Source organism: Prinia subflava, chromosome 1 (assembly GCF_021018805.1).
Source record: "Prinia subflava isolate CZ2003 ecotype Zambia chromosome 1, Cam_Psub_1.2, whole genome shotgun sequence".
In the NCBI taxonomy this organism is placed as follows: Eukaryota; Metazoa; Chordata; class Aves; order Passeriformes; family Cisticolidae; genus Prinia; species Prinia subflava.
Genome location: NC_086247.1, coordinates 88,273,591 through 88,416,067, shown reverse-complemented (window position 1 = coordinate 88,416,067; position 142,477 = coordinate 88,273,591). Strand labels below are relative to the sequence as shown.

General features: G+C 41.3%; 5 protein-coding genes and 1 long non-coding RNA gene across 31 annotated transcripts; 3 read left to right on the top strand and 3 right to left on the bottom strand.

Annotated features, from left to right (window-relative positions):
- The first annotated feature begins 31,187 nt into the window (after positions 1-31,187).
- Positions 31,188-57,386, top strand: ELOVL2 (ELOVL fatty acid elongase 2). Its single transcript, XM_063422473.1, has 8 exons — positions 31,188-31,352; positions 31,992-32,055; positions 37,209-37,396; positions 50,719-50,796; positions 51,342-51,513; positions 53,259-53,383; positions 55,490-55,624; positions 56,262-57,386. Exons 1-8 carry the CDS (start codon positions 31,188-31,190, stop codon positions 56,388-56,390), a joined length of 1,056 nt encoding a protein of 351 aa, XP_063278543.1. The 3' UTR covers positions 56,391-57,386.
- LOC134562626 (uncharacterized) lies at positions 37,755-40,807 on the bottom strand. The gene is made up of 3 exons (XR_010083225.1): positions 40,697-40,807; positions 39,752-40,271; positions 37,755-38,098 (listed from the first exon to the last, which is right to left on the bottom strand). It is a non-coding gene; the product is annotated as an uncharacterized LOC134562626 (long non-coding RNA).
- On the bottom strand, positions 43,364-89,763 carry SYCP2L (synaptonemal complex protein 2 like). 15 transcript variants are annotated; one of them, XM_063402280.1, is made up of 38 exons: positions 88,416-89,763; positions 87,145-87,169; positions 86,051-86,136; positions 85,830-85,918; positions 85,696-85,730; positions 84,838-84,980; positions 84,313-84,365; positions 83,904-83,949; positions 83,038-83,130; positions 82,888-82,948; positions 82,324-82,472; positions 81,408-81,468; positions 79,030-79,148; positions 78,579-78,651; positions 78,374-78,419; positions 77,684-77,729; positions 76,643-76,731; positions 75,121-75,169; positions 73,962-74,017; positions 73,289-73,343; positions 72,561-72,717; positions 71,379-71,425; positions 70,673-70,769; positions 70,158-70,249; positions 69,935-69,998; positions 68,244-68,375; positions 67,411-67,535; positions 66,831-66,925; positions 65,388-65,487; positions 65,250-65,308; positions 64,713-64,782; positions 60,416-63,557; positions 59,198-59,284; positions 57,668-57,772; positions 57,402-57,549; positions 51,502-51,654; positions 46,921-47,135; positions 43,364-44,350 (listed from the first exon to the last, which is right to left on the bottom strand). In XM_063402280.1, exons 1-32 carry the CDS (start codon positions 88,449-88,451, stop codon positions 63,501-63,503), a joined length of 2,505 nt encoding a protein of 834 aa, XP_063258350.1. In that variant the 5' UTR covers positions 88,452-89,763; the 3' UTR covers positions 43,364-44,350; positions 46,921-47,135; positions 51,502-51,654; positions 57,402-57,549; positions 57,668-57,772; positions 59,198-59,284; positions 60,416-63,500. The 15 variants fall into 15 exon arrangements, with proteins under 15 accessions (XP_063258350.1, XP_063258360.1, XP_063258339.1 ...); XM_063402290.1 differs by lacking the exons at positions 43,364-44,350; positions 46,921-47,135 and adding an exon at positions 48,804-51,257; XM_063402269.1 differs by lacking the exons at positions 43,364-44,350; positions 46,921-47,135 and adding an exon at positions 55,752-55,922 and having other exon boundaries at positions 51,461-51,654.
- Positions 89,764-90,820: 1,057 nt separating this feature from the next.
- Positions 90,821-97,103, top strand: GCM2 (glial cells missing transcription factor 2). The gene is made up of 6 exons (XM_063421274.1): positions 90,821-91,223; positions 91,931-92,161; positions 93,344-93,685; positions 94,074-94,186; positions 95,625-95,750; positions 95,986-97,103. Exons 1-6 carry the CDS (start codon positions 90,821-90,823, stop codon positions 96,865-96,867), a joined length of 2,097 nt encoding a protein of 698 aa, XP_063277344.1. The 3' UTR covers positions 96,868-97,103.
- Positions 97,104-104,715: 7,612 nt separating this feature from the next.
- MAK (male germ cell associated kinase) lies at positions 104,716-137,269 on the top strand. 12 transcript variants are annotated; one of them, XM_063402396.1, is made up of 16 exons: positions 104,716-104,875; positions 106,602-106,700; positions 109,058-109,132; positions 110,183-110,511; positions 112,203-112,257; positions 113,196-113,317; positions 114,273-114,352; positions 116,149-116,281; positions 116,373-116,544; positions 120,731-120,898; positions 122,701-123,018; positions 124,043-124,233; positions 124,767-124,897; positions 126,807-126,938; positions 130,391-130,519; positions 133,213-137,269. In XM_063402396.1, the coding sequence occupies exons 4-16, from the start codon at positions 110,411-110,413 to the stop codon at positions 133,365-133,367; spliced, it is 1,887 nt and encodes a 628-aa protein (XP_063258466.1). In that variant the 5' UTR covers positions 104,716-104,875; positions 106,602-106,700; positions 109,058-109,132; positions 110,183-110,410; the 3' UTR covers positions 133,368-137,269. The 12 variants fall into 12 exon arrangements, with proteins under 12 accessions (XP_063258466.1, XP_063258482.1, XP_063258533.1 ...); XM_063402412.1 differs by having other exon boundaries at positions 108,992-109,132; XM_063402479.1 differs by lacking the exons at positions 104,716-104,875; positions 109,058-109,132 and adding exons at positions 104,894-105,497; positions 128,793-128,867.
- Positions 137,176-140,827, bottom strand: LOC134553131 (transmembrane protein 14C-like). The gene is made up of 4 exons (XM_063402491.1): positions 140,641-140,827; positions 140,258-140,359; positions 138,177-138,261; positions 137,176-137,958 (listed from the first exon to the last, which is right to left on the bottom strand). The coding sequence occupies exons 1-4, from the start codon at positions 140,714-140,716 to the stop codon at positions 137,907-137,909; spliced, it is 315 nt and encodes a 104-aa protein (XP_063258561.1). The 5' UTR covers positions 140,717-140,827; the 3' UTR covers positions 137,176-137,906.
- Between the last annotated feature and the right edge of the window lie 1,650 nt (positions 140,828-142,477).

Below are 142,477 nucleotides of genomic sequence, written 5' to 3'. Positions count from 1 at the left end.
AGTTCCCTCACAACCCAAACCGTTCTATGATTCCATCACTCTATGACTGAGATTTAGGGGTGGGGCAAACTGATTTCTTAATCCTCTTTCTCCCTCTTGCCATTTTTGCCCTTGCCCTTTATACAATCCCCTCCAGTGGGATTGTATAAAGGGACAACGGGAATATCCAGGCCCTAGTCGAGGGAGTGATTCTACGCCCTGACGTGGTTCGAATTCCAGCTGACCTTGGCTCTTGCCCTCTGTTGACGTGATGGTGGCACATCAAAGTTGTCTCTTCCCACTTAAAAGAAATCTGAGGAAATAGTATCTCTCGGAACTGTGAGCTAATCTTGATTGTAATATGGACTTTGCTGTTAGCACTGGAAAAAAGTTATAATTTTCCTGTGTAGTGTGCTGGTTAATGTTTCTAAAACTACTGGAAACGTGTGTAAATCCAGGACTACAGAAGCCTAGTTTCCCACGGGCATGCCACCATTGTAGAGACACGTCAGAGAAAGCTAGTCCAGTTCTTTGTTTCCTTTATGTAGTATTTAAAAATCTCCCCGTTTAAGCAAAGCTAGATTATTTTTTTTTCCTGGACTCTGAGCATGCCACGTGCCTCCTCCTTTCAACATACCTGTCAAACAAAATTACCCGCATGTGCGGTCCCCCATCCACATCCTTAAATTTGCTGTCAGTTCACCAAACTAGAGTTCTTTCTTTCTGACCCTAGCCTTCTTTTCCCAACATTCCGAGCCCTGCTTAATACTCTGCCCAGAGTATTAAACCACTTAACATGTTTTTTGCAAGTATCATTTAATTTGAAACGTTTTCTGTTATTTTCCAGTTTTAACTTGCGATGTGACTCCCGATCTTTAAATGTTATTATCACCTCAGCACTTGTTACATATGCTTAAGCAAGGTTTCTTTTGTATTGCAAACAAAGCAAAGTAGTAACAGTTGTTACTATATTATTTTTTTATTTTTGCAAAGTAAGCTTCCTCTTAGCTGCATTGTTCCGTTTCTCTGATTTTTTTGCTTATCAACTGCAGTTAGAGTAAGTTCTCTGGATATGGATCTGCTACCGTCTCTTTTCTGTAAAATAGCTGTCACATTTTAGGGCTGTTAAAATATTCCAAATAAGTCATCCAATGGTTCCATGGTTCCACACTGGTATAATAATAATAATAATAATAATAATAATAATAATAATAATAATAATAATAATAATAATAATAATAATAATAATAATAATAATAACAATAATAATAATAGAATAATTCACATCACATCCCCAGCATTGCAGAATCACACAGCACTCAGAACTGAAGAAAGAATTAATCTTGGAATCAAGTAATTTTGGAGCAATAAATATATGTGATCAATGTATATACATATATATATACACACACAAAGTATATATGTGTATATCTATGTATCTCTATCTCTATCTCTATCTCTATCTCTATCTATATCTATATCTGTCTACATATATATCTCCTGCACTGGGGATAAGTCTTCCTTGCTCCAGACTTTCCCTCTTGCCTGAGACTGAAGAATGCCAATATGGATTGTCTGAAATTCATACTGCATTTGTCCTCAGGACAGACATAAAAAGGACTTTCTGGTGTAATGGTTGGGGCACTCAGATAGGGATAGATGTATGGGTGAGGGGTAACTGGGGGTGTTACACTATAACCAAGCCATGAAATACCAGAAGAAACTCTGCCTCCTCCGGCCATTTGGTCAACACAATCTTTGCAGTTCTATTTTTCCCAATACATGAAATAAACCCTTTCTTTTGAGGCAATTTGTGTCAGTTAAGATTTATATGCAGGTATCCATCTGAATGAAAAAACCCAAACATAGGGTATGTATTTTACGTACAACTTTTCTTCAGGTGAAAGTTAAATGACATGAATAAATACACATCTATCCCACTCGGTATCATTTCACATGCTAATGTGCCAAAAATCTATACAATACCAATGATGATGCACTTGGGATAGGTGAGCTGCAATGCGGACATCATTATTTTTCAAAACCCCATGAAATCACACGGAAGAAAACAGAACTGTTGGACACAAGAGGTTTTCTATTCACTGAAGTTCAGATATAAGGTTACTTGTACAAATCTAATCTTGGTATATCCAGTTTCTTAAGTGTATATGTGTGATGTAGAGTTGCAGAATTGGATATAGCTCATCCATTCCCTGAGGAGCATGGAAAAATCTCACTCATGACGTTATGGCCTTCTATCCATCCTGTTGTTAGAGTATGCTCACTGCATACTGTCAATAGTCTACATTTAACACTTTTCCTGCAATGCTCAACTCTGATCAATGTTCCCACATCTTCTCTCAGTGTGTACAACCACAGAGGCACCGAGATATATTTTGGGGGTAGGGAAAAGAGGATGCTCAGGCCATCAGGCAGCAGAAGGACTGCAGCACCAGACTGGTGAGGGGCCACTCAGGCGGTCTCTGCCCAACAGAGAGCTAAACACTCTTTAGCTCAGGGAAGAGGGGTCCAGGTGCTGAGGGTACAAACCTTATTTTCAGGGTGTGAGAGCTGATGCATCTAGACCAACCAGTTGTTTCACAGCAGTCAGTTAACCACTGTTTGTGTTTGCACAGCAAGACAAGGGGAGAGATCTTATTATCCCTCCTTCACCTGGGAGAGAGCTGAGGCAGACACACACATTTGAAGTATCAACTGGTTTTTGACTGCCCCTTCTGGCCTGATTTTGTGCTGGCATGTGGGGGAAATCTCATGCCTCCTTTTATTTGTGGCACAGCTTTTGCTGATGTCGGGTAATGCTGCAAGTTCTCAGCACTTCAACAAACCCACCCTTGGTTATCTAAAGGGAGACAGCAGGAGGAAGAATGAAATCATTGACAAGCTGTAAAAACTTATATGTAAACAGCAGAGAAATTATTCTATATAAGGCATTTATTCTTGTCCTGAAAAAGAATTTCAGCCACTTAACTTGGAGGGGGTTGTCCTTTTCCAGATCCTTGCATCATTCATGGTCTCATGTTTGTTTATTATCATCTGCACCCTGCATTGATGAAGTGTGAGTCTTGCTGAAGGCTATTATTGCAAATGAGGCTTAGTAAAATGAATATGGGCAGGAAGAGCAAGTTAAAGTAATCCAGGCAGGTTTTGTTCTACAGTGTCCTAATTTTTTAATCCTTCTTTTGGCACATACAGTATCTCTGAAGGTTACTGGCAACCATATCAACTACTGGAGCCAAATTAATGTATAGGAACATGTCTGCCTATCAGTTGCACTCCAGAAGCCAGGCAGGTAGTTATAGTTCATACAGAAAGTGCAAATTGTAATCCCTTCTGCTATTCAAAGTATACTCGTTGACCTTCCCACTGCTGACTTTCTTTTGGCATTAATACACTTCTCTTTCCTGGGGTGGGAATGCAGAGAAACAACTTCCTCCCACCCCTTTCCCTCTGCATTACACTGTTACTCGTGACACTGTGAGCTCTTGCATGTAGGAATCAACACATCAAGACCATGATCCCAAACTGGGACCTCCAGAAGCTACCCTAACACCAAGTACTAGTGGGTGTAAGAGAGAACATTCAGGTTCATCCACAATTCACAGCAGTTAGCTCCAGCAGGCTCCTCGCAGGAGACATGCAGACGGCGAGGAACAGTGAGGAACTACGGCCTTTTGTAACAACTCACCTTCAGTATGTGCTTTGGAGCTTTGTGCTTTTCCCAGGTCTTGGCTGACTTAAATGAACAGCACAGACTATTTGTAAAAAAATGATAAGCCTAAGAGGGATGAGAAAATTCTACTAATATTAATTTATAGAATTCGAAAATACATAACCAAACTCTACCTGTGACTGCAGTCAAGGACTTTTCCTGTTGCAAATGCTTTCCAGCTTTAGCCAAGCCTTTTAAGAGTAACCAACAGTGCTGGTTTGTGTCCGAGAGAGGGTGCTAAAACAAAATATTTACTACAAAAACTTCAGAGCTCCACAATTGCTCAGTTCAGTGCTTCTGCCTGCCTAAATTTATTTTGACTTAGTTTTTAGTTTACTTGCTTGCAGCTGGCAATTCAACGCAAGCTTTATCTTTACAGACATATTACACCAGCTGTAGTTTAAAAGCTGAAAATAACATTTAGAAAGAACTAACCATACCAGAATAAAACAAGGGAACACACTTCCAAATTTTCACTTCAGCCTGGTTACTCAGATTTGATTCCATGCAGTTTTATTACTGACAGTTCTGAGTTAATAAAAATAAGAAAAATTAACAAAAGTTAACTGAAGGAGGAGAAAATTAGGTTAGATATACAGAACTTATTCTTTACTGTGAGGGTGGTGAGGAACTGAAACAGGTTGCCTAGTGAAGCTGTGGATGCCCCACCCCCAGCAGGGGCCAAGACCAGGTTGGATGGAGTCTTTAGCAAGCTGATCTAGAGAAAGGTGCCCCTGTTTATGACAGAGAGCTTGGAACTAGATGATCTTTAAGGTCCCTTCCAACCCAAACCATTCTATGATTCTATAAAATTCTGTCACACTGACCTTGCAACTCCCCATTGTGTCACTAGCAAAATCAAAATCTGCAGGTACAGTGTCCTATGCAAAAAAAAAAAAAAGAAAAAAAAGAAAAAAAAGAAAAAAAAGAAAAAAAAAAAAAAAAGACAACAGAAAAAATATATCCTCTGTCCTCTGAGCTAAATCCTCAGAGACAGAAGAGACATTTTGCCAGTGAGTTAGATAGATTCTGCTGACAGAATTTTGTGAAACAGGCATGTCCTGAGTTTAATTTCAAACTTTGGAAGAGGTCATGGTCAAGAGCAGTGACTCCTAATAGGAGACATGGTAATGGGAGACAGAAAGACTTTTCTTTCCTGAACTAAAACTTTCTCCTGCTGATTGAAGCTTAGTGAGAGCTGGTTGTTGCTGATAGTTGACTGATCAGTGATACCTTGTCCACCCTGTTTCCTACTAAGCTGCAAGCCCAGTAGGACCTGTCAGCTCTGAAGTCATTGCAACTCAAAGGTGCTTTTCCTAAGATGCAGAAATATCCAAAACTTGACTGGACACCACCTTGGGCAGCTGGCTGTAGGAGGCCCTGCCTGAGCAGGTTGATTGGACTAGATGATGTCCAGAAGTCCCTTCCCACCTCAGCCAGTCTGTGATTCTGTAAATTAGGTAGTCTGTGATAAAGTACCACCTAGAACAACCCCTAGGCCAGCAGTGCTCAGGCTAACTCGCTGTGGTACTGCACTTTGAACAGTGGTGGTTGCGTAACAGCGCTGCCCCAGAATGAAGTGCTGCTTAAACTGCCTCATCTTACTCTGCTTGTTTTCAGGGAATTTCAGCTGGAACTAAGCAAGTCTACTTGTCCATATGTCAACTTATTTTTCTGCCTTTTATCTCAGGACAATGTGCTGCTCAACAATCACTGAAAGCTGGCTGGCAGAGGTCTGCTGTGCTTGGTGCCTGGGATCCAACTAAATGCATGGCATCACTCTCCCTACAAAACAGATGAATGCAAATCCTGCCACAGCCCTTAAATCTCCAAATTCAGGTCATTAGATAGGTGTTAAAAATATCCATAATGCTATTACAGCTTCTCTTAGATGCCACCAGAATCCTATTTGTTCTTCACTGGACACACTATTGTTTTTATAAAAAAGAAAGTTGCTACTATAGAAAGAAACTTGTTAAGGAAGAAAACTATCAATTAGTATGAATATAATGTGTCAGGAACAAAGAACTGAAGAAATTAGAAATGTGACATCTTTATCAAACTTGAATGTATGTTTCTTTTCTGTTTTAGACAAAGAAGAACAAGAATAAAGACAAAAATACCTGGTACTGCCATATTTTTAGGTCTAGATGTGGCTTGACAGACCAACCCAATTTATTTTGGACTATAAAGAAATTGGAATGAAAATTGTGAAGCCAAAGCACTGCAATGCACTGGGTCACTTCTGTGTTCCTCTGTCAGCTTCCAAACTGCTCCTTGCTCTGCAACACCCAAGGAGTGCTGAGTTTTTTGGACAAAGAGGACAATTTTCTGTTTAGGGAACTATTTCTCTGGGGACAAAATAGATATGAAATAGTATTTCTCCTCAGTATTTCAAGATGGTTTGTAATGGCACACAAAGAATTAAATGGATAACCTATGGAAAAGATGAAATAGGTGAAAGGCTGGCAGGTCAACATCAGGAATTGCAGCAGTTAGTGTAGATTAACGTGCTGGAATTTGGAAGCTTCAGCAAACAAGTTTGTGTCTGTAAAAGTGGGTTAGAAATTACATAAGGACACGCTTTCACATGAATCTCTTGGCAGTATAATTTCTGGGCAGGCAACAGCCCCAGGAAGATCACCATCCTCACTGTGTTTGTTGGACCTCTGTGTCTAGATCAAAGAGAAAGCAAGGGCTGAAGTAGTACGTGGACAAAGAGCTGATCAGGAAGGAAATCTCGAGGTTCAGAACATCAGTGTTATTTTGGACAAATATAGCATTTCTGTACATCAAGTGTGCTTTTGTTTGTGAAGATGACACCAGTCCTGCACCACACATGGTCTCCTTAGCTTATTTCTACTGCTTGTCCTGCTGAAACCAGGAAACACATCCCTGAGGTCTGGTCAGCCAAACTGTGAACACAATTGGGAAGGCAGCTATGGAAGTGTGTGTATGGATATGTAATTTCTTGACAAGTTTTCCTTTAGAAAATAAAAATGAAAAATATTAATAGCTTTTAAGAAATATTTTGATTTCACATGCCAAATATTTCTTTATTAAAAGCAGGGATAAAGAAGCGGGAAAATTTCAACCAACTTTGGTCGTTTAAATAAAGGTTTTATAGTAGCTGTAAGACTTTCTTAGCACTTGGAACAAAAATGAGTTTTGAAGGTGTGAGATTTTGTGCTTGTTACACCAAGCACAAAGCCACTTCCTCCCCTGACTCTTTTTCTATTGTGTATCAGAATCTGAGTTGTGGTGGGATCAGTAGCTCTGATTCTGTGTGATTTTTTCCCTTCCTAGCCAGCCTATTTGCTTATCCATCCCTCCCCAACAGACAGGTCTCCTGGGAGATGCCACCCTTGGAATCTTAGAATCGTTTAGAGTGGCAAAGACCTCTGAGATAATTGAGTCCAACCAGTAACCATTCGGTGGTGGATCTCACTTTGGCACAGCGTGTGGAGGATTCAGGGCTTCGGCTTAGAGAAGTTCAGCTTGTAAACACACGTGCTGGGCGACAGACCAAACCCAAGTTGAATCCAGCAGATTCAGTGACCCTGCCGGCTCCCACAGCGGCCCGACAGCGAATGGAATCTTCCCAGCAGGGCAGATTCCAACAAAGGCAAACGGCCACCATCTGCCGCGACAGCTGGGTGGGTGATGGAACAGCACCGCACGGCCTCTCCCCCTGCTCGCACACCGCTCCCCGCCGCCTCCCCGTGCCTCCGCCCTGCCCTGCCGCCCCTCGGCGGAGCCCCGGCCGTCGCTGCCGCCCCGTGCCCGCCCTCAGCGGCGGGGGCGGGAGCGCCGGGGCCGGCGGGAGGCGGTGCCTTATAGGGCGGGCGCGGCGGCCGCGCCTGCAGAGCCGCGCCGAGCCCGGCGATACCCTGGACAGCGCCCGCACAGCCGCGCCGCCATGGTGAGTGTCCCCCGCGTCCCCCCGCCGCACACGCACACATCCTCCCGGGGCCGCCTGCCTCCCAGCCCTGCTGCCCCTCTGCTCCCTGCCCCCGCTCCTGCGGGGCCGCGCAGAGCCCCCGCTGCCCGCCCTCCCTCCTCCCTCGCCGCTGCCCCCGCTCCCACGGGCCGCTCTCGGGGCGCGATTTTTCGGGGGGAAAGCGGGGACATGGCCTCAGATGCCCCCAGCCCCACGCGAGGCACCCGAGCCGCCCGCGCGGGGCCGGTCCAGCGGCTGAGCTTGGACATTGTAGGGAAGGAGGGAGGGACAGAGGGACCCCGGGGAGAGGGGAGGAAGGACGGGCGACAGGGAGCCCCGGGGCACCCGCGCAGCGCGGGGAGCCGGGCGGCGTGCGGGGACGGGCACGTGGAGGAACGCGGTCCCGGGTGGAGGCAGGGATGGAGAGAGGGAGCAGGAGATGCGCGGCCCCTGGGCATCCATCTCCCCGGGCCCCCTGCGCTCTGCCCCGCTCCGAGCAGGTGCATTCTGCTCTACTCCGAGGTGCTTTTGAGCGTGTTACATAAACCGATTATTCCCGTTAATTTGTTATCTTAACAGAAGCTCTGGCTGTAGCCATGCGATCTGTAGTGGAACTTTTTTTTTTCTTTCTTTCTTTCTCTCTTTCTCTCTTTTTTTTTTTTTTTCCTATGTAATGAATGAACAATGGAGTTTTAGATTCCAGTTCAGCATTTAAAAGAGTGAAAGTGGAACAACGAAGTCACCTATTTAGTGTGCAATGCCGAATCCCCCTAGCACGTTGTGTCTTTGCAGTCATAGTAACTTTCCCAAAGGGGCTCATCCTGTTTATAAACAGCAATGGGTTAACTGTACTGCCGACCTTACAAATTATTACAGTATCAAAGAAGTATTTTGCAGCCTTAAAGTTTGAGGTACATTGGGATGAATAATTTCGCAAAGCTGGGTTGTATTAGAAGCTCCAGACACAATTAACAACAGAGACTAGTTTTTGTTTTATATGACTGAACAACAAAAATACTTTTTTCCCCAAAAAAAGTCTTTTATACAGTCATCAAAAAGTCATCACATATAGTAAATTCTGCCTTCCTTGAACAGAAATCAGTTTGGACCCTTCCTCCCCCCATAAATCCCAACATGAATAATATTCAAATAGTCATTCTATGAATTAACTTGAGTCCTCTTTCTAAAAGTCATGTATCCACCTGCTGTCAGTCTGAATCTGTTTTTCCTATGTATTCTATTTGCCACCAACTCAGCTTTGGGATGATAGATATGAGGAGACCCTATTGAAAAGACATGAAATGGTGCAGTAGTTTATACTAAGGCCCCCTTAGAGTGACATAATTGAATTCCTCTTTCCTATCAATTTGGAATATAAGCACAAAAGCTATGACTAAATTACCCTAGCTGCACAAAGCCTAAGTAAATACCAGCCATTGAAAATGTCTTCCTTGTGTCAGAGGAAGAAGGTTACAAAGATACCTGGTGTTGCAGAAGGTAATGTACATTATTTATCAGTAATTGGTACAGGTAATACTCAGGTGCTCAGGAGTACTGAGGCAGCTGGAAAGAAAGGTAAAATACCCTGAACTAGTTAAAATGTTTCATTTTGATTCCTTCCAAGACTGAGATGAAGTCAGTTATTCTAGTGCAAATCAAGGAAGCATTAGTAGGTAACATTGGCATTGTCAACCTCGTACCAATGGAAATTATAGCAGAGTCCTACCCTTAACCTGGTCATTCTGGTTCCTAGAGCTCTTCAATTAACCTTGACATTTTTCTTGAAAAGACTGGAAGCAATAACCAGAAGTCACCATTCAGAGCTACACATGGGTTTGGATTAGCAAATTTTGCTCTTCTATATGTCCAGCAATCTTAGCGTTCAAAACTTTCTGACACTTCCCAAGCTTTGTTCCTCATACATAAAGGTATTCTGAAGAAAGAACTGCCGATCTGAAAAGTCCTTGAAGTGGTATAAAGGCTGAAGGTTACTTTGGCTCTAAAAGTTGAATAGTGTGTCCTTGGAACAATTGTTACTGAAACGAAAACCTGAGCTGTTGATGAAAGCTGTTGCAATGATGACCTTCTAAACAGCAGGTTTAGAAGTTACAGCACATCGATTTCTGGATGGACCTGGAGCCTAGGGGCAAGGGGTCATGGGGACATTGGAGTATACTACCAAAGGTATCAGGAGCAAATGTAGGACAAACAGATTTTTGGCCCAACTGGTGGGAACATTGACTAAACATTCCCTTCTCTAGCATAGAAATAGAAATAAGCAGATATAGGTTGCTAGCATCCTTTAAGCTAAACTGAGAGTTTTTTCAGCATCCTGGGTGTTCAACAATCACTGCTATTTGTAGAAAGTTGCATAAGAAAACTTCTTTTGTTTGTTTGTTTTGAAACTACATTTTGCTGAAGCAGCAAATCATTGCCATCATAAAGCATTAAGAATTTCCTTATCATCCTCACTGTATGAGGACAACCACAGTGGCTTGGTCCTTCTGTTTATGTAGTTCACTGCAGCTCTCCTTGCTTCAGTGAATCTAGGTCAAATTACACTGGCTCAGGATTTGGCTGCACCCTTGAACTTTAAACCGATTACACATTTTGATTTGTCAGTGTATTTTCCATGGGGTCAAATCCCACTTTTATGGAGTAAGAGGGTGTATAACATTGCACAGTCATGGCAACTTATGCTTACAAAGAGACTAGGTAGCACTAAGGTAAGCATAAACTTGAGGACTGTATTTAATAGGTGCCAGTATCTATACCTCTACAAGAATCCAGTGGTAGAGGCAGAGACAGAAGCTAGAATATGTTTTTTATTTCCTTCAGAGGCTTTGATACTCCTGTAATCTGAAGTCAACACAGAAAGACATCTAACTCTTCTAAGCATTCGTACGCATCATGGCCACCATATCAGGATATGGACCTTGATATGGGCATACACTAATTGCAGAACATGTGCAAAGGGCCCTAGAGAGAGCAAAAAAAAAGCCTCTTTGCTGACAGTAGCCAAAATAAACCCCTGTCTCATTGTCCATTGGTGTTTGTTAGTTTCTCTGAATACTGCATGAGAAAGAGTATTGCAAAGACAATGCTCTAGCCCCCGAAAAGTGATGTGCAAATTGGAAGAGAACATTTTTCAGCAGAGATCAGCTCAGCAAAAAAACCTGATGGCACAACATCAGTGCTACAGCACCCACAAGATCTCTCCAGCTCCATCAGAGTGAAGAGGAAATGGACTGCAGCAGTCTTGCAGTCCAGAACCAGAGCAGGAAGGCAGGGATTTGCCAGCTGACACAGAATTAATAAACTATGAGAAAACATGCTGAGGAACTACATATGGAACAGAAAAATAGACTCTACTTGCATAGAAACTCAAGAAGAGATACTGAAGCCTTTTGCATGCAGTGGAATTGATTAGGAAAAAAATCTTCCAGGAACTGAAGTAAGAGTCCACCACTTCATTTGCATAGTTACAGATGCCTGCCTACCAAAACCTGCATGCTGCCCTTGGTGTTGATCCCTCTCATCTCTAGGAAGGTTCTTTGACTCTTGAAGACTGATCATTGTATCTTCATTACAAGCAGTCTAACTTGTGAAAAAAAAGCACACTCCTGTTTTTCATCAGACACTTGATTTTACATTCATTTAACTTTATAGCATCTCTTGATTTTTACTGAAGAAAAAGGTTAATCATGTGCAAACGCTTTAAATTTGAACCTCTGCCTCAATCAAAAGTTGGGAAAAAACCCCTGCAATAGTATTTTCTTTAGGTATTAGTAAACTCCAAAGTAAGGCAAATATAAAGGGCTGGTTTATTCCCTAATCTAAGCAAAATTCAAGTGTAAATAAATAGAATAACATCATAATTCTCTCTGATGCTTTCATGCCATGCTATATGAGAATTTTGTTAAACACTGTGTATAAAACTGATTTAGAAGCTGAGGCATTATTAAACCTCATAAAAACAGAGTCTGAAGTCTGTATTCAATGATAAAGTGATATGTCACAAGTGCAGCCTGATCTGTAATTAAAGAAGGTAATGGAGAAGGGAAGGAAATTATGAGGATGGAATTTAGTGTACCACTGGTTGTTCCAGTCAGAGAGCTTCTGGGATGACCCTCCTCAGGAGGCAGTGATGGAAAGGTACAAGGAGGATTGCCCAGCCATAAGAGAAGAAACACCCTGGGACATGCAGCTCTGTCACATTATAAACACCACACTTCAGTCTTGGAGGACACCAAATTTATCGTCCAATTTGTGAGTGCCTGGCAAGAGTGGAGCTTGTAAATCCATTATCTGCATACACCCTCCATGGCTTGCCTTATCCTGTGCTAAATACATGGGCCACAATAACTGAGTGACTGCATCTTTAGCCACGGGACTGCTGCACAGCTGGCAAGTAGAGTACGGTATGAAATGAGGTGAATATTTATGACTTCTGTGGGGCTTCTTGTCTACCTAGCCAACAGCAAAAGCCACTTTTAGTTTTTGAGGGCTAGTTAAATTTACTTTTAGGAGGGTAACTAGAATTCTTTACATCTTCAAGAAATGACAACATTATATTGGCATTAATACTGAAAGTACTCTTGCTTGAGGTCAATCTAACAACAAAAACAGAGTGATAATTTTAAATATTGAGTTCATCTAGATAATGACTTTTAAACTGCACTGAATTTCCTTTTTCTCAGTCAAAACTGACTGTGATAAAGTGGTAAAGGTCAGCTCCCCATACTGAAGGAAATCAAACCCTCTCTGGTACAAGTTTGTATACAAAGATATGTAATTAGAGAATAAAAAAATTAAGATAATTTTCATCATCGTTTGGAGAGATTTTGATTTATTTTCACTCTAAGGAGGACAGATATGGAAATGAAGCAAGAAATAGTTCCTATTCTGTGTCATCATTTGAAAACCAAACACAGCAAGAAATGGAAATTAAAAGCAGGGTGAAGAAGTTTCAAATAAATATCCTACACCCAAGTATTAGGAACCACAACCAAACCATTCTTCCCCTAGTTCTTAAAGAACCTCCCACAGGATGCTCGTCAGTAGTCACCATACATGATGCTTTTTAGCCAGCAAAGAAAATGTAGTACAGCAGCCTAACAGGGGGACTGACTTACACTCGTGATAAAACGTCTGCAGCTGTTGTTGTTTCCTCTATGTGACAATAACTGATGCAGTTTACAGACATTTTGTATCATTAGGGCATTACCATGCAGCGCAGTCATTAGCATTTTTATTCTGAGGAGAGTGTCGGTCTGGGTGTTTCCATGGTGTAATGGGTTTAAGAGTCTGGGCTTTAAAATTCCAGTTATGTGTGGATTAAACTCTAGGATACCCACTGCTGGGGCTGGTGGAGAAAGGGAGCTAATTAGCTTGTGCACCCTCTTTTCCTGTGCCAGCAGACAGTGCTCTGTTATTTGGGTTTCATGCAATTTTAGGAAGAGGTGTCCTTGGAGTTCATTAGGGTTCATTTAGGGGTTTAAAAGAGGTAAATTTAGAATTGTTTTGGAGGAGGAGACATAAGAGAACCTCCATACTCTCTGTTTTCTTCTTTATTAAGCTTGAAAATCAACTGTCATTTCCTTTCCTCTCTTGCCCAGTCTTCTTTAAACATGACTGAAGTACAAAACATGAATTAGCATTTGAAATACAGGGTTTTGCCCTCGAGCACTTAAGGGAGAAATGGAAGAAAGAAAAAAAATTTAAGAACCAGTTACCAGAAGAAGATATTTCCCTCTTTAATTGTTGTTTTGTGTTCTCAAGTGACACTCTGGAAAACAGACATCAGCTTCTGTTTCCTTATTCACTTATATTTCCTTATGTCCTTATTTCCTTATATATACACTTGCATTTTCACATCTCACTAGAAGTGAAACAATACTGTTGCTTGCATTTTTCTGTAAGCATGGATAAAACTGTTCCAAAAAGCAAAGTGCCCTCAAATTGGCAAGGAATAAATGGTTGGCAAGCTTCTTGAGAGTGATTTCCTTGTCAGAGAATTGGCACATCTCTCGGTAAGGCAGTTCTGAATATTACTATCCACACCCGCTTTCTCTCCAATTGCTGGCTGCAGCCAGCCAAGTTACTTCTGCTGGAGTTTAAAAGATTAGCTGTGAGGCTGTGCAAGTTCTGATCTGGTAGGAGTTGGTATTTCTGTCACAACCATGTTTTACTGTGCACATGGTGTGATTTTTTTCAGAGTTTGTCAATAGTCCATGCAGTTCCAGAGGGAAAAAAAGTCCATTACGTCTGTTTTTATATTTATATGCTTGTCAATTTATTATTTAAATAACTTTATGTACTAAATAGTTTACATATGACATTATGACTGCATTATGACTGGCTACTCAAAATTATCCTCCTCCTCAAATTCAGATGCTTATGTGATATGAAAAAATATCCCATGCAATGGGATATTTTTTAGAACCAGCTGCATCTCTCCTCTCAGCTCTTAGTATTATGTGCCTTCCTAGAGCCGCATTTCAGTGTTGCTTTGCTGTTACACCAGACTGTACTGTGAATTTAAATCTCAAAATCAGCCCTTCTTACCTAGGGATACCCACTTACCTTGACTTCTCTCCAAGATGTATCTTTTATTACTGACAGAATACTGTGCATGAAGTCAGACAAAAACTCCGTATTTTCAAGTTAACAGAGGAAAAAGAAAAATCAAAGGCTTAGAAAACAAGCATATCAGAAACCAGTTCAGATTAGCAAAGTCTTTATAGGTTCCTTTCTTCTTCCCATTTCCTGCTGCTACTGAAAGCAGAAATGTGGGGTGTCTTCCAGCCAGCAGTTATCATCACTCTCCAAATAGTAGTAAATACAGCTTATTTATCTGAGTTATCTAAGAAATCCAGGTCTTCTCTCAAAAATTAGACACGTCCACTGAAAAATGTGTTAGAAGAATCTGGATTCACCCTTAAAAGCACCCTTGGAAAATTTTCCTTTTCAAGTACAGGAGCTATTTCCTTTATCTGGCAGCTTGATGATTAGCAACCATGAGAAAGTACTGCTCAATCAGTCCTTCTCCAGAGCCAGGAAAATGAAGTACATCACATCTCTACTTTTATAGCATTCTTTTCAATTTCCAGGGCTCTGTTTTCTAGAAGAAATTTAGTTACATATTCTCTCTAAGATTTTTTTAAAATTTTTTGGTACGTGTCAAAAGCATCACAGGAGCTTCATGCTCTCCTCCTTGTGATTTCTTGGTGTTGAAACACATTTGAAACTTGTAGTTACAACTGGCAAATTGTGCAAGGCAACAGAAAAGAGAGTATTTAGCTTTATTGTTCTTTATTGCAAAATAGAAATACCTCTCTCTTTCAGTGAAAACTGAAATGAAAACCTTTTTGGTTTAATGCAGTTATTTCTTCATTACTGCTGCAGACTTTGTAAGCCGGCATTCTAATAGTATCTGCAAAAACCCTTGAAGGATAAAAGGCTAAATAAGACTTATTTTGCATACAGTAACTTAAAGAAAAACTAAAAAATATCCCTTATAACCTACCGTGGAGAAAAAGAACCATTTTTCCCCATTTTACATTTGGTAAATTAGCAGCATAATTTTATTTCACATCTGGTATAACTAAAATGTCCCTGCAGGACTACATTTAACAGATGTTTTTCACAACATAATTTCTTTGTCATCAATCAGGAAGTAATTTTCTTCTGTTTGCCAGACACCTTTGGGAGATGTCAGAATTCAGATCAGAAGGTGTTTTGATGGAAAGGTACAAAGTTGAAAGCCAAGACAGAGAGCGATGTCATTAAGACGGGTGTAGAAGGGAACAAGACAGCACTGTCCCGTTTTTCCCCAAGATGTGTTTTCCTGAGTTTACAGGAGTGTGAGTATTTCAATATTCTGGCTTGCTAAACCTCAGGTCTTGCTGAAGTTTGACATGCGTATGGCAAGCACTTGATAAACCTAACAGCCCTGAGCACTCAATAGGATAAGGAACATTCTGATCAGCTGAAAACAAGAAATCCATGCTAGTCCCCTGGTCTTCAGCAAATTTGGGGTTTCATGTGTTCCTGATTCTTTTCCAAAGGCATCCCCCCACTGTTCCTCCAAATATGAATAACATTGATAAGACACTGGTTAATTCTGAGGCTTTCATTGGATGCAATAAGGTGGTTGTTTAAGCAAAAAGGATACAATATTATTCAAATAATGAGTCAGTGTAAATTAAGAACACCGAACTCAATAACAAAGTAGAAAGCAAAGTGAGATGATTAAAATACCTGTGACACTTCATTCATCAATCCAGCATTAGATGGGGTTTGAGAATTTATGCATTTGACTCCATAAGCCAGTTTAGGATATATTTTGATCAATGTACCATTGATCAACTCCTCATGGTAATACTGCAGGTAACTGAGTTTAAATTAGGAGAGACATATGCACAGTCAGAATGAAGGAAGCTTTTGATTTCAATTATTACTGTTTATACCTAGCTGGGAAAGTACCAGAGGACATCTTCAGACATCACCTCCTGGTTTCTTTCTTACAACCTTCATAAAAGAAATCATTTGAAACAGATGGATTTTCTTTAAAGTCAGTGATACTTGGAGTTCTTTTATTTTACCTGCTTACCTAACTCTCACAGCTGTCACACATTTACTCCCTTACCACATTTATAGATCTCATAAACTTCAACAGAGAAGTATATTTCTTGCTCTTGTTGGTTTTCCAGGGGAAAGCTTCTTAGCACTGGGGTTTTTTGCCTGAAACATCTTAGTACTGTATAATATTAAATAACTAGATTTACCATTATTACCTTTTCCACTCTTTCAGACAACGTATTGCACTGGCAAACAATTATTCTGTGTCTGCTACTTGGGTTTTCTCCCTTAGTTTTTTTTTTTTGGGGGTGGGGTTTTATTTAGTACAGAAGGTTCTCATTTTATCTGTTTTTAAGATTATCTGTACTGAAACTTAAATCAGCTGTAAGCACCATCAGTGCTGCTTCTAACTTCTCCTGTAAAACCAATGTATTTATTATGTTTACTTGTAAGAAATTGTCATCTCTTCAAATAGCTATTCCTAACAACACACATAAAAGTAAGAAGCGATGCTTATCCTTCTTGGAAACCTAAGCTTGTGAGGATATTCATTTTCTGGAAAGCGGTACTTGATCAGTGCCTGTGATGTGTATCAGGTCTCAGATACTTCCAGCTGACCTTGCCAGCTACTCTGTTTTCCTCCCACCTGCTATCTGTCCACTGCAGAGCAGCACGGAGCCTCATGGATGTAACTGCCAAGGGAACCAAAACTATTCCAGATGATGTCTGTCTTTGTAATGGCTGTATCTGCTGCGAAGCACTTCATTCAGTCTGGGTGGGTGTGACAGCCACGGCGGTGCAGCGCGCTCATGGACCCGCTTTGTCACATGGAAATTCCCAACTTCAGTGGCGCTTGACTTTACAGGTCAGCCTAGGCTGATCCCATCAGATGATCTTGCTGAATGCTGAAGAAAGCTAGCTGTGTGAAAAGCCTCCACCAAGAAAGCCGATCTTCTAATACTGGACATAATCACAAAGGCACAAGGTGTATTGCAAGACCGGCAATACCCACTGAAGTACTGGATGTTTTCTAGTCACGTTCTCTTTACATATTATTAGGTATCGTGACATGCTTACCTTCAGAATTTTTCATGTTTTACTTGTCTTCTTTCAGTTAGCACTTGCTGGTAAATGGTATCTAGCATCAAATTATAAATTAGGAGATAAATGTCTATTACAACTCACAAGCTTGAAATCCGCTTGATTTAAAATTTAACATACAGATTTTAGAAGTAGATATTTTAACCTAAAACGTCACGCTTATTTCCGAGAACAATTTATACTCCTATTGAAAGCTTCCTGTACTGAGTTTTGTGCCTGCGTTTGTCACCCAGCAGTTAGACAGTTTTGTACATGGGTAATGACCTCGAAGTGAAATTGAAAGGCTTTGCATGTGTTGGAAGATTAAGGCTGAAACCTTAGAAGCTGGGATGTGAACTCTCTAATCCTCAGCAGCATGCTACAAACACCTCCCCCATCTCCATTCTTTTCCTTCCCCTTTACCAACTTACATCCCTATAAAAAGCTCAGGAAAGGTTCTATCTATTTGAGCAGAAACTACAAGAAATGGCACAGCAAATTACTGCAAACCAAGAAAAACCATTTCTCTAGTGGGCAAAAGCACACACCCAGATCTCCTTCACCCAAAACTGTAAGAACAAGAACAGCTGAATGCTGTTACTTCTAAGCATGTGGCTAAAGCAGGATTCAACATGACCTATGTTACCAGTCCCTGCATGGAGAGCAACAGATAGAAAACAGGCACACACATACCTCAAACTTAGTTACCTTGTCAGAGTCCTGCATTTCCTGTTTCTGAAGAGAAATTAAGATACAAGGCCTCCACTCCTGGTAGTGAGCCCAGTGAGTCTGGCCAAGGGGACTGTTACATCCATGTGGAACTCTGCTGGTCTCTCCAGCAGCCAGCATGGCATTTACCCATAACGTGTTGCATTTTAATTGTGCTATGAACATGCCCCCTCGTAGATCTCCTGCTTCTTCCAGGGGCAAGGGGTTGGGAATTTGTCCTAGTTTAATGTCCTTGTATACAACAACTTGAGCAGGTTAGACAGAGTATGTATCAGGGTAGATTTTGCCTTTGGGCAGGTACGTAGCCCAGTTTGACTAAGTGTTTATAGGTGCAATTGTCTACAAAGGAAAAACAGCTGGGCAGAACTCATCTTAGTAAATTTAATGTATGAATAAGACACTCAGTAGAGGGTTGGGGGAAAAAAAATAAACACATAAGCGTTATTATAGATGCGCTTTTGTGGGTTTTAATCCCACTTTGTTCCTTTCTAGGCTTCCTGAATCTACTGAGGTTAGTAAAAATCTTAATTTAGAGGTATTTGTTTTAAACATAATTCTGGTTTTACTGTGACAGCGAAAAGCTTGAAAGTATGACTTTAACTTCTAGGTTGTGTAAATAAATGGAAACAAGAACTTGGTGGCTTAGTTCAGTAAAAATGCAGGGCAAAGGGAGTTTGATTCAGGGGATCTACACTACAGAAGTCACTACAAAGCCAGCCAAAGATATGAACTCCTCTCTGCTCCTGCTCCAGCTGTGCCAGCTCCCAGGCACACAGCCCCATTCCTTTGCTGCAGGTCATGTCCTGCATAGCTCACGTGAACTTGGTACAGAGTATTTTAAGAACTCCTGTTTGGATAGTTTCAATCAACCAATCCCTTTATCTGAAATGGGTAACAGCTGTAGAGCCAGCACTGCCAGCAGCTCTGCAGTGTCATTCCCAGCCCAGGGGAAGCACAGCTGAGAAGCCAGTGTATGGCAGTGCAACTTTCCAGCAGGCACAGTGGCTTTCATGGCACTTAAAAAGCCACAGATTTTAGCTCTGATTTAGGATGTCTGTATGTTCATAAGGAGCTCAGAGCAGTTAAATAATTGCATCAACTGGAGACTGTTTCACTCATGAGGATGAAACTATTTTAAGGACCATTATTTGTTTCTGAAAAAATAAGGTGTCCTATGTTACAATTTCCTATTTATGCATGGAACTTTTTATATTTAAAACAGGCTTCTGTACACATTCTGTAGCTGTTGCAACTTTAAAGTACTTCAGGAGTATAAAATTAATAGTGCTGAATTTCAAAAATTCATAAGATATTAACTATAGGTAACATACATGGTTAAGTGATACAAACAAAATCTGGTGTGTTTCATTCATTTTCCTAAATACAGTACCTGTAGCATTTTATATGATAAAAGTGCATTCTACTTCATACATCCTGACTGAGAATTTGTTACTGGTTTGAAACAAGTGTTAATTACATGTATGTAGGGAGCTGACAGTTTTTCCATTGTCTCACAGTTTTCCTTTTTTTTTTTTTAACATGCTTCACAGGCTGTACTCAGTCTTCTACCACTCTTGTCCGTAGCAAAGGTGTGTCTATAAAGGGAATTACAATTGTAGAAAAAAGTCTGAATGAAGCAATTATTTAGTTATTATTTTAGAAGTGAGTTTTTGACTTACAGTTTTCTGAAGGGCTGCTGACAGTTGCCTGTCAAAGATTACAAGATATAAAAAGCATCCTAACGCTTTATTGAATTTTTATGTTTACGTTTTAGCACTTTAAGTTAATTTCTTGACTTTTAAAGGGAAAACCACACAGCCCTACTTTTAAGTGTGCCCAGAGGAACTAGAAATGCTGCCCACACAGATTTTCAAATACTCCTGCCTTGTCTCCCCTGCCAACAGCCAAGGACCCCTCAGCACTGGTACAAGCTGTTTAAGAAACTCAGGCAAAACTGTTCAGTGGGGGAAAGCCCCAGCCAGGGAACACATTTTGTAAAATCCTTTTTGATCCCCCTGCCTGTATCAGGAGGGGCAGGCAGTCCCTTGCACATTAATCCCTGCCGTGGAGACAGTTGCAGACATCTGGGACGGCAACCAAGAAACCTACTTCTTTGGCATAAAGTGCCCTTTGTCCTCCTGCACTGCCAGGATTGTGGGAAAACCAGAGCTCTTGCTTTTGGGTTTTTCTGTGGGGTTTTTTGTTTGGTTTTTTGGGGGTTTTTTTGAGGGGGGGTTGAGGTTGTTTTAGTTTGGGGGTTTTTTAAGGTTCTTTATCCAACAAGCTGTGAGATCATGTGCAGAGGCTTAGGATCTCCTATTTGTCTTAGATCGTGAGGTTTGTTGCAATAGAAAATGAAGAGATTTTCACAGTACTAGAAAGGATATGCTGTCAGCTTGTCCCTGTTTCTTTCTTCAGAAAAATGATCAATTGTGTATGCCAAGCACAAATGAAGTCCTGCATGCATTATACTAACTTACGAAATCAGCTTCTCAGCAGCAACAAAATCTGTCTGCAAACAGTGAGGAAAACAAACTTTTCAAGATATGGCATTCTGAGAAAACTGAGCTGCCATGTAAACTTGCTGTTGTAATTCTCCCCTACCATTTCATTTGCTCCCTGTGCCCTTTTTGTTTATTTATTGTATGGGTCTAAATGTAGGGTGCAAAATCTTTACTGCAAAAACTGTGTAGCTGCACATGTGGCAAATTTTGGGCAAACACTCCATACCCAGTATATATTTGGGAAATATTCTGTTCTAACTAGACTAATCTAGTTGGACAAACTAAGCAATCTGGTAAATCCAAAGCCTTAAAAGGGTGATTGCCTCCTTTGCTTTGGTAGAATTATTTTCCTGTGCTTCTCAAAGTGCACCTGGCTGTCTTGCTCTTATATAAGGTGAAATTGTATACTGGCTCTTCACATGCAGTTTGCTTAGGCATCCTTTACCAAGCCCAGTTGTTTGGAAGCAGGTAAGTTAAGCTGTGCAGGCTTTCGGATTGCTGATGTAAAATTAATTCTGACACTGATCTGTCTTCCCAACGCCTCATAAAGTCAACAAGAGCTGAACAGACAATTAAGAAAGCAACTGAAACAGAATTAACCTTTCTCTAAAAAAAACTCACTGAGGTTCTTTGCTTGTAACTTTAAGACCTGCCTGCTCCAAAGGAAACTTTCTGTTATTCCAGTCAGAACCCACTCCCAAGGATTGCTGCTTTGCTTGAGAAAGTGATGTGTTCACTCAGGCTGTTAGAAGGAGGCAGAATTTTTATCTGTGCTTTTATTTTTAACTGGTTTCCTTTTTGTTTATTTCCTCACAGTCCTACATTCTTGTCACATTGTCACTGACAGGAATTATGCTCCAGCTCAGGTCATTCTGTCGTTTTAAATCTGATTGTTAGAGCAAAGGAAAACGAGGTCAGTAATTGCCACCATTTTCTTGGGAACTGGCCGGCCACCTCTGAGGTCTCCCTAGAGAAATCTTCTTTAATTACAAGTTAAGCTGATGTTCCCCTGTGTAGAAGGTAGAATTGAGCAGGATTACTTTTAAAAGGATTGCACTGATCTACTTTGGTGACAGTTTCATTTTGAAATTCTGATAACAAGCAAGAGGATGGATTATAAAGATATGTTTCTTGGGAGTGTACATGACTGACAGATATTGCAAATTGGGCCACAGCAGCAACTCTTCTTTTTTACTCTTCTTTTAAGGCCATATAAAATCTATTTTAAGAGCTGGAATTGGCTTGTATTATTTTAGTGACCACTTAGTACGTTCACAAAGAACAGGGCAAAAGAAGTTTGGAATTCATGCAAACAGTCATTCAAAAAAGGGGTTTTTTCACTTGGAGACACTGTGACCCTCAGCCTTTGATAAGACTGAGAAATGAAAAATGTGTAAAAGGCAGAATGCTTTCAAGCACTTCAATTATGAAATGGTTTCATAAAACCAAGTACATATTAATGGGTTCTTAAATCACTTATCTTCTAACCCATGCGACTGTAGTGCAAAAACGTTCCAAATTCCTTTTCCTTGTACTTAAAAAAAAAACCAAACAAAAAACCCCAAAACAAAACTAAAAACCCCACACCACCTTGAACAGCTGATTAATTTTGCAAAAGCAATTTATTTCACAATAACTGATCTGACAGTAGCGTGACTGGTAAAACAAGTCTTGCCTCATTTTATGTGAGCAGTTAATATTTTCTGTGACTCCTAGCAGGTTACACAGTCCAGAAGCAAGACTGATGTCTGAAACAGCTCACATACTTACATTGTTTTCACTAAAATTCTTCTGCCTCTTAGTGCTTTCTCACCTGTGGTATTGATGTTGTTTTAAGCTGATTTGAATCCTGACAGAAACCATAACACAACTATTCCTCCATCCTTTTTCCCATGTGTGGGATGAGCAGGTGCAGCGTGGAGCAGGACTACAAAACCAAGTGAAAATAGACTTGTTGATAAAAAAAAAAATTAAATCCCAAAGCAGAAGGAGGCTAAATATTAGTGTCCTTTCATCAGAAGTGAAAAGTCTGGAGTATGTTGGCTCCCCAGCTGAAAAGAGCTCAAACTCTCATTTCCAATGTGAGTCCCAACCATCAATGCACAACTGATCAGGCTTAGAGAAAAACTGTTCCTCCAGCATCTCCTGGTTGTAAAGGCCTGTCACTCAGAACTGAGATGCTTGCAAAGTGCCTGCTTTTGGCAGCATTCCCCAAAGCCAGGCAATCCATTTTCAGGAGTTTCACACTTCTCAAATGTAACTTCACTAAAGCAATACATGCTGGGCTTTGGGCTTTCCTCATGCATTATTATAAATTTGTCAGTATGAGGCAGAATTTGCCCTTCTACTTCACTACAGCTAAAATCTGGCATTTTCAGAGAGTCACAAGAGCTCTCTTTGTCATACATCAGTATCATGAGTTAAAACCCAGTCTTTTGGAGAAACAAGAACAAAATAGAAAGTAGGCTATTTTTTTGTTAGCTAGGAAGAGAGAATGAGAACACAAATGCAAAGCTTTTACAGTTTGATCTTAATTTTGTATCATAATTTTTTAGAAATGTTAGAAGATCCAAAAATAAATTTATTTTTCTTTCATTGTATTGGGTAACTATCCACTGCATTTTCCCTTATGTATGAAAAGATTTTACCAATCCCTAAGCTGTTGTTTCAGAGAAGCAGCAGCAGGAAGGGTTGTCTGTAGTTTCACACCTGTAAAAAAACCAAGAAAAGATTCAGCAGTGTAAGAGGATATTGCAGCTGTAGATGAGAGGGACTGCAGCTGGTGTGGGGCGTGTGCCTGCGCTGTGGTCACAGCCTCGAGCAAGATGGGGTGCGGGCGTGTTTTGGGAAAGACCAAGCATAGCAGGTCTCCTTGTGTCACTCTGCCATTCCAAGGGGACCAGCTAAAGCCTGGCCTGCAGCTCAGAGACCTGAAGCAGAGAGTGCTTGCTGTTTTGGGGACAATGAGCAAGCTCAAAGGGATCTGCTTCCTCAGGGCGAGGAACGCCTGTACCCACAATTTGTACTCACAAGTGCCACGTGGGCAGCGAGGCAGAGGCTCTGCCTTTAGTAGGCCACTGTTTCTCTTAAAGCTCTCTGTGAACAATACTCAGAGAGCCATAAGATGCCTAAGGAGGGGTTGTGAAGAGAGTTGTGTGCTCTGACTCATGTGGAGGCCACCCAAACTCACACTCCACAGAGGAAAGCGTGGAAGTTTCTCAACTTTCAAGCCGCAAAGTCATCTGCTTCCCTTTCACCAGAAGGAAAGATAACACAGGAACAGATACTGAAGGATGGGGTTGGCTTTCTGCCACCAGCTGCTTTGGCAGAAAATGGGAATGAAGTCAGGGGAGGTCTGCGCCAAGTCCCTTCTGGCCTTGCTTTTTTTAGTGGTAGTTTCTATCTGCCTGTGGGAGCTGTTGGTTTGACTCTGCAGTTTCTCCACTGTGGGCAATGACAGGGGATGTTTGCTGGGTCCACAGTACCTAGTCTGAATGTTCTGGTCTGCTTTGGGTGTGGAAACACCCACAAAAAGTAGCATTGGCAAAAATGGAACTGCATAAAGGTGATGTTTTTCACCAGGGACACATGGAATCTGCACGGAAACTTGGTTTAGGTGCATGTTTGCCAAAAGATCAATTTCTAACTCCTCAAAGAGTAGAGGCATACTATCAAGAGGAAAGATTTCTTCTTTCAGCAACTTGGTCTAGTGGAAAGTCTCTGCCCATTGTAGAAGGGGTGGAACTAAATGATCTTTAAGGTCAAACTACTCTTCTACCTAACTTGAACTCATATCTGACATCTTTTTATGACTTTCTTAACTGCTTGGGCTGGCACATCCCTGATTTTTTGAGGGTAGTCAGCCATCACCACCACCATCAAAGAAAAGGGAAAAATTGGAAGTGCAATAATTCATCTCAACATCTGGATTCTAGTCCCTGCTGTGACACATACTTAAGTTTTCCATAGAGAAACAAGAGGTGTAGTTGCAGAAAAATAAATTCCAGAGTTAACTGCTAGTCTGAGGCTCAGGGCAGATGTAGAATGCAAGCTGAAGGTCCACTGACAGATTAAAGAGAGAGCAGGTGTGAGCACTAAGCAGGCACACCTGGCACACCGCCTGCTCCATGTATCCAGGTGCTGCTTTCTTATCTTGGCTGTGTTTGCAAGGGGAAATACTTGTGTAGGTACCCAGCTCCAGAAACAGCCACGGGCAATCAGAGGGAAGCTGCTTAATTACCACCCTCCAGAAAGGGAGCTCCTGTACCCTCTCCAAGACCATCCATCTGCACAGTGCAGAGAGCTGGGTACTCAGGAATTGTGCCTTGAAAAAGGAGCTTACACATCTCCCTTGGGTCCACAGAGCTCATCAAGACACCTCAGCATCACACACCATGACACTACGCCCCAGACATCTTGGATGATTCAACTCTTTCTTGAAAGATCTGTTTGAGTAGAGAGAACACAGAACTAAAATTGAAGATGAAATTAAATTCAGTTTGCCTGTAAACTGAACTTTTAGCAAACTTTTAGCATGCTTCTGGTAATTTAGGCAGCCAAATATTCTCCTTCAGGTTTGATGCAAATACTACTGGAAGCCTCCTTCTTCCCTTCAGGCACTGCTGAGCCCTGTGGTAAAATTTCTCTGGGCAGCAATAAACTAAGAGAATCTGAGGTCAAGCACCTAGACAGCTCAAATGCCAGATAAAACCTCTGGCTACGTCTAGCTGTATCTAGACGTATCTAGCTGTATCTAGCTGTATCTAGCTGTATCTATCTTTCCATGCTTACCAAACTTCCCATCCGTTCATGTTTTATATCAGAAATGGCTAGCCAGTCTTCTTGTTGAGGAATCAACCAAAAACTGCATTTTCTTCCAGGCAGTGTAACCTGAGCAGCTACTCAGGGAAAATCTGCAAGCCTGCCTTCCCTTTGCAACTACCTTCCCCTTATCTTTACATTCTCAGTAACACCATCATCAACTCAGCTCTCTCTTCAGTGACTAAATCAGCTCAAGAAAAGGTGTTCAGCACTTCTGGCTGTAATCCCTGTTTAAACAGCTGTTCTCAATTCCCTCCAGAGAAAACCAACCTATTTGATGAATCAGTTTCCCCACCAATTTGCCTTGTCAGATAACAGGCAGACCTGCATGCTCCCAGCCTCACCTAGGCTGCCAACCTGCAGTCAGTCATTTCCAAGTACATGTGAAAAATAACCCTCAGCTGCAAAAGAACTGTCAGAAAAAGTGTTGAATTTGGTAATATCAACTGGGAAGATATCCAGACATTTGCACCAATGAATGCAAGCTTTAGCAGTGGAATGAATCATGTATTGCACAGTATGAAAAATTAATAGAAGTAAAATATGACCTGGTTGGAAAACACTGAAAATCAGATAAAATTTTTCAGACCAGACATGGTTCACACTAAGACCTTTTAGAAATACTGTATGTTTCTCAAATGTAGACAATGTTAGTCTATCCTACCTTCAAAGATGCTCTTGAAGTTTTTTTAAATAATTTACTGACCACAGTAACAACATCTTTGTTTCTTGGAGTGCTCACAATTTAACATAAAGCCTTTAGAAGAAATAGGAAAAGAAAAGAAACATACAAAAAACATTCATTTTTATTTTCTGTGTTAAAGCTGGAACAGCCTTCTTTTGTTTAGTTTTTCCACTATACCATATTTTTCAGAGATTTTTGCATTCCATTAAAATGTATTACACAGCTTGCATTTCCAAAACAAAGATACAGCTCTCTCTTTTCTTGGAAATCTAAAAGAATGACTACATATTCAGATGGAGTGGTCCACACGTAGTTCTTTTCTTAGCTGTTCTTGGCTATTTTCTGCAAAGTAGGAGCATCACCCAACGTCCATATGGGCACATTTCCAGACCCAAACCACCAGGAGGACTTCCCTCTCTTCCCCTGGCTTCAGTCCCTTCTGTCACACCAAATTACATGCCTTTGAAGGAGAGATGGAAAGATTCAGGCAGTGAGATTGCTACAGAAGCAAAACATTGCCCACGGATCCATCTTATGTTGGCAAAAGAGCACTTTAGCCAGCCCAGGTTACCACACAGGGCTGTGCTTCTTCTAGGGGTTCTGGCAACACCACTCTGCTGGCTCAGGCTTTTGTGGCACAGACCCTAATCCTGGTCAGCCACCGGAGTGGAGAGAATGTCCCAGAAAGTGGGACACAGAAATTACCTTGTCAAGGAAGGACTCCAGTTTCTGTCTGTTCAAATGATTATTCTAAAATGCTAACAAAAAAATATAAGATAATGTCTCTTCTAGCTATTTTTTTCTCTTCCTCCCAGTACATCCATGGGACATAGCAGCAGTCTCATGCCCCAGGTACTTGTGTTTCTCTCACGAGCTCACTCCAGCTTCTTCCTGCTCTCAGTGAGATCATCTAGCAGTGAGATCCATATAATTAAGCATAAAGTACAAAAAGCAGCAATTTATTACCAACTCCTGTATGTTCTGCCTCCCAATTTCACTGAATAATTCCCTTCTTATAAGACACAATTCATAACATCTGGCTCACCTTTCTGCCTTCAGCTTCAGCTTTCTCTGCAGTTCCTATGTAAATCCCTAAAGTGCTTTCTTTTAAAAATGGGATTTTAAACATGTGTTTCCCCTACAGATATAACACACCAATCATAGAAGGTAAAGCTGACAAAACCCTAGAAGGCTGTCTGAAGCAATCTGTGATGGAGAATTGTCCCTCATTGTTCAAGAGTACATCTTTGTACATCTTTGTTCAAGAGTAATTTTAAATGCTTCAAGTAATAAAAAGCTAAACAATTTATTCTATAAGCAGTTCTGAGTTTGACTCAACTTTGCTTCATTTCATCCACTATTTCAGCAATTGTAGAGCCAACACTACCATTTACAAAATCCTCTTTAATATTTGTGTATTTAAATATGTGCACGTTAGCCTCTAAGATCAGTTTCTTTAAACATGCTGCTAAATTTGGATTCATTCCAGTATTTCTCAGACACTGACTATGTACAGAGCAGAACTCTTCAGGGAATCAAGGAGAAATTGCTATTTAAATAATAAAAACCATGCATGTATTTTCAATCAGGGTAGTTTAAAATATCACTGTTACTTCCAGGAGCTGTATCAGAGAGCAGAGGCTGGCACCCGTTTCCACTTTTTCTTTGAAGTCTGAAATGAGATCTTGTTTTATAAAGAGTATTCTAGTTTCTATGTAGCTGTATAAGAGGAAGCAACTAATTATCTCAGATTTTTGAGGCACTGCATGACATTCAAGGGTTTTGAATTAAAACAAAACAACAGTAAGACAAAAGGTTCCCAGATTGCATAAGTAAGATTGAATGCAGTTTACTCATCTGCAAGGAGTTTATTTCAGAGGGTTTTTTGGTGTTTCTATTGGATGGCCTGCTTTATAGAACTATATAAAGAGAAATCTAAATCACTAGAGGCAGTGTTTTCAGTGGGCAATAATTAATGCCTAATGACAGATCATTGGTATTTTTGACAAACCAAAGTTATTTAAATATCTGCACTGTTTAGACAGCATTTACCTAATTTTTACATAGCATATACTACTTTTGCTAAAACTGCTAGCAAACCAGTAGATATTGGTCTCTCAATGAAGACCAGCACTTACAAAGATATATAAATATATAACAAGAAGTGATATATTTTTTACATACCTGGTGACTTTGAAATTGTGCTTTAGGTGCAATAGCATGAAAACTAATTCACTTATGTGCACTGTGCTACCTATTCACTTATTTACATTTCTGTGCAAAAATACAGAAATCTCTCATTGGAGAGATCTCTCTTTCTTTATCATCATTGACTTTATGCTCCCTGCAGATCTTTCCATTTGGGTGATTTGATTTGCTCAGGTAACCTACTGTCTTTCCAATAGGTTGAGGCAAATAGATCTTCCACAAATCTGTCAAAAGTCCTGCCAAGGAATATACATGGCTAATACTCAGAGCAATGTCCTGTACAAAAGAAGAAACAACATGAAAGACATGTTAATCTTTAGCCTTGTAACCCAAATACCTTCGTTGATAAAGGCTATTACAGTGATTTGCCAGAGAGAAGTGAGTTGTCTGAGCGCATGGATTTGTTCAGGCTGGTTTTATTTGCTTTTCTTTGGAAACGTGACAGATCATGTTGAGCAAGACATTTGCATCTAATCTGCCCAGAGGTACTATTAAGGACATGTTCTAAAACCCAGAAATACAGTATAGGGTCTTGTAGCAGTGTTGAGAGGAAGGTGTCAAGACTAGTCACACAAAATTACCTACCTTTTTTAAGTAAGATTTTTTTTCCAAACTATTACTACTAGTTTTAGGTATATAAACAAATATATTTTCTAAAACAATCTTACAAATCTGTATCTTGTAAATCTCTATTTTTCTTCCTGTAAACTAAAATAAGCCATACAATGTTGAAAGAGAGACAAAGGCTGGGACATTCTTAAGAAGAATATTTGTTTCTCTGCTGCACCTCCTAGAAAAAGTTCTACTCTCAAGTTACCAGTGAAGGCAAAGCAGGCACTGAATTTCTATAGTGCTAATTAAGATAGATGGGAGCAAGGTTGTCAGCTGGTACAAGTCCTCACTGTGTCATTTAAGCACACTCATGAGGGGGTAGATTTAATTTCAGACTGGCTCATCTACTCAGCATGCTGTCTGCTCATGCTACCCAGGTGCAAGGGGTTGCAAGTTGGATCAGCGAAGACAGTACCCTGTGTTGGGCGGGAGCGTTGATCTGCTGGAGGGTGGGAAGGCTCTGCAGAAGGATCTGGGCAGGCTGAATCGTTGGGCTGAGGGCAGTGGTGTGAGGTCCAGCAAGGCCCATGCAGCATTACAGGGTGGGGCAGAGTGGCTGGGAAGCTGCCCTGTGGAAAAGGACCTAGACCAGCTGACAGTCAGTGGAATGCGAGGTAGCAGTGTGCCCAGGTGGCCAATAAATTCAATGGCATCCTGGCCTGTGTCAGCAATAGCGTGGCCAGCAGGACTGTGATCATCCCCCAGCACTCAGCACTGGCGAGGCCACACCTCAGGTGCTGTGTTCAGTTTTGGCCCCCTCACCACAAGAACAACACTGAGGCACTGGAGAGTGTCCAGAGAAGGGCAGCAGAGCTGGGGAAGGGTCTGGAGCACAAGTCCTGTGAGGACTGACTGAGGGAGCTGGGGGTGTTTAGCCTGGAGAAAAGGAGGCTCAGGGGGGACCTTTTCAATCTCTACAACTGCCTGGAAGGAGGCAGTAGCCAGGTGGGGGTCAGCCTCCCCTCCCAGGCAACAAGTGACAGGACAGGATGAAGTGGCCTTGAGTTGTGCCAGGGGAGGTTTAGATTAGGTGTGAGGAAAAATTTCTTGGCTGATAGAGTTGTTAAGCTCTGGAACAGTCTGACCAGAGAAATGATTTTATCACTATCCCTGGAGGTATTAAAAGATGTGTAGATGTCGACTCAGGGACATGGTCTAGTGGTGGAGTTGGCAGAGCTGGGTTTACAGTTGGACTTGATGCCCTAGAGGTCTTTTCCAACCTAAACAATTCTATGATCCTTTTCTTTTATTCTGCTCTTTCTTCTTAGTACTCCACAATTCCTGTTCCTCCATCTAACTGTTAGAAGCATTCAGTACCTAATTTCCATTTCAATGCAGCTGAGAATAGGCTTGTCTACAATATTTTAATATAAAAGGAATAGTCATGGTATTTTACTTTGTTCTGGACAGGTATGATTTGTTTGTGTAATGTAAGCATGAAAACAAATAACTTTGCATGCTCGTTCCTCCAAGTCACTCAAATCCATTACAGTATTTTTTCCAAAGCATCCTGTTAAGTCTAACCACAAAACCATTAAGCACAGGAGTAGGTCTGTTTCACATTAATGCAGCAGGTGGGCACATCACAGACAAACAGCAGTGTGGCATTTCCCAAAAGGGAGTAGCATTGTCATGAAATAATAACAGAACTACTGTATAGCTCAAGGAGATAAAAATGAAAGCAGATTTTTGCACAGATCCTGCACCTGGAAATCGAGTCACCTCCTGTGACAGAAGCCATCATTAGGCTGCTAAGATAATTGTCTGAAATTCAGAAAATGTCTTGGTTTTTGGGCTGTAGCCAGAACACTTTCCTAAAAGCTTTCTTTTGAGCTTTTTTTTTTTTTTTTTTTTTTTTTTTTTTTTAGTGGCGGGGATATATTTCGTTTTAGTTTGGGGGTTTTTGTTGGGTTTTTCTCAAAGAAAACATGAATGCAGCAGCATCTTGCAGAGATAGAGGTTTATAGCCTAAGATGCTGAAAGAACCTCTTGTTACCACACGTTCACACAAAATACAATCTGAGGACCAAAATCAGGAGCAGAAGAAACAAAGCAAGGTGTTTGGAAGTGCCAGGAGCTTTTCCCTGCCCAGATCACAACCCAGTCCCAGTAAAGGAATGGAGAGGCTGGGGCTGGACCTTCCAGTGTTCAAATACGGTTCTTCATAAGGCAGGTCTGTTAATGGTGGCTGCAGTCCAGGCTGGCGTGGAGATATCTGGCATTCAAACGCACCCACAGCAGCTCCTGCCCTGCAGAGAGGCTCAGCATCACTCTGTGTCTCTCTCCTCAGCCTGGCCACATTTGCTCAGTGCTGAAATGAACTCACTGAGCACAGCAGGGCACTGTTGGGAAGAGGAGAGGAAGAACCTGGCCGGCCTCAGGATGCAGCAAGGAATTGTTCAGGCACAGGCATGCAGGAAGCCACTGCCCAGAGCTGGAGTCTGGGGAGAGATCACCACATCCAGCTGGGGGAAGGACTGTGTAGGTCATGGCTCAGCTCCCGGCTCAGTCAAAAACAGACACAAACTTGCTAAACCTGCCAGTTTAGCAGCTTCATTGACTAAGACCTCAAATCACAATGTCTCTATAATGTAACCTCCCTCTTCCTGCCACCCTACACGGCCTGATCTTCATTACTGGACCTCTAGGTTCTTCTGTAGGCTTGCTTTATAGGAACTTGGGGCCTGGTTTGGAGAAATCTCAGTTGGCTCACCTTCACTTAAATCACTGGAATATTTCCTTCTTTACGTGTAAAGCATTGAGATATTCAGCTGAAGAAACATAATAAAAACAAAGAAGCATCTCTATCAGAGTGAGAACTACAACAATCACAGATGGATTTACTGTGATACTTGCTGATTTTCATAAACCTTAATTTGCCTTCCTAAAGAGTTCTAATTTGGGCAGTTCCAGCAATGAGGCCTGTTATCTAGACCACAATCTGCCCTAAATTAATTTTTAAAGAGGTCTGGGGTTTGTTCAGTATACATGATGTTGTGTACTTTGGAAATACTTGTGCATGACAAACTTTTTACAAGTTTATTGAAGGTTTTTAAAATTGTATTCTCTCTGTGACCCTGAGATAATGTCTTTTTCATATGTCCTTTTCCGTATTTTTAGGAGACTCTGAAAGCTTTTGACCGTGAAGTAAATGAATTTGTGGACTATATGTTTGGACCTCGAGGTAAGCTGCTCCACTTACCCTTTCAGGAAATAATACTTCTAGAGATTACCACCCAAAAAACTTCTAATAAATTTGCTGAGTAGCTTCTTATTGAAAAATGTAAACTGGGCAGAATCACAGTATTATCAGGAAGACTCCATTATTGCAGCAAATCTATCAATGCAATGATTTGTGATTCCTTTGTTTCTGGGAATATCAGAGAAATTCAATTTTACATCCTAATGTGGAATAAGAAGCCTGAAAGCCTGGATCTTTCTGAAAGTGGAAGATCTGGTTTGGGGCTGATTATCATTCATAACCCAGTTTGGTCCAGCTATGTATTAAATTGCCTAATTCAGAAGGATGTTTGGAGCAAAAGCAACCTGCAGGATCACATCCAAAATTTCAATAAGCCAATAGAATGGGTGGGAGAACAGATGCATCTTTTGACTTCCTGGAACAGCTTCGACAAGGGTAACAAATAATTTTAGGCTGGAGGTGCCTCATGCTTTGCTAGGATTGAAACAAGTAAAAGCAACAAAGGGCTAAGTGAGCCAAGCAAATACAAGAAAGTGGTGAGACAGGAGCTTAAACAGGACACAGTCCTCAGAATAGGCCACTGCAAGGACACCTTGCTGTTGATAGGGCTGGTTTTAACTTCAGGTATTGCCTTGCAAACTTTTACCCATAGTTAAATCCAGAACTGCTGCTTGTGGGGATGGATGCATGATTATGGATTCCCAATTTGTTGCAGTAATGTTCTCTATGTCACAGAAACAGTTCTTGCTTAATTGGAAGGAAAAGGGAAAGATGTAGGGTTCTTAAACACAAGAAATTCTAATTTTTCTTAGCTGGCTGGCTAAAAAATCTTTTCCATCATGTCTACAGTAGATATGAAGTTTGAAAGAAAGGTTTCCAGTGAAAAAACACTGAACAGCTTGGGAACTGCAGCAGAAGTGGTTAAAGCAGAATAGGTTTTACTGCTGGCTTCTACAATAGTACATTATAATATTAACAAAGAAATATGATCAGAAGAATAAAAGCACTACTTTCTGGTGTTTTGATGTTTTGGGTTTTTTTCTAAATGGACATGATGTTCTGTTTCATTCCTTTTTCCTTGTTGGTCCAGACAAATTGTCTGAAGGAATAAGCTATAGTTGATCCAATTCTGAATAGCACAGAGATCCCTTTGGGCATTTAGAAAGCCCTTCAATTAAACAAGTATTATTTGTGTTGTTTGCCAAGTACGTCACTATCCTTCTTCAGGCATCAGTGCTGAAGATAGCTTAGTTTGCCCACGCCTCTGCGCTCTGATCTTTAATTTAACTGGTGGTATAATGACACAGTATCATACATTTCCTGAATAGCATACCTCCCTCCAGTGTGTTTATCCACATAAATAATTCACATAAATAATTCACAATAAACTGCAATCGGTTTTAAATTGAATGACTCCACAGATGAATATCTAATGAATTGGAAAGCATCCCCAAATACCTAAACCCACAAACCATTCCTCTTCTTTCTCTCCACTGGTTTTTATCCACAATACACGCTTCATTCAGCAGCAAGATAGATTAAAAGGATAGATAACAGCACCCTATTATTTTAAAAACCAATTACCTATTTACTGTTTATATTTTAGGAAACTACTCCTGAAATACCTGTCATTACCAGTTGTGTCTGAGGGCACTAGAAGAGACAGGAAGCCACACTCTAGCTCCCAGAGGCAGTCTCTGTCACACTGGGAGCACCAGGCTAACACAGGCTGCAGTACTGCCCGACCGGAATGAGGGACAGACTGTCTGAGATCTGAATCTGATTTATAAATATCAGTGTATTTTGTACCTTCATTCGCTGGTATCAGCTGGGCTTTCTAGACAGCTTCACCTCCGTGTTTGCTGTTGAACTAGCAGAACAAGTCCTTTGGATCAGGGAACAGCAGCCATATACCTTCCCATTGGTTTCATCTCTGAATAAGGGGTGGTCTTACAATTTGGTGTTGGTCTCTATTGTTCTAATACTCAAGGCAAATTGCGAATGAGTGAAATAGCAATTTTCTTCTGTAAGAGAATTTTTCCAGGGTTACCCTTCATCTGCAAAGTGTTGTTTAGTGTTATGCAAAATTAAGTAACATTGAACTGCAGGAGCTAAATCTAATGAACTGTTTTTTTTGTTTTATCTGTGAAAGAAACAGAGATGGTCAAGAAGAGATGTATTTGGTTAAAGTTATGATAAAGTAAAAAGCACTTTTCCTTAATAGACTATGATCAGCAGCAAGGCACTGGGGCAAACCCATCTACCCCTCTGCACCTTAAAAAGGACTAAATCTACTCAGATACTGACTGGCTAAAGCTATACAGAAACTTGAATCAAAATGTTTCTAAACCTCATTGATAAAAGCCTGATATGTTTAAAGAGCCTGGGAGGCCTGCCATTCATTTAAAAGAAGCCAGGATTTCACCCCAAGGGTTTGGCACGTCATGGCCAGAGACTGTGAATGAGCTTATTCACGGAGCGGTCAGAGCTTGTGGGCGCCTGCTCCTTCCCCTGCTGTGGAATCCAGTGCTTTCCCACTGTGACTTTATTCACTGCTCTGGTCTCAATTTCAGATGCTGTGCAGGTTCAATACTGTAAAAATAATCCTTTCTCCTACTGACAGTGTAACTTTATAGTACTTGAACACGGAGATTTAACTGTCAGTCAACAGAAATACTTTTCATCTCTCATCCTTCTGATAACTTCTTTTGAAATACATTCCCTTTCCTCACCATGCTTGACACATAAAAACCTCCCTCTGCTTGTCATTCAGGGATAAGTGGAAGCGGAAACAAAACAGTCACGTTCTTTGGCTGCCCTTTATAAACCACTTTCTGCCAGAAACTGTCTTGCTCTTCAAGGTATTGAGGTCGTGGTGGGAAATATTCAGGAAGAGTACATGTTTTAACAATTTCTCTTGAAATTAGAATGCTATAGAACTTAAAAATACTTGACATGCTGACCTGAACAAGCACACGAGTTCTCCTTTTGTGTGCATCAGCCCACATGCTTGTGGCCTCTTACAGCAGAATGAAAACTTTCTGAGTGCATACTGGGCATGAAGTTATTGTGTGTAGTTAAATTTTTATTCTGAACTCTTCTGAATATTTTTCCTCTTTGAGCAAATATGCAGTTTTGTTGTCTACTGATGCCAATTTGCCATTGTGCATGTAACCTTTATGCACCAAGTGTTGCAATCCTTGGATGGGAGACCTTTCCTTAGATAGCAGTCTTGCTGATGTGACTGCTTTCTACATCTTCATTTAGGATACCAATTGAATTAAATCCTTATGCTCCTAAAACACACACTCCTAAGACATCAACACTTAAACACTCAACCTTTACCTGTCCTATGATTGCTGTGTCAGGTTGAGAGCCCATAAGGGAGCAGAATCACTTCTAAAATATTCATTGCAGTGCTTCACATATGGCTTGTGAGCTTTAAGAGATTGTTGAAATGTTTGCTTCTCACACTGAGGTGATCCTAATAAGCACTGAGATCTGAATACAGATAGGGGTTCTAGCTTGGTAAGGCACAACAAAGCAAGGCTGCCATAAAGGAAAGGATTCTGCTTCTGTGGTGACTGCTTTAATCTTACACCTCTCTGCTCCTTGAGGTTTCTGGAAGTCCAAAAGGGAGAGTCAAAAGCAGGAGAGCATTGGATTTCCATGGTGGTGATGGCCTGGTTGAAAGACTTTCCTGCTAAAGGGCTAACAACCCTCATGGAATCCAAATTCAACAGATGAATGTTGAACAGCCACTGTGATGGAAGCGATGGGGGAAGCAGAGGAAAAATGTGATGAGAAAGAAAGCTGGTGCTCAAAGCCTGGCTCATATGCAGGGTACTCTAACATATGTAAAATTTCACTTTACATATACATATATGTACATATTTCTGAGGAAGGAATTGTTGGAAAGAATACAGTAAAGCAAAATTACAATCAATTACTAAATGTTTGGGCACATTTACTTGGTGTGTCATTCATTGCCCCCTATTTTCCAATTTCAACACAGGCAGAAAAACAGTAAAGTGTTCCTTTATGCACTGTGAATAGCTTTTCTTTTACGATTTTTAAAACAGTCTTGGCCTTTGTAAAAAAATAATGTAAGTAATTTAGAACATTTTCCAAGAGCAGAAACATCTTTTTGCAAGAGCAGAAAGAACTACTTTCTGTGAGACCTCCACAATGGCTCCTCACTGACTTCATTCTTCACTTACTCCATAAGTCATTCTAAAAACTAGTCGTGATGCCCCCTTGCTCTGTCCATAGGTAAATGGCTGAACAATGTTGCTATGGAAAATTGACTCTAGATGTTGCTCCATCTTGGAAAAAGAAAAAAGAAAAGAGAGCACACACCCCTCTTTCACTCATGACATCCAATTGCTCGTATGACAACAAAGTGGTGCCTCCAGCTTGGCATCTGGGATTAGGCTTTGCTCATATACACTGAACTATCTGATTACTGCCAATGGGATTACCTGTGTGAATAAGGCAAGCAGGATTTGACCTTAATATTTCATTTCAGGACCAGGCAAGTGGGACAGAAACTGTGAGAAAGCAAGCCCTTGCCCAGATAAAAATCTTTGATAAACATCAAAGTAAACATTTGCCACTTGCTTTTCATATTTAATATTTTGGAAAAGTCTTCCCCTTGTATGAACATTTTCTGGTCAGTGTTATATACCTTCCTACCTGTATGGCAAGTGCAGAATTAAAATAACATGTGAGCTGGCAACATGACATGCATACTTTGTATTTAATGCTATCTGCAAATTGTTGAGCAGATTAGGATAGGATTTAAATAAATATTAAGTTAAAACATTAAATAATTTTTAAAAGCATATAAGAATGGGGCTTTCCCTTTTATTTACTCTTTACCGTTAAAATGGGGTGATTTAGATGACCTTAAATTATTAGGGAATTCCATGCAGTTTTTAGCCCACATTCTCTGCGACTTAGCATACAGTTTTGATAAGTTGAAAGCAATGAATATCTCTTGTGAGGAAAGAATGAGTGATTCCATCTCACACATTTAGCAGATTTTTTTCATGAAAAAAGTAATTTCTGCCTTATTTTAGCAATACTTTACCATAGCTTTCTTAATTGCCTACTCCGTGTGTTTCTTTTTTTAGATGCCAGGGTTAGAGGATGGTTCCTTTTGGACTCTTACCTTCCCACGTTTTTCCTTACTGGAGCATATCTACTCTGCATATGGCTGGGCAACAAGTTCATGAAGAACAGGCCTCCTTTCTCTCTCAGGCCTCACCTCATCGTGTATAACCTGGGCATCACACTGCTTTCCTTCTACATGCTCATCGAGGTGAGTGCTCTTCCATGCAGCACGGCTGAGGAAGGTGACCAAGACACAGTTTTTTAGCAGAAATATCTTAGTGACAGGTGGCTTTGCTGGGAAAGTTTAACAGCAAAATACATTTAATATTTAAAAGTCCCTTCTCATCTTACATCTTGGCATGTTTTGATTGTCCTTCCTGAGCTACAGTCCGCGCCTGGGGACAGCTCTTTGCTGCCAGGACCACGTCCACAAGCTTAAATTTGCATCTGCAACAGCCACTCAGCTCAAACCTGCCTATATCTTGTCCTTCAGCACCCATGAAAATGCCGTGGATTGGGTTTTATTTGGATGACCATCTGTGGAATGGTTTTTACAGGCCCATGCTTAAACACGAATAGATTTATAGATGGGAGCAAGTACTGATTTATTTATGCTATTGGCAATTCAGTGTTATTTTTCTGCGCCTGTGACTAAGCAGCTTTTCTCATACAGTCAGACATTAAAAGGCAGATGTTAAAAACTTACTACTTCATCCAAAACCAAGGGCTGTGGGGCTTGGAGGCTGAACATGGTCACACAGATTATTTCCCAAGTACTTATCAGAAAGGAACATGCTCATAAAATTCAGGATCCGTTTAGAACCAAAAGAGAGGTTTGAATGCATCTGATGATTTTGCAGCAGTAGAGGATTCAAGCAGTGCCCCTCAGCAGACATGTGTGGGTTTGCCTCTGCAGAGGGAAACAGAAGCCAGAAGTCACTGTTTGGATATTATTTGGGAGCTGTCTGTTCTCAGTCTTTTCATAACTGCAGTGCTTTTAATACTAAGGTGTTAACATACATGTTACACCTTGAAGCCCTTAAAAACAAACACTAAAAGACAAACCCCACAAAACCTCTTTTTGTGTGTGTTTGTGGGTTTTTTATGTGGGTTTTTTTTTGTTTGTTTTGTTTTGTGGGGTTTTTTGGGGGTTTTTTGGGGTTTGTTTTTGGTTTTGGTGGAGTTTGGTGTTGGTTTTGTTTGTTTGTTTGTTTGTTTGTTGTTTTGGTTTGGTTTGGTTTGGTTTTTTCTAAAGAAGTGACCCTGGTCATGAGACCCCTGGGTGAAGAGTGTGCTTGACTTTGTGGTGTGGCCTGACACTGCTGTGTGGCCTGACACTGCTGTGTTGCCTGCACAGCCTCACAGCATTTCTCAATCCCAGGGCTCTCAGCCACAGTTTCCACCTTATTCTGTTGGTTGGACAAGAAACTTTTCAGAAGCCAAACAGGACACCCAAAGATTTCAGGTTGTAAATTGTTTAGAGCTAAACGCCAAATGACTGTGCTGGTCAAATGGCCGAGGAGCAGTTTAGGTTTGTGCCTTTGTGCAAAGGGCTGATTGTTTTACACAAAGCATTATCCTGGTCAATGCTCTAGCTGCCTTCAGAGGCTGATGTGGGTGTCTGGGAGTGCAGGATAAGGTTTAGAGCAAAGAAGAAACCAGCACAATTGCTGGAAGGTTTGATGACTCCACAATGATTGTCCTCCAGAATTTAAATTAGTACTTTGATGTTTAAATCCCCATTTTGCTTGAAGGTATACAGATAACTGGCTACAGTAGCGGGACTCAGCAAAAAGGATTAACTGCATAGAAAACAATAGTGCTGCCCCCTTTCCCTTCCAGTCTGATTTTGCCTGCCACATGTAAATAAATGGAAGAACAAAGACAGTTTTAGTAGGTCTCATTTGCATGAATGAAGCCAATTTGGTTTTAGCCACCTTCACATCCTGGTAGGAATTATATTTAGCCACCTCCTGTTCAGCTGCCTTCCTGCTCCATCCTTCCTGAGGCTAACTTTGCTGCAGACAGCCGCTGAGTTGTGCTGGTCCTTAGATTAGTCCCTTGAGACCTTGATTCTGAGGCTGGAAGCTGCTGATTTACACCTCTCAGATTGCAGCTGGGCATGGCTGGCAGTGCCAGCTCACAGCTCCACATTCTGCAAATTTGGGAACTCAGGAAGCATGGCAGCTGATCTGCACTGCCAGCTGTTCCACAGCAGATTTCACTCTTAGCTCAGGACTGTCAGCCAGGCTGGTTTTACACTGTGTAAAACACACTTCCATAATACTAGCTCTGTATTTTCCCTTAGTCAACTTCCCTGGCTCCTATCACAGCTTCTCCTGTGAAGGAGCAGAATGGAAATTAATACTTGAAGTCCTGGCTGAGGTAGCCTGCATTCTCTGCTGAAGAAAAACAGGCAAATGGGAGAGCAGAAATCATCTTCATTACCAAATAGAGTCGTGGTAATTCAGTATTTTAGAATCTGTAATTTCCAAAGCTTCTCTCCATGCCCTTTATTCTCTCTGTCTTTTGTGGACAGTAAGCTCTTTAAGGGAAGAGTTACCTATATTTAGCACATTCTGCACAGTGGTTCCTTATGTAAACACAGTTGATCCTTCCAGTGATTGTGATTTGGGATCAATTCCTCGTTAGACACGTCTACAACAGTTGTTTTATTCCTCCATCCTCTCACTGCATCTAAACCCCTCTGGTATCTATATCGGAGATGAATCACAAAATAAGCAGCTCTGCAATAGAGACAAAAATTCCCCCCACCCACCCCCCACCAAAAGAAACCCCCATAACCAACCATCTTTCTTTGTTTTGTTTATAAGGTGCCACACAGCATTTCTCACAATAGCTCCAGAATGTAGGGGTTGCTTCTTAGACATTCAAAAGAAAAAAAAAAATCTCATTCACAACAAAAGGTGTATCTCCAAATACAGAACTGTCCCACATGATGGATTTAATGAGAAACACGGTAAACCTACTGATGGGGGTACTTGTGCTTCAATCCTTCATCTCCTCACCCCCATCTCCTGATTAGTTGTAGTTGGCACTTCACAACAGTTGATTTGTGCAACCTCAAGGGAAGAAGGCGAAGGTTATAGACAGCAAAGAGCCAGAACAAAAGGGCTGGTTTTAAATCTTGAAGGGCAGATTCCTCTTTTGAGCCAGAGCTCCACGCACTGCACTGTGGGCATGAACTATCTGGGAGCCGATTTTATCTCTGAGCTTTGAGGTCAACCAATCTGCCAAGTACTGGGAGGAACAGCCCCAGGACAGCTGTAAGATGTGCCATTAGCATAAGGTCAGACACCCCTACGATCCCAAAGGACAAGGCCTAAAGATAAACAGCTCTGCCCAGCTGCCCTCAAACTACTGAGACATCTCAAAATTTTTGAGTCAACAAAGGTGCCTCTGAAGGCCTCCCAGAAGGGCAGCTTGTTAGAGTTTAGACATCTAAGTTAGGCAAATAGATTTTCCTCAAGTTGTCAAAGATGCTTACCTTTCCCAGCTGAATATGATGAGGTTGGCTCTTGGGTTTGGAGTTTTTCAAGTACCTGAAGCTTAGACCAAGGTCCTGTGCTTAAACTGGGTAGGCTGCAGGTGGGCTGCTGAGGGGGAAAAAGACAATTCCTTCCACCCTTGCTGCTACCAAAGAGAGCTGCAGCAGAAGTTTGTTATTGTTGTGTACTTCTCTGTACCAGTAAGTGCTCACAGACCCAGATCAACTCTACTGATCCAACAATTTCTAGATCATTGTCAAATTCTGTATAAGGAAAAACAGCCAGCACGTTTTTAGTGTAAGAATAATCAAAACTTTTAACAATTTCCCTTAAGAAACATATGCCTTTTCTCTGCACAAATTTTTGCTTAAGAGCCTAAAATTACCAACTATGAGCAGTAAACCAGCTTACTGTGAAAAAAACCACATCTGTGCAGGTTTTAAGATTGTTTCATGTGCTTACAAACCACACTTCAGGGATGCAACCTGAGGCACCAGAGCACCAAATTGTCACAAGTTCAGTGATAAATTAAAACGGGAAACACAGGAGACCAGTGCTGATCTCTGAATTCTGAAATTACTCAGGTGGGGATACTCTCTCTCACAAATAAGAATAGACATAATCTCTGCCACGGTCTTAGGCTGCTTTCCCCAGCAGTATCACCTCTGCCCTATTTAAATCAAATCTCAGCTGGTCATCAAGGTCTCACCCAAGTCCTTCTGTTGATCAGGCACTGAGAAAACCAGGACACTAGCACCATTTGGGTCAGATTAAAAAGGAGATCTAGAGATATGTGTCATTAGCAGAGGGGTGGCGTGATGTCTCAAGCTGCCTGTATCCCCAGGTAGCTTCTCAGACTTATTACAAATCCATGGGATTTGTAAGCAAGCAACCACAGCCATGTGGGGAAGCAGGACTTGCATGTGAGAACCCCTCATTTCAGAGCAAAGGGAGAAGAGCAGAACTCACAAGTATTGCCAGACCAGTGCATTAACCTTTCTAGAGGAGCCAGAAAAAATCCTTCTACCTTGCAGGATTAAATAAAATAAAAAGCAGTAAATCAAATGCACTTTAGCTGTTTCTAGGAGCTGAAAGTGCATCCCACATTAAGTCCAGTTTCTGAATTATAGCCATAACTTGCATATTCATAGATGCCAGGGTGGTGTGAGGATTCCCAGGAGTGCCAGAATGATCAGGGCCACCAGCCACCACTTTTAGCCCTACACACTGCACAGCCCTACACAGCCCTACACAGTTGAGATTGTATCTCACTATTACTTTCCTGAATTCCTAATTCTGGAAAGTATAATGCCTGAATTAGGCATAATGGGGCAAAACAAAAGGAACAAATCAAAAATAGAAGGAGCACTTAAACTCTGTTTTATTCCATCATTATAATGGCTCACATCAGAGAGATTTGCTTCCTATTGTGCAAAAAAGATGTGGTAAAAATATGGAGCTTGTGTAGCACAAGTTCTAAGTAAACCTTTAATAGTGCAGACGACGGGGAAAGGTGAAAAAGATCCTAACCAACTTGAACTGTCCTGGAATTTTACTGTAGAAATCAAACTTCAACATAATCTTTCTTTTGGTAGTTGTTTTGATTTTGTTTGGTTGTTGTTTGGGTTTCTTTTTTGTAAGATTGTGATAAATTGTTGTTTACTCCTTCATTAATTGTTCAGAAGTTACCAAATGTAAACTAAGAGCAGAAATACGAAAGATTCTAGATCCATCAGTATTGGTACTTGAGGTGGAGGTTTCCTTTGAAGCAATTATTTAGTACTGAAAGGCTACTTGTACCTTAGGGCAGAAAGAGAAAAAAAACAAAGTGAGAAACCAGAAGAGATCAGGTGCACTTCTCTATCATTTCAAGGAAAGGAGAAGGGCAAAAAAGAAAAACCTAGAGAGTAAAAGGTCACCAAGAGTGCATTGTAAAGCAGAGAAATGTAAGGACAAGAGCCAACAGCTCTTTTGATCCAGTAAGAACTTTGTGTGAATGGAGTTGAATTACCAGGTGTTCCTCTGTCTTAATCAAATAATTTGTTTGGACAGCTGAGGAGCTGACTTTGCTGTCCTTGCCTGCAGTTATTCCAGCTGGGCATGTTGTCCTCACATCTCAGTTTTCATTCTCTGTGTTCTCCTTGTCTTTCATACTGACCTTTCTGAGCTCTGCCTTTCAGTAGAACATTTAACCTGATCATTGAAAGAGGCAGTGCTCTGGACCTCTCGTGCACATTCAAATAGAATTCAGCAGAACCTTATTGGAAATCGAGAATAAAACTTCATGTGATGAGGTTTTCCATGTGTGTACAGCCTCTAATACCACCACAAAGTATGACAGGGGAGCTGTTCAGAACAGACATGGTCAAAGACTCATGGAAAATAAGCCTAGACAGGATTTCTTTGCGCCTATCCCACTCTCCCAGACAACAGCAATACTCAAAGTAATTACCATTTGTAACTGATTTGAAGTAATTTTGAGGTCATTATTGCACTAATCCTCCTATCAGACTCCCATTTACTTAAGGAGTATTAAATGGAACTGGCTAGTATTTTCTCAACAACATGGCTTTACATTTGAAGGAGATTTTGTTGATAAAAAAATTTCAAACACTTATCTAAACTTCACTTGGGAAGGGGCTCATATTTTTTGTCACCATGTTTTGAACTTTCTGACCTAAAAACAGGAAGAAAGCATAGGACTACATATTTCCTCCATTCTGGAATAACCAGTATCTTTTTAGCTACAGTGCTCCAGTTGGAGAAGACATCCAACCTAAGGTCCAGCTGTATGTGCTGCAGGTCAGGATAGCAAACTCCAGTTGCAGTATTAAAGAATTAGACCATCTTTTTTGGGGGAGACACCATGCATGCAATTTTTTGGCCTCCAACCAGACCCATGGGGAGCTGGAGAGCCTCACCAAGCAGTAGCCCAAAGTGTACTTTTCACAGTTCTGTCACCATGAAAAGTATCTTGAATGCATCATAAAGAAGAACAACAATAAAATATCACCCCTGTGGTAAATCTTGTGGGGTGTTTCCTATTCAGCACCTGGATTTGTTTGGCACAACGCCACCACTAAGTTTTTACGTTTGAGGAAACGTGTGGCACTAACCAAATGGCAGGGCTGGGACATTTTGGAATCTCCCAGTCCTGGGCTGAACCATGGAGCCCACAATGCTTCCCTACAGGGCTTATAGCCATACCAGACTACAGCATATCTGAGATCTTCAACGCACAAAGGCATCACTCCGCAAATGGAGGTGGTTCTGCATCTCAGGTATCCATCTAAAATCTGGGATTATACCACAATTCTTGGAGTCTCATGTAAAGATAGGCAACGTCTATAGCAAGATATTATTCACAGATGATTTGGCAATTTAATGTTTTAGCAAAAAAAATAAAAATTTAAAAAAAAAAAAATCTCCAAAACCCTGCCTTAAAATTTTCTAGGTATTTTTTAAGACTGATTTAATGATAAGTTGAAGAAGATTAATGGTCCTCTTTTCATTGGGTTACCATGTAAAACTGTGATGGCCTCAGAAGCCTTGTGGCATGCTTCACCCCAGCCTCTTGGGTATAGCAAGACTGTTCAGATGTTGCATGCTTGTGGAAGTGGGTGATGTTACAGGCAAGGAGCTGATTTCTTCCTCTAAAAACCAAAAAGTGGAAAAACGTGTGGTTATTAATCTGGTCTCTGGTTTTAGACACTGATAATCCTCTCAGGCATTCCATTCTAAAATTCATTTAAGGTAAAAAAGAATATTTCATTTCTCTCTCCTTCCTGAGACACTGCCCTGAGTGACTCCCTTTCCTTGGGATGTGGCCATCAGGTAACTGCTTTCAGGACTATTTTATCCAAGTCTGTAGATCCAGGGAGGAGCTGCCATTCACAAGGACTAACAAAAGTCTCCAGTGGCCAAGGGAAATAAGTAACTCACAGCACTGCAAGTTAAGCCCTTCTTTGTGCTACATAGGTAGACCGGTCTCCTTTACTTAATCTAGTGAGATTTCAATTGTTTGAGAATTGTGGCCATATCAAGTTGTTTTAATTGGTCTGAGGGCTGGAGTGCCTTAGAAAACCCTGTAAAACATCTTACCCATACTAACATCTTGCTCTGTTTTTTTTTTCACAAGAAGGACACTGGTGCTAATACTCCTGCTCTGAACTTTTAAGAGGAATTTAAATGACTTGAATACTAACTCCATTATTAGTTTTTAGCTTTCCTTCTTAACTGTTTGCATGTAGGCAGACCATGTACTGGATAGACCATTTCAGTTTGGAAGGGACCCACAGCAGCCATCTAATCTTGACTTCCTGACCAATTCAGGGCTGACCAAAAGTTAAAGCATGCTGTCTAGGGCACTGACCAAATGCCCCTTAAACACTGATGGGCTGGGGGTATTGACCACTCCTCTAGGAATCCTTTTCCAGGGTTTGACAACCCTCTCAGTAAAGAATTGCTCCCAGTCTAAATTTCCCTTGGTGCAGCTTAAACCATTCCCACAAATCCTATCACTGCATCCCAGGGAGTGGAGCTCTGCACCTCCCTCCCCGCTTTCCCTCCTCAGGGAGCTGCAGAGGACAATGAGGTCACCCCTCAGCCTCCTTCTCTCCAAGTCAGACAAGCCCAAAGTCCTCAGCTGCTCCTCACAGGACTTGCTTCCAGCCCTGTCACCACCTTCATTGCCCCCCTCTGGTACATTCAAGGATCTTCACAACTTCTGAAATGGTGGGTCCAGAGCTGCCCACAGTGCTCAGGGTGACGCTGGTGCAGGGGGCAGTCCCCTCTCCTGCCTGGCTGGTGCTGCTGTGCTCGATGCACCCCAGGACGAGGTTTGCCCTTGGGGCTGCCAGGGCACACGATGGCTCACAGGGAGCTGCTGCTGACCAGCACTCCCAGATCCCTTCCCACAGGCTGCTCTCCAGCCATTCCTCCCCCAGTTCATAGTTGTGCCCACGATATTCCATCCCAGGAGCCAGATCCAGCCTTTGGACTTGTTAAATTTCATCCCTCTGATGACTGTCCAGTGTTCCACTCTCCCAGTGTTCCACTCTTGTCTGTCAAGAGTCAGCAGCACCTCCCTGTTTCACAGCAAACCTGATGATGGGGCATTCAATTCAACCTCCAGATCACTGAGAGGTATTTTGAACAGCACCAGCTCTAGAACTGATCCTGAGGAACGCTGCTGGTGACCAGTCACCAGCCAGACGTAACCCAACGCTGATGCTTCACCCTCTGCCTTCCTCCCACGAGGGGGATCACCTTATTGCTTCTAGGCATTTCCTCTGTCCGACCATGCACAGAGAATTTTCTACAACTCAAACAGCACAGAGAACCTGCAGTCAGTAGAAATGGCAATATGCATTCAGAAAACCACATCACTTTCCTTTCTAGCCTATCTATGGGGAAGAGATGAAAAACAAGCTACTGCTGGGAGATTTTTGAAGTTGAAAGCGTGAAATGAGCAGGGCACAGGCCCCTGGGTCAGGCTCTTAGAGCTTAGTCTGCTACTCAGTGAGGTGAGAGGATTACATCATCTTTTGGTACCTGCTGCCTGCCCCCCACCCCTGAAACTTCTAACAAAGGAACCAGCTTTCAGTTCTGAACATTTTGATTTCCCATTTACAAAAATAAGACAGGAGTTGCACTGATGTGGCAAAACAACTCATGTGAATTCTCATGCTGTTTATACTTGAGTAGATGAATAGAAGTCGTTTATTAGTGTAAATACAGGAATCTGTTAAGAACAACATTAGGGCAAACAGCAAAATATGAAAACTACTAATTAATAGGATGTTGCTACTTAGCAGAATTTTTTCACAAGGCAGCATTTTGCTCTGATCCGTTTTTCCAAATAGCTTCAAACAATACTTGTTTTAATATTATTTTCAGGGTAGGCCATCAAGAATGCAAAGAATTCAAAGGATTGTTCTCTAGGGGGAGTGAATTTGTGTTTCGAAAGAGAGAAGGGATTTCTCATCTCTTTGATAGAACCTGCACTTGCACCATCTCTGAGTGATTAATAACAGCATCAGCTCTGCAGAGCTGTGAGTGTTCAGTATGCAAAAGGGAATGTGACTAAAGCAGTACAAGTAATGTATGGGTTTGGTATCAGAAAAAAAAAGAGACCTGTTACCAAAATGTCTTATGTCAAGGTGCCAGCTTCTGTTCCAGATATCTATCTGGCTCATTTGGCATCATTAAGTGAGCTGCTTACCTTCCACATCATTGAGAGCCAACAGGAAAGTCATAGCTTAGGATCACCAGGATCCCATAAAAATTACTCTCTTCTTTCCAAATTTCCGCATTAACTTTTTTTTTTTTTTATTAGTAAGTTAGCCAGAAATCTTGAAAATTATCTTGCAAAGCAGAGGAGTCAAAACCCAAAGTGAATTCTTTTCCTTAGAGGAGACACAGTAGTATGTAAGGCACCTACAACAGAGAGCAGGAATGTTGAGCTGCAGAAAAGTTGACGTGAAAGACTGAGGTTAAAAAGTAAAAAAAAGTTCTCCAGTCTAAGCTGCTGGCTTCTGAAATGCAGACACAAACCAGAGGAAACTCTTCTGCCAAGTAAAATGACTGGGAAATAAGCAAACAGAATGATCTGAAAAATCTGGCATTTTTAAAATCATGGAAGTATGAACAAAAGAAATTAAATATAATCACGCAGTCAGACAGAGTGGTATTCTCACTCCAAAGCTTACCCTCTGTGTGCATGCTGACCATTTGTAAGGAGTTGCCTATTTCCTAATTATCAAATTAAAACAGTGGAATGTTAAAAAGAAATATTGATGTTGAAAAGAAGTATTTTCTTTATGAGCCTCTAAGGGTTTTTTTCATCTCATTTTCCAACATGGAACCTTTGAATTAAATATTTGAAAAAAAAAAACCAAAAAAAACCCCAAAAAACAACCTTGAGATACTACTGAGCTCACCTGTTCAGCTGGCAGGAGAGTTTCATAAAATATGTATGTCAAATTGGAAGAAACCCATCAAGATGATTGACTTCAACTCCTGTTCCCGCACATGACACCCAAACAGTCACACCATGTGCCTGAGAGTGTTGTTCAAACACTTCTTGAACTCTCTTGGGCCTGGTACTGTGACCACTCCCTGGGGAGCCTGTTCCAGTGCCCAGCCAACCTAAACCTCCCCTGAGACAGCTTCATGCTGTTCCCTTGGGTCCTGGCGCTGGTCACCAGAGGGAAGAGATCAGTTCCTGCCCCTCCTCGTCCCCTCCTGAGGAAGCTGTAACTAACTGCAGTGAGGTCTCCCCTCAGTGTCCTCCAGGCTGAAGAGACCAAGTGACCGCAGTCTCTCCTTGTAAGCCTTCCACTCCAGACCCTTCACCATGTTTGTTACCCTCCTTTGGATGCTCTCTACTACCTTAACATATTTCTTATATTGTGCCACCCAAACCTGCCCCAGCACTCGAGGTGAGGCTGCCACAGCTCAGAGCAGAGCAGGACAATCTCCTCCCTTGCCTGCCTGGCCATGCTGTGCCTGATGTACCCAGGACACACTTCACCCTCCTGGCTGCCAGGGCACTGCTGGCTCATGTTCAACTTGCCACTGACCAGGATCCCCAGGAAAGATCCATGGCGTTTCTTTCTAACCTCTCATTCCCCAGTCTGTCTGTGCATCCAGGGTTGCTGTATCCCAGGGGCAGAACCATGGTTTGTTATCCCAGGGACCACTCCATATGTTACTGTCCCAGTCTTCTAGACATGCAAGTAATTTACTTATCTGCACAATGACAGGAGGATTTGAAGCCCACATAAGCATTAGGTTCACTTTTTCCTTCAGCTTTTGTTTTTCTTTCTGTTCCTCTTGTAACTGGCTCTTGAGCTGTTCTATGTTGAAGGACAGTAGTACCTCAGTTGCTTTCCACCTCAGCTTTGAGCCCTTACTTCTCTTTAATATTATCTTTTCTGTAGTGGCAGGCAGCTTTTGGACAGGTATCTAACATTTTGCAAATAATCACTTTATTTTTCCTAGCCTTTATACTGCCCCTAGCAACTTAGATGTTCTTCCACAGCTTTCCAATCATACCAGTTATCCTGAGTCCCTTTGTCTGAGAACCTAGGACTTGGACTTCTTCCATGCTTTTCTAAGTAGTCAGTGATATGCTTGCAAACCTGCTGACTACACCAATTTTTGGCAAATGAGTGTTTTAAGGTCACTTAACAAATCGCTGGCAAGGGTAAAATCAAAACCAGGTTTAATATAGAAGTGAAAGCACAACAGAGTTCTTTGGCAAGGTTCGCTCTACTACTGACCAGATGGTTAAAAAAAGCAAACAAAAAAACCAGTATCAATCAATCTGGACCAAAAATATCCCCAAAGTATCTCCATGGAGGAGTGCAGCTCCTGACATATGGTGGGACACCACCTTCCTGCCTCAGGGCTTTACTCGGGACCTGCTGGGCAACCAACTGACCCTCACTCCTGACTTTCATACACAAGGAGACAGCACGCAAAAGATCTTTCAAAAATCAGCCCACTGTAATCATACACAAATTGGAACAGTTGTAAAATAGACTCATCAAAATACTGAAAATTGCATATTTTCCTAGCAAAATTCTGTGAACCGACATTTTACCTACTTCAGCAGAAAATTTTGAGATCAAGGTTCTTCAGCAAAGCAGAAAAATGAGTTGGTTGTAAAGAAATGTGTTTGTTTCAATATTGTTACATATCAGTTACCTTATAAAACACTGATTTACTGTACTGTCATCTCTCTCTACAATTTCTATGGGCTATTTTGGCCACCTAAAACAGCTAAGTTCATATTACAGGGACAATCACAGAATTTGAATTCAGAAGAAAAATAATAGAAAACCATGGTTTTCCATGTTTCAATGCATTTTTATGTGAATTTATAGTAAGCATTCTAGGCTACTTTCTAATCCTCTAGATACTTTCAATAGTAATTTTTTAATGTATTTAACTCTAGGAATTAATTCAGTTTGATCACTGAGAATTGTCTCTGCTCCCCTTGTGTATGGACTGTCACAGATTCAGGACAGTTCTTTTCATTGTGAACTAGAGGGAGAAGTCATCCCTTCTGTGCTGACACACATCATCCCTGTGCATGTAGCTCCAGAGCTGAAAGCAACCCACTTCTCTCAGCATCTTGCAATTCTGCTTACAGCATAACACTTCAGTGCATTTCTCCCACCCTCTCTCTCTGCATTCTCTGTAGAGGGTGAGAAAGACCCCAGAACATGAGCTACTCAGTTTGTCCCCAAACCCACTTTGCATTTATTTGAGGATAAGCAAGAGTTTTTCAAAATCAATAGATTCTACACGGCATTTACAAGGAAGAGATGATGCTCCCTCTTCCAAACGGGCTGCTGAGTGCTTTAGGTGGCTGTTACTATAAAAATATTCCATATCACAAACCACCATATGGTTTTCTAGAAACCTGCTCCATCCCAGTGTGGCACTCTGATAGTTCACTGCTGTGTCTGCTTCCCCATGTGACATGTACAGAATCTGAGAAACTGCTGGTGTGCCTATCCACGCCTCCATTCAGCACTGGGCCCACTCTCCTTCACTTCCTCTAGTGTTTAACAGTGTAAGATAAAGAGACGTGGGTGGCATTAAGAAATATTTCTCCCATAGCACTACTTAGCATATGCCTTCTGTTTGCTTGGCAAGTGGAATTTTTCTCAAGGACAGCCTTGCTCAAGTAGCTGTGTTGAGCTCTGTTCATACTGCTTCAGGACAAAGACACAATATTCCGGTGTTTAGAGATGCATTAAATAATGAGAGATTTTAATGGATGCCTTGAAGGCTCTAAAGCCAGAGGAAGAGAAGAAATGCATCATTTCATATCTCCAGCTGAACTGATACCTTTCCCTGTTCAAAAGACAAGATACTAGCACATTGTCTGGTTCAAGACATCAGTTCATGGAAGGAGTGGGTACCCACCAATAAGGCCAGAACAACTGCAGGGGAAAAAAAGCATCCCATCTGTTCATGAATGTAATTCCTCTGTTTCCTGTTCCAGCTCATCCTTGCCACATGGGAAGGCGGCTACAACCTGCAGTGCCAGAACCTCCACAGCGCAGGGGAGGCCGATATCCGGGTGAGAGACACAAGCAGCTCAGCCCTCAGCATCCTGTCTGTCCCAGCTGTTCTAGGACATGTCCTGAGCTCTGATAAAATAGCTCTGCTCCAGGGGAGGATGTATTTCACTGTATTGAGTATCAAATTCCGATTTTTTCAGAAGAATCATCTAGCAGCAAAATCTGTTCAGTGTCAAGAAAATGGTAGCACCCTTAAAAAACCCCAAACAATCCCACAGTGAAACAAAAATCCACCCACGAAACTGTACCTTTGGGGAAAAAAGCACCAAAAACAATTAGAAAACCCTTACTCAAAGTTTATGTTTCTTAAATTATATTTTGTTAATGACATATTTATACAATTGCTTAAAAGATGTGTGGTTTTTACAAAACTGCTTCATTGAGAACTGAAATAAAATTGAAGACAGAGCTTGTGCTTCTCCTTTCGTAGCATATTAATGCCTCCTGGGAAGTTGCATGCCTAGGGAGTGAAGAAGTACAGTAATATTTAAGCACTTATATGGACAGATATTGATCTCCTGCTCCTTTGTTCTTGCTTGTACAGGTAGCCAAGGTGCTGTGGTGGTATTATTTTTCCAAAGTAATTGAATTCATGGACACTATCTTCTTTGTACTGAGAAAGAAAAGCAGCCAGATCACCTTCCTTCATGTGTATCACCATGCCACAATGTTTAACATTTGGTGGTGTGTTCTGAACTGGATACCTTGTGGGCAGAGTAAGTCTTTGTTTGCTTCATCAGCCCTGGTCTGAGTCAGCTGCAGCTGGGGAGGAATCATGTCACCGTGCAAAGGAATTGTGTCACTGTGCAATATGAGGGCACCTTGGGGGTTCAGAGCCTTTCAGAACTGCTGACCACCTGCAGAACACAGGAAAGTTAAAAGCATGGTTAAAAGTTCAGGCCAAAAATGCCTGAGTGTTAGGCCCCAGAGTTTTCACTTAGCTGCCACAAACTCATGCATTTACTTCTCTTCAAACAATGTTTAAGTGTAACAGTACTGAGTAGCACAGAAGAGCCATCACATACAAGACCTACTCCAAAAAGCAGATGCAGAAAGAAGTCATGGCCCTGGTAAAGCCTTCATCAAATCACAACAAATTAAATCAATGACCCTTTTACAGGCTCAACTCTTGTATGCATCAATCTCTAAAGTATCTTGCTTTAGCAAGATACTTTACTTTCATAGTCACTAATTAAAATACCAGTCTGAGTTCATTCTGTTTCATATGAGAATATAACCTCAGAAGGTCATAGTAACTGTCATCATCTTCCCTGTTAGGAAGGGATCTGTGATGCCACAGACTGGTCACTTGGCATTTGTTTAAGAAGCCCAAACAGCAGAGAGCTGCTTCAGGTGTCTCAGAAAAGCACACCTTTCCAGGGCTTCATACAGCCAGAGGCTTCCTGTGGAACTGCTTTCAAAGTTGAGAAAAAAAACAGTTTTCTTGCAACCTATGGAGTCACGTCAGGCCATTGTGACATTTTGTAAAGAAACTTGTTGCAAGTCTTTTTCAGAACTAAAAGCAGAATTCACATTTGTTGGCCCTTACTGTGGACAGCACAAAATCAAAGCAAATCACTGTTAGAGGTGGGAGCAGGGATCAGAGATTTCAGAGCGATTAGGAGCTATTTCTAGAGGTGTAAACAAATCAGTGGGGGGTTGTGCTTTTTAATGTGTGGTCCCCACACTTTGCACTAGCGCTGCACTACTGTAATTAAATCAGTAGTTAAGTAATTAATCAGAGGCAAAATCAGAACAACTGGTGAGTCCATCTTATAGTTGTACCACTGCCATCAAACACACAAGCACAGCAGAGAGCTGTGCTGCTACTTCTCCATAGTCTGCAAAGCACAGGATAATTAATTTCCTCTAGAACTACTATTCATAAATGTAACTAATAAGAGCAGCAAGGTGTCATCTGGGATGAAATTCTGTAAATGTGCATCTAGCAGAAGAGCCAAAGAAGAAAACAAGAGCGATGATCAAACACAGCCACAAGAGGCTGGTTTAATTCAGAGTAAAGCCCTTGCTACTGCATCAGAAAGCAGAAGAACAGGTTTCTCCCAGGATCCCAAGCTGCATACTAGCAGCAAAGTAATCCACAGCAGTGTTTAAAGCTTACAGGAATAATGGAAAGACTCATAGCAAGAAGAACTTTAGGAGAGGGAAAAAAATAGCCTGTGAACTACAGAACAGGAATAGAGTGGAGAAGAACAATAAGAGATAAAAATACAACATTCAGCATGAGAAAAACCCTCTAGGAGGTATCATTTGATTTTTCAGTTGTCCCTAGGAGAGCACCTTTACACATCAGGAATGTCTTTAGCAAGGAATAAGCATGAAAGGAATGCTTACCATATGCAAGAGGTTCAATATAGAAGCAGTATCACAAGCAATAATACCCTCTTCTCACTTCTTAGCAGTTGGTATTTAATTTTTTTTCCCTCATGTATTTTTATAGGTTTCTTTGGACCCACTTTGAACAGCTTTATCCACGTGCTTATGTATTCTTACTATGGACTATCAGTCATCCCTTCTATGCGCAAATATCTCTGGTGGAAGAAATACCTCACTCAGGCACAACTGGTATGTATCTATTTTACTCTCATTTTGAACCACCAGAAATCCTTCAAAATGTGAGAGAGGACTAAATGAACTACAGGTAAGCATTGTTATTCACACAATTAAGCCAGTTAGAATTGAATTATAATGAAACTATCATATAGCATAAGTCACTAGCACAAGGGTGATATAATTTAATAAAGGAAATTATGTTCAGAAGTGTTTTCTGTACAAAGCAAACAGTAGAAACTCTTTAGTCCACAAAATTCTGTTAGCTTTGGACCATTGCATAGAAAATGACTACTCCTTAATTGTGGAAAAAAATGATTTAAAAGTCACAAAAAATGTCTGACAGAGCCAGCTCCGAGACAGACCTCCCCTGCTGGCCAAAGCTGAGCCCATCAGCAAAGCTGAGGGCACCTCTGTGTATTTATTGAAGAGTGAAATACACAGCACAGCAGCTGAGAGAGAAGATCGGAAATGTGAGAGAAACAGCCCTGCAAATACCCAGGCCAGAGCAGAAGGAGGGAATTAGTGCAAGAACTCCCCTGCAGCCTGTGCTGAACATGCTAGTGAAGCTCATGGTGCAGCCCGTGGAGGTCCATAGGGGAGCAGAGATCCACTTGCAGCCCATGGAGGGCCTCAGGCTGCAGCAATGGACATGTCTGCCCCAAAGATCCAGCCAGTGGAGAAATGGGCTCCTGTGCACCCATGAAGAGAGGAGCCCACCCTGGAGCTGGCAAATCTGTGACCCCACGGGGACCCACATAGGAACAACCTGTTCCTGAAGGACTGGACCCTGTGGAAGAGACCCACACTGGGGCAGTTTGTGAAGAACTGCAGCTCATGGGAAATACCCATACTGGAGCTCTCTCCCATGGGAGGGACCCCACACTGAAGCAGGAAAGGAGTGTGAGGAGAAAGGAGCAGGAAAGCCAAAGCAATATGGCCCTGCACCACATGGAAGGAAGTAGAGGAGTCAGAAGTGAAAGTTGAACCTGAGAAGAAAAAAGGGCTTAGGAGAAGGTGTTTAAAATTTTATTTTTTGCTATCCTTCTGTGTTATTAATTGGCAATATTTGAAATTAATCATCCTCAAATCAAGTCTGTTATGCTTCTAAAAATAATAGGTAAGTTTAATCAATTACCTTCTCTACCTATCTCAATCCACAAGTTCTTTTCATCTTATTTTCTCCCCCTACTCTACTGAGGAGAAGGAAAAGCTGCTGGGTGGGCAGCTGGCAACCAAGTCAGGTTAAGCCATGACACAGTGGTACAGCTACAAAATACAAAATTATGTAAACAAACTTCAGGAAATACAGAAATTGACTGACTTCTGAAAGTCTGTTCCACCAGCTGCTATACCTGAAGAGCTGAGCTGCATCAAAAGTTTCTATCAACAAAATATAAGACTTGATATGAAATAAAGTTCCTGTTACTTTTTTTCTCTTTAGGCCTGTTTGTATGATTTGAAAGTTCAGATGTTTGCAGTGAGCTTTAAAATACCTGTGTAGAAAATCCCTGGAGGTGAAACACAGTGCCCTGTTGGAAATGCACCTCAGTGCACTGGATTGAGGGCACACTTATCTGGCTGAGGAGAACCAGGTGCACCAGTGTGGGCTGTGGCTCACAGCTCTAAATACAGACAAGTCTCTGCAGTTTCTTCTCGGTTTCATTTTGCTTCCTTTGGCCCCTCCTTAACTCCATTAATGCAAGTGATAGCCTAACTGAACTCCTTGGACCTGAGTTTTGCATTTTCTGTTCAGACTTCTAAAGCTATTACCAGGAGTCTTCAGAGTTTCCTCCAGTTTCTGCCCAGTGACAGACACAACTGTCACAAGTACTGGAAGATAGAACAATACCTACTAAATCTGAGAGGAAAAAAACCTTTCCCTTTTGTCAACTAGGCCTATAAACTTACTTTTAGAAACCTCTGATCCCTTAGGGTTTCATTTAATTTCACAAGGACCCATTTTAACTTAACCCTTACAATGTATTCAGAGGTTAGAAAGAGATAGTTTTCAAGAGTACTCAAACTTTTAAGGAGCAGGAGTAAGGATATTGCTGTGTCTGATTTAGCTAGCACTGACCCTTTCTCAGCAAATACTCCTGCATTATCTTCTCTCCACAGATCCAGTTTCTGCTCACTATTGTGCACACGCTCAGCGCAGCTGTGAAGCCATGTGGATTCCCCTTTGGCTGCCTCATGTTCCAGTCTTCCTACATGGCCACTCTGGTCATCCTATTCATCAACTTCTACATCAAGGTAAGCAGCCTTCTGAGAGCTCTCTGACAAGGATGAGGGAAAAAGAACTTTTTGGGTAGCAGTCTGGGTGGACTCAGATGTAGAATGATCATCAGTGCTTAAAATAGGTTAGTCTTAAAATACACACCTCAGTTAAGAATATAGCCATGTCTGAGAAAGAAAGAGAGTTATTCAGTAGTGGAGACTCCCTCATTGCAGCTCAACTCTTCTGCACTTGTATAAGCAAGTCAGGTACTGCATTCAGTACATAGGAGGTCTGAATTTGCTTTGGTAGGCAAATTTTTCAGTCTTTCTCCTCCTTAGGGAAAAAAAAAAAGAAGAAACAAACAGCTCTGTCTTCACCTTGTTTACTTCAACATCTTTTAGCAGGGAGTGCCCTAGTCTGCCTGCATACATAAAGCTTTTAGTGTACAAGGCTTGAAATCTCTTCTGACATTGAGAAGTATGATGGCAAGGCTAGTAAAGTAAGATCACCCACAGCAGTGAAAAGACTACAGTACCCTTAATGCAGTCTGAAGCAAATGTATACATCTGCATCAACAAACAGCAGACATGCTCCATTTACAGTCAACCATTAGTAGTATTTTGGCAGGCACTAAATGAACCTGAGTGTTTACTTTGGATTTTGCTTTTACAGACATACCGGAAAGCACCTTCAAGAACAGCTGTAAAGGAAACCCCTGTCACAACAGAAATGAAGAACGGTTTCCATAAGGACTACTTTGCTACTGCCAATGGATTGCAGAATAATAAGAAGGCACAATAAGTATAGTGTTTCTTATGATTTTTTCCTAAAGAGAAAAAGAAGAAAAAAGACTGATTTACAAGCTTTAGCTTAAAACCTATTTGATTACATTTATCAGTTCTTTGTACCAGACACTTGTTAATGTACTGCTATTTAGGTTTTAACAAAATGACTAGAATTACTTGTCTTGTTAAAGATCACCATCAAAACAAAGAAAGCCAAGATCTTTCTCATATGAAAAAGAAAACCTTTCCGATCTTTAATGCTGACACAAAAACGCCTTATGAAACACTTGATGGATAAATCCATCAATGCCTTCAAAAGGTTAGGACTCTGTTCAGACTAACACAGTGAGCACTGCCTGTGCAAGCGAGAGCTCTTGAGGCAAGGCCTCACAGTGCACCCAGTACATCCAGCTAAGCTATGGCCAAGGCCAGGAAAATAAAGGAGGGGTGGGGGAAAGGTGAGAATTGTACCTTTTCCATCACCATACCCCTGTTTTCTACTTTTCAGCAACTCCCCAAAGCACACTACCTCCCCATGGACACCAGCAAGGTACCCTTTGATCCTGTGGGAGCCCTGGGGAAGGACAGAGGGCAGAGCCCAGCTGCACCATCCCATAGTTTGCAGGCAATTGTGCACCGTGCTCACTTGCTTTACACAAGTGCAACCTGATTCAAATGCCAGGAAGACTGGCAGGAGCTTTCTGTTTCAGGGGGCTGGGCTGGTAGCCCCTGGCACTGCCTGGAATGGTATCCTGAACACAGAGCAAAACAAGTCACTTTGGATGTGCTAAGTTAATAGGAGTTCTAGGTAAATGGATTTTGAAAGAAATAGGGTCTTAGGAACTTAAAGAAGATAAATCTGTTGAGTGTAAATGTGTGTAAAGTTAATCCCATACAAATACTGCTAATTCAAAGCAAACTGTCATGCCACATATTAATAGACTAGAAGATGCAGAAAATGTGAAAAGTGAGTTCAGCAGTGAGCAAGGCAGGTTATACAGGAATTTCTGTGGCAGGTGGACCTTACTCAGACTGGTCTCTGGCTGGAGAAACAGATGGAGACAAGGCACAATCCTCTGGAGAGGAAACAAGGAGATGTCTGCAGTTATTAGGGTGTTTTTCTTCCAACAGTCCATCATCAACTTGTTCGTTCAGTTCACTGCATTTACTCCCACCTAAATGGTTGGAAATGACAAATACCCAGGGTTAACTTTATGGGCCTGCCCTCACCCTTTTCTCATTCAGCCCACCTAATTTCCTCCACTAAAAATAGACACAGACTTTTTTCCTCACCATGAAGTAGTTCTGATCTCTTCCATTCTCATGTATAAAATTGCGTTGACCAAAACAACTTTTGGAGTCACTCCATCCCAGCTAGTCCCTTGGACTGAAGCAGTTCTGTAAAGGAAACATGTCCTCTCACTCCTGTCACCTTGCAGAGTGTCCCAGGACAGAAGGAGGACAAAACACACACCCAGCCACCACAAAGGGCCCAAAGCAGCCTCAGAGGGTCCATAGGCTGTCCCAAATCCTGCTGTCCAGTTCTTCTCCACCTCAAGAGGGTCAGTTATCCCCTCCAGATACTCCCCCCTTTTAGATGATCTGCCATCAAAGGCTCCTGGAGATTGCAAGCATAAAGGCAGGAGGAAGGTTTGTCCCAGGGAACAGTGTGGACACAGGGCAGCCAGCCTCACCAGGAGCAGCCTGCAAGACCACAGCCACGAGGGCTCATGGATAGGAAGGAAAGGGGCTGAGGAAGTGGTACAGTGAGGGAGGAAGAACAGATGGCGTTGTCCAGCAAAAGCAAGAAGAGAAAATGGCATGAAGAAGGGTGCTTTGTGTCAGGGTTCTGCTTGAAGGTCCCATTGAATGCCCTCTGTTCTCCAGCCAGTTCCAGCTCCACTGCAATGAGGACAAAACTTTTCTGCTCCAACAGAAAACTAAAATTCCCGAAATGCTACAGCAGAAGCACAGTACCTGTTAGCAGTCTGACTGCTGAACTACATCATCCTGCAGCAGAATACCAAAATAACTGCACTATTCAAACACTTTTACATCACCACACCAACCCAGATCTAACTGGTGCATATTTACATTTGCTCTCCTCTTCATGAAGTTGGTCATGAAACCTCACTTATTGAAAGTCAGTGTTTTGTTTTATTTAATGCTCAGTAAGGGGGGAAAGTAGCAACCCAAAAGAAAATATACAAAGAAACAAAACAAAGAACCCTGCATTCACAAAACCTGGCACTGCATGCATATACTATTTCTCACTGTCCCTTCCAGAACCTTTACAGGTATTTCTCATTGATACTGTTAAAATCCCAAGATGTAAGAAATTAGTGGGTTGACTGAGGGTGTTTTACACAGCCCTGAGTAAAGGGAGAGCTTCAGAGCTCTGCAGAAATCAGCTTGATACTGGAAGCCAGGATAAGGGCAGAGGAATTTGAAAGAGCTGACAAGACAGTGAACAAGGCAATGAGCTGGACCCATTCCTCTAAGGCAGGCAACAAAAGGGTTGTGTGGCCCAGCATGGATTTTAGGCCGAGTGGAGTCCATAATCTTTTGATGGCAAAGCATGCATTTGACTATCAAGGTGGAAAGAGTCAGCTGTGCTAAGTGTTTAAGTTTACTATGGCAATCAAACCCTTAGATATTTTCTTTTGTTTTGTTTAAACCTCATTCAAAAGAAAAGGAAATAAACAAATGCCTTACTTGAAATTCAAAGGGCTGGGGAAAAAAAAAAGAAAAAGAAAAAAAAAAAAAAAAAAAAAAAAAAAAAAAAAAAAAAAAAAAGGAAAAAAACCAGAGATGGTCTCAGACCTTGCAGATCCAGATCAGCCAGGAGGGCTGGAATCAGGTATGTTTAAAATTCTTCAGATATGTCTTAACATCTTCAAAATGCCGCAGCTTTGAAGAAAGAGAAGCATTGACTTTTTAAACTGATTTTCCTGTAATACATAACACTGTAAATAAACAAATTTTACTATCAGGCTGTCTCCACTCCTCCTTAAGGCATGACATTGGGCTGGTAACCGATTACTTGAGGCTGCTTTTGTTCTCCAGATTTTTCAGAAGCGTTTTAGGGCATTCACATCAGATTCAAAAATAATCTTCATAACTTTATACAACAGCTTCACTGGTGTTGGTGTAAAGCTGCCATGCAATCTTTTGCCCCTCTACCTATAAAAACAGGCTTTTGAACAAAGGTAATATTGAAGTAACTTGTTTATTCAAAGCTTGTAATTGCCCATCAAGTCTTTGTTTGATTACCAGATAGTTTTCAATTCAAACGTGATGGTAGAAAACAGGGGAGAGACAATGGAAAAAATCAAAATCTCAAAACTAAATCTCAAGATCTCAAAAATAAAATTTCTTTGAGATTGAAAACACACAATAGCTCTCAGCTGTTCCTAGAAACATGTCTATTTTCCCATGCATTACTCTCTTAGACACAGTTCTACTGCCTGCAGAAGCAGGACCTGTCCCTGTGTGCTCCAGCCAACCTCAGCACACCTTACTGAGAGCAGGGTGGGCTGTCCCCAGGCCAGGGTAAACACACAGCTCCTCTGCCCATTTCCAGCCACAAAGGACATGCTTTTCTCTGGCTTTATGGCAGCCTTGACACGAGCTAGCTGTAAGCCCTTGGATGGGCCACTGCACTGGCTCAGAACATGCAGGTAAACAAGCACTTGGCACAGCATCATCCCCTGAAAGGGACGCAGCATAAAGAGCAGGGGTTGTAGTCAGTTTAATATTAAACCCTATTTAGAGCTTAAAATGCATAAAGCAATTGTCCTTAACCAGAACTTTTATACTTTCCATTTCTTTTTCTGGGTATTGATACATAGTTTTTGCACCTCAGCACCTACATCTTTGTTTTTCTGGCTCAGAAGTGTCAAGGAAACCTAACAGGTTGAAAATTGAGCTATACCTATTTTCACTGAAAGGAAGAAAATAAAAGAAATATCTGGAATAATAGCACTTTAAAAAGCATGGAGTGGGAAGGGCAAAGGAAAACTGTAAAGGTCAGCTACCTACCTTCCAGAAAGTAACTTTAGGATAACCCAGTTACACATCTGTTGCAGAAACCAAATGGACTTTAGACCTTCAGGAGGTTTCAAGCTCAAACATGTTTAATTGACCCAGCAATGCAGGAAGTGGTATGAGATAGGCTGTCCAAGGTCACAAAATGTCCCTTCTGTCCCAGATGTTGTTTCTAAACACTTCTACTGCCTACAGATGGAAAGGCCATTAGTAAAGTCCAAAATTTTCACCTTAGGCAGTTCACAGGTTATCAAGATGGAACACACTGAGCTGCTCAAAAGCTAAAGTGTTTCATATGACAGGATAGATGGGTGCAGGGATAGAAGGTATTTAAGCAGTGTGACATCCCTTTGTGCTCTCCCATACCCATCATTAAAACAGCCTTTTGGGGTTCAGACTTCTCCAATAAAATAGCTAAAACTAAATGTAGGTGCATACAACATTATGGCAATTTTTACCAAGTAAGGAACCCTGATTTTTCCTTTATCCATGCCCTCTGAAGTGCTCAACACTCACCTTGCAAGTTTTGTAGTTATAGGTTATGCAGAGATGCAACAATAAGAGATGCAGAAATAAGACTGATGCACTCTGTAAATTATCTAGCAGATACTTTGATAAAAAGCATTCCTAACTTTTTACAGTTACAGGAGACACCAAGAGAGCCTTCTGCCAACACACATGAAGGGGGAGGAAATGTAGCAAAACAAGTGTTTCTACACATCTACTTCACAATGCTGACAAAGCTTAAATGCTTAGCAGCTTACACTGAAGAGAGCAGTGAATCCATCAAAAACCTTAAGTACAAAAAAGAATACCGAGCGCTACTGTCATAGTTTGAAAAAAAGAAAACAACACCTTAAACCAGAGAGAGACATGCCATCTCATCCTCCTTCTATTTCAAACCTTCCCTTTGGGCAGCAAACTGCTTGGAGATGCAGATAAGCGAGGCTGAACAGGCCAACACCCATCCCACAGGAGATGGCACGTGCCCCGAGGGTGCGAATTCTCAGAGCTGTTCCTGTGGCTTTGCAGAACTCAGTGAACAGGAACAGCAGCAGTGCAGGCAGCTCATCTCCATTGTTAGGTCTGCTTCACATCAAGCACCTTGCATAGCCCAGGCTGCATCATCGTGTTGGGCCAGGTTGGGGAAATAAAACCATGGAATATAGGCATTTCTGTGGGAATTGCTGGAAGGCTCACCTTGGAACTTAGGAGTGGGACCAACACAGCACAAGGCATCCCTTTACATTCACCGCTGTGAACTCTGGATCACAATAAGCAGCAACAGGGCAGTTTGAGCCTTATCACACTCCTACAGCCAGACCCTCGGGTTACAACTCAGGTAGTAAAAGCCCCAAATTTAGGACCTGGCACATCCAGGTAATAGGAGAGTGATAGGATCAGATTATTGAGGCTGATATCTTAAAGCCTGTTTTGGTTGTTGTCATTGCTGGGGCCATCAGAGTATACCACCACACCAGCAGGACCAGAGTACCCCAAAAATTCTGTTGCTGAGATGCAAAACTGGTTTTACCAGACTCAAGCATAGCTGCTCACAGCTATGCTGTAGAGGTTACAGCTTCATCTCCTAAAAGTCACGGCTGCTTCAGCTGAGTGCTTTGAGAGCCTAGAATCAAACAGGAGCTGTAAGGGCACTGAAGAGCCGCAGGAAGATGCAGTGCAGCCAGGTCACTAGGGCCTCAAAGAAACAAACACAAGGCCAGTGGATGTGAAACCAGCATTCCAGCCCCTCGCCTTAGGAATAGGAGGGAATAGACCAGTAGATCTGAACCTTTGGAAAGGGCAGGGTTGAAGAGGTCTTTTCTTTTAAACCACTCCAGGGGAAAGCACCAAGTGTGTCTTGATGTGGATGAACAGGCTTCAGCTCGTGCCAACCCTAGTCAGGGCTACTTAAGATAAAGGAATAAGCATAAAATGGTAAAGCAATGGCAACAGCAGCTTTTTGCTGTTCTCTGTGCTGGTACTACCCTGTGTGACCTTCTCAAGCAGGAACAGCATCAGCCTTATTTCAGTTATGAAACAAACCCTGGCAGGGTTTGGGTTTTTGTTATGAAGGTACATTTTGTGCAGGGAAGAATTCCTTCAACTCTAACCCACACAGCAATCTGAGGTTGGTTCTATAAGTTAAAGAGATAGAAACCCAAAGCCTGGAAATGTGCCATGTTTCCACAAATTCATTAAGGTGCATTAGCACTAAGGCTGTTTTTGCAAGAACACACTCTCTTGTCAAGAGCAACTATCTTCTGGGGAATGCTGTCACAGCAGAGGACAATAGTAAATAGCATGGGTTATCTGCTGCTTGCTTTCCAGAGACCTGTGATGCTATTTTGTCTAATCCTAGAATTGGTCACTGTATTCTGATCTCTCCTTGGAGCCAAAAATCACTAGCTGCAAAAATAATTTCTCTTGCTTCACTTGCCATTTTCTGTTCAGTTCTTCAGATTTCTCGCCCTCTGCAGTCTCCAGGTTGCCATCAGGCATCTGGCTTACAGATCCCTTTCTGCTTTCACTCTGCAATCCAGAATTGAGTGGCAATGGCGCCAAGCCAGCAGCTCCCGCACTTAAATGCACACAGGAGAGGCTATACCTAACATATCCTGTGCAAGGTACACAGGAATCCAGAGTACCTTTCCAGACATTCACAATGTATCAATTTGAAAGAAAGAATGAGATTGTTATCCTATGCAGACAACTTTTTACTTTGAATCAACTGTTAAGGGTTTTTACATTTGATAAAGGTGTTAGCAGAACAGTCAAAGTAAGCCAATATATCCATCAATTTGACAGCTATATCATTATCTTTAGTTCATTTTTTGAATTTCTTTCATGTATGATGGATCCAATCTTGCAATTTTTCAGAAAAACTTGTTATCAACACAGGTCACAACTGGACCACTTAGCACTATATTGTTTTTAGGCCAAAAAAGGCTCAACATGATACTTTTTCCTCCTCTTTTCTTTTCATTTAAAATAGACAAACATCCTTCACAGAACCATCTTCTCTATGCTGCACACAAAGTGCTCAAATGTCATGAGCAGTAATGAATTCAGGGGTTTGCTAGTCAGAAGGAACAATGAACACATTTTCTTCTTCCTCCTTCACTGGGTTTTCATACTACAGGGAAGAAAATAAAAAGGTAAGAAAACATCACAAAAATTTACACAAACATTGAAATCATACAAGTTGAGAAACTGCAAAGGTCCTGGAAGCACAATTTAGACTCAGCTCTTAACTCTCAAGCACCTACTCTGGAACAAGTGCTGCAGGATGAGCAGCTCCCATGGCACAAGTGCTCCTTTCTCAGCTCTGTTGCCCTTTAGGTGTCCTCACTCAGGAGCACCTGTGTCCCTCCACAACTCAATGCTATAATGGAAACTTTTGCTTTTGGAAAGGCTCAGGATTCCAGCTTTAACTGCTAAAATATACAAGTCCTGGATTTTCAGCATCTTTTCTAATAACCCAGGCCCAGTCCACTGTGGTGACCACAGGCATAGTTGTTCCTTCAACACAGGGAGCTTTCTCAGCCCTGTGAAGTACAGGCACATCACATCCCACACACAACAGCAATCCATCAGTCTTACTGCAGAAATGCTAAACTCTCAAAGCCATCAGATCTGCACATAGACCTGGAACAGCAGCAGTAGCAAAAATACACCTCCATGTGATGGGTGAACCAGATGGAAGCTAAGCACTGTATCAAAGTTAGCAAAGTATTCATCTTAGTTTACAAATTAAAACAAGGACATAGAATAGTAATTATGGAGAGCTTAGGAACCTCAACAGAATATTTAACCAGAAAGTAAGTTAAATAAAAAAGATTGTTTTTTAAAAATCAAACTTGGATACATCAAGGCTAAAAAGCAGATGAGAGAAAGCATGCAAGGTGTTGTTAGATTGTAGAGCCCTTAGCCAAATGTTGTCATGAATGCACAACTCCAAGGGCAAATGCCTTGAGGGTCACAAAACTACACAGAAACTGCCCCAAACTGTGAACTCAGGAGAAACATCACTCAGAAGAAACATCACTACCTGATGGCCCTTCTCTGTATCTTCTTCCCTAAGCAAGTACCATTTGATCTCTTCCCCTTGTTAAATATTTTTTAATGTTTTCCATGCATCAGGTCTCACAAAAAACCAGCCCTGCAAAGCAGCCAACCAAAGGCTTCCCCCTCCCAGGACTTGAGTTTCATTTTCTCACTCCCAACACCAATCAGCCAGGCCAGAGCTCAGTCTCCCATTCACAGGGAGCTGCGTTTGTATCACACTTACCGTTGTATTCTGGACAGCGCTGGCAAAACTCTTTGCTGTTTCACCCAGGGCTGAGTCAACAGATTCAATTCTGAAAGAAAAGTGATCTTATCTGGTTTCTTCATGAAGCACTTACTGATGAAGCTTGAACAGATATATTTACCACCAAAAATAAACCTGAGACTAGCAGGTTTTTGCTCAGGATTTACGCCAACAGTATCTCTTATACAGAAAATGATCACCTCCTTCCACCTCCTCTGACCACTAGACAGTCATGTTGAGAGGGTGTGTTGTACATTGTTCCAGATCCTGGTGCAGCTCTCCTGTGCAAGGTTCCTCTCCTGCACAACTTCCCATACAGAGTTCCCTCATTACACTAATTCCAACTGAAAACCCTCACAAGGCTGCAAAAGCTCAATCAGTGGACTTCAAGTGAAGATGCCATACTAGGTTTAGAATCCTCTCCCATCTATCAACAAGGGTACCACCAGCCTAACCAATGCCCTCTGTGACCATCAGAACATTTGTGAGCACGCAGGACAGCTGGCAGAGACGTACCTTTGCCTTTGCTGGCTACAGAAAGTATTCAGTTTGAGCAGCTGTCCATTCCAGAAATCCTAAAAAGACCCCCAAAGAAACTCCTGTTACCTGGGAAGGGGCACCTTTTTGGGCTGGAACACAAGAAGCTGTACGCACCAGCGCTTCCTTCTCCATGGCGGCCAGAATTTGCGTTTCCTTCTCAAGGTTAGCAAGCTCTTCAACAACAATCTTCTGGAAGGCATCAAATTTAGTCAGCCTGGTGATGGAGAGCAGAAACAATTTTGCCACTTCAATGTACAGTTGCACAAGGTGGACAACCACCCCTTCAGCACCAAACCTTCCTTGAGACAGAAGAAAATTCCACTGCTGAGCTACACAGGGCAGATTTGTTCTCAGACATGTCTCAGAGCACGTGAATAGCTGCACTAAACTCACACTGCAGATAAATATGGCTCAATCGCCTGTCCCAAGTAGCAGCCAGTAACAGAGGACTGGGACAGAGCATACAAAAGAATTCCCAGCGCAACCCTTGCACTGCATGCTCTCCCAGCCTCCAGGAAGGCCAGCAGAGATTTCCTGTGCTGAAGACTTCTTTAAGGTCCCTTCCAACCCAAACCATTCTTTGAGTCTGTCTTGACACAAACAGCCTCTATGGATTTTCCTGTCATGGGTTTGATGCATATAAACAGTGTTGCCACAAGATGCCAGCAATTTCTAAACCTTAAAAAGGCTGCGCTTGCAACATCCTCATTGACCTGGGTTTGCCAAGTGCATTGAGCTGCATTCCCAGCTGTGCCATTCTCAGCTGCACTGAGGTAGGAAAAAATCTGGCACAGCCCTGCATCCACTATCCTGTGAACCTGGCTAGATCCAAATTACTTACTTGGCAACCAAGCATTGAAGCATCTCACTGCCATCTACACATATCTTCCACCACAAAACATCCCATTTTTTTCTTTTGAAACCCAAATTTCTCCATGTACCTTAATGACAACAAATCCTGCTCATAGAAGTCCCATTGATACCAAGGATTTTTCCCTTTAAAGACTTATTTCATACTACACTTGACCTAAATGCTAAAAACTGAATGTGCAATAGATAGAGGCCTAATAGACTTACAAGTATGGTATAAGTGCCTCACTTACACCAAATCCATAAATATTAGAATGGATTTTTTAATCTAGCTGCAATGTAAGAAATTCAGGATCTGAGAGATCCCTTTTCTTCTCCTCCACTTCATTAAGCAAGTCACAGCCTAGCTTCTTTCCTGAAAGATTTAGAAATAGTAGCTACTAAGTTGACGACAACCAGAAGAGAGTCCAAGGACTGCTCCATCAACTGCTTGTAACTCCGCAAAGCTGGCTTTGCTTGAGTTAATTAACCCATCCTCTCCTCCTACAGGAAAATTAGGATCAATCACAGGAGTTATACTTCTGAAACTCTTCTCGCATAAAAGCAAATTAAAAAAAAATTAATTTTTTAAATGCTATTTTGCCACACAAACCATAAGCACAATAACCAAGTGTCAGGTTATCTTTCCCTATCAACCAAAATTGACACAAAATTGAAGTTGTTTTCAGCCAGCACCAGAACACTTACCTACACATGTGTATTTGGTTCAGCAGGGCAGACAAGTTCTTCTCTGAGGATCTCAGGGCATCCTGTGTGTTGATCTCAATCCTTTTGTACCGGGACTAGTCATGGGATGCACAGTTAGGGACAGGCAATGGCCCAAGCCAAAACCTAGAAGTCTAGCTTGCAAAATCTTTCCCTGGAAAACGAGTTTCTCTGCAGGTTTCCATTCACCTTAGCAGAAACCATCTTAAATTTAATCTGCAGTAAGATGAGACACATCGGTGCTGCAGATACGATCTGATTTAACTCAGTCACAGTAGTTACAACAACAAGCCTCCATGTAACACATGGGACTCCAGGGCAGAGTTGTGTTAGGAACAACCTAATTAAAATTTCCTTTATGCCTTCCCTGTAATGCTTCTCAGAATATAAAAGTTCTGTAGAATCTTCTTCTAAGAGCTCCAGACTAACAGACTCTGCTGCCAAAGTCCCACTCTTGAACACAATCTAAAGATGGGATATTTGCACCAGCTCTCCCTGAGATAAAAAGGTAATTTCACATAACACGATCAATTGCCATACATGTTGAAAGAGCTCACATTACCCAGAACAATTTCTTCAGCTGACCAATAAAGCTTTCAAAGGCAAAAATCACTCCTGAGTCACTCAAGTCTTCATGGAGCATCTTGGAAAAAAACACATCATCTAGGCTGTCATCCATTTCCTGACCTAGGAGGAAGCACATGCCCAGTTACCCCCATGCTGGAAGACTTCCTGGAATATCAACCTTCCTGCTACTGAAGGTATTGTCATTCATGTGAGCAACAACTTCTGCCACAGAGCTGGAATTTGGGGCTTGTTCTTCTAGAGCTCACAAGAAAGAGGGAAACTGGCTCAAAAATCCCCAGAGAAATACTTGTTAGAGAGCAGCAGGGAAGGATAAGCACAACAGGGCAATATGAAAAGCTATTTACAGATACTGAGGCAAATGCACAGAATAAAAGTGAAAAATAGTCAGGCCACCACTGTTTCCTGTCTTCTACTTACGTATTACAGGGAAAGCCTGATCCTGTCATGCTCAGACCTATCAGTATTTTGCAGTTACTTTGTCTATTACCTGCATGGGTTTTTTTCAGGTCCTGTGCTTGATTGTTTCTTAACTGCTCTGGAAAACCACTGCTCAGGTGGACTAGAAAGTGTGGATGTCATGGAGCAGCCAACCAAGTGGAACTCAAATTCCCTTAATTCACACCTCTACATACACAGTACCCACTGTCATTGGCAGTGCAATACCTCCTGCTAATTTTGACTTTTGGAAAAGTTGGCCTCTCTACACGTACATCTCTTCAAGCTTCCATATGACTGTGGTTTCTATCACAAGAAAAGAAAAGCTAAAAGCATTTAAGCACTTCACCTTAGTTACCAACTGGATTTTACCTTTCTGTATCTCCACTTCCTCTTCTACTGAATCAGAAATTTTCTTTGGTATATGGTTAATCTCAGAGGGCAAGTGATTTTTCTCCAAACTAGAAAATTTAGGCTTTTTAATGATAGTGCCACTCAGTATATCTAGAAAGGAAAGAGAAGATGTTTCAGAAGAAATCTGTTCTTTTGTATGAGGTACATGACAGTGCCTGCTCAAGGAGCAACCACCACTGGAATTAGCAATGCTTCAGAAAAGGAGGCAGCCTCATTTTATGGTCTGGCATCACACAGGGCAGGATAAGGCTTCACCTGCAAGCGTCTTGCCTTGCAAAAGCAGGGAGCTACCCTACCTAGTGTTACACAGGAATTTAGAAATCTTCCATATCTCCATCTTAAAGGTAATTTCCCTTCTTGGCCTGCTGCTCTAACCATCAAAACCTCTGGTGTGCAGCTTCTTCCCATTCCCTTTTCCAACCCAATTTCTCAAACTGCTTACGAAGAAAATTTTTGAAAAGAAAATTGAACCAATACAAATCAAAGCTGCAGTCTCTACTTTAGGGAAATTGTTCTAAAACCCAAAGAAACAAACTAGACCCTCACCCTTTTGTCTCACTGTGCAATTTTTTTCTGAACTGAGCAGGTTGACTGTTCGACAAATCATCTCCCTGGAGTCTCCAGAGGGCAGAATGGAAGGTGGTGGGGCCCCGAACAAGGGGGACAAGGGAACAAGTCTGACCAAGGGAAGCACCTTGGAGTAGATTTAGGGTTCACAGAGATAGTTCAAATGCAGCCAGAGACCACACCTGAAATTTCTGAGCATAACCCTGCTTGTGGCTTTGCATGACAACAATTCTTCTCCAATTGTAAGGCTGTACAGCAAACAGTGATAAAAATGAAGTCTGCAACACCTATTTCCCCAAAAATTAAAGTTATGTTACTGCAGTGAAAGTGTATTCAGAAAATGGTGAACACATAAAAGATATACTGGGAACACAAAGAGAACCAGCTCATGAGAAAAGGGATGCTTTTGTCCAAGACCCAAACTTCAGTGACTGATTTCATAGTCACAACAGTAACTCAGAGCTACATCAGTCCTGAGAATTCAGAGGATAAAAACAACCTCATTTCTGCTTGACTTGCTTGAAGTTCAGTTGTTTCCAACCACAAAGAGACTGGGTTGCACTTTTGAGTTAGTTTATGAAAGTTCAGTTTCATTTAGAAAAAAGATCCTGAAGTGCCACTTACCTATCAAAAAAGCTACAGCAGTAATAAGCATTATCCAAGTCCCTATTTAACAAATTCATATAGCAGTGGTTTACATTTATGTTCTTAGGTATAAAGAAAAATCAACAACTTGAAGGGATGCTTGTTCTGTTTAAACTGAACTTGCATTCCACTTTCAAAACATTAAAAATTATCTTTTGTGTGTCTCTTAGATTATTAGCTTGTAAATTCCCACCTACACTACAAGTCCCCCTATAATCAAGGAAAGGTTTTAAGAGTCAGCAATGAATTCAGGAATGTATGTAAAAACATTTTGCCACAGTCTGTCATGATATACAAAACAGAGAAACAGAATTTAGGAAAAAAAAAAGTAAAGTCAAAAAAAGTCAGTGTTAATTTGTCTTTGAAAGAAAATAACAGCTTTGGCACCGCTTCTTTCTGCTTTTAACCAACTCCTCCATGTTATCAAAGTAACAAACCCGAGTCCTTCCGCTTGGTACTTTCTTCCTCTCTTGATGATTTCCCTTGTGTACCATGAAACTTCTAAGGAGAGAAAGAAAACAAAATAAGAAGGTATCCACCCTGCAGAAAAGCTGCCAGGGACTTGTCTTGTTATGGGAAGCAAAGGGGTACAACACACTGGTTCCAGGCGGAGGTAGCCTGACAGCAGACTGGAAGGAGGCTAAGCACTGCATTCTGCACCTGTGTGGCCTTCTCCTCGGTGCTGGAAACGCTGCTGGCAGACACACTGAGTAGCAGTGGACTCCCTCCAAGCTCCTCTGAGAGAGTTCCGTCTGTGTGAGAGATTAATAAATTACACAGGTGGCAGAGTTTGAATCCTGCATTGACTGGAAACCTCAATTTAATGACACAAAAAATAAACCCCAAGGTCTCTACCCTATCCTTTATCTCATCACACAGAGAAGAGGTGGTGGCTCAAACTCAGTCTGTTTTCTTGGTGGTTTATGTTCATTCCTTTACCTCTCAATAGCACCAGCTTACCTTCTTGTACAAGAGACTATCTACATAGACAGTATCTACCCCTCACAGCCATTACAAAAAAATACCACAAGGTGAATACTTATGGAAAAAATCTATAGGAAAAGTGGCAAAATCAAAAAGAAAAACCCACCACCAAAAAAACTCAACCAAAAAGTATAGACCCACACATATCAAAACCCTTCTAATACTCTGAAGATTTAAAAAAAAAAAAATACCAGCAAGATCCACTGTGGGTAAATCATCTCCCTTGGAGTTAAATGTGCTTTTTTCCCTTAGTGTCACCTTTTGACGTCTTTGCCTTGATTCTGCCTCCTAAAACAAAACAAAATCTAAGCATTATTTAACATTACTACAGAAGTTGGGGTTGGGGGTGTTGTTTTGGAGGGAGATTTTTGGACAATTGTTTTTTAAATACACTAAGAGTAGATATATACTTAAAATATGTCTAACATACTGATGGCTCTATCCAGCACCAAAGGAGACCTGTGGCCTGAAGTTCAATGCATGCAAGAATTGTCCCTTTAGGCACTGGAGATGTACATTTGTTGATGTTGTTCATAAGCAAAATAGAATCATTGTAGTCAAGAAAGAAAAGTTTTCCAGGGGAAAATAAAAGTTTTTAGTGTGACTATTAGTTCAAGAGATTTTTTCCCCAGACTTTCTGTATTTCAAATATGTATATACACATATATACACACAGAGATATCTGATATGCAGCATTTAATATGAAGTTTACCATGTTTTCCTAAGGTCTCCTCTATTAGACCAATACAGTCTCAACAGCACTTAGCAGACAAATCTCTGCATCAGAATATCTGAGAATTAAAATAACACCAGTTTATCTAATTCTCGCTCATTAGTACACATTTTACATCCGTGAAGTTTTTAAATCTGAGGCACTAAAGTATGACACCTTCCTACCTTTGACTCGTAGTCGCTGCCACTACTTGCAGAAGATACTGGAAGCACTGCAAGAAGAAAAGCTTCCCTGGTTACTGGCAATGCAAAGTGTGTACTTTACCCAGTTAACTGAGTTAGCCACAATGCAAACCTTTTCAGTTTTGGTTTTCTAGATATTTACAAGGTAAAGCTTCACAACACATCCATTAAATTTAAAAGAAAAACACCTTTCTCTAACAAAGATAAAATGATACAAGCATACACAACTCACTGCATTTGGAGTAGCCAAAAACATAAAAAACCCAACAAACAAACCCTCCATCAAAAAAAAAAAACCCCACAAAAACAAACCAAACCAAAAAACCCACCCAAGGCTCAGCATCTTGTCTGACAGTTCCCAAGTCCCAGGCAAGACATGGGCTGACACTGGAGTGAGAGGAACTGCCCTGGAAACCCAGTATAAAGAATAATTTGAAGCTAAACTTTCTTTTGCTTTTTCATCCATACAGAATCTGACAGCTACCTGAGCAAACATCATTTCTCCCTGAGTAAGGGAGAACCATTCCATCTAAGTCAGGACAGTTTGGTTTCCATTTGGTGGTCACAGCAGCAGACAGCCTTGGAGCATGGCTGCAGGGGAGGTCTGCTGTTGGTCAAGCCCGAGCAGAGAATACTGTCAGAGATAATCACATCTGACACTCGGAGGACAACTGGCTTCTTACTGCATAAACAGGGGAGCAGAATGGTCAAAAACCTGTGAGGTTTTTCAAGGCTTACTTGCCAAGTCAATGATGTTTCTGGGGGGATGAGGAGGGGAAAGCTGTAGGGCGGAGGTGAGTTAGCTTCAGAGAGATCTTCCTCCTAATGTGGTCAAAAGCACCGACACAGCCACCAGCTCAGGACCCACGGGCCCTTCAGCATCATCACACAGAGGGCTGCACCCACACAGCTTGTTTAGGTGCCAGATTTCCACCCCAGTTTGGGAAGGAGACAGGAGCCCAGTTCAAGCACAAGGGTGTGCAATGCAAATGCATCTCCTCTATGGGGCACCCCTTGCTGCTGACTTCAAGCCTGCTCTCTCCCGCTCAGGAGAGACAGGATTTGGCCAAACTCTCCTCTTCCAAAACCATCATTGGCATTTAGTTTTCTGCAGTGCAGTTCTACATCATGCATTGCTAAGTGTTTGTAGGGGACTAAGCTTACCTTTTAATTGACTTCTCACCCTGCGTCTTTTTCGGGTATAGTCAACAGATTTGGGCATCAACTGTATCTGAGAGTCAAGGATCCAGCTTTTCTCACTCTGACCAGGGCTTGTATTCTCATTGTTGCTTTCAGAGAAAAGATGTTTCCTGTAACTAGACTACAGACACAATTAAGTCCTGCTCACTCAGAAGCCCCTCAGCCATTCCATTTTCAGCTGCTACCAAGTTATCCCATTTCTTCTTCCCCACAGTACAACGTGTAAGGCTGTGAAATCCGCCAAAACAGCCACAGCCAGCTATTGAAACAGCTGTATAAAAACACCAAGAGGCAGATGCTTGTCTTTTGCCAACATGGGTTTTTTTTTTAGAGTATCCTCTTTCCTCATCTCTCCCTCTCTCCTGTGCCTGAAAATAAAAGCAGTCATGCAAGGAGGAAAGGCTCAGTATGTCTGAGCTGCATCCAGCAGCAAATCAGGGGGGAGCAGGTAACACAGGCAATTCACTAGCTGGTCTGGCAGTGATGGTGCATCCTGAGCACCGCTTTCAGAATGACAGAAAGAGTATTCAGAGGCTACCAGAACCACATTCCTCCACCTCTGCACTGGGTAGACCTTAAACTTCAGCTTCTTTATGGGCGCAACAGATTTGTACAGGTAGAAATACGCAGCATTCAAATAGGCGACAATCAAAGGCTCTAGGGATGCAAAAGCATAGACAACCTATGCCTACCTGCCTTCTCCCAAGACTGTTTGATTCCTTGTTCTTGCTTCTTGTTTCATAGGTCCTGCCAAGTAACACAAAGACCCAAATTCGAGTGGCAAAACACATCAATGACACACCACAGCACTGCAGAACGGGCACAGACCAACAGAAGTGTCAGGAGGCCCCTTAAGAGTTCAGCAGAAGAACCAAATTGTTAAAGAGCATACAGTGGCCAAATTTTTCTTTGCCTGGATTTTGAAAGTAGCGGTTCAGGGATATTTAGAAATCAGCAGCTTTTAAAATAAAAATTAATCTGCATATGTAGAGGTGGCAAGTCCCTGGAAGCTTGCTATGACTGGAAGGCAGCCAAAGCAAGGCAGGGAATTTAAGCATTTTTTCAAAAACTAAATCAGTCATTTTTGCATATGGTCAGGAAAGGATGATTTCAAGAGTTAAAATTTTATTATTGTCAAAGCTGGCAAGAGTCACTATTCTCTCCAGTAACCTTTATACTCTCAGGTACTAATTTAAATATCAGTATCAATAACATCTGCAGATAGTGTGGTAGCTAAGCAAGGAACTACTGGGTTAGAAAAATTACACAGCCTTTTGGATCCTAACTTAAAAGATATTAACGAAAGCTAGGAACTCTTACTCACATAGCAAAAGGTTCATAAACACTGAATGTATAAACCTGTACCTCTGAACTTGTGGAGAAATTTTCCGGGCAAAAATCTTTTCTTTGGCTTCAGCAACCTGAAAACAGAGAGTTGTCTTAAAGTCCAGTTGCTCCATAAAATACTCCACATATTAAAAATATATCAGAATTCAGAAGGCAAATGGTTTACAAGTCCCACTTGGAAACTCCACTTTTGAATGGAATGGATTTGTTGATTGAAACAGTGTCATAAATTATAACAGACAAACACTTGAGCCTTAATCAGAATCCCTTTCTCTTTTCCTTGGTTTATGAATAAAGCTCATTTCAAGCACCAACACCACCAGACATGTCATTTGAATCAATAGCAGCTCTGGCAGCAGCACTGTGAGTACGGTGCAGGTCCCTGGACAGCCCTGGGACAGGGTGCCATGGAGCAGGGATTCATGCTGACACCCAGTGGCAGCAGCAGGGATCGGGCCATGTCCGGTTCACAATACAGAGAAATTTGGTGCGTTCCGTTCAGTACTCATTGCCTCACAATTAGCAAGTGCCAGTGACAGCCCCCACACGAGGGAAGAGGCTGAATGCCAAAAGGTTTGTCCTGCACAGCCACCTTGATAGAAGCCATCAAGTTCACAGCTTCCTGGGAAAGGTCACACTGGGCAAAGTTTCAAAGCGATAAATTTTTATTCCTTTTTTTTTTTTTTTTTTTTTTTTTTTGAGAGTCTGCAAATGTAAGTCAAGCAGAATTTCCAACAAAAGTTTTGTGAGGACTGGATTTGAACCAGGGATTCCCAGCTTGCAAAGCACAGTTTGAAGTGGATTTCAGTCTCTTCTGTTTGGCCTAGGAGAACAAAGCAGATGCTCAGCCATCTGCTTTTGATATTCAGTAAAAGACAGAGCTTGGCCTTCAATCACAGAGACATCCCATGGCCTCACTGAAGCAACAGCTCAAATATCTATTGGTTTTATCACGCATTACCCACCACAAAAATTCATGTAGTGATGAGCATTCTTACCACTCAAAAAAAAATTCCATTTCCACCACAGAGAGAAAACAAAACCAAAAAAAATTCAGATTCCCAGTTGTCTGAATTGCTATAACAGTGTGTCCATCTTTACAGCACTTCTGCAGCAAGTTATGTCCCCTGCTTTGAGTCGCTACTCTGTTAGTGCTGAGCTTCTGTCTCAACTTTACCTTTTCATGACTTGAGGAGTCCGAGTTTTCAAAGTCGTAGAGTTGCTTCCTGCAAGACAACGGCAGTGACATAAATACGGCAGTGACATACAATAGTGAAGCATCACCCCATAGAATTTCATTAAGAATGGGGGGATGATAACGTGGTTTCTTTCTGAGCTCCCTCTCCTCAGATACCTTATATCCTTAAAGTACTGTTTTCTAAGCTTCTAAGAAATACTTACTCCTTTTCTACTTAGTCTTATTGCTGTCTGTCTTGATTCTCACTCTTTTAATAGTAACCATTTTAAGAAATATTCATAATGTAGAAATTAACCTATTCCTGTTTATGTAGAGGAGATGTTGTTCTCACATCACCCAAAATAGTACATGGTAGGAAGAAGTAATGAGTGGAAATATAAAATCAGAAAAATTTTTAAAAATCCTTTTAATTCCCTTTTGGAAATCTTAGTATTTAATATTTGTTCTCTAATCTCTTCTCTGTGTATATGTAGATCTTGTTTTCATGTCTTGCAACATTTAAACTTAACTATGCCTTTACGGCTTTCTCCAAATCTCTACTATTTCCAAAAAATCCTACAACAATTGCTCAACATACAATACATCTTACTTTTCTAGTGAAAGTATGGGAAGGCTAAAGAACTGAGATCCTGGCCATAACTTCCCGAAGGAGGGAAACGCTCGTTTCCAGACGAAACACTAGAGGGAGCAGAATGACCAAGCTAAAAAGTTCTCCACTTCTACATTGCTGCTCCTGTTTTAAAACCCGTATTTGCTGCAAATTGTCTTAAAACACACAAAACAAAAAACTTCATGAAGCCCTGCATCAAATTTTCCTATTCTTACCTACAGACAAGTAAAAAAATCATCTAAGCCCTCGGGGTTTGGGGAGGTTTTTGAGCTAAGAGACAGCAGGCTGAAGCAGGAAGCCCCAGAACAGCAGCAGGCATGGACTTGAACACAACATTTGGCAGAGCGTGGGAGGAGGGCTCAAGAAAGCAGACTTTCAGTGCCACAGGCTGCATACGGCCCCCAAACCCTCAAGTGCTTCTTCCTGCAGTGCCCCCAGCTTTAAATGCAGACAGACAGATGTGTGGGTGCAAGGCAAGGGGACTAATTGAGAAAGAGGCCATCCTGAAACCCTAGGACCCATGATTCCAAGGAAGTGGGACAATACTGGAGAATATAAATATTTGTGAAAGAAGCTGGCACTCAGAACTCCACTCACTAGAGGATTATGGTTGGGCAAGGAAAAAGCCAACATGCCATGACATCATATCACAGGTACAGAGGGCATTGTTGGCAGGCTAGGGTTAGCTTCTGAGATCTTTATCACTTTGGGGACCCTAAGGGTCCTACAGAGACAAGTTATGACCCTTCATACCCTCATACATGTTTTACAGCCTATTCTAGGTAGTCAGGCCACCCCCCATGGAGATGCCCTTCCTCCCTGATGCTAGAAAAGGTCTAAAATGACTTGGTACACCAGTTCTTGCATGGTCCCAAGGTTTGTGTGTCATACCTGTCTTCAGCCCTCTTCTTGGGCAAACTTGTTTTCCTGTTTTTCTTTTTGCTGGTAACATCCTTTGGAAAAGGAGAGAGTTGCAGCATCTAAAACAACAACACTCAAAGTCATGTTCTGAAACTAGAGCCTGCCAAAAGCAACGAAAAGGTGTGCCAGGAAACTTCCTTCCTCACTCTACAACAACTTTCCAGGTGCAACTGTTGCCTGTGGTACTTTTCTGCCACAAAGTATGGGACTCACACAGCTGAAACTGGTGGGGTCAAGAGAGTGGGGGGAGAGAAAGTAGTTCAAAAGCTTTGAATTCACTGTACAGTGGGCAAGTGCTACAAAACAACTGAACTGGCAGTAATTTTTTTTTTTAAATCTGAAACTAGCACCTGGAAATGTAAACCCAAGAATAAGTCTAAAATATGATTTCTTATATATGTACCAAAGCTCAAAAATATTGCTTTGGGAATTTAATTTCTCTCACATAGTGCCTTGAATTTTTTTTTTTTTTAGTACACTGACACACCAATACAACTTTCTAAGTGCAACTTGAGATGACTCTCGGTTCCTTGGCAATTTACCCAGATTGCAAGTTCCTATATCTACCTTGGAGAGTCATTAGAGCCCAGATACAAAACTGAATGAACACATCTGTAGATGTCCAAGGCTTGCTTCCATTCAGGAAGCAAAGATTCCCCTCAAGGAGGGCGTGCAAGTCTTGGGACATGCAAATATGTCCCACTCACCACTGTACTCCTGGACACCAGCACAACATATTGCTTTGGGGCTGTATATGTTCTGAATGAACTCCAATGAGCTTGCATCACCTGGCTGGGCCTCTCTAGAATGAGGCTGGCAGCTGTTGCCTCTGCAGCTCACTCCTGGTGCTGAGTGGCACAGCACATCAAGTGTGACACTCTGTGGGCTCAGGACACTGCTCAAGGGCATGAGTGGGTCAACCCATCCCAGCCTTCCCATGCAACTCCACCAGAATGTCTTTTCCCTACCCTGTGTCTCTTCACTCAGGGGGAGCCCCCAAGGCACACATACCTCTGGTATGGACTCAGCCATAGGTTCTTCTTCTAGGGGCTTCTCACTGGGGACAAGAGGACACGTGAGGGAGCTGTTCATCTAAAGATCAAAACATTTCTGAAGTACTAAGGGGGGAAAAAAACCCCTTGCACCAATTAGCACCAAATCAATGGTTTGATGTGTAGGGAAGAAAGGTAATTAATAGATCTACAGGTATCCAGCTCCTTAACTACTAGAAACTCTGTCCTGCAAAGGCCTGGGGAAAAAAAAAGTGAATTCAAGCCAAGGTGAATTCAAATTCATATGATCTTCCACAAAGTCACGGTCCCCATTATGAACAATCTCACATTTGGCAAGCTCAGATTTCACAGCTGAAGTTTAACTCTCTGTGAATCAGCTGTGGGCTCACCTTCCATTTGGACTAAATCCACAATGAGGAAAAGTCACACCAAAGCAACCACCAATCTAGTAACTAAATATTACTGTTCAGGAACTCCAAAGTGCTGTAACTCCAGGCAAACACCCTCGATGTTCAGGTGGAAAACACAATCTTCAATTTAATAATTGACAGAATCTTCAATTTAATAATTGACAGAATAGCCCCAAAATAACATGCATTAAAACACCAGGAGAAAACCAAAAACCCAAACACACAAAAAACCCCCACAAAAAACTCACTTTGCAACTTTCTGTCTGTGAGACACTCACCTAGGCTTAGCTTTTGTCCCTGGAGATGGAGTTTTGGAGTTTTTTTCTGAAGAAGGCAAGAAAACTATAGTTTTACCCTCTGGAGCTACTGTGAAACTTTATCTACTTTTGCTGTAAGACCCACAAAAGCAGAGCCTTCAGCATGTCCCCCTGGGTGACATTTAACTGGGTCAGACTTAAGGTACTGAAGGGAGCCATGCCTGACCTTGGTTAGCATCTTCCAGGTCTGTCTGCTGGCTCACTGTAACCATGGCAACACCAGAGTTGACCATTTTCTTCTTGGAGACATGAAACCATGAACAAAACATGCATATGATCAATAAAAATGTGGGGGGGTTTTAGAAACAGATGTTTTAGCAGTAGCCTGTGGCAAGAGCTGCATGGCAGGTTCGTCATTGTCCACACATGAGAACCTTTTAAACGATACTATGGATTTTTCACTAAGAGCATCCTACTGTCTGGTTATAAAAGAAAGTAATTTTTTTTCTTTTTAAAGCAATTTTGCCAGAATTTCAGCTCTGGGGACAAGTATTTGAGCTGAATAAATACAAACTAGTTTTCTCTGAGGGAAGGTTTTAGTCACACCTGTAAATAAAGCAGAGTGGAGGAAAGGAAAGGGGGCACAAGGACTGTTCCATCATACACCAAACACTTACTGCTTCAGTGCCTGTTAACTGCTGTCTGTGCTGAGAGGTTAAGTTGTCTTTTTGAGTCTCCACATTCTCAGAGTTTGAAGAATCTCTCCTCCTCTGTGCAGTAGAGGGTACAGGTATTTCTGCAGAACAGCAACCAGGGTGAGAATGTCATCACAGTAACTGAACACTCACTACCCTTTCTTTCCATTCCCATCCATGCATGCACAAATTGCAGCAGCACAATCTTCTAGGCACATCTCAAGCTCACATTTAACAGAACAAACCCAAGTATCTTCAAAGTACCCAGTAAAGAACTGCAATGCTAAATAAACAACATATAAGCTCATCAATCATGGACGAATATATGCAAGTTTATCATCTTACTACTTATATTGCTATGTTGACTCCTAAGCTCTGGCAGATGTGGAGCAAGCCTTTGTGTCTGACTCCACCATCCATGTTTTCCTCCACTGAATCTCTATCAGGCACTGCAAAATTTGCTTCATTGCAGATTAACTACCTTATGTCCCTTGTACTCCTTGACTGCTTCAAGTGACAGGGCCCACCTTGCACCTCTGTGTGCTCCATGGTGGGAACTGATAAAAGAACTCCTAGCTCATCTGTATCTCCAGAAGCTGGAGAACTTCCATTCTAGCTTATTTCAGCTGTAATTGGAGGAAAATGGGAAGGACTACTGAAGAAGTTACTGCCCCAGACACATTTAGAGGTGGAAGTGGCTCTTTCAAGTTTTCACCTGGAGGAATCTGAAATGCACAGGAACTTAGAGGAAAATAAAAATTTCTTATTAATATTGTCACAGAAAGAATGCTAGCTATCCTCAGTGCTCTTCAAACTTTGTTTTCAAGACAGTTGGTGGTAGCAGCTGGAAGAGTTGTGATTTCACAGCCTTAGAATACGTGGAAATATTTGTCAAGCAAGTTACACCAAGAAAGGATCCACACAACAAGTAATCACTCTAAAATCTGAAATAGAGTCAGTTTTGAAGCAAGGACAAATCCTAGCCTTCAAAGTTAAGAGACCTCCATACAGAAACAAAAATTCCAAAATTTTGATAACAAGGTTGAGCTGAGGAAATGTTTCCTGTGAAGGACCAATTTTGATCACACACACCTCCTGCTTTTTTGTTGTAAGCAGCTTTTCCTTAAGGCTGTGACCTACAGATTGTGGGGACTTACACAAGAATTTCAGAGAATGAGAAGGAAAGAAAGGAGTTACTTTCTCTTTTTCTTGGCAGGTGCCAAGCTTAGACCTTCCTTTAGGTCAGACACAGAAATGAAACATCTGTACTTCAGGCCCCCAGTTACCTCAACAACTCCTGAATTTAGAACATGAATAAAACTCTGCTGAATGATCCTGGAAGAAGATGCCTTGCAGAAGATGTTCACTGGCAGCACAGGAAGCACCACCATTTGATGATGAAAAACTTTAACATGCCCAGTTCAAAGAAACACAGAGCACTGGCTGTAGGGTGATGAGAATAAGGAAATAAAGGCTAGTGCAGGTGAAGTAAGAGTCTCTCCTGCTTTAAGGTAGACAGCTACTTTTATAGCTGGGGCACACACAGGGTACAGGGTATTTACAGGAGCAGGTCACCTCCTGCACAGAGGAGCTTTACCCACAAACAGGGATTGCAGGTGAGCACTTCTGCTCCCCCAGCTCTTCTTCCACAACAGCTCCAGGCACCTTCAAAACATCATTCACTGCACCTTGGGACAGGAGCACGTAATCCTCTAGCACATCATCTTGCTCAGAAGAAACAGAAGTCACCTCCCTGCAGGAAGCTTTAGTAGAGGTTGCCCCACCATATGAACCCCACTGCTCAGCAGAGAGCTTGTTAGGTGCAAAGGTGCAAGCACAGGCCCACAAGAGAATCTGTGCTTTCAGGAGGCCAGAGGCCACCATGTCCTTCTGCAGGCACCCACAAGGTATGGCCAAAACAGAAACCAGGCATCCCAGAGGGGAGGAGAGGAGGGTGTGTCCCAGCACACCCGCAGATGGAGAAACAGTTCTGCACACCCTGCACATCAGAGGTCAGCCAGCAGCTGAAATGTGCTTTGCCAGGCCACCTGCCAGCACACAGATCCTGTCTCTGTGAGCATTACCCTGCCGATGCAGCCCCAGCAGCACATGGCCATGGTGCCCTGCCCTCACCCCCTGGGCTAGAGGGACTCAGCATCTGCCACAAGCAGAGTTACCAAGCTCACAAGATAGGAACAGTAGAAAACTGAGCTTGGGCATTGCTTGTTTTGTTGTCATGGGGTTTTATTCCTTTTTTGTCGCTGTTTTAAGTGAAGTTAACAGTAAGATGTAGACTACAGGTGAAAGTGATAATTTGAAAACAGATATTTAAATTTAATGAAATAACAGAAAAAAATCACCTGCTTCATTCTGTGTGGCTTCCTTCCCAGCACGGACAGTCTCATCTTCAGACTCAACTAACTGTTGGTATGAATTAATCCCATGTGAAAGTGGTCTTAAAATGACTAGTCTTCATCTAGTAAAGTCAGCTACTTAATCACAAAAGTAACAGTTGGTAATTGCCAGCAACAACTCAGTGGATACTAATTATCCACTGATAATTAGTGTATAATTATCATTTAGTTATCATTTAGCTATCATTTGGAAAGGTCTTGGCTCCTTTAAGGGCAAATGACAGCCACTGTATTATGGTTATTTATTGTTACATAAGCTTTTCTGCAAACACCAGGGACCATGGATGAATTACAAATCAAAAATTAACTATATTAACATTTCTGGGGGAAAAGAAATCACACACAATTTATGTTTTTGCATTACCTAATAAAAAACCTTGAGCTTTAGAAGTACTCTATTTTGTCTTGAACTCCTATCTACAAAGTCAGTGGAAGATTTGCATTTTTCAACACAGCTCAAGGTTTTTGTGTAACACTTTGCACATCCTGTGCAATGTAACACTTGGAGCCATACGTAAGAATATTCATACTTAAGGATAGGCAATTAAATTCTGCAGGCTTCATTTTCTACTTCAGAAACTCAGGAAAAATTATAACACAAGGAATTAATGAACAGATAATTTTAACCTTCCAGCTTTTAAACCATAAATTTGAGTACCTTGAAACTTCTTTCCTAAAACCCCCAATTTCTCTTCCAGGCCAAACCTTAGACCATCTGTATAGAGTGTCAGAAATCACAGCGGGAAGACAAATATACAGTAAAGAGGCACAGAGAAAATAAAAAAAACCACAAAACACAAATCTGAATGGTTTTTTTCAGTGTAAAATATAGTTAAGAAAAAACCCATATATTAGAGCTTACCATCAGTTTTTCTTCTCCCAGGACTTTTCTAAGTACACTTATTATTTCAAATTCAGCACTGAAAACAAGTTTGACTTTTGTTGCTTCTGTTTTGTTAAGAGCAGCAGGCATCTTCATAAAAATTTTAACAATCTTTTGTTTATCGTTCTCTGTGTAAAAATAACAAACCAAACAATCAATTACCTTTGTTTTAGATCAAGACATTCTTCTGTTAACCCAAAAATGCCTGAGTAAGCATTTGGGATTTTTAAAACAGCCTGTTACATCTTGCCCTTGCATTTCCAGTTACTCTGTTTGCTCATTTCTTTCCCGTTGAGTCTTGGTTATGCTGTTCTCCTGGACACCTATAAACTGACACCTCAAGCTGTCCTGATGGGATAAGGAGGGGGTTATTGGGCAGAATGGGCACACACACAAGCAGTGATGGTCCAGGATAACCAAAGGGCAAGGCAGAGAGGGAAGAGGACAGATAGGAACACCTTGGTGATGGTAAGATTTTAGGTTTACTCCATGTGTCTCATGGACCTCTAGCCAAACAGGATAATGTTGTTGGAAAAATCTTACCCTTCACACTGTAACTGTTGACATTTTCCTTTGCCAGCCTCACAGAGTCCCAAAGAGCTCCCTTTGAAAGCCAAAATCATTGTGTCAGAAGGGCTGAGGGAGTGCCCACTGGCTTAAGCTAACCCAAGGCCATCTGGGCTTTGCTGTTACCTCATCACAATCCACATAGAAAGTCACACTCTGGCTGCCAGCATTGAAGTCAATCCAAAACTCCTCCAGTTTCTCATCCGACGGCTTCTTTACCTGGGGAAGAAGAGCGGCACTGTTGTTCCCCAAAAAGCCCCACAACTGCTGTACCAGTCACAATTTTCTCTAATGAGACAAAACTGGAAAATGTTACCCTGTGTAAACATCTGTACACCTTGCAGAAATGAGCTCAGATCACCCTGTGGGGTGCCAGCCCACTGCTCACCCAACCACACCCATGTCAGACCTGGCTCTGCTTCAGCCAAGGGAAAGGCAATGCACAAATGCCTGCCTGTTTGTGCCAGGGAAGAGGATGTGGAAGTTCTGCTTCTGAGCACTTGAAATAAGCAGAAGCAGTGGAACCAGCTTCCAATCACATGGGTTTGATTCAATATGACTGTCAGGAATGGTGCCACAGTTCATTCAATTAAAGACCAGTGAGGCAAACTGCAGCATTTGCAACTCATCTCCAGGGGCATCGGGCTAATGTTGTCTTCTGGCAGTCTGGAAACAGCTGTGCCAGAGGACTCAGTGTTGTCCTGTCCTCCTGTTTCTTTTTAGAACTCTCTTCTGTCATCACCATGAAGAGAAGCATTGCCTCTATCACTTGGCTGGTACAACAGCAAAGTCAGCAGCACTAAGTTGGGAGCTAAGTGACAAACAAGCAAATTTTCCAGCTAGAACAGAAGGTTACACTTGACACTCCAAGAAACTAGCTCTTCAATGAAAAACAGGCAGGGAGAACAAAACTCCAAAAATTTACCACAAAAAGCACAATTTCAGCAGCCATAACACTGTAGGGAAGGTGCCAGAGCTTTAAGGGCTATTACCTCATTCATGTCAGCAAAAGCAGATATGCAAGGAAATGAGTAGACTCTGGAAGAGAACCAGACTTCTCATGATACATGCAACATTAGAGTCTGACTTCAATTATTTTGTATTTAATAAGATTAGTAACCAGTCTTATTGTTCAAAGAACAATGTAAAATTTTCTAAAAGTAAATTAAGCTTGGATAAGCTAGAGACTTCAGTATTTTAGTAGTAATGCATTATCTTCATTGATTTTACTTTCAAAAGAAACACCATAAGAATGTATAAAGTTTCTTTCTTAAAAAAACCTTTATTCTTCACATGTGATGTAAAATATTTTTTTAATATAAGCCAGCCCATTTTACAATTCTATTTATTTCCCCCTGCAGTAATGATAGCACCAATTTATTTTGCTGGTTCCCAGCTTACCTTCTTTTATCTCCAAGCCTTTCGTTTAGTAGGTTAAGAAATTTTCTGCAGTCCTTCAAGACAAATGACACATTATTTTAAAAAATCAGGCTACTTCTCCTTTGCAAATAGTTATTTTATTGTGTAGAATAACTATTTGCTGTCTAACATCTACTGTCCAGTTAAAAGCTTTAAACAGGTCAATGGGATGCCAAAGACTACTGGAAAGAAACACTCCATTTACTACAAAAGGTTGGACCCAACTTAAGACCAGTAAGAATTCAAATATAAACCCCACAAATTAACTTATTTATGTACTATTTGTATTTTTTAGAAGTAGGACCTATTTTAACAATGTGTCATTTAATATTTACCATAATAATAGGAAAAAAAAAAGAGTAAAACATGCCATCCACAAATAACTCTGTGTATTTATAAAATCAGTTTTGTAGGAACTTCTTGCAAGGACACTTTGGCTTAACTCAACCAAAACTAGCCCCTATACAGACTTGCCAAGTATGTTGTTTTCAAAATAAGGACCCTCACCGTCTCAAATTCTCGATCCTTGATCTCTTTGAAAGCTTCAGCAAGATAGTTATCTTCAAACCAGTGGTGAACAAGGTCATCCCTCCATTTTTTTATCATTAACCTACAAAGTGCTTCTGAAAGGGCAACCTGGAGGTCATAATCTGCCAGGCAAACATAAGTACAGGATAAATATCATCCCTCTGGCATAACAGAGGGTTATAGCATTGCTACTCCTGCAATTTTATACTACACAGCCACCTCTAGCTTCAGTTTCCCCTAGGAGAACAGGAGAGGGCAACAGCCCAGTGTTGGCTGGGCATCCTCAGCTCCTGCAGCTCAGTGAGATCGAGGTATGGAGCACTGCAAACCACAACACACATGAGTGCACTGGGAGATGAGCTCGGAGTCTGGGAAGGGATGGGAGCAGAGACTCAGCACTAACCACCTAGGATTAGGCCACATTCCATATACCATGGCAACACTCTAGAAAGTGTTATTATTAGGAGAAAACAAAAGAGATTTCACCCAAGAGGCCATTAACCTTGTTAACTAAGTTTTGTCCATATTGTGGTAAAGCAATTAGAATTTAATATTTTTAAGACTAACAGCCAGCATATTCTCTAAGCACATACATAAAGCTGATGCAATTACTTTTCTACATAAATCATTTTAGCTTGTCTGATTAGTCAATGTGCATTACTAATACCAACCAGAAAGAGTTAAGGCATTGCTGCATTTGACTTTTTTTATTTATATTTTGCTAAAGCATATCTGACTTTCCCCCCTAAAAATCAACTCTTGGCAAGGAAATATAATTTAAGTTATAACTCATCTATAATAAATAAGCAGATGAGGTAAAGCTGGAGAACTTCTTACCACCAACCTCCAGTATAGTTTTTGCAAGGTCTTTCCTGAAACAGCATAATACCACAAGTTACAATGGAAATAACTAACTCCGAATGCAGAGCAGGGAGTATGCAGGTACAGAAACTGGAGGGCAAATCACTTACGTGAGCGAGCAGATCTCCTCAGAGAGAGGGAACTTCTTTCTCTCCTCCCGTGGGACACTGTCAAGTATAGAGTTGAGGGTCCTCAAGGCCTTTCCCCCCCACAAGAGAAGGGGTAGAAAACGAAGGGAAATAAATCAATAATGTTGTTTCACATCTCTTATCTAATTACACATGCTTTCACACAAATTTATCTGATTTTCTCCTGCTAGTAAGAATCTTACCTCCAGATGCAGAGAGCAGCAAAGGCTTGCGTCTGTCACTAGGCGCCCTAGTTCAGGCAAAAATAAATTCACTAGCTCTTTCTTTCCTAGAAAAATAATTTGAAAGGTACAGCTAGAAATGGGCTGGTATCAATATAAAAAACAGTTGAAGCAACTACAATTTGCTGTGTTGAAGGAATAAAAACATCCCAGCTGCAAGTGCATTTAAAGACAAAGCTTCCAACCATCTAATCCTAGACAGAAAGGGGAACAGGTAATCTCCATCTAAAAAAAAAATGCTTCAGATACACTAACTTCTGACCTGGGTAGCTATTTAAAGAGGCACAGAAAGGGGAAGCTAATTACTCACCACAAGAGAAAACCTGAATATACAGGTTTTGTCAAAGTCAACAGAGCAAACCAATGAAGTATGAACCAGAAGATGCTTGTGCCACTCTGCTCCCACTAGAATAAGGTGCAAGGACAAATAAGCACACATGACCTGACCCACAGTGCAATACTTCATTTTTACATGGATTGTGAGCCTGGATGTCTGGTCACACAGATATTTTCTGAAAGCACCTGCTCCCTGCCCCCCCAGTGTAAAACAAGTTGCAGTCACAGAACAATATTTTGCTGCTGAAATTAATGAGAGACAGAGAGACATCCCTCTGCTGAGTTCAGAAGGCTGAAGGAATTAACATGCCATTCTGTGGAGATAGTTGCCTTCAGCAAGGGAATGACATCTGCTGCCAGAACAAACAGATGTGCAAGAACAGACTGTCTAGACTGAACCCCTTTCAGAAGCCACTCACTCTGATCAAGTGAAATGTTTGATGGTGACCATTTAAACGAGATGCCACAGGTAGATTTTTTCAGCAGGTACAAAGAGAAAAAAAAAGAAACAGAAAAAGGTTTTCTGATTCAGTATAAATATTAATGAAAATTAACTTCAGAGACATCAGCTGGAGAATTAAAAAAATTTTAAAACTGCAGAAAAGAAGAAGTAGCTGAAGACAAAAGAGAAAGGGGACAGAATTCAAGCAGTATTAACAGATATGCACCCAAGATTAAGAATCAGGATACTGAGCAATGGAAGGAAAAAAAATACTGACCTTGATTACTGCATTTGCAAATCACCTGATAGAAAGAGTAAAAGAAGCTTTCATTAACACACCACCAGTCAAGAACAGCAGCACACAAAGTGCCAAGCTGTTTATGCACGCATTCCTCATCCCCCAACTTTCAGATGTTAAATAACATAAAACAGTGGCGTACCCACATCAGGAAAAGCCACCTGATCCAGGAATTTCACATATGGTCACCCTGATCATACAGGTTGGCAATATGCAGGGAGGGTAAAGGAAGCCAAGCACCCACTTCCCCCAGGGAATTCAGCAGCACTTGAGAGCGCAGTGCCTATGCGTTCCTTGGAAAACCCACATCAGGACATCATTCTCTTATTTTTATTACACATGTGGGCCTATGTAAAAGCACATTTTATGTTTCTACACTGCAGCACTAGATATCACAATGTGTATCTAAAGCGTGTTACAGTCCCTTGAGGAAAATTAAGAACTTTAAAAAATTAAAAACAACTCCACAACAAAAAACACTTCCTCCTCCACAGTGAAAGCATGCAGAAGAAACATAGCAGGAAGACAAATAAATTAAAATTTTGGGAAAAGAAATGGGTATTTTATAATTACAAAGTGGTTAGTAGAGAAAGAAGGAAGCTTGATTTTGCTCAAATATCTTTTAGCAGAACTCCTGAAAAGAATAATAAGTATTGACATGAATTCTGACACTCAAAAAGTAACTTGCTTCCAGTAAGAACAGACAAGACAGGGAACAACAGCTTGGGGAAAAAAGCTAAACAGCATTGTTCCTATTACAAATGTTACATCACTAGGCCTCTAACACCCTTAAAGTTATGCATATGTAAAGTTGAAACCTAAATGAGAGTTGTAAGCAAGTTAAATCATTCTTTAGAATTAAATCATCTGTTTCAAATTGCTAGGATCACCTTAGCAAATGTGTTTGCACATAAAATGCAGTTCGGTGTCAGTAAATTCAGTTTTAAAGAGAGCTTCAGCTCACAAGCTTTTATTTTCAAAATGCATCAGAATTTCTTGCAGATTTTTCTACAAAAACAAATACTTCAAGTTAGAAAATGAGCAAATGCTTCTCCCAAGTGTGTCAAATCTCAGCCAGAAGCACACTCCTGGGCACTGCCCACCTACAGCACCTAGGCTGTGTCCCAGGCTCAGCCCTACAGCACCATGACCATGCAATTAATTATTTTCTAACAGGAAACTGTTTGTGAGCAATAGCTTTCTTATCCGATAAAGGCAACCCTCCTGTCCCCTTAAATGCACAAACATACCAATGCAGAATCAAAGAAGTCTTCAAGCAGTAACATCAAAAATTTATTCTCATTTGGGTCGATGACAGTCACAAACGCTCTGGCTCTTTCAAACCAGGATACTAGGTAAAAGTTCAAAGAATGAGTTAAAAACTGGGAAGAGGAGTCAAGAGTCCTCAAACTACATATGTCTGCAGGAAACCTTACAGAGTCTTTTACTCTTTAAATGTCACAGGGACATACTGTGTCAAAAGTTACATGGCTTTAAGGAGTTAAATTTTGCTAGGGGGACATGAAAAGTGCCATTTCCCTCTTCCCTCCCTAGCCCTCCTTTTCTCCTTCTCTCGTGGTGCTCAGACACAATACATGCTGCTAGTGGCACCAAAACTCTTATAGACATTTCTAGAGGACATCAACTCACAGCAAAATACTGTAAAGTTTTTTCAAGCTTCTTCAAGGTAAATATTCTAATACTTCATGATTTTGGATATTGCATAACATTACACAAAAATGGTGAACTAGAAATCCATGCACCACTGGAAATACAGAGCTCAGACTGGAAAAACTTTATTAATTTATTTCCATACAGGAATTTTGAGCAATTGTATCCCTGAAAAGTGTAACTATAAGGCAGGAATACAACATTTTTGGACCAAGGACTCAGTACAAGTCTGCTAAAGAAAGCATGTGTTAGCTGTTCCCTCGTAGCTGTGTTAGGTCCAGGTGTTCCTCATCTTCAGCACAATTGCATTTCTGCTACTACAACTATTACCAGCTGAAATCATTATAGTGCCAGAAGATAAAACAATTGCAGATTAAATAAATCTAGTTTGCTAGATATCTAGAGAGAGACCTTCATAAAGAATATCTGGTTTTAAAAATATAGAAGCACAAATTACTCATCAATCCTATTATTAAAATTGTATTCTGATGGAGCATTTAAAATGCTATATCATTTCACTAATGGAACTCACAGAAATTCATCCTCTCCTTCCATCATCAGCTTAAAAAAACCCCAAACAACCCAATCCTGTAAATCAGGTAATAAGTGAAGCCATAAAATTGGCTGCTACACCAAAAGCAATAAAAGAGAGTAAGCATTTTTTCCTCCACTCAGTTCATGCAATATATTAAAAAAAATTCTTTCTGTGCGGCCAACAAGCCATCCTCTACTTTTCACTCTCTTGGAGTTCTTTTCCTGATGCAAACAACCTTATATCACATTAGTAACTTGTATACAGTATTATACTCATCTTTGCTACCAGTCCTTGCTCAATAAACAAGCTCTTCCCTTCTTGAAGATCACTTTTAAGGTAGAGCTGAATACATTTCAGCAGCAGTGAAACGTTCTCGAACTCATTCTTGTCCAGCTCCTACAGAAACAGAGTGCTGGGCGTCATTATTCTGCTACCCTCTGAGTTGGGTGTTAGGATAGTTGAGATTATTTATGGTACTCGCCTTTCTCAGTGCTTTGTCCAACTGGTTAAAGAGAGAGTCACTGTACTTCTGAGGAGGCTCTACTTCCTTCTCTTGAAGTAGTTCGTGTATTTTTTGAAACCCCTTCCCTTTAAAGGCATCAATGAGCAGTGATTCGAGCTGTAGGGGGAGGGGAAGAAAACAATTAGCAAATAAAATAAGTGGGCATTGAATTTGAAGCAGCATTAACTATGATAAAATGCTTGTTATTTTAAAAGTTGAAAGTTTCTGTTTCTTTTATTTATTTATATTGGTTTTTATTTGTTTTTCATTTTACTGCTACATCTGAAGTGAAGCATTAGTCTTAATGTCCAAAAGAGACAGAACCCTTGAAACTGAGTCATCTTAAAAGATACCAAGTAAGGAAATAGGCAATTTGGTACACTCAGTTTGTAAGTCCCACAACTATTACAGTAATCTCTTACCACTTACTAAAGAAAAGAGTAAGAGGACTGCTGCACTTCCCACATTAAATAAAATTACTAGAAGCTCTGGGTCATGCCATATCCATTTAAGATATGCACCTTTAAATACATATATAAATAACATTTTGTAAGATAAAGATAAGGATGCATTTAAAAGATCCTTACGTAGTCTTCTCTTCTGTCTGCCATATTGCCACTCACATCTCTATTTTGTTCTTCACTTTTTCCTTCCTTTAAAAATAAAAAGAAGAGAGAAATACAGAAAAAAAAAGTCTTCTTTCCCCACCCCCCCCCCCAAAAAAGATAACCCAACCAACCCAAACACTTTTTCTGCCCCAAAACTGAAGAGCGCTTACTCACCCCCACTCTCCCTAAAAGCTGTTTTTCCTTCCTTCCTTATTACCTAAGCTCTAAAACCTCCCCGCGCCTCCCAACCCGAGGTATGTGGCGGCCGCGGGGAGTCCCGCGGGTGTCCCCAGGAGGGAGCGGGGACTGTCCCCCTCTCCGTGGCCGCTCACCTGGGCCATGGCGCGGGGGACAAGGCGCAGGGGCTGCTTCACACCCTCCGCACGGCTGCCACCGCTGCTGCTGGACGCACCCGCCCTTAGGGTGGAGGAAGACCCTCGCCAGCCTTTCTCACAGCTCCGAACGCTCTGCTCTCCTCAGCAAGCCCTCACTCTATACCCCGGCAGTGGGGGGGGGGGGGGGGGGGAAAGAAGAAGAGGCCCGATTGGCACCCGCCCTAAAAAGCCGCAGCTGTGCGGCGCCTGGGACGGGACCCGCCCGGGACCGCAGCGCCGACAGACCCCGGCCCAGCCCAGGGGGGCTAAAGAGGAGCCCAGAGCCTCCTCGGGGGCTGCTCTCGGCCGAGGGGAGCCACAGCCGGCGTGTGCTGCTGCTGGGGGGGCTTTATTGTGCTCAGCTGAGGGTAAAGTGCTGTAAATTTTGGACCAGAGAGGATGGAAGGTGGTGAGAAAATCATTCGGAACAGGTGGGGTCATTTAAAGGGTGATAGCTGCGCTCGGCGTTCAATGGCTCGGTCTCTGTGCTGTTGTAATTTTTTTTCTTTGTTTTTCACACCAAAACTCAATCTCCCTCCTTTCTTCCCACAGCACCACATCCCCTCCTCAAAAAAACGAAACAAAACAAACAAACAAACCCCAAAAACCTCCAAACTTCAGACCGCATCGGCTATTTCTTTCGAAAAGAAAAGGTAACAAAACCCCTCTAACTGTTCAATAAGATAAAATGTGCCTATCAATATAACGGCACCAAAACCAGTTTTGCATTTTAAACCAGGTTCTGCAGAGCACAGTGCGAAGGGGAAAGCTGCCAAAGAACGCCGATTTCGTTAACATCCAAAGCGCAGGTTATTCAGCATCTTTGCCTCCCTCCGGAGGCTTTACGAGCTGCGGGCAGCTCCGAGCACGCTCAAAACCCAAGATCAGGAGCAGTGGGGCAGAGACGGGTCCCCCACCTTCCCATCACCGCGGCCACCGCGGGAGCGAGCTGCAGAGCCCCGCGGCTGCCGGGTTACACTTCCAAACCCTGCTCAAGTTTGCTGAGTGACGGTTCCCAGTGCTGGGGGGTGGATTCGCGCACAGCCTGTGTCTGTGCCCCGTCACACACCTCCAGGTGAGGGGAGCGGAACCCGCCTGCGGCGTGGAGGGGGAGCGCAGCTCCTGCCCGCCCGGGGCCCGCGGTGGGGTTCGGTGGTGGTGCTGCTGTTCCGCCTGCGGGGCCGGCTGAAGCTCCCCGCCACACCTCGGCGACGCCCCGCCGGCATAAAAAAAGCGGGAGGCGGCCCCGGGGGCACTCTGTGCCATGAAGCTCACCTGGGACATCAACGACCCCAAGCTGCCGCAGGTAGCGGGTGGGCGGGAGGTACTGGGGAGAGTCTCTGTCCAGCTCCAACGAGGAGCTGGGCAACAGTGGAACGAACTTCACCCCAAGCAAAGCTCTGTTTTATGTCTTCTTGATTTCTCTTGCGCCTTTTCAGTTTTGATTTGTAGTCTTTATAAAAAGTGATTTATTATAAAATTAGGGATTTGATGCACAGCTTTGCCTAGCTGGATATGAACTCCTAAAACAACCTGTGGCTCCATCTGGACAAGTTCCTTCTCCCTCCTCCCCCTCTTCCTTGTTCAAGAAATGTTGAAAAGAAGCATGAACTGACTGTTTACTACTATGATCCAAGCTATCTAATTATTTCTTTGGTTTACTGATGCAACACTAATGCTAATGAGCACTCCACTTTTGTCTGGTTGTGAGTTACAAATGCATTTTTTTCTTTGCAACTTTTTTCATCTTAGAGTTTATTTAGGTTTACAGAGCCCATACTGTTATATCTTAATAAATGTCTGAATGCTGTAAATGCTGGTAATTTCCTTCTGTTTGCTGGGATTGCTCTCACACGTGGTACATACATATGTTAAATACATATTGCATTATGAATATTTGCAATTTAAAATCTTCTTTCATAGTTCTGGTAATTACATTTTAATAAGGAACTCCAGAAAGCTGTGAAACCCCAAATCGAAATGTTCTTTGTTTGTGCCACTATCCATACATTGGAAGTACATTTGTAATGACAAATCTTTTTATTTCTATTTTTTGGGAAAAGCCTTATTCAAATCATATTAGATGTACTTTAAGAAGCCATTCGATAGCTATAAACTTCTATCTTCCTGCCTGTAGGTGCATGGTCCCACAACAAGGAGAACTTAACAGCAGTCATGGTCAGGGTGGCTGGTGTCCTGTCTGGGCACACTGATAGCAGACTAGTCAGTAAATTCTGGGAGTAAGGCTGATGTCTCACAGCTGGTAACTTGACTGTAAAAAGCATATGTGTCAACAGACTGTGCTACAATGGATCATGGTGTAAAAGAGGGAAGGATCCTGACTTTCTTCTCAGATCTGGAATCTCAGACTGCCCCAGCCCTTTTAGACAGCACTTCTGAACAAGCTATTCTTTCAATATTTATTTTTCTGCTGCTTGGCTGGTCACAGAAAAAGCATTTCCCCCCTTGTTATGTGTTTTATAACAAGGCAAAAATATCAGTTCGTACTATACTAATAACGTTCTCTTGTTGTTCTCCTTGCTGCCTTGCCCTCTCTCCGCACCTGCTCTGCTGCAGGAGCCCAAGCACTTCGATGCCTTCCAGGAATGGCCCGATGGCTACGTGCGCCTCATCTACTCGAGCGAGGAGAAGAACGCGCAGCGGCACCTCAGCGGCTGGGCCATGCGCAACACCAACAACCACAACTGCCACATCCTCAAGAAGTCGTGCCTGGGCGTGGTGCTGTGCGCCCGGGGCTGCGCGCTGCCCGGCGGCGCCCGCCTGCAGCTGCGCCCCGCCATATGCGACAAGGCTCGGCAGAAGCAGCAAAGTGAGCGGCACCAGGGAGAGCTGCCGTGCCCAGGGGACCCCGCTTCTTTCATCGGGGCTTGATTTCCAAACTGGAGTCTCTCTTACTTGCACGCAGACTAAGGCATAATTGCAATGACTGATAATTTCCAAATTTCACCAATGTCTGTTTGCAACTACTTAAGGGGATATGGATTTAAACCCTTTAAATTATTAGCATTTATAACTAGCGGGCAGTTCTAGTTCTTATCATTTAGCTGTGCTTGGTAGTCTGCATTGCATTTCCTTGAACAATACATTTTAATCCAAATTTTGGAGAAGTCTGATCGTGTTGCTCTTGAGCTCTCTTTGATCTCAGGCAGCATCACTGTCCTTAACCAATCTCTTGAGTAGTTTCTGTCTGTTCACAGAGAAAGCCTGTCCCAACTGTAACTCTGCCCTCGAGTTGATTCCTTGCCGAGGACACAGTGGCTATCCGGTCACAAACTTCTGGAGGCTTGATGGCAAAGCAATATTTTTCCAGGTAGAAAACCACTGTATGTGTTTTTGCACACTATATAAAATAATACCTGTATATAAAATAATACCTGTAAAGAGAGAGATTTCTTCCTCTTCCCCCTGCCCCCTTTTTTTATGTAACACAGACCATGATGAGCATGATGGAGGTCTAGTCCAGGACTGAATTTCTCTTTAGTATGAACATGACAAGAACAGATAATAACACTTGGTTGTTTCTTTAAAAGCAGTACTCATGGGCTGGCAATATTAAATTTTAACCCCAATATCACTAATGGCTAAAATTCACCTGTTTATAGAACACAAATATGAACAAAAATGTTGTCTTGCACCCTGGTGCATATGACAACTGGATCTTTGTAATATTTCCAAATATTTATTTCCCACTAAAATAAATAGGGAAAAAAAAGGCCTTACTTAATTTACATGAGTTGAAGTATGAAAATTTTACTTCATGTGAAGCTAGCCTTTGAATTTTAAAGGATTTAAAGTCTTGACAGAAAAAAAGAATCTAAGCTGAAATTTGAAATTTCATCTTGATTTTTCTTTTTTTTTTTTTTAGCAACATTGGAACAAAAAGTAAACAAAAAGTTTCTGTTATATGAGATTACATTTTTCCCTGGCTCACATGGCAGTGAATTCTGTTCTCCAGTCAAATAATGGAAGAAAACTGCCCATATTCCCAGATTTCCTCCTATATTATTCTTATTCAAATGTTCTCTTACAGACACGCAAAACTGGAAGATTTTACTATCAAAAAAGTTGATAAATCCTTGCTTAGAAGTTAACTTCTGCTTAAGAAAGGACAGCATTTTAAATGCAATTTTTAGGTTCCTACTTTGTATTAGGGACTGCATGCAGCTCTGTTCAGACAAATGAGTAAGGAAATGTAGTGTCTGTGACTTCACCATGTACCAGTGTAACTTGGGTTATGTAGATCTGCATACCCACAGATGTTCCAATAGCAGAGCATCTTCACATGGTTTTCCACTTGTCCTGTTCAAGAAAGTATATTGCTTTAACAAAATATTTGTCATCTTGTGGCATGAAAAAGGCTCTTTAAAGCCTATTTATACTATTTGTATATGTGTTTATAAAGCAGAACTGAGATCCTGGACTGCAGAAAACCAACCAAACTAATTTTTTTCCCCTTGGTTCTAATTATCTACTCCTGAATGTCACAAAATTAGGTAGCACTTTTGCTCCTTCATCAGCTCTGCAGTCTTCACTGACTTCTCCCTCATTTTTTCCTTCTATGTACACCCAAATCATGATTTATTCTATTTATTTATTTTCACGATGAATTTATCCTTGTTAGATTCTTCTTTTTTTCTTGTGCCAAAACACAAACCATGCTGTGACTACCTCTCATAGTACTTAGAGCATTCTTTCTTATCTTACTCCCTTCCAGGTTAACATCTAATTCTCAGTTAATCCTAATTTAGGCTAAAGGAGTCCATGACCACCCCCGGCCAGAGAGTAAACTGGAGGCAGAGGCAAGAAGAAGTGCAATTAAGAAGCAAATGTCCTCTTATCACCACTCCCAGAAAAAGAGATCTCTAAACTCAGAGGTAAGTCAAAGCCATAAGTGAAATAAAAAGTTGACATAAATGAAGACTTTTTTTTGTCAGTTAAAAAGGTGTGATAAAGATGTAAATGTACTGGGGATCCCAGGGCAAAACAAAGCTTTACACCATGCTACATCTTTTAATTTGGGACTGAAACTAACAATAGCACAAGTATTGAGACATATGTGTGTGGGCGGTATTGACTCCTGTATCTTGAAGATCTACTTCTCCTTATCAGGCAGGCAGGTTCCATGACAGCAGTGGTTACACCAATAACCTACAGAATTTTCACTGCATGGATGGCCCAGAAAGAGCTGGTACCTTCACAGACACCAACTTTTCGATTCCAGCCCAGCCTTACCCTTCGCTGCAGAACGCAGACCTCTACAAGGCACCTTACGACTCAGCCAGCTTCCAGGAAGACCAGCTCTCGCCATACCCTAAATGCCCAAATCCGAGGCTCTACGTGCCCAGACCATGCAGTTACGAGTTTGGAGTTCCTACCTTTATAAGCTCGAGTCCTTACCCAACATTCTACAAAGATCTGACCAGTCCTGCCATGGATGCAGACCCCCTCAGTCTGAACGGGTCTCACTACAACTCTGTGACCACTCACGATAAGAGCTTTGACAGCCCTGGCAGACATTACGGACTGAAACCGGCGTGGGGGAAACCGGGCAGCGGAGACCGCAGTGACCACGGGCAGATGCCACCAAGTGCTCCCCACCCTTACTGTGGTGGGGACTATCCCTGCAGGTACAGCCCTGGCCCCGCGCCCATGGCCCCGCCGCTGCAGACCGTCATCACCACCACCACCAAGGTGTCCTACCAGGCCTACAAGCCACCCATGCTGAAATACGGCGACAACCTCTGTGACATGAAAAACCTCCAGAGCTACACCCACGTGGCAGAAAACGTCTCAGGTGCCATCTATTCGGGGATGAAGATTCAGGAAGACTTTGGGATGATAAAGTCAGCGTTGCTCTACCAGCACGACTCCATCCCCATGAAATCCAAACCAGCTGAGGGCGTGGAGAGCTATCGGTATGGGCTCCCTCTGGGCAGCAGCTTTGCTGAGCAGGAGGGCCAGGCCCTAAGATTCGAGAGTGCTGAATACTGACTAAACCGTGCCTAAATGGCAAATACCTGCAGATGGGAGAACAGATTATTGTGCTGACCATGTGACTGCTAAGCCAAGTGGTTTGGGATTCGAGGAGATATAAGGAAGCAGAACATCAAGACAGCTTTCTCCCAAAAGCACCTTTCTGGAGCTGCGTGCTGAGTGAATTACATTTTGCATCTAATTTCAAAGAAGCCCCACACAATCTCTAAAATGGCACAAGGAACTGAGCCCAAAACACACCTGGGAGAAGGTAATATGGAGGCACAATTCCTCTGGAAGTCACCAGCCTCCTCTGACAGCAAGTGCAATCCACTTGTTGCTACAACTCCTGCCAGATGTCTCAAGCTTTGAGAGAAAATGCTCCATCTGTAAGAAAGAAACGACTACTCAGCTAATGGAAAAGAAATGAAGGAAGGTGGCTATAGATTATAGTCAAGTGAAGGAAATGGCAGGGAAACAAAGAAATAAAAGAAATGTGAAAGCAAGAGAATTTGCAGAATAATTCACCTGAGTGGTCCATTCACCTGTCGTGATCCTTTTGATGAATGGGAAGATCAGCTAAGTTTCTCTGAAATGAAAAACCTGAAACCTAAGAAACATGCTAAATTCATGTTGCTTTTTGATCCCCCGTATCAAGAGTGGAGACTACCCAGCCTTTCTATGTGAGAAGGACAGCCCAGCACAGCCACACCAGGAACTGATGCCCTTTAACTCTCAGCCTGGAGGCAGGAAGGCTCAGGCAAGTCCCAGCAAGCCTGCTCAGCATCACATGGCTGCCAGAGTTAACTTATTCGGTCCTGAAAACCATTCACAGTGAAACTGGTTTTTGCTTAAAGGGGCCTGACAAGCTGGTCAGACCAATTGGTTATTGGTGTAGAATTCTCTTTACCCATGAATACAACTTGTCCTGTCTAAGAATGCAACATCCCAGCTGCCTAGTACAGGTCAGCATTGAATGAACCTTTCCTGGCTGCCTCTCTGCACTCCATCTCCACCAGGTCTTTCTCCCTCCCCCGAGGGACTTCTAGTCATTTTTCTCTCTGTAATCATAACTCCCTATAACAGCACTATTTCAGAAATTAAACAACCAGCCAACAGAGAGGTTACAAAACAAAATCTCCAAACTGAGCTAAGCAAGGAAAACATAAAGAAATGCATTCCCAAATTTATCCCTAAACCAACTAATACTTAGTTAACCTGGAAAGAAAAAAAAAACAGCAGCACTGGTTTAAAACTAAAGATATTTTGAAAGCTGCTTAGTACTAGGAAATAGAACCCTCATCCAAAATGTGTTTGCCAAGCAAGGCAGCTAAGTAGACACAGGGGACTGATCAGAGTCATAATAATTCTTTTCGTATCATTATTATTAAGTTACCAAGTATCTTTAACTTTTTGAACACTTTTTAACCTCTGTCTTATGTATATTTTTGCTATGTTTTGAGAAGTGGCATGCTACTGTAGTCTTTCAATAAATGTGAAATCACAGTTAAAAGCAAGGCACCATGTAAAATAATGTGAACAGCTGGCTAGTTAGAATTATAAGGCTCTGTGCACCGAAGCCATCATTAAACTGGTGAACAAACTATTTTCAAAGCACAGCAAACAAATATCTGAAGTTTAAAAATAGTTATTTCTGATGTAGTATATTTTCTTTCTTTTTATATTTTTATGAAATGCAACATGTTCAGTCCGAGATGTGTAGCCAAGCCCCACAGGAATTTAGTTAATAGCATCCTGTTTCAGCAGTGGATTATTCAACACTTTAAAAATTCAAGCCAGACGAATATGGAATTCACAAAAAGACTACATTAATTCACCTGCAGCAAGCTTACCTTGTCTTTTTTTGCTCTAGTATACCTGCTGTATATCTCACTTGGCTTTTATTAAACTCTTATGGCAATTCTTCTACCAAGTGTTTTAAATTACTGATAAGAAGAGATTCAGGTGAACAACAGCAATTTGATAATCAGCCCACATACTAACCCTAAAAAAGGGAAAAAAAAAAAAAGTGGTTTGTGAGCTATTACCCAGAAAGACTGATGTAAAATTTTAGAGTTTAGGAATATATAACACTATGCCTTTTTACAGAACTGGGATTTCTCAGCTGTATGCCAAATCATATTGAGGCATTTGACACATAGAATAATAATCAAGGCTTACAGACTCATAATTGTAAAGGGAATAAAATGTAAGAGGGGAATAAGGCCAAACAAAATAACCAAAAAAGCTGGAAAGATTTACTGTAGATAGGAAAACCAAGGAAAATATTAAAGCTGTAAATTGCTCTATTTTATAGTGATTTTAGAGGAGTTAGCCAACCACAAGTCAAGTCATTAAAATACTACACACTATTAAAACAGATGAGCTGTGTAGGTTGCATGGTATTTACATTACTGGTATAAAAATTGTCGTTATATTTGTATGCTTAAATTATTATGCTATCCAATTAAACATAGCCTTTAAAGCAGAACTTTGTACACCAGTAAAGAAAATGCAGCCAATTGTGTTAAGATACTACTTTTAGGGTGTGGATTTATTTATAATAAACACGACAGAGGTTTAAGCACAGTGGAAAGCTACAGTGGTGATTACTTTGCTGCATAATCCGAGCAGTACAACAAATAAAACCACTCTAAAGGTTATTGCAGTCTTTCTTCACCTTGATTCCTCTCATGTACAAGTGTCTGAGATGAGATTAACTGTATGTTATGTTTTACAGATAAAAAGTCAGATGGAAAATGTCTAGAGCTGTAGACAGTTTTTCTCTTCAAAATATGCAATTGTAAATGCAATGGAGCTTCGGTAACAACAAAAAGAAAGCTGAAACTGAAAGCCTCATTGTAGGTTAATACAGCTGCAGCACTGACTTTAAAAGCATCCTCCTCAGGCAAAGCAGCATCCTGAAGCAAGGCGGTCCCTGAGTAAGCACCTTCTCTTCCATTCATCGTCCCTGTCAAGTGGGGTTTCTGGTCCTGCATTGAGCACCTGAGAGAAGCTCTTCACCAGCCTGCACCCTGTACTCTGACAGACATCTCCATCTAACTCCTGTTGTTATGGCAAAATCACAGAGGAGAACAAATCTCAGTCTCCTGTAGCTCTGGCTTAATTTGGGTTACAAAATGAAAACCTACAAAGTAAGTTGCCCTACTGAGGTAAAGCACCATTTGTCCCCCTGCTGAGGATGCCCTTTGTACCAAAAGAGCAGCTCGGCAGTGGCAAAGGTCAAAAGCCCCAACACTGAACAGATGCCTCCCAGAGACAAGAGGCCCAGGACAATGCATTTCAATTGTGTACCCATGAAATACAGCCTTGTGTCACAGGCCTGATAGATGCAAATACCTGGGCACCACTTCATGTCACACCTCAAGGGGGGCAGACAGAGCCTGGCACACTGTCCTGCTCCATGACCACATGTATCCCCCTAGTCCTGCTAAGGACTTCCAGAGTGAAAGTCTGAGCAATTTGCTTAGCCCTTGCTCCTCCTCTGAAAGCAGGTAATCTCAGGGCATTTCAAATGTGCTAAATGCTACAAACAAGGCATGCAGGAGCTTGGCTGTTGGGGGCTTATTGAGCCTGAAGTAGTCATCTCTTCATTTGGGGGTACAAACTATCATCCTAAAGACAGAGGCAAGCTTTTCTCTCAGTTCCATGAGTGGAATCCACCAGTGCAACAGAATTGAATATGATCTGAGACTTTTTCCTTCCTGGGGATTTTCTGGGATTTCTTCTGGATTCCTAGGGTTTTTCTTTAGTGTCTTTTTGGAGCAAAGCTATCTAATATAGCTGAGACAGCTTTCACCAAAGTAGATCATGTTTCCTGAGAGACATAATTTAATAGGGTACACAATGCAGCTCTAGGGGTGCATTTAAGAAAGTTCATCTCATTCCCACCCTTATCAGTAGAAGTCACATGCACACAAAAAGGGGAGAGCTGAGGCATTTCGTGTTGGAGTGGTTCCTCCCAATACATAGAGCAAAAAGTTAGTCCAGGCCTGTTAAAATCCCTCTGCCTGAGAAATAACGAGAGTGGTGTACAGTGGTTATCCATGCCTGGATTACTGTCTTCGGTCTTCTAGCTGCCTAAAGTTAAGTATCTGCCTGTCACTCACAAGCAAAGGGAAGGTGAACCAGATAGTGTTTATGTAGTGCTACACCTGGGATTGTGCAAAATGGAGAGTGCAATTCGACACAGCACCGCTCCAGGCCTGCAAGAGTGCACATGACACAAGATCAGTGGGATGACACAGGTGCAAGTACGTATCACAGGGAAACATTGCTAGTTTGGCTCAACCTTATTCAAATAAACAGAAAAATTAAGTTCACACAATCCCTATAAACTTCAACATGCATGCTGGCACTTGTGATGGTGTTTGGGAGAAGGCAGTTTCAGGTATTTCGGCTGGCACTTGAGCATAGCAAGGACCACAACCAAAGGAGTTCTTTCAACAGAATGTTACCAGTGAGTCTCTGTGTGTTGTTTTGTAAAATAAGCAGGGAAGCAGGTGTGTAAGGATGTTCTCAGACGTGCCTTAGCAGGGCTCACAAACATCCTGGGTCTCTTTATTCCATCCTGTTGCCTTTCTTTCAGTTTCCTGGTTCATAGCAAGAGCACAGAACAGCACCTCTCTCCTGTCTTTATGACAAAATGAAGTGTTAAGTGACTGGCTTGAAGTGCTTGTACTGCAACTCCACGCCACATTGCAGACTGGCTCAAATATTGGCAAGTCCTGTCTACAGCCTTTCTGTCTTCTCGTGTGTGAAATGTTGGGGACCATTACAAAAAGTACCAGCAATTGACAGATACAAGGTCCTGGTAACAAAATTTAGATTTAAATGCTTCTCTTGTGCAAAACTAATACAAAAATTATTTACACATGAACCTCTTGCTTTTGCCAGATCTCTTATAGATGCCTGTAACTGGACTGGAAATGGCCCACGAGCAGCCAAGAGCCTTTTCACCTTGTTCAGCAACATGGACAGTGTGATTGAGTGTACCCTCAGCATGGCTGATAATGACACTAAGCTGTGTGGTGCAGTCAGCACTGGAGGGAAGGGATGGCATCCAGGGGGACCTGGACAGGCTGGAGAGATGGGACTGTGCAAACCTCATGGAGTTCAACAGGGCCAAGGGCAAGGTCCTACACCTGGGTCAGGGCAATCCCAAGCACAAATGCAGGCTGGGGGAGAATGGATTGAGAGCAGCCCTGAGGAGAAGGACCTGGGGGTGTTGGTTGCTGAGCATGACCCAGCAGTGTGTGCCTGCAGCCCAGAAATCCAAATGGATCCTGGGCTGCATCCAAAGCAGCGTGGCCAGCAGGCTTGGGGAGGTGATTCTGCCCCTCTGCCATGCTCTGGTGAGACCCCACCTGCAGTGCTGCATCCAGCTGTGGGCCCCCAACATGAGAAGGACATGGACCTGCTGGAGCAAGGCCAGAGGAGGCCATGAAGATGCTCTGAGGGCTGGAGCACCTATGCTATGAAGACAGGCTGAGAGAGCTGGGGTTGTTCAGCCTGGAGGAGAGAAGGTTCTGGGCTGACCTTGCAGCATCCTTCCAGTACCTAATGGGGGCCTGCAAGAGAGCAGAAGGACTTTTTACAGGGGCATGTAAGGATAAGACAAGGGGGAATGGCTTTACACTGAAATAGGGTGGGTTCAGACTAGATATTAGGCAGGAATTCTTTATTGTGAGGGTGGTGAGGCCCTGGAACAAGTTACCTAGAAAAGCTGTGGAAGCCCTGGAAGTGCTCAAGGCCAGGCTGGATCAGGCTCTGAGACACCGGGTCTAGTGGAAGGGGTCACTGACCATGGCAGGGAGATTGGGACTAGATGATTTTTAAGGTTCCTTCCAGCCCAAACCATTCTATGATCTTATGAAACAGAGTGGCAGCACTGGAGGAAGAGGAGGGGGCCCATCACTGGGAAAGGACAGCCATGGGATGTGGCTAAACTGTAGAGAGAGGACAGGACACAAGGGCAGGGAGAGGACATCACAGGGTACCTGCTGCATCACTTCCACTGAGAGTGGAGAGGTGTTTTCACATATGTACGGTAGAGATGTATCCATGTGGTAGTGATCAAACATATTCTTGGAGGTTAATGCATGGCTACATTCTTTGCTACATACAGTCAGCTCCTGCTGAATCTCTGCCTGAATTCTGCTGTATCTCTGCCTGAATTCTGTTGTGTGGGTTATGGTACTTTCTCCCTTCTCATGTCCAAGTCTCACCTTTGAACTTCATTTTACCTGGCAGTCACCTCAGATGTTTTATTTCAGTAAAGGAAACAGGCATATTTTGTTTCAGAAAATATAATGTTGTTTTCTTGTACTTTCATTTCAGCAAGTTATGTGCAAGTGGTCAAATCCTTTGAATTCCAGAAAACTGATTCCCATAGCCCTGTGTTCCACACAGTTGACTTGAGGTAGAATCAATTAATCTGTCAACAGTTTTTAAACCATCACAAAGTTACCACACCAGTTAATGAGGAACAAGGAGGGGAGAGAAAAAAAAGGTAAAATGAAAACAGCTTCCCATTTTAGCTCAGCAAGCCTGAGCTGCCAGCTTGGCGAAGCAGATAGGAATCTGTCTGAATTTCTAAAACTATTTTCTGCCTTTCCCTCCATGGTGCTTCTAGTAGTTATTGTGTTTAAATTATCTCCTCCTTTTCTTGCCTCTCACTCTTAAAAACATTAAAAAATAGGAGCTCAAGCTAATGTTGAGAATTGAAGCTTAAAATGAGACTTCCCTGCCAAAAGCACCTCTGGATCAGATGCTAAATATGCCATTTTTTATAACTGTGCCTTCTGTACTCCCTGGAGAGATGCAAGATTACAAAGCACCAAGGAGAAAGTTCATTATTATTTTTGTAATAGAAAAACATATATTTTAGAATGCATAGAGCACCCAAAGTTTCTCCCCTGCATCAGTATTAGCAACATGCATTTCAATAAATTGCTTTCAAGAAATAATTTTTTTAAAATGCTAGGGGAAAAAAATCCCTCAGGTTTCACTACAGCTGTGAATATTACAGGTGGGAATTTCTGTACAAATCCTAAGTATACTGTGGCTTAGCTGGTAGCTTTATTTCATATGATCATATAATGGATTGGCTTGGAAGGGGACCTTGAAAATTGTCCAGTTCCAAACCCCTTGCCACAGGCAGGGACACCTTCCACTAGACCAGGATACTCAGAGTCCCATTCAACCTGGCTTTGAACACCTCTAGGGATGGGGCACCCACAGCTTCCACGGAAAACCTGTTCCTGTGCCTCACCAGCATCACAGCAAAGATTCTTTTTCCCTAATACCTAATCTCTTTCAACTTGAAACCATTTTCCTTTGTCCATGCTCTTGCAAATAGACTCTATCCATCTTCCCTGAAAGCTCCCTTTAGGTACTGGGAGGCTGCTCCAAGGTCTCCCTGGAGCCCTCTCTTCTCCAGGCTGAACAGCTCCAGCTCTCTCAGCCTGTCCTCATGGGAGAGGTGCTCCAGCCCTGGGAGCACCACAGAACATCCAGCTCCGGACTGGCTCCAACAGGTCCGTGCCCCTCCTGTGCTGGGGTCCCAGAGAGGGATGCAGCACTGCAGGTGGGGTCTCACCAGAGCACCAAACATACATTCGACACATAATTACCATTCGCAGTAATTATGGGAAGGACTGGCTAAAGCCGATCTCGCTTATCACGGGGCCACCTTCAGGGAACCTGTAACGTGGCTCTCGCCATCAGGCTCGGCTCCCATCGCCCACCACCTCCTTCCCGACCCGGCGCTGTCCCCGCTCCCCACCGCGCTGTCTCTCCGCCGCCTCCCGGCTCTCCGCTCCAGCTGGATCCCCTGGCAGCCGTGCCCGCGGCCGGAGGGCGGTGCCGGCGGCGGGGCCCGCCCCGGCCCGGGGCCCTGCCCGCGCCCGTCGCCCCGGTGACGGGGCAGAGCGGCCCGGCCGAGGCAGGCGGCGGGCGGGCCGGGGCCCGGCGGCACCGAGCTGGCTCCGCCCGCAGCGCCGCGGTGAGTGCGGGCCGGCCGGGCCGGCGGGGCCGGCGGCGGGTGCCCCTCGGGCGGGGCCGGGGAGCGCCGTGCCGCGGGGGCCGGGCCTCTCTGGGGTCCTCCCAGCACGGAGGAGGCGCTGGCTTGGGCTGCGGCGGGAGCGTTCGGAGCTCCGCTCCTAACGGGGAGGGCTGCTGCAGGCCCAGCGTGGCTCGGGTCGCTAGCGGGGGGAGCTGGCGTGTGTGGGGAGCTGTCCCGTGTGGGGAGCTGTCCCGTGTGGGGAGCTGCCCCGCGTGGGGAGCTGCCCCGCGTGGGGAGCTGCCCCGCGTGGGGAGCTGCCCCGCGTGGGGAGCTGCCCCGCGTGGGGAGCTGCCCCGCGTGGGGAGCTGGCGTGTGGGGAGCTGCCCCGCGGCAGCGCTGGGCTTGGGGAGCGGCAGCGCCGCGTGGGCGCGGAGCCTGCGGGGACACGGACCCTGCCTGCTTTGCCTTCGGTAGGGTAGAGCCGGGCCTTGGCGGCCTGAGAGGTCCGCGGTTAATGAGGTGAAGTTTTGTTTGGGAGAACCGGGGTGAAACTCGCAGGCCGGACGGTGCCGGGTTCCGTAGCCCGAGTGAGCGGCAGGAGCGCCGTGCTCCCCTTGGCTCTGTGAGTGTTAAGGAAGGTACCTGCGCACACTTGGGAGGCGACTGAATGTCACCAGGTGGAACTGGAATGGAAACAAACATTTGTTTCCATTCCCAAGACTGAAAGGGGACCTCATTAGTGCGTATAATTATCTCAAAAGCAGGTGCCAAGAGGATGGTGCCAGACTCTTTTCAGGGTGCCCAGCGACAGGGTGAGGAGCAATGGCCATAAACTAAAACACAAGAAGTTCCACTTCAACATGAGGAAGAACTTCTGTACATTGAGAGTGGCAGAGCACTGGAACATGCTGCCCAAGAAGGTTGTGGAGTCTTCCTCTCTGGAGACATTCCAAACCCACCTGGCTGTGCTCCTGTGTCACCTGTTCTAGGTCATCCTGCCCTGGCAGGGGGTTGGATTAGATGATCTCCAGAGGTCCCTTCCAACCATAATGATTCTGTGTTTTATTGAAACGTACAGTGATGTAAATGCTGAAAGATGTGTGATTCATGTTTCTTCTGGACGCTGCCCAAAACCGGAGACTTGAAGTTTCAGCAGCACTGAGACTATTGTTATCCTGAAACCTGCTGTACTGTATTGTGGGAAGGGGTTTCATGGGGGTAGGAAGAGATAGCCATGCTGGCATGGTGGTAATCTGCTGAAAAAGTTGGTGTGAATAGTTTTGGTTTGAAACCAAAGCTGGTTTGGAACAAAACAGGGGGAAATACTCAAAGGAAACTGGAGTTCCTGATGTGATATGCCCCATCCTGAATGCCTGGTACACACAAGTGGAATCATATATTAGATTTGTAAAGCAACTTAAAAGTAAGGCAGTCTGTTTCAAAGCACTGGTATTTGTTGTCAGTGTTATTGACTTCTTTCTTGCAGCTGAGCCTCGTGCTTTTAAATAACTGCTGGTCTTTGATTAGAGTAATGGATTTGAGGTTAATCTCAAGAACTGGATCTACCTGACGTGGGACCTGGTTACTGGCAACTTTAGTAATAAACAGTCACTACCAAGAAGGTTCTTGTAGCAAAATTTGTTTGTTGTTTTGTGGTTGGATTTGGTTTGAGGTTTGTTGATATTTTCTTTTTTTTTTTTTTTTTTTACTCTTAAAATCTTATCAGCATACATTCTGTGCTGTGCAATACTCCCAGTTCTGATCATTGCGAACAGTACTGTGCCACGCAAACAGTTTTGATGATTTCATCAGTTACTATAAACAGGTTAGTAAAAATTTGTTATGGGTGTTTTGCTTCTCTGAGTGGGAAGTCTTATTGGGGCATATATCCTAGTTTCTATTTATTTGAGAGTAGTTTGTTTAGGATGCAAATGTAGAACTCTTGGTAAAGCCTAGTATTTTGTATATAAGAAATGTAGGTGATTTGCTGCTGTTCATTACATTTTGAAATGTAATTCAGACATCTAAAATAATATAAAATTGCTGCTAGTGCTTAAAACACGAGTAATACAGCAAAAGTGATGATTTGATTCAATTCTCTAGTACTTGTTTAGATTCACTAAATTTACACAAATTACAGATTCTGTCAAGCTATTGTATTTTGTCCTCTATTTGTCCCTGGCTTTAATCTTTCCTTAATCCTGTGTAAAGAGATTATGCATAGTGTGTCATTAAGAGTATCGAACAAGCTGTTGTTTAGACTAGGATTTCTCTTGGCTGTTTGGTAGCTGCTATGACAATTTCACATTTTAGAACTTCGCATCACTGAGGAAACAATATCACATAAGCATTAGTATGGAAAAAACCACTTCAAAGGCTTGTTTAACCAGAAAAGCTAGATAGGGCCCTTGCTTTCCTCAGGTACAAAAGACAAAACTGAACTGCAGATTTGAAAAAGAAAATACAGATACACCACTGAGGAAAAAGATCGCACACCTGAGCTGGATATGGGTGATGTAAAGCACAAAGTATACAGAAGTCTGTTGTAGTGAAATGCGAATCTCTGGAGGATGTATGTTCTAATTATCATGCTCTGTAATTCCAGTACATGTTGGTGGGGGGTAGGTGTGATGGTACACAGACGTTATCAGCATATGGGGTTTTCCCACCTTGTTTTGGGCATTTCCATGCAGTGGATTTGACACTTCCACTTGATCATTGAAGGAATGCACTGACTTCTCTGTGCTTTATTTGATCAGGTTTTCGTACTCAAAAAATTTAAGTATGCAGCAGAGAAGGAGTAAGGCAATAAAACATTACAGAACAGACAAAATGAATAATTGGGTCTGTGTTGTATTACACAGAATTTCTGCAAGGAAGGAACACTTTATGTGAAGTTGTTTTGATTGCACATGCAAAAATATTATAATTGAACAAAAGGAATAATTGTAAAAGCATGTGATTAATATATACTCCAGTAAAATTACTTGGAAAGCTGATAGGATTTAGGCACCAAAATTAGAGGATTTACAGGTCAAAACTTGAGGTTTGTGTCTAGATCTTTTTCTGTTTATTGCAAATACAAGTTTTCCTCATGTTCTTTTTGGTCCACTTTGTTAGAAAGCAAAAGACTGAGCATGAAATGTATGCAAATTCTCCAACTCATTCATGAAACTCTAGGAGTTCAAGCTAGGGCCACCTGTGGCAGATATTGCTGAATCCCCTCAAAAAACCCATACCTTAAACAATGCACAATGTTGAAACAGAGAAACACAAGCACCCAAAACTTGTTACATTTCACTTCACATGATGCGCCTGTGTGCATGGATACACAAAATGCACACACAGTTTATCACTGCCGACACTTCAGATGTGATGCTGTGTTTTAAAATGGGTATAAGAATATTCTCAAGGCTTTTGTGTTGGTTTGTTTTTTTTTTTTAATATATACATAAAGGTAACCATTGTCAACTTAGGAGATGTGTATGCAGAATGTATCTTAACTTGGAATAAACACACTTGATCATCTGCTTATTACCAGAGTCCACAAGTAGCCTTGTAAAAAGGCATTATTGATGGTATTAAAGACTAGAGTGCAAGCAGGCATTTTGGGGAATAAGATGCAAAGCTGAACTCTGAGAAAACAATTTGCTTAAATATATGAAAGTCCGATTTAAAATCTAGTCATAATTTGAGATGTCTCTGTTACTTTTTGTTAAATCTGGTTTTTAGCTTTGTTTCAGAATATGCTAGAAATCTGATTTCACTATAGCTGTGGCTTTAGGGAAGGTGTAGATGGGGGTGGAAAAAAACTTAGTTATAACTTTCTCTGATAAAGTGAAGCTTGCCTGGTGCAAGGATTATAAATTGCAGTGTCCACTAGGCCACTTGTTACTGGCATCTTGCCAAGAGATGTGAGATTCTTTCCTGGTAACAGAAGGAACAGGGAGTAACACTTTGTGTTATGATTTTGAGGAAGCAGCATTTCAACTAAGAACAGCTTAGAAACATTGGTCTATTGTCCAGGCAGCTGTTTCCTTTACACAGCAGGCTAGTCTGCTTGAGGATGTACATTTCACACTCTTTGAGAGGCAAATTTTACTGTTATTTTGCCAGGCCTGTAAATCTCATGCCTGAGTCTTGTTATCAGTGGAATCAGAGTTTCTTAATCTGTTTGAACAGACCAGATTGTAGCTAATTCTGGCATAAGGATAAGGACTGGAGAGTTGCACGCTGAGTTCTCCATCTCCTATAAAGGTAGGTATGTTCCTATTGATTTGAGTTTTTATTTTATATTTTCAGACAGCAGAGGCAAAAGGTAGAGAATCCTGTTATTCAGTTAACATTGAGTATTTGTTTGTGTATTGGCATGTGGGTTACAGTGAGTAAATGGTACTATGAGAGGTTGCTAGTTTTTCCTAGTCCTGGATATATAAATATGTGACTTGTAAGTTTGTGTAAGTGCTTAACATCCGGCAACTGGCCTTCATCTGCAGCGTTGGGTACTGATAGTATTGTGTGTAATGGAAGCTAGGGTTCAGATTCAAACTTGGATTGGGATGAAAATTAATATTTGCATTCAAATTTGGACTCAAATATGGTGATTCAACATTTTTCAATACGGATTTTTTTCCAAATGACAATTCAGATTTAATCTTCCATACCAGTGCATGTAAGCTCTGTGCTTCTCTCTGCAAGCCTTGTAAAACTTAAGGGTAAACTTAACTCTTCAGCCATTACCATGCCTAAGAATTATGCGAACTTCAGAGCAAGATGTCCATCTACATTTATAATAAATCAGTTTATGTGGGTGAAGGATGTAGTGGTTATCTTGCTGCTTTCACCTCCCTCCCTCACTAACTTTTAAGCATAGAAAGCCTGCTTGCATTACCAATCCAAAACACAGTGTTCAGACCCTAAGTTTGCTATGGCACCCTGTACAAATTTTGTGTCCTTATGTTTTCCAAAACTTCAGCCTTGCCTTTGTTACAGTTCAGGAAGCTGCTGCTGTCTGCAAATTCAGAGTAAGGACTGCCATCAGACGACACCAGCTTTCAAAACACTTAGCTGGTTCTAGGGAATTAAGAGAGTAACCTTGACTCTCCAGTTTCTGCTTACTCTAACCCTAATTGTACAGTAGACACCTTCTCTGGTTTGAAAAATTTACAGGAACTAATTACATTTAAGTCCATTTAAAGAGCACATATGGTTCTGGAGGGTGTTATTGTGTGATACAAATAGTAGAGCGTCTCTTTCCTAAAATACTGTAAAACTACCTAGTCTTTGTTTTGTTTGTTTGTTTTTAAGGATCTGTGTGAGCATGACCATGTTCTTCTGTCTCCCATTCTTCATAACTGGGTCTCAAAGTAGCTATAGTTTGGAAGAGAGCAGTGCTCAGTTATGAGAAACATTCACCAACATAAAACAGTCTGGAAGAAGATTTCTCTTAAGAAAATCAAAGAGCACATGACCTTATAATAAAACAGAAGACAGTTAGCATTTCGTAAGCCTTTGGCTGTCTGAGTCATTAAAAAAATGAATCGTTACACCATAATCAAACAGCTGGGTGATGGCACCTATGGCAGCGTGTTGATGGGGAAGAGCAATGAGTCAGGAGAACTTGTGGCTATCAAAAGGTATGTAGCATCTCAATTCATTAAAGGTGTTGCAAAATCTTAGATTTTAACTTTTGACTTTGTTGTCTTCCATTTGTGTAGAATAGAAAAAAGTACCTTTTTAAAAGGAAATCAACATAACAAAATTATTTTTTTAAATTAAGATGTTTAACAAGGTGATTGTGAGTCACATTTCTGCTGGCTGATCAATAGGGAGACACATCAGTTTAATTTACTGATTTACATTGGCTCGTAAAGTTGCCTGCTGCTTTTGTTCAGTTTGAACATGCTTCCTTCTAAAAATATTGTTAGGCCAGCTCCAAAGGAGAAGTGAAAGTGAATGTGATTAAGTAGGGAGTTTATTAATATGAATTGCAGGAATAGCAATCTTAACAGGTAGAGCTGAAATTCCATCCCAGCCCCCAAAATCTTTGTAAGAACTGCATTAAGTTTAATGTGTTGCTACAGTGATAAGTAACAGTAACAATCTGGTCAGGTAAATAAAGGCTGTCTCCTTGGCTCTAATAAACTCGTGTTCTGTGTAATCAAGAGCATTGTCATACTTGCCTGAAAAGGTGATTAGGAAACCTGAAAAATTCTACTCCAGGCATGGGGAAGTTCTCCTTGTATTCCTAGAGAATTGGAAGCAGGATATAAAGTGTAAGTTGAAATACCAGAAATTGTATCTTGCTCAGACTTTTTTCTCTCATTTATGGATTTACTGCAGTAAGCTAATTTTAATATAATTGATTTGCTTTTTCTTTAAGAATTTCTGAGAATTTCAGGTTTCACCATATTTTGCTGGTATTGTTACTGAAGTTTATAGTAATCTAGACTGATGAAAGAATCTCCAATTGATTATTTTAATTATTTTTAGCAAAAGGAACAACACTTTGTGGGAAGTGGTTCATTCTTGCAATTTCAGGATTTGGAATTCTGTTGTGTGATTTTTAAGTTTGGGATTTGAGAGGGTGCAGTTTTGCTTGAAGATACTTTTATTTTAAATGAAAATCTTGGGTTTAAATCTCTTCACTTGAGGTGCTAAAACTTTACCAAAATACAGCATCGATATTCACAACTTCATCCCAAGATCTGAGCAACACCAAATGTCCACATTTGGATTTATGCAGGACTTACAAATAAATGTATTACACTGTTATGTGTAACAATTAGTTTAGAGGCTATGATGTTGCTTGAAAAAAATGAAACTTCTTTTTTAATTAATATCTTGGAACAGATTGTTAAAATGACCAATCAAGTCAGATGCTTAATTATAACAGAAAGCAGTCCAGATATTTTGCAGATTTCAAAAATTTAACTTTTTTTTGTTTTCATAGAGTATGCAAATTATGCATAAGGATGTGATTTCCATGTTACATGTGCAGTGTCATTGTTGCTTACTTTATTTCAATTTTTAATTAATTAATTCAAATGATACAAAGGGGTTTTATGTCCCTTTTACTCTGGTGTAACATGGTCTCTGGCTGTACTCTTCTAAAAATATGTTTCAATGTTTGATGATTAATTACTGTCAATTTTTAGCAGTTCTAAGTGTTGACTTTGTTTTTAATTATATTGCTGATGGGTGTGCTAGAATGTTTAAATGGAGTTCAAAATATAGATAATGCTAATCTTAGAAAATATCATTTAGGTTTTCTAACTCTAAAAGCATTCTGGACTGTTCACTGAAAATATCTTGGACTTTATTTCAGAATGAAAAGAAAGTTCTATTCATGGGAGGAATGTATGAATTTGAGAGAAGTCAAGGTAAAGTGGTGAACATACCATGATTAAAAATGAGTGTCTGGTTAGGCTTGTATGAAGGAAAAGGGCAGATACCATGTCCAAGCATAAGGCCAGACTCTGTGAACTCCTTAAATGCTGACAGATTTCACAAAACTGTGGGCTGCTGGCACTCTTAGAGGTCCTGCTGATTTGTGGGATATCCCATTATTGTCAAGCTGTGGCCATGTCTCATGGCCAAGTCGCTTATCTTTGAGGAAGGAAAAGAAATTGATTTTGTATGTGTGTATTTCTGTGGTTTACCATGCTCCTCTTTCATCTCACTTTCAGATTTCTAGCTGTGTATCCATTCCATATATCTTGTGTTTGGGGCATCTGTAGAAAGCATTGGTAATTTTGGCTAGCCAAGTGATAGAATAACACTCGAAAACCTGGGCTTAAATTCCAAATAATTCCATGTTTTGGGCATCTGATTTTCTGTATATGCAAAACTCCCTGCTAAAGGGCTTTAGGTTTAATTTATTGGACATTTCACACAAATCAATATATCCAAAACTAACATCTGTAAGAGAATCCTTCTTCATGGAAGTTTCATGGCAAAAAGAAGGAAAAAAAAATAAAATGCAGTTCTTATTCAGTTCAGCAAGCAAGAGCTCTTACAGTTTCAGATTTGTCTTTTGTTGTAGGTAATTAGGTTTTTGTGCTAATCTTTACTCCAGCTCTGAGGTAATCCCTAGAAATAGGTTTAAACTACTATTAATATAGTTGTTGCTTTTAATTTGAAATTTATTCAGACTTCTGGGTTGTTCTTCTTTAAAACAAATTACAAGATAAATAATGGGGTAACTCACGAATATGTTGTGCGATTTCTGTGCTAGAAACTTACATGTTAAAAATTTAGTTCTGGTAAGGAATCAAGGTCACTGTGGGGTTAGCTGAAGCCGTATTTTGCTCTGTTGCAGTCTCTGAAGAAGCTAAACCATGCCAATGTAATTAAATTGAAGGAAGTCATACGAGAAAATGACCATCTTTACTTTGTATTTGAATACATGAAGGAAAATCTCTATCAGCTAATGAAGGATAGGTATGTCTTTTTTTCACAGACAAGTAGTGTGGTATCATGCTTTGTTTAATACTCATACTACCTCGAAGAACACTTTGGGATTTCTGGTTTTGGCTGTTCTTGCAGCCCCATTGATGTGGACAGGAGTTGCTGCACCTGCTTATCTGAGGGTAGAATTCTTTTTTGCTCTGTTACAACACTGCATCTTGTAATGCTTTTGGAAATAAGTTTGATCACCTGTTAGCAGGAGAGTTTGCATGCCTTTGTATAGAGCCATGTGAGAAATTCAAAATTGTTGTGTTTTGTTTTTCATTTCTTCAATAGCCTTCATTTTAATGTGTGAAGGATTGGGTGAACACTGTTCCTGCTACTTTTGCTCATGGGTTTGACTTAAGGTGGGGGTGGTACATGCATGCATCCTGTAAGAATGGCCTGTATACAGGTTAACTCTGATGTTGCAATCTTGGACAAACAGTTCTTAGCAAGGCTTGCAAAGTGAACTTCGGAATAGAACCTGCCTTTTCAGTAACATTTTCATGCACTTGTATCTCCTAATGTGCCAAGCACTTGGGTTGACATCCTGAGATAGCTGCTGGTGACGTTGGCACAGTATTACTCTGCAGCTGGGCAGAATTCCTCTTATCAGGATTCCCTGAAGGGCACCACTGGGTAATGCACCTACCAGTGCTGCACTGTGCCAGCTCTGCCTTGCTACACCACTGCATTCCACCTGGTCTAGCACACTGCTGGCCAGCCAGCTTCTATAGAGCACAGCATCTCTCAGCACTGTTCTGCTGCTGCACTTAAAGGGGTTGAGATTAAGGCCCAGTACAGTTTTTGAAATGAGAGTTGCATCTCTCTGACTTGATGGGTCTGTTTTCATGTGTTCATGATGTGTTTGGCTAAATAAACACAAGTGTTTTGAAGATACATTATTTTTCTTAATTATGTAAGTTTTTACCCTGTTTCTTCACAGAAATAAGTTTTTCCCTGAGTCGGTCATCAGAAACATGATGTATCAGATATTGCAAGGGCTGGCTTTCATCCACAAACACGGTAGGTTTCCTACTAGAATTTAACTGTGTAGCACTTTTTTAGAAAATAAGATCAGGCACAGAAATGACATGAATGAAATAACCTAGCAAGGGCTATTAATCATCACTGATAAAATCATGGTTGCCTGTTACAAGTGTGGTGCAGTGTTAAACTTTGCCTAAAGTTACTCTTTTTTTGCTATAATTGGATTTTCCTCTTTCTCTTGGAAAGCATTTGGATGTTGTTCATACACTGTGCAGTAGTTTTTTCTACTTTAGTTAGCAGATGAATAAACAAACTAAAGAAACTTGTATGCTATGCTATACTAAACACTTCTGCTTCCTCAAAAAGATCTAATCAAGAAGCATTGATACATCACCAGTCTTGTGTTGAGCTACTGTAACTGATATGATACTCTGCATTTAAAAAATACTAAGATTTGTTCACTAAGACATTTGAACAGTAGCCTTATCAAATACAACCTGGATTTAAATATTTTTGTAAGTGGGATGTTTCTAGGATTTACACAAACAGTCTAAATAAGAGGTGGGGTGTGCTCACTATAAAAAGTTTCACAGTGTTTGCAAAACTCCTGATGCTCATGTTTAATATCTGTCTGCAAATGGTATTCTGAAATACTGGTATCAAACTCCTTTGCACTTAAAAAGGTAGTAATTTACTCACATGCTCAACTTTTTTATTTTGTAGCTGTTTTTCACCTCACATTGGTATCCTTAAAACTTTCCAAAGACAATAAAGCATTAGCAGAAAATAAATAAGAAGCAGGTTTCCTAGGGAGTTTTGATTTACTTTCGATGTACCCTGAGGAGGCCTGTTGATGAATTAAATGAATAATTAATTCTGTTCAGTATTATCAAATACCCAGAAATTGACATTTTCTTGTCCTTCTGATCAGGATCATATACTGTTCTCGGATTGTTAGCATCCTCATTTCTTTGTGAAATAAATGAGAAAATTAGATTTTAAGAAAAACTTCCAATTTTAACTTGCAATATTAATATCTTGATTTGACCATAAGTGTATGAGGGCATACCAGGTATGATAAATTGAACATTTACATTTCACTGTAATACTCTGAGCCAATTTCTTACAGTCATTTTCAATTTATGCATGGAGAATTTCAGTGCTTTATTCTAGCAAGTGGATTTCAATCAAATTAATGTATAACATAACAAATTGTGTGTTCCAATTAAACAGCAGAATTAATTTGCTTAGTGACTTAACCACTGCCCAGGTATAGAGGTCCTCAAGCCAACAGCAAGCACTGAAGGAGCTTTATGTGCCTGCGTTACTAATATTAGCATTTCTGAGCAGGATTTGGATAGCCTTTGTATGTCTGTATCTCCAAATTGTTGTCACAATGATAAACAACTAACTAAAACTTATTGAAGCGATTTTATGAATCAGGTAAGTGTGTCAGATGCTCAGTTTTCCATTATCCAAAACTGACAAAGCAATTCTAGATTTTGCAAAAGATTTCATTCTGAAATTGGTTTTTTGCTTGATGTTGCTGCCAGCCAATTAATTTTCCTTAGTCTGCTAATGACAGTTCACATCTGTTAATTTAAGAATACTTGGTGTAATAATCAGTGGAGGGAAGATGTGTGCATTTGTTGAGGGAGGGTTTCAATTATTTTATGTTGAATTTAAAAAAAATATAAAAGAAAAAAGACTGAAAACCACTATATTCTTTCAAAACATCCCAAAGTAAATATTGGATTACTTCTATTAGAAGTTGCTGCTGAAGAAGTGATTCTGTGATAATTTGTGATTCCTTTCTGTTTGGTTTTCTACAGGATATTTTCATAGGGATATGAAGCCTGAAAACCTTCTCTGTAGTGGACCAGAACTTGTGAAAATTGCAGATTTTGGGTTGGCTAGAGAACTAAGATCTCAGCCACCTTACACAGATTATGTTTCTACTAGGTGGTAAGTATTTCAAGAATTTAATACATTAGCTTAACTCATTGCCTTCCTATGACCATTTTAATTTATTTATTATTTCCTCCCAACCTCACAGGTACCGTGCTCCTGAAGTTTTGCTGAGATCTTCTGTCTACAGCTCCCCTATTGATATATGGGCAGTTGGCAGCATAATGGCTGAGCTATACACACTCAGACCCCTTTTCCCAGGCACAAGTGAAGTAGATGAAATCTTCAAAATTTGCCAAGTCCTAGGGACTCCAAAGAAGGTAAGGCTTAAAAAGCCTCACACAATTTTATTACAAAGAAAAAATTAAATCAAATTATTACAAAATATTCAGTGTTATCTTTCAGAACATACCTATTGAATTGTTGTTTCAATAAGTTTCCTGCAGACTGTTTGCTCAACTGTATTTCTTTTCAGCTTCCATTAAGGCATGTAATGCTAATCTTTTGTTGTATCTGTTGTATATCATACCATTATGTGAAGCCTTGCTCTCCTCTGATGAAAGCCAGATAAAATTGTTTAAAATAGTTATTCAAAGTTATTCATAATGGAAAGCAAATCAGAAGTCTCCTAGGATTTAATTTACCAGAGCAAATTTGCTTTCCCTTTCCAAAACTGTAATTCTTCTGTGCTGGTACACAGAATTTGGAGCTTGTAAAAGTTACCATAAATAAGATATACTATGCTTTTTTTCATTTTTAAAGCATAAAAGAAACATTTCATCTCAAACACAGATGTCTCACAAATATTATTAGCAATAAGAAGTAATAGAGGGAAAACATGCAGTATTTTAGAGAGGAAACAATTCTTTTTGCTTATTTTCTGGATAAGCTAAATACTATTTAAAATTACTAGGAAGTTTTGGGTAGTGCATATAAAAATGGATGCAATTATATTCAGTTCAAAAATTGTTTTAGTAAATGGATGGAAGTAAAGAATAAGGTTACCTTCAACATTTTAAACTAACTGAAAAAAAGACCATATGCTATTAAATATTTTTGTAGACTAAAGTAAGAAATGGCAGATGGATATCAGTATTTTATGGGTGCAAATAGAACTTGGTGGAATAACTGACCAAACACAGTCCACCTAGATTTGAAAAACCTAAGGGTGGAGAGAGAAACATTAGTTTCATTAGTTTTCTACTTATATAAAATACAGTATAATTCTTGTTCAGTAAAGGAGCTATTATCGATGGAGAAGTAAGGAACAGAAAATTAAACCAGAAATAGATTAAGCTTAGCTAGGAACATGCTGAGCTTGAAGTGATGGGAAAACATCCAAGAGAACATACTGAGAAACAGATGCAAACTCATGACAGAGCAAAGAGGAAAAGGTCAGGTGGAAGAGTTATAGATGATATGTTGTGGAAGTAAAAATTCAGTCAGGAGGACTCAGTGCAAATTGGTATGGATGTGTAAAACAGTGCTTGCCATGACACAGCTGTGCCTCGGGAATTATGTGCAACAGGAGCAGTACTTCAAGACTTGAATTTTCAAATGCAGGTGCGAACTTTCTTAAGTAGATCACAAATCTAGGATAGTAAGAGGAACGCTTTGATGTATACGAAGGATATCTGAAAGAAAGCACCATGCTGGCTTCTGGAATATTTTTAATGTACAGCATAAACAAGCTCTGAAGTGCAGGAAGATGAGAGAGAGGTTTTCACTGCGTGCAGTCACAGAGCAGCGCTGAGCTGAGTGCTGTGTTTTTTCTCTAACCTTACAAGGAACTAACAGAAGCAAATCATCACTGTTTAGAGTCTGTCATTCCCTGACTAGAAAGCTGATTGCTTGGGAGAGCAGGGAGCAGTACCAGTATTCCAGAGAAAACTGTAGCCTTCACTAAAGACCTTAACAGTTAAGGACATTGTAAGTCAACCCTGTAGGATGAGGAAACTAATTAATTATTTTGTGCCCCTGTCATCTGCTGGGCAGACTTGGGAATTTTCTTTCCTTACAACAATGCCAAGGCATTCTTCAGGGACATTGCTGTATAAAAGGAGTACTTAAATACTGTGATAGGAATTACCACAACAAATAATGCATTTGTTACAAGTACTTACATTCTGAAAATTTCTTCAGACGTGCATTTTCATTTATTCTGTTATCCTGCAATAATGAATTACAGGAATCGTGCCCAGAAGCTATCTTCATTCCAGTTTACCTTCTTGTGCTTAAGTCCATAACAACACACCGATGACTTCTGTGAATCTAGCTGTTTTAAATAGTGGCAGGCAACTATTTTGTTGTATTTTATAAATTAAATTGCTTTATTTATTTATACATAATTTAAATTGCACCATTCAAGTGTTGGCAGTGGTGGTGCACTTGTAATATGTGACTTTAATGAAAAAATTGATGACAATCTCAATAGCAGAGATTAATGAAATGCATTTTCATTTGCTGAAGGTTGGCAATGGCACTTTAAATTATTGCAAATTAATTTTTTTGATAAATATAAATTTCTTTTTAATTTTTGCTCTTGTACTGTTTTCACCTTATCCCTATGCTTCATCAGTTCAACATGCAACCCTTGGTACTTCATTGTAAACTGTTCCTTTATTTCTAGCAGACAGAATGCCACCAAACTCAATAAAGAAGGGCAATGCAGTGAAGGAGGAAAGTCTTTCTCCATTGATTTAAATGAACAAACTGTTCTCTGAGGTGAAAGAGAATGTAACTTGAAATCTTGAGACTTACTGTAAGCAGATGTGATTTCTAATTATATTTGAGCTTTTTTGTTACCACGGACTGTGCTAACAGACTAAAACTGTTGTAGATAAAAAGATGAATAATGGCTATCATGGTGCCTTAAGAACAAATTGTATCAGACTAGTCCAGTTTGCCCTATAGCAGTGTAACAAACTTGGTGGATAGAGGAAGAGCACAAATATCATACCTTGTCTTCAGTAAGGTTTCTTATGCTGTCCCTCATAACATTCTCATCAGCATAGTTACATACAAACTGCATGATAAGAGCATACCTGTTTGGAAAGACTTACACAGAGACTAAGCTTCTCTGGCTCTTATTCAACAGGTGAATTGAATAGAACTTGAGTGGTTCTGCATCTGATGATTTTTTTTAAATTGTATTGAAGGCCATCTGGTAGAGTAGATTTTTCTACTTAAGCTAGTAGATAGCAGGCTGAGAAGAACTATGTTAGAAAATAAGATTGGAATATAGAAGGATTTTTTTAATGTATGGAATTAGAGATGTAGCATTAAATAATTTTTTTCAGTAGTGCACAGAATGCTGTAATTAGGCAGGAATAATCAGCTACTTAAATAGCTGTGGATGACCATCCAGCCAAGACATCTGTAGGGGAGGCCATAGGAGATACTTAGTGTATTGTATGTTTAGAGATAAATATCATACCAGTGTGTAGAAAAGGAGCATTGCCCATTAACATGTGAACTAATCTTTCTGTCTCACTTGCTATATTATATCTAGTTTAGAGCTTTCTTTTTCAAGAGAGAAAAATCAGTGTAGAGAGGAAATAAAACTTAAAAAGCATAGACCCTAGCAATTGTTTGGGTTTCTTTAGCCTATGCAAAGAAAGATTGGAAGAAAGGAAAAGAAATACATCTTCTGATGTATAAAAAGGCCACTCTAGAGGGGAGAATCAGATAGTCAGTCCTTCTTGGTATCTATGGATGATAGTACATGCAACAATGGTCACTTATTTTTGTATGAGAAACCTCAATTTTCCTAATCTTGAGGAGATTATTCTCTGGAATAATCTGTATAGACTGGCTGTGGATTGCCAGAAATTGGAAGCTTTTTGAGACTTAGTCAGGAAGGGACAAGGGCATGGAATAAATGATCTCTTGAGCTCTTTGATAATCCTATAGTTCTGTATTCCAAGAATGCAGTTACCAAGCAACGAAGAACTTCAAGGTTTACTTTGGGCAAGTTAAACACTTTAAAAAAAGCTCTTATCTGGTGACCATGGTTTTTTTAAAATGTTGCAATAGTGTCTAGTAACTTAATCATTGATTGTTGTAATGGTGGGATCAGTGCTATATTGTATAGGCTGCATCATGGTTATACAGCTGTGGCATGGTGAATGGAAGGGCCTCACCTCTGCTGTCTTCATAAAGAGGACACGTTGAATGAAGTCAGCTGCTGGGCTCATTTCTGTGGCAGATGTTCAGTACTGTTCCTGGTACTGCTGCACTCTCCTCTCCTTCAGACAAAATGTGTCCAAGTGTATTATTCATGGTGGTGGTTCCACCTTCAGCTACAGGAGACCTCAGGAGGACTGCCATTGGAGACTGATGCTGCATTCACTGGTGGTGTAATAATTGTCATGGAAAACAGGGATGCTTGTTTTCAGCTATATAGGAAGGAGCCATGCAGACCAAGCATGACTCAAACTGCCTTGAATTTTATCTAAATACAGCTTTGTTCTTTTTTGGTGCTGATTTTTCTTTCCTTTGAAACAGAGTGACTGGACAGAAGGATACCACCTTGCTTCTGCAATGAATTTCCGTTTCCCACAATGTGTCCCTATAAGCCTAAAAACTCTCATCCCAAATGCAAGCAATGAAGCAATACAGCTTATGAGTGATATGCTGAACTGGAATCCAAAGAAGAGACCTACAGCAAGTCAGGTCTGAGCACATGAACGATTAAGTATAAGATTCATATATGAAGCATAAGTAAATATATATTTACTTATTTTCTTGCATTGTTAAAAAATCGTAGATACAGAGACCAATTGATTGTCATAATAGTGATGGGCACAAATGTCTCCTCATTTTGAATACTTTGGTGGGAAAGACTAAGTGATGAGAAGAAAGTTCTAAACCTGGCTCAGAAGACATCAGAAACTCTTCAGTTATTTCTGCCATGTTGTCTTCTGTATTGGCTTATTTTCAAATTCTCTCTGTACAGGACAGAGAAATAGCTGAGGTGCAAGTGGTTTCAATTGTGTCTGTCAGTCATTTATGCCACTATTGTTTTTCTCCTCATCTGTACAAAAGGAGGTACTGAAAACTTTGCTTTTTGTGAAGCCGCAGATGGAATGCAGTATAGAAGAGCTAAGGATTATTTTTACTTGGAATGTAAATTGTACTAAGTGATAAAGAAAGAACTTTGTGAAGAACATGCCAATAGGTCACAAAGGTCACAGTTTTTCTCCAAGTTAATTTTCAAAAAACATATTTCAAGGACAGAAGACAGTTACATTCTGTGGATTTTTTTTTTGTATTTTTCATACTTCATGTAACCCTATTTAGAACATATTAAAGAGGAGTACAATTGGAAAGAAAGGACATATTGCAAGTTACCCTAGGTAGATGTAGCATAAGTGATTCAGAAGCAGTTAAGCAGATGGTACCAAATAAAGCAACCGTTCCTCTCCTCTTTATAAAGCATGTCTATTGTACAGTGATGGAGATGGTCTCTGGTCCAGTACTGTGTACCTCTACACAAACTACTGTACAGTGCTTTACAAAAGCAAATAACCAGCTTTTACCCAGTGAGTTATCGAGGCAGCAGCTGCAGCAGTTGTATAATCCACAGTCAAAAGGAAGAGTTTAATGCATATACATGGCAGTGTATTCAAAGGCAGCAATTCTTGAGTGCAGCTGAGGCAAAACATGTATTTGAGAACTAACAAAGAGTAGGATCCTACCCAGATGGATTAAGTGGGTTGTTTTGGCATAGGAGGAGGTGTGTTACTAAGGTGTGTCCATGCTCTGTATCTGGAAGAGGAAATGGAAAGGTCAGAGCAAAGGATCAAATTAGCATCTGCCTTAAGATGGATGCTGTATTTTCTTAGTAAATGCCATGAAGGCATAGCAAGCACAGTGAATGTATTTTAAAGAAAACCAAGAGCTGGTGATAAGAAAAATGGAGGAGAAACCTTGTTCGTTAACAATTCGTTCTACAATCCTCTAATTGTAGAACCCATACATGGCAACCATCTCACTTCTGGGTTTTTTGTTGTTGGTGGTTTTGTTTTGTTTTTAATTAAAAACCTCAGGCCATTCACTGAGTTACCAAAACATAGTCAACAGTGGAGACGTGTATTAAAGCATGTGGTAAAGGTAGTGGAGACTACCTCTTTTAAAATGGAAATTTGTTACTGCATAAATATAGAATGGTGTTAAATGTATAATGCACCTCAAAACAGTCTCCACCTAGCAATAAAGAAGGGAGCTAAAGGGTATGACTGCTGTCATATGTACAAGTGGATCACTCTTACTAAATTATGTGAAGGGAAGAGTTTGAAATACCCAACTGCCAGTTCTCAATACACGCTTTACGTATGATTTCATTACGCATCCATCTTCCACCTGTTCTGTAAAGCTTGCTCAACTGTTTCAGAAACCTGCTTAGATCCTTGATGATGAGGTTACCAAAGTCAACTTTTTGAAGTAAAATTAGTGTTCTATATCTTCTTCTGCAGGCTTTGAAGTACCCTTACTTTCACGTTGGCCAAATTTTAGGACCTCCTCCACAGTATCTGGAGAAGCAGACTCCTGTTAAACAGGTTCAGCCAACAGAACCAAAGCCATCTTTACCTAAACTGGAAGCTAAGCCAGAACCTGTGTCTTCACCTGATTTACCTGACAAAACACAGCCACAGCCCTTGCCAAAGGTTAACCACCAGCCTCTCCAGCAAATTCAGTTGCCTCAGAATACAGCTAACCAGCAAGTACCAAAGCAGCAGCAGCAGCCACATGCACAACCACTTTTTCCAATTATCAATAAAAACTCATCGCCTGTAAGTTGTCTTCAATAACTACAGATGGTTTTATTAAAAGTTCTTAGTATGTTCAGCCAGGTGATCCCTTGAAAATTGTCATATGTTTTATTAGAGGAGATAAAGATAGATAACTAAGGATTAATTGAGGATATAACTGTCTGCTTATTAAAATTTTACAGCAAGTCAGAAGATTCTAAGTAATAGACTGCAAGTCAGATTGCTTGTAACAAGTGTTCATTATAAAAGCCCTCAGTGACATGTTTATGCAGTAATGGAGTTGAAACAGCTGTCACTTATTGACCTTTGAGAAACAATTTGCAACAATACTGTCAGTACACAATAGGGAAGTGGAAATGGCAAATTTCACTTGCCTCATGCAGGGAAATACCCAGAAGGGTTCATCCAGTTCCTAACCTTGTAAGAATCTAGCAATTATGATTTTTTGGAAGATGAATAGTAAACTTTGGTTTGTAACTTCCACTTTGTTTTTGACTTGTACTCACTGAACTGCAATACAAAGTATGTTAAATATAATAGGTGTTCAGAGAATACTGGAAAGCAAATGATAGTCAGATAGAAGGACAGTTTTAAAACTTAGTAATTTCACTGGAACAGAATGTTAAAGAAAAGGCTTGACCAGTTTCTGTTATTTGCTGTATTTACTTTGGGGACACAGTAGTGTTCTGTACCACTGTGCTCTATTTCTTGACAGTTCACCTGCCAGTGTTCAGAGCATGAGTTCGGCAAGATGCCAGAAATAGTGGTTAAACTGGGTTTGCAAACAGAATGTTAACCTCGCTACTTCAGGTAGACTTGAGCAATTCCAGGATGACAGTCCAAAAGAACTACACTCCAAGTACTTGCTGGCATTATTGTTATGTTTTGAGCTTAAAGTCATAATGAGACTATGACCCAAACAGGTACAACACACTGGGAAAAATTCCCTGGAAGTCTGTAAGCAGCAGTCAGGACTTATACTAGATACAAAATACAAAATTTTAGAATTTAAGTGCTTTTTTTTTTTTTTTTTAATTTAAAATAGAAACAAGCAGCTAGTGGCCCTGTGAATGGTGTACTAGGTCCCAAAAACTGCAGAAGACGGTGGGGTCAGACTTTGGTAAAGGCTGCGGATAGCTGGGATGACTTGGATGACCCTGAGTTTGGAAGGTCATGTTCAAAGAAGCCTAGTATTGCACTGCTAAAAGAAAAGAAAACCAAGGAATTTCTTTTTAGGTAGGTCTTAAAATTATAAAATCACTATTTCTTTTAGTAAACAATGTCCAGAAGTAGATTTATAGATTGATTAAGACATGTTATTAAAATTCAAGTCACCAAAATTCTGCAAGAATGCCTAGAATTGCATGAGCAGATCAGCTTTGGGTGTTATGTTGTTATAGTGCCAGTAATATCTAAACAGAATCAAATTTATTTTCAGGCACTGTGTGGTTCAGGTGTTTGTTGTGTATTTAAGAAACTATTTTTACTAAAATTTGACATACTAACCTTACTGCCTTTGTCAGTTAAATGGTACTATGTTCTGCATTTGGCCACATTTGCTTTTATTCCATAGTTTTGATACATTTCTTTATTCAAATCCCAGGTCAGGCTCTGGTGAGGTGTTAGGTTTGACTGTTACTTTATGGAAACAGACTCTACTGAGAAAAGTAGGATAAGTGAAGAGCACTTTATTCTTCAGGCTAAGGTCAGCTGGTGGTATTTTGAGTTGGAGTCATTGGTCACATGGTTTGAAACTTTTGATTTTTCAGTGTGCCAGAACCAAAAGCTTCATGCTGTATCCAGCCAGGAGGGGACAACAAGATTCTGATGAGAAATGATTCTGAAAAATCAAATACATCAGCAAAAGATTACTATCTAAACCAATCAAGATACCTGCCTGGTAAGGTTAAAAGTCAATACATACGGAAAATACAAGCTGTGCACCATCTACATACAGTACATTTAAGCTTTAGATTTCTCACTGGCTAGTTTTATTTTTCATAACCAGGCTAAATTTTCAGGTTGTGGACTAAATGCCTTTCCCAGAACATACCACAGTTGATGCAGTTTCTGGCTATATAAACTTGGCAGGACCTCAACACTGCTTGTATACCATAAAAGTTCACAGGCCCTCTTATAACCAGTAACATAAAATATCCTCAGTAATATAAATCCAACGTCTCTTGGATTAGTAGGAATATATCCTGATTAATGTATAAGCAGGTGCATTTGAGGACTAGGGAAACTACATATATTTTTTTTTCATCAGGGCTGTAGTGATATGACTAGGAGTAATGGACTCAAACAGAAAGAGGGGAAATTTAGTAAAATACACAGAAGAATTTCTTTACTGTGAGGGTGATGAGGCACTGGGCAGGTTGTCCAGAGGACCTATAGATGCTCCATCTCTGGTAGTGTTCAAGGTTGGATGGAACATTGAGCAGCCTGGTCTAGTGGAAGGTAGCCCTGCCCGTGGCAGGGAGACTGGAACCAGATGATCTTTAAGGTCTCTTCCAACCCAAACCATTCTATAATTCTATGATTTTATATAGTGCATATTTAACAATTTTGCAGTGTTAGGACGTTTGGAGTTTTCTGAACGTAAGTTCTGATAAACACAGTCCCATTCTTTGTACAAAGTGTTTAGAAATACCCATCTACTGGCACTGGTAGGAATTCACACACACATTTCCTTTCCCAAGGCAGTCATCTTTCTTTAGAAATAGATATCTTAGTCTAAATATAGGTGATTTTGTCAGGAAAATAACATGGTATTATTTAATTACTGAGAATGGAAAGGAGAAAAGAAAGAGAATGTTTCCTTTAGTTAGTATTCTGAATATATTCTATAATCAAATTATTTTCATGGTGTCTCACTTAGCATCTTTTGTTACCATGGTGGTTTGTACAATTACAGTAATCATATCATGACTTCTGTAATCCACATTTGAGAATTTAGGTGGCTCACAGAGGAATTCCCCATTGTCAGGCAAGTTGTTTTGTTACAATATATGATTAATTTGTCAGCAACTTAGTAGGGCAGTGATGATTTCTGAATATGAAATCAATTCTTGAATGTTAAATAGGATGCTCAGAGACTCAACAGTTTAAGTTCAAAAGCAAAGAAAAATATAAAGAGCGAGGAACTTCCCTTTCTAAAGGTAACACAAATGGAAGAATCATCTATATTTCCTATCTTTTATTAAGCATGATTTTAGTATCTCCGTGGTTTTCAATGAGAAAGGCATAAATGTAAAAAATAATTAACTTCAACATTTAAGGGAATAATAGGTCTAAGGAACATAGTTATTTATCCATATTCCTTTAGTTCTGCAACCACTAGATCTGGGAGCTGCTTTCATGTGTTTTAATCCCATTAACTCTTGTAATGCTTGTAATGTGCTGAAGTAACAAGAAGTTTGTCCTACCTTGTAACTTAACCCTTGAAGAAATAGTTTATTTTCAGCCTTGGGAACCCCAGTTTTTGATAGATATTTTTAATTTATGTTCCTTTTTTGACAGACAGAAATATCAATTATGAGATTATGGTTTTATAGAAACCATCTACCTATACTAAAAAGCCTTTTAAAAGTTCTCTTGAAAGCATGAAGAGAATTATTCTTAAATTAGTGTCACTGGTTTTCACGTTAAAAATCTAACCAATGGACATTGTTAATTTACATTAATGGTGTTCTGCATTTTAAGACCAATGATTCAGTGTTGATTTTCTGTTCTAGAAATGTCATTTATTGGTTGAATTAAGTTTGAAATTTGGTATTTATAACATTTTCCATCATTTGTTTCTTAAGGCGTAAACCCAAAGAGCGTCTCTTTTGCAGCAGTCAATAAAGAAGTACCACACGGAACCTGGAACAACCAGTTGTTTGCTAAATCATTGGGAAATGCTGGGGGAGGACTGACTTACAGCAGAAATACTACAGGTAAAAGTGTAATTGAAAATGGTCACATTATATCTTCTCATACTTAGTTTAGTTAAGACCATCTGGTTCAACTTCTGCAGTTAAGCTTAGATTCTAGGATCTTTTTTTCCTCATATTTCAGTAAAAGACTCTTAACAACCACTTTTTCATATGTGATATGATGTATTTCGCTTTCAGAACATTAAGACGGTATTGACCAGCCCCTGTTTATAAAGTTCTGTCAAGATAAATTGTGTATATAATCCACCATTGTTTTATTCTATTCTAGAGAGTAGTTCAGCCTCATTACTGCCTGCTCCCTATGCCATGGAACACTATCAAACAGCAGTCTCACTCATGAAAACAAAAGGCTGGGTGGTGTGCCCATGTAATAAAAGTGCTGCCTAATATTTTAGACATGTCTTTTATCAATTTTATCAATGGCCTTGTCCTAAATCCTTTGCTGCAAGAAAAGTCCCCTTATTTCCAGGAAGAAACTTCCAGTGAGACTGTGTTTTGTGAAGAACACTATTATCAGCATTCTATAGAGTGAAGTCCAACACTAGTTAAACACTTTATCTAAGATTTCACTGAGGAAAGCATCAGACTCCGGACTGAGATCTGTCTTCTCCCCACCAAGCCCTACACCTCAGGTACACTGTTCCTGTTATGGGAGGTTACCTTGTTAACAACTCTGCAGCCGTTGTCCAGCTAGCACGAGTCACTCTCCAAATACTTCAGTGCCAGTAAACCACCCAGCTTTACGTGCTTGTACAGCAAGGACTTCAGAAGGTTTGATTACATGCAGATGCTGCACCCCTTTTTAATAGAACTTTAGTCGCCATTCTGCAATGTCAACAAACCTGATTTTCCCCTCTGAAAGTCAGGAGCTGAAGTTGTTCATCTGAATTAACATGCAAGGTTTCAGAAAGTGGAAAAACAACAGCACTTACTGGAATTTTTTGTGGAATAGAAGAGTTTTTTTAAAGCAGTCATCTTTTATTATCTTTTTTGTTTTCTGAAATAGAGTGTGCATGTGCCTCAGAAGTAAATGATTTATAAATAATCTTGGAAGGGAATCAGGCACAGAAAAGCAAATAGCTGCTTCCAAAAGTTTTCATCAACAGGCTAGACATCTACCTACTGAACTGCCTACTGAAGATAAAATTAGGATGAATGCTTATGGTAGAAATCATGCATTTTTCTTACTATCAAAAATTTAAAGAAAGAAAGCACTAAAACAGATTATTTTTTGTTTGAAAGTACTTGGCATTATTTCCATCAGTATCTTAAATTGCATGTGATGTTTCATTTACTGAGGAGACAGCAACATTTCAGACACACGTGAAACACATGGAACCAGGAGAGATGGATCACAGAAATACAATACATGTAAACTGTATCTTTTCTCTTTTCATATTGACAATCTGAAAGTTGACACTGCTGTGTTTAAGTAACTATGTATAGTTTATTTAACTGGGTTTTTTTTTCATCAGCCACAACATGGCTCTAAGGCAAAATAAGATAAGAGCAAATAGTTACAAATGCTATATTTATGAAGGACTGTAAGTTTATGTCAACTTTGAAGACGGTCACAAGTCCTTAAAATTGTAAATGTAATGTAATTGCATTGTTGATAAATCATATTGTTAGTCCATAGTTAGAATGGACCTTGTAAAGTAACCTCTTGGAGTAACATTTTCTACTTAAGAAAACAAGGATAAGACATTATAGTTACTAATGTATCAGGTATTCATTCTTGCTTGCTTTTTTCTCTCCTTATTTCTTTTACATCACCTAAATTGTTTCTTCATACCCTTCTTCTAAAGTTCTGTCCTTCCATCTTTTTCTTCCTTTAATTTTCCTTATCTACAGATGAGAACTTAATTATACCTATTGAAAAGCTATCATGCAAAGAAAGGTTGAATGAAAAATTAGAAGATTCAAAAGGTAATTTATAGAAATTATAGTCTGGTTCTTTGTACATTTCCTATTTATGTTTTAGTTTCTTGTAAAAGAATTACACTTACAGTGCAGGTTCCTGGTGATGGTATACTGCCATTTTCTGCTGCAATCTGTTTTGTCAAACCTTGCTTTCTTCATTATGGCTTCCTCAGGATTCTTGGAACTTAATGTGCTTTAAAAGGCAGACAATATTTTATTACCCTAATCATAACCCACAGCAGGTCACTGGATAATGGTGAGGAAGTGATCCTAATGCAGCACATGCATGTCCCCTCAGGGATGCCTTGTTCATGACAGCACTCAGGACTTGCACCTTTTCCTGCATTTGGTAGAGAGTCATTACACTGACGTTACAGTGCTGTGCTTGCACAGGATTTGGTGGAGTTCCCTTAGAAGGTAACTCAGGATTCCAGGCTGCCTAGTTTGTGCCTTACAGTTCCACTGCTCTGAAATTATCACAGAGGTCTGGGAATGTTTGTGTGAAGAGGAACCTTAAGGGATTGCCCAAAGGCCAAAGATTAAGGAGACAAGAAAACTGGCAAAGCAGATACTGTGTTTTACCATAACTACCACTGAAGCTGTGATGAATATGCTCACACTTGATAAAGGTCAAAATAAACTACTGTGTATGGCCTTCTACTTCACAAATTTAATACTGCTGAACATAGAATCTTACCACTAGAGAAAAAGCATTTCTCTCAGGACATTGTGTCAGCACAGTCTTAACATTGTCCCAGGTGATGATGGACATAAAGACAGTAAGGAATTTTCTTGGATCAGGGAGTAAGTATTGCAACAAATCACTCTTCCACTGGACACTAATTTCAGTACTAATTTTGTGTGTACATGCACAGTGCTTCCCAGCTTCCAAATGAAGATGGTTACGTCAACCTTCTCAGGGCAGCGCTGCTTTAAAGAAAGATCTGGACCAAAACTAGGCACAAACAGAATTATAACCGGGGTTAAAGAGAGAAGATGATTGGGTCTGACTTTTATAGCAGGCCTTCAACTGCAGGAACTGTCAAAGTCAACTTCAAGTGGTGCACAATTTTCCACAAGAGATGTTGGGTTCCATTCTGTTCTACAGATTTAGGCCAAACATGTTGAGCACAAGAGTAGTACTGGGCACTAGTTAAACCAGCTTCCAGTAAAGCAAGTAGATTTAAACAAAAGGTAAGATCCTACATTTCTCAGCAACTCAGTGTAAACCTTTCTATGTAGTCTTAAGTGTAGTGGAAATATTAATGAAATGTTCATCCTGCTCTTTGTCTTTATTCCTGATGAATTTCTGTCTGCTAAGTGCTGAAAAGAGTCCAGCTAATATACCAAGCAAAGAATGAATTCAATGAAAGAATTTTTTTTTCAAGAGACAAGCACTAGGGAGTTTTTAAAGAATACTCATAGTTGGTACTCTTGTGGTACTGCAGATCTAATTTGAAGCGACTGTAAGAAGTGGGCAGGGTTTTCTGAATGCAGCTGAAAATTCTAAAATTCTGTAATGTCAACAGGAAATCCTGGCTTTGTAAGTAGTGGTGCTTACAACCCATTGGGACTCTACACCTCTTCCTTCCATAAAAAAGAAGTTGGATCAGTTGGACAACGGATACAGCTAGCACCTCTTGGTGCATCTGTATCGGGTAAGAAATATTCTTTTACTGCTCATATCCAGGACAAAGAGAAGTGTTCATTTTCCATGCTTCCTGAGAGATGTATTAGCCCTTGGTAAGGTTTCCTCAAATTTTGTAAATAAAATTGTAGAGCATAAATTCTTCTTAATACAAGTGGGCTGCATGTAGGTGCCTAGAGGCTGTCCTGATAGTTAGAGAAACTACTGCTACTAATACTTGTTAGATAAAAGAGAAAATAATTACATAAGGTGCAAAGAAGATATGGTCCATTTGTTAAACTACTGTTCATTAGTTGTGATAGGCTAAGCAGAATTGTAAAAACATGTAACTCCACAACTCTATAGTAAATGGTCATGTAGTTGGGACTCCATTAATTTGTTAAAAACGATGTGAAATCTGTTCTGAATGTAACTGTTACCTTGGATCCTCTGCAGTGTTGGTGACCTTCTGAGCACCTTCTTCATTGTCATGTTTCTGATTCAGAGAAGATGAACAGAAGTGCTCAGGATGCAGGAGAAACTGGTTTGCCAGTGCAGATTTAGAGCTGTTATCTGCACCCAGCAGCCCACTTCCCTAGTTACTTCAGAGGAAATAGCAATTCGCCTAAACCAATGGTGAATTATTTAACCAAAGGGTTTAACCATGGCAGACCAATCTGATATGGTACTGCTTAATAATGTTGTCTTTTTGCTGGCATGTTTCTTTGAGTTAGTTACCTGTTCTTAAGAATTTGCAAGTGGCTTCAGAGAACTGGAGCAGGAGGGAAGATGGCACACACAGATATATATAAAAAATATGCTTGGATGTATGCATATTCTGTATCTGACTTGATCAGAAGCCCTCCAAGGAAGGCTGGAGCTGCACTTCATTGATTCACTGCTGAAACACAACTGTGAGAGTTGATTTGTCAAAACGCATGGATCAGGAAGTCCACAGGAAGACAAAATCCGCAATTTTCTCTAGATCGTTGTGAATAGTGAGGAGAAAAAAAGGAATCACGTGGTGTTCCAAATGAAACAAAAATTTACTGTTAATCTGTAATTAGAAATAGAATATGTGTAGTAGAAGTCAGAGAGGCTAGCAAATGGAAGTCAATTAAGATACTCTTCCATGTCCTGGAGAAGAACAAGAATTCTACTGCTTAAACCACTTGTATTTAGATTGAAGTCTTGAGACTTGTATGGGAAGAGAGATAAGGACAAAGCAAATGGCAGGTTTTATCTCCTAGATGTCAGTATTTGAACATTAACATTTTTGGTGACCCTTTATATTATCCAAAATGTAGTGAGTTATGCTCTCAATTGTTTTTGCTTTTTTAATTTTTTCTGTTAAATTTTTAATGCTATAATTTAAATAATTTAATGTAGTGTACACGATCCATTTTTCTGAGGAAAATACCAGGAAAAGTGACCTTTTTTGCCAAGATACTGTAGGCTGGAATCATACTTGTTGATGAATGACAGGAAATGTCAGCCTACAATAAAAAGAAACAGTTTTCAAAGAGGTGGAGACCTGATCCCCAATTTCAGCTCCTTGATGTTCCCCCTTTTTAAATGTCTTAATCCTTACCTGTTCCTTAACAGGTTCAATCCACTCCCAAAAAACACTACCAAAACCAGGTGGTTTTCTCTAATAAACAGAATGATACCTAGGCACCAAAAACCCCATTCAATTTAAATGGGAAATTTTGTTTTAAATAGTATCAGTACATAATAAAACTCAACTACAAAAGCAGGAATCGAAGGAGAAGGATCTACCTTAGGAATGCTAAGGAAACAAGGGTAAGGTATAGCAGGATAAAAGGGGTCCTGGCTGGCTGATTTTAAAGACTTGGAAAATGGTTGAATTGGTCATGAACATGAAGAGATGTCAGCGCCTGCAGCAGGGCAATTATTTTTATCACATGAAACTCGAGGGAGTAGCAACTAGCTGAAACATCAACAGGGGAAACCTGAATAGGAAGGCCAGGAATACAGTAGTGTGCTACTGCTAGTGCCTGAGATCAGGTGGGTGCCAATATTAAGAGAGAATAAAAGCCTTCAAACTTGGGATAAATCCTATGAAATCAATGGAGAAATGGGAAATGGAGCAAAGACTAGCCATCAAGTACACCAGGAGTTCTGAGCTAAGCAAAAGGGGAATAAAAAGCATAAAATCTCAAAAGAAACAAGAGGGTCTCCAGAAGCTGTCTTTCAGTCTAAGCTCTCTGAATCCTAATCAGTTTATAAATGTTATAATGGCATGCTTTTTAAAATATTTGAGATAGAAGAAAGAACATTCTCATACTGTAGCAGTTTTGTAATAGGAGATACACAGTTGTAGGCGTTTGCGTCAGTTTTTCCACTGAATTTCATTCTCAGTGTTTTCTTGAGGGATTGCTACAAAACAACTATTCAGTAGGTGAGAATAATACACGCAAACTATTGGAAAAAATAATCTTATCTGAAAACAAGCATAGACAGCATGGTCTCAGATACATGGTGTGGTTCTTGGGGTTGTCCTGTGTGGGGCAGGAGTTGAATTCTACAATCCTTGTGGGTCCCTTCCAACTCAGGGTGTTTTATGACATATGGGAGACCAAAGCATCCTGCTGCCTTAGCATCCTTGAGTACCATGTCATCTGTAAGCTCTCATTCTTTCCTCTGTAGAGGAGTAAAGTACCTTTTTAGTCGTAACTAATTCTGAGTTCTTGTTCCTTTCAGATTATTCCTGGAAAAACAAAGCTGCTCGTCCTCCGTTACCAGGTCCCACTTTCAGTGCAGCAGGAAAAAACATGAATATCTTAACTCGCCCCCCAACAATTCAGCGAGTACATGGGAGAACAGACTGGGTGGCCAAATACGGAGGGAACAGATAGAAAATACCTTCCTCTGTGGTCATTACATGCTCTGTGTTCAGCTCTCCTGCACTTGGAAACCTGAAAAGCCTATTTGCTCCAGCTTTTCCTAAGACTATGCAATAGTAAAGAAGAAAAAAAGACCTTGTGTTCTATTACCTGTGTAGTACATGTAAGACTATGTAAAATACTGGCTGCAAAGTAGGATGCAGTGAAGTATTGTACAACACATATTGCCAAAACGAGAAGTAGATTTCACACAATGTTTTCTATAGATAGATCTCCTGTTCTCGTACTCTTCGGAACAAATAGGATTAGGGTTGTTCACTGAGTGCAACCTCTGCTGCTGGGATGTGCTTGAAACACACAAGCAGCACACACAAGGGCTGAAGCAGAGCAGCACCAGGCTTCCAGGTGTTAGGCTGGTTCCTTAGCAGGAAGGTGAAAGTGGAAGCACAGATCTGGCCTTGTGAAGAACATCAGTCTCCTGCAAGGATTTCAGAACTCACTTGTAACTAAAACTTACTCAGGGTCTGTGAGGTGCAAATATTCTTGTAGCATTGAGAACTGAAGCCCTTGTAGTAGGACATACGCAATCCACTGATAGACACTGCACAAGGAAGGTCTAGAAATCTGGCTGACAGAGCGCTGTTGAATGATATAGCAATATTGGAAAATAGCTAAACAAGTACTGAATACAACTTACCAAGCTGTGAAGTGAAGCCTAACAATCAGATTCTGCTGTTTCAATTACCTTATTGCCATTTTCTGTCAAAGATCTGTAGACATTTATCTCTATCCTGTCAAGGGAGAGTCACAGTGACCTTTTAAAGACCCTAAACCACTACAGTCTGTCAGTCATTTTAAGGGTGAATTAGCCAAAAATGCCTGAATTATCACTAAACTCTTGTTCCTACATGTCTTTATTAGGTGATCAGACTAAAAAACGGGGTTTGAATAGGCTACATGAGGAAGAATGTCGGTCTTCAAAGATATTGGTTTCTGGTTTAGATCTTAAAGGCCAGCTGAGGCACCTGAAAACACAGACAAAACTTCAGTACTTCAGTATGTCACTGTTTATATGCTCATTCAGTACTTTCCCCAGCTTTTATGCTAACTTTTATAATCATATTGCCCAAAGGACTTTGCAATGAACAGTAAATTGTTTATTAGGATATTGAGCTGGGCTAGTTCTGATAAAAATTACATTTAGAATAAATGTTTTAGACTTTATAGCAACATTAAACTTGCCATTTTAATGTACAAACTGAGTATACTCTTTAAAGATGTAGAGTGGTTAATGATGACTTCAAGCATTGCAAAAAAAAATTATTTGTATGGCTTTTATAAATGGATATTAAAATTTAAACTCCTGTTGTTGACCCCATGTCAATGTGGGTTACCTTAACTTCCTGGGAAGCAATTTAATGTAAAACAGTTGTACCAAAAAGTCAAATATTTTGTTAGGAAAATTGTACCTGAAGAAAACACCAATTTTTTTAATACTGTAAGAGCTATGCAATGATAGGACTGTCTGGTTAGTAATGCACTAGAGAGTTTATTCAGTTGCCACTGGTCTAGGGTTAAGTATTTGTACTTAATAACTTTGTATTAGTACTAAGAGATGTCCCTATGCTACTTAATAGCATCTTAATTTAACTGCAGAATCATCTGTAACTTGCTATGACAATGAAGGACACTTTCAGACAGTTTGTAACAGGTATAAAAGCTATGACTGTATATTAAAAAACAAAATAAATTCATCACTCATCTCAAGTACAAGATGCTAATGACAGTTAAAATCACAGCCTGGTCAAGGAATTAGCTAATAATGTGCCAATAGCTCACGTGTCTGTGAGTCATCTTGGAGCAGAAAAATAAACAGGAACTATTTATGGCACTAAATATGGTTAGAAGAAACATGCAGTCCTTGTCACATACTAATGAGCCTTGAAAGGGCTTTGACATAACCAGATCAATCTTCACTTGTCCACAAACAAAGCATGACAAGGGTTGAATCATTCTTCTTGCAAACAGCAAGAAAAGGTTAACAGGCTTTGTACAGTCATTTAACACTGGTTCATTGGTACACATGAGGATTGCATTGGACTACCAGTGCAGAAATGCTTAAAAAATTATTTTATGCTAATAAAATTTCAAAGGGAAAGAGTATGTAAGGCTAAGATTTTTCTCTTGTCCTTTTGCCTGTATTACTACTGTTTATTCTGAGCATGAGCCTTCTACCACCAGTTCTAAATTACTTCTACCAGCAGTTCTCAATTCAACCTCTTGCTGTCCCAAGCTCAGGAAACAGCAGCATGGATTCTCACTTTGATGTAGAAGTTTAAATGCTTACCAGTCCAGTTTTCTGCCTTCTATTGTCTTTATTTTGTTAAAGACAACTGCAATTCAAATTTATAAGTTATCTGATTTTAGAGCAGCATTATACAATTACAAAACTGTCTGGTTTTGGTCATGTCTGTTCTCAGTTTATTGCAGGAGATGCATTTATGTTTGCATCCTACTCCTACAGAAGAAAACTGCTTCAACAGTAATATGAAAAGGCAAAAAAACCCCCATAAAGCAGTTTAAAGAGAAGTCTCTTAAATGCTAATGTCTGGCTTACTAACTTTTTCAAATCAGAACAAAGATGTGGAGACACCTGCCCAACAATGCTGGGTCCTGGGCTGGAATTAGGCACTTGGAAGCGTGACATATTACCAAATCATCTGCTGTCCTGCACACCCCTTACTTCTATGCAGGGAGGTAGGAGAGAAATGTAAATACAAGTGAACACCTGAAGCTGAACTCTGCAGGGTGATGAATAAGGGCTTTGAGAAGATGCTCTGAGCACAATTCCCCATCCTGATCTGTCTGTGCTCAAGCCAGCTGTGACCCAAAGCATCAACCCAAGCTGTCTGGCCTGGGACCAGGCTGCTGCGACTCTTGCTGGAGCTGCAGCCCTTCTTAGCCAAATCCCTGCAGATCTGGAGCTGACTGACCTGGCATCCTGGCTTGACCTCAGCCCTGCCTTATCCCTGTCACTTGCCTGGCAAACCACTGCCCTGCTGGCAGAGCCTGGCTGTGGCCACTGGCCCAGCTCTGTGCCTCCTGCTCATGCAGCACAAGGTCACTGCCCTGCCTGTTTTGCTGTGACAAGGGAGGAGGGAAGGAAAACCACAGGCAGTGACCCTCCTGCCAAGGTACTACCCTGATACTCAGAGAGTTCTGAGCAACTCCAGAGTCTCTCCAATCTAATGGACCAGCCCTCTTGCTTCCATCTCTCTCACTACAGGCACCAAAGCAAAAAGGTTGAAGAAATCAAAGCTCAGGATCTGTGCAAAAAGGGACATAAGTTAAATGAGACCAGAAAAGGGATACATTGCTATCCATGTATATCTTCCAGGATATTTCTCTATGGAAGGTTTATATTTAGAATGATTTCAAGCATTAAGGGAATCAACTGAGGACAAAGGCTGATCAAATAAGCTCTTAGGTCTTTAAATAAACTTTCATACAGTGTTTTCTAAATCTAAAATAGTTTATCCCCCAGAAAAAAAAACAAAAAAAACCCAACAAAAGCAAACCCCAAACTGAAAATCCTTAATATAATACTTGTCTGATTATGTGGTCTGTATGCTTTTGTGCTCTCCATCTCCCTCCCAGTTCAGATTTTTATATTTGCAAGTTAGTAGATTCAGGGATAGAATAGATTATTTATACAATTCATGCTCGCAAATACATCCTGACGCCCTGCAGGAAAGGCACCAAACTGTATCAATCCAGATGAACAATTAGAGACAAAATAAGCTGTGTAGAACACAAAAGATTTCAATAATAATTTCTTAGTTTATTTAAAATAACATTTTAATAAAGCTGTGCCTACAATTCAGCAGTACCTAATAAAGATTCTTTTTGATTTATGAGTAGTAATCTGTAAAAGTGAAATGAATGACAATAGCTGAGTTTACAAGTGATTGCCAGGCGTGGGTGTGCATTTATTGCATTCCAGCAGAGCCTCGACAGCCGGCTCCGTGACTGTGTTCTGTGGGACCTAACACACAGTGCTGGGAGAACAAACTCCCTGACTGAAAAACAATGTGAATGGATAAACTGGCATGGAGAGGGAGATGCAACATCATACGCACGTTCATTGTATTAATTACTAGTGACAAATCAGCAGCTCCTCTCCCCTGCTTTTAGAGGTATACATGATTTTAGAAGGACAAGTCAGATGTGCATTCAAGCTTCAATCCTGCAACTGTCTGAATGTGAGGACCAGGAGGTCTTTGCCAACACTAAGTTGCAGGACCAGAAGCTAAACTAATGCTATACTCATATTTTCTTGCTTGCTTTCAGTGCAGAAAATATTAAGACAAATACCATGGCAAGAGCTCTCTATGTCGGTCCTTTGAAAACACAACCCACGTGCATTAGGATATGAAAAACACAACGCATAGGCAGCAGTGCCTTTTCCACTTATGTGCAGCACATTTAGGCAGCTGTATTTTTGGGCTTCTCAGTCATGTGTCTTCAAGTCACTTGATGCAGATTTGTGGCTTAATAGGTTTTTTCCATCATCTGCAATCCAAGCCGTCCAACCATCAGTAAACTGTGGAACAGAATAGTTGTTACAGACACAGAGAAGCAAAAATCCCATAAAGGACAAGAAGGAAGAAAACATTGACATCATTTCATTTAGCTGAACACCACCACAAGATTTCATTTTTCACAGAACCTATGATGTAACATTTTTAGAACAATACAATCCACAAATAAGTTAAAATGTTTATTCAGTAACACAGACAAGAACAAAGGACAAGTGGTTACCTGGCACCAGCAATTATCCCAGGCATCACCTTTTTGGAGTTGTAAAATCTCATTCCCATAACAGTAGACAAGGTGCCAGAAGCCACTGTAGAAAAGAAGCCCAGTCAGAACCACTTGACACAGAAATGGCAGCGCAGCATCGCCACATTTGGACACTGAGCAGCACCACCCAAACAGACCTACAGGGACAGACAGGAATTCCTCCCTCTGTGAATAAACAATTTGATTTTCTTCAGCATCAAAGATGTCATTACAAGCTTCTCAGCAGCTTTGGTAAGCAGCTCCACTGCTCAGCAGAAGGGAGGACGAGATCTCACCAGGGCTGAGACCATGGTCTGATCACCCACAAACTCTAATCCTCTGAACAGGTCACTAGCTCTCCCTCAACCCTTATTTGCAAAAGAATAATTATTCCCTCAAACACAGGCAGGCTCAAAATTGCCAGAAAGCTGGGATGGTGACAGTATTCACTATGTGGGAGGTAAATATTATTTATACTTCCCCTTTCTCTGTGACATTCTGAACTGGAAAGTGGCACTAAATACTACCACTGGAAAGAAAACAATGCCACTTGAAAATGTGACTAGAAAACAGAAAGCAGTCCAGAGGATCCAACTGAAAGAGCAATTAACATCCTAGACATTACTCCAAATTATTTAATTTCTAAATATGGAAAAGGAATCCCATCAACATAGGAAATTTACAGGGCCATTGTTTCACTGAAGAAGAAAGGCAGGTGAAAGTGCAGTATACCTTTCTCCAAGGCCTCACGTTTGTTTGCACCACACAGGGTAAAAGGTATTCTAGAGATACTCTGTCAAGGTTCTATTTCTGCATGTCTGCCCCTGATGTACTGGGACCAACTTACAGCTCTGCAAGAGCCACAGCTGCATACTGCAAGGAGGGCTGAGCAGGAATGGATGGATGGATGGATGGATGGATGGATGGATGGATGGATGGATGGATGGATGGATGGATGGATGGATGGATGGAGAGCTGTACTAGACTATGACACATCACTGATTTCAAGAGGTCCATTTGAAAGCACTGCATGCACCACATCAGGAGATACAAAAGCTGCTCATCCCTCTTCCATGATACTGCCTCAAAACCCATACCAGAGATGCACAGCCACTCCCACAGCATGTCAGAGTGGAAGGACAGCTCACAAATGGGAATTGTGCTTTACACTGAGCTGCATTTTATGTTTCATTCCTTACCAATGAGATTGGTCCTCTACAGTGGCTTCATAGAGCCTTTCGGCACATTAGTCTTATGGTTTAAAATAGTCTTAAATCACTGTAAAGCTATAGGATCATAGCACTAGTAACACTATGGGGCAGTTACAGAACCAGCAGGATCCTCAAGAAGTCATCTAGGATATCCTAGTGCCTAAAGGTACGATCGGTTCCTGACAGTGGTTTAATCAGCTCTTACACTCCTGCAGCAAAGGAACTCCCTGAGATTCACCTGAGTGCTTCATAATGCTTTCCACATTGATTTCATCCTTCTCCTTCCCCTGAAGAGTTAACTGCAAGCTTAATACCGACAACTTCTTGTAAGTTTTACTGTAAACAAGCAGAATAGATCACTGCCTCTTTTCTTTTACATACTATTTCTTCCAGAGTGAATGCCTGATGAATTGTAACACATACTGCTTCTCTGAGATGCTTGTGCAAACCAGGGTTCCATAAGGCCAAATACCACCTGTCACAGTGCTGTCACTATTGCAAAAATAGTGCTTATTCCACCACCACAGGCTAAAAAATGCTGCTTCACAACCAAAAATTTTCCACCTATGTTTCCTGCACCTAATGTGTTGGTGTAACACATTGTCTAATCTGGCAGAGGAGACAGGTATTTCTCATCAACTCTGGATTCAAACAGGCCAATCCAGGTTTTGGATCCAGGTATCAGCTCTTACACAAATACCTCCCGGCTGCGGGCAGGAGGTCCTGCCACCACTTACAACATTTGTATAGGTAAAAGGGCACAGGGCAGCTGAAACATGCTAGAAAAAAAAGCTTGCTGTTCCCACCGCTACCTGCAACACTCAGCACTCGGCTGCCGAGCAAACTTACCGAGGGAAAGCCACACATTCTTTGGATCTTTGGACTGCTGGTAAGCGCCTAGTCCCGCTAAGCCGCCAAACAGAAGGCCGGCCGCTAGAGAAGGGACGCTGCCTTGAATAGAAAATAAATCAGTCAGCAGAGGAACACACACAGAGTCAGCCTGCACACCAAACGAAAGCACTTTGCGAGCTGCCCGTACTAGTAAATTCACAAAACAAACCTAACCAAAGCATTAGGGATTAGGTTGAGGGGTTTGGGGAAGTTTTTAAAGATACTTTGCAGAGCTCCGCGAGCACCGTTTCGGTGGCAACAAGGACTTAGCGGGACTTGCGGGGTCACTGCCGGCAGCGGCCCCGGAGCGGGGCGGGGCGGAGCGGGACAGGGGCACCCACCTGCCTTGGCGTAGCCCGCGACACCGCCCGCCGCCACCAGCGCCGCGTAGCCGAAGCCCAGCCAGTCGTACTCCATCTGCGGGCGCCGCGGAGACCGCGCAGGGCACGGCAGGGCACGGCAGGGCAGCGCCGACCTTGGGCCGCCCTCCCTCCCCGCCCCGGTGCCGCCTCCCGGAGGTCCCGCCCGCCGCCCGTGACGGCACCCGGGGCGGGCCGCGCCGGCGGCAGCGCGGGGGCGCTCCGGGAGGATTTGCTTGATTGATTGCCCATCAGTAACACAGTTGGAAAGTCAGAAATGAAGCAGAAAACACGCGCCTCCCCTTTTCTTCCCGGGCTCGGCATCACCCCGCACCGCCAGGGGCTGGGAAGTGAAGGCTGCGGTCGGTCCGTAGCGCATCCTCTGCGCTGCTGCTCCCTCCTCCCACTCTTGCCGTGCTCTAGCGTGGGGTCCCCCCCACGGGAGACAGTCCGGCACAAACTGCCCCGGCGTAGGGCCTTCCATGGGGTGCAGTCCTTCAGGAACAGGCTGCTCCGGTGTGGTCTGCGCGGTCACAGGTCCTGCCAGCACTCTTGCTGCAGGGTGGGCTCCTCTCTCCGTGGGCTGCAGCTTCCTCCAGGGCACGACCACCCACTCCAGTGCCGGGTCCTCTGTGGGCCGCAGGTGGATCCCTGCTCCCTGGGCTAGAGGGGGCTAGCCCGCCTCACCGTGGGCTGCACCACGGGCTGCAGGGGAATCTCCACTCTTGCACCTGGAATTCCTCCTGTCGTCCACTGACCTTGCTGTCTGCTGGGCTGTTCCTCCCAAAAGGTTCCCATTCCTCTCTCCAGCTGCTGATGCTGTTGTGCAGTAAGTTCTTTCCGCTTCTTAAACACGTTATCACGGAGGTGCCACCAGTGTCGTCGTGAGTTCAGCCTTGGCCAGCAGTGGGTCTGTCCTGGAGCTGGCTGACTCTGCCCAGCATGAGGGTAGGTCCTGGTGTCTCCCCTCTGAGACCAACCTTGCCCTGGCAGCCCAATCCAGATGTCAGGAGAAGGCATCTGGATTCCTCGGCAGCTCTGCTGAGGACCGCACACACATGCGGAGTCATGGTGGGGTTGTGCTGCGGGGCACAATCCCCAGCACGGCGTGGAGCAGCGTGCCCAGCACCGCACTGGGTGCAGTCCTTTGTCCTGATGGCAGGCTTGCTACCTGGTGCCCAGTGCCAATTCATTCACTGAGACAGGTATTTCCATTTTGCATTCTAGTTTGCACACAGTGGGGAGTTTGGTCCTCTCACTTATCATCAATACTTTACACAATGTGTACATTTTACCAAACTAATTGCACTATTTATATATGTGAACAAACTAGGGCAGAAGCATTCATTGGTTACATAACTTTTCTAAAATTAGTATTTGACTTCCTGTCCTTTTGCTAGTTATATCTCTTGCCTCTCATGCTAATTAGTCCACACATGCAGTTCTTCTCGCATTTGAGTCTGGGGTCTATTTTCAGTAGGTGGTCAATGACTCGGTGGTTGTGATTGCCCACTGGCAGAATTTACTGCTGCCAGTTTCTGCTCCATTCTGCTGACTTCATTCCTGGTGGCTCTTGTCCAGACAGCCCATTCATCTTGGGACTGGCTTCTCTGTTCCTTCAAACAATAGATGGGACAAAGGATATGATACAGTACAATTGCTTAATCATAACTGTCCAGCAACAGCTTCTGATTAACCAAAAGGAATTGCAAAGTTTCAATCCTGAGGGGCTTGGTATCAGTCCCAATCCCTAAAGGAGACTGCAGCTCTCCTGGTCTGGGTCTGCAGAGGTGCCTGGGACTGACTGGCTGGAGAGCAG

Bases quoted from the DNA above. Each gene is read 5' to 3' on its own strand.
- ELOVL2 (XM_063422473.1), top strand. From the start codon at position 31,188: ATGAACTCACTGAGCACAGCAGGGCACTGTTGGGAAGAGGAGAGGAAG. The intron at 31,353-31,991 runs GTAGGTCATGGC...CCGTATTTTTAG, and splicing joins CCAGCTGGGGGAAGGACTGT to GAGACTCTGAAAGCTTTTGA. The intron at 55,625-56,261 runs GTAAGCAGCCTT...TTGCTTTTACAG, and splicing joins TCATCAACTTCTACATCAAG to ACATACCGGAAAGCACCTTC.
- SYCP2L (XM_063402252.1), bottom strand. From the start codon at position 88,451: ATGTTACTGCTTGAAGACTTCTTTGATTCTGCATTG. The intron at 86,137-87,144 runs GTCAGTATTTTT...TTATTTTTCTAG, and splicing joins TTGCAAATGCAGTAATCAAG to GAAAGAAAGAGCTAGTGAAT. The intron at 67,536-68,243 runs GTAAAATCCAGT...GCTTCCTCCTAG, and splicing joins GGAAGTGGAGATACAGAAAG to GTCAGGAAATGGATGACAGC.
- GCM2 (XM_063421274.1), top strand. From the start codon at position 90,821: ATGGCGCGGGGGACAAGGCGCAGGGGCTGCTTCACACCCTCCGCACGG. The intron at 92,162-93,343 runs GTAGCGGGTGGG...TTTTATAACAAG, and splicing joins ACGACCCCAAGCTGCCGCAG to GCAAAAATATCAGTTCGTAC. The intron at 94,187-95,624 runs GTAGAAAACCAC...ATCCTAATTTAG, and splicing joins GCAAAGCAATATTTTTCCAG to GCTAAAGGAGTCCATGACCA.
- MAK (XM_063402479.1), top strand. From the start codon at position 110,411: ATGAATCGTTACACCATAATCAAACAGCTGGGTGATGGCACCTATGGC. The intron at 116,545-120,730 runs GTAAGGCTTAAA...CCTTTGAAACAG, and splicing joins TCCTAGGGACTCCAAAGAAG to AGTGACTGGACAGAAGGATA. The intron at 128,868-130,390 runs GTAATTTATAGA...TAATGTCAACAG, and splicing joins AAAATTAGAAGATTCAAAAG to GAAATCCTGGCTTTGTAAGT.
- LOC134553131 (XM_063402491.1), bottom strand. From the start codon at position 140,716: ATGGAGTACGACTGGCTGGGCTTCGGCTACGCGGCGCTGGTGGCGGCG. The intron at 140,360-140,640 runs GTGGGTGCCCCT...TTTCTATTCAAG, and splicing joins CGCGGGCTACGCCAAGGCAG to GCAGCGTCCCTTCTCTAGCG. The intron at 137,959-138,176 runs GTAACCACTTGT...TCTGTTCCACAG, and splicing joins GGGATAATTGCTGGTGCCAG to TTTACTGATGGTTGGACGGC.